At 44.7% G+C, this 144,179-nt stretch overlaps 1 protein-coding gene across 1 annotated transcript; it reads left to right on the plus strand.

Moving 5' to 3' along the window:
• The first annotated feature begins 35,730 nt into the window (after positions 1 to 35,730).
• LOC311237765 (uncharacterized protein) lies at positions 35,731 to 102,049 on the plus strand. The gene is made up of 6 exons (XM_084325745.1): positions 35,731 to 35,813; positions 67,412 to 67,519; positions 84,134 to 84,220; positions 85,720 to 85,812; positions 98,800 to 98,915; positions 100,498 to 102,049. Exons 4-6 carry the CDS (start codon positions 85,731 to 85,733, stop codon positions 101,647 to 101,649), a joined length of 1,350 nt encoding a protein of 449 aa, XP_084181871.1. The 5' UTR covers positions 35,731 to 35,813; positions 67,412 to 67,519; positions 84,134 to 84,220; positions 85,720 to 85,730; the 3' UTR covers positions 101,650 to 102,049.
• The last annotated feature ends 42,130 nt before the right edge of the window (positions 102,050 to 144,179 follow it).

The raw sequence follows: 144,179 nt of genomic DNA on the forward strand, positions 1-144,179 counted from the left end.
GTGCGTCTCCTAAATCCGTCCGGCCACTCGCATATCGTCGCGGGACTCTAGCCACACACCGTGGATATGGATCGCTGCCATAACTCAATAATCGACATGATTTGGGCGTGTATTAGTATTATACGGAAATGGATCTACTCGATCCCCATCAAATAACTGGGATCTTTTTGCTCCACTCTCATTGCCCAACGGTAAGAGGAGGCTGCCGTCATTTTCAGCGTGAGTGTTTATTATTATCCATACAAACTGCTCTGATCTATATATCACCCATACTACATATAGCATTTAACGACGATCACGGAATTATAAACGACCCCCCCCCCCCCCGTTCACCCGCGCATGATCAGTCATAACGTTTAGCACCATGCTAAAGCTATGTCGCCTGAAAGCCTCTGTTACCCTGGGGATGTGTTCTGCATAGGGATGCACTGATCCGATATTGGTATCGGTATCGGCCGCCAATATCAGTAAAATAGCTGGATCGGGTATCGGTAAAAAAATATATATATATATCGGCAATTCAGTACATTTATATCTATGTGTTAATTTGTTACATTTAGTTTCACTAAGTTAGGAAAGTAATGTTTTAAGTCAAGCCTGATGTTGCCTTGCACTGGCATGATCCCAGTCTCTTCCACACAGTGACAGTGAGGCATACAGTTTATTAATTGAATGAATGAAGTTTATTTTCTGTCTTTGTTTACAACAAATCAAAACACACACTTGTGATCCTTTACAATTCTTAAAAACTAAATATATTTTTATATAAAAGAAAAAATTGGATTAAATCTTTTTTTTTTTTTAACTTTTTTGGGAGAAAAATATGGACAATGGGTATCGGATCGATATCGGTATTGGCCGATACCCAAACCCAGGTATCGGTATCGGGACTGAAAAAGTCGGATTGGTGCATCCCTATATGCACCCTGTACCCATCTGTTGTTGCTCCACTGCCCTGTCTAACCTCTGTGTTCCTCCCCCCGTGGGGCCTCTCAGTACACAGACCTGGAGGAGAGCGTAGACTCCCCCAGCACCAGCGTCTGGGGATCGTCCACCGGCAACCAGCAGAAATGGGGTCAGTGAGCCAGTCCTGGGAGCGTAGCGCCTGACGTGTGGATCAGACGGTGGCTCTGACTCTGAGGTGGAACGTTATGGAGCCACACTATGTTGTCGTCCGATAAATCTACAAATGGCATCAAGTTGGATTAAAGTACATCATTCTGAATGAAAGCAAACCACACGACAATTGCTTTATTAAATAAAGAAAATATCATCACACCATCACAATTTGTATTTGAAAAAAACAAATACCGCCCAAAATCTTTGGACCATCACAAAAAACTATAAATATTGTGATATGATATTCTGGCCATATCGCGCCCTGAATCAAACATGAAATCTCTGAACTGACAGCTTTCACAACCTTGAGGTAGATGACGTCCCTAGAAAAAGTCATGTTAGTCACGGTCAGTGTCATGGTTCATATAGATGTATTTTAAAGCAGAGACTGGTTCAATTCCCAGCAGCCGTACAGTTGTTGTCAGTGTTGGTGAGTGGGAGGCCGGTGAGGGTATGAGTCTCCTACTGGTCCCAGATCAGCAGGAAGGGGATCAGGGGGAGATAGCGTGAACGAACCTCTGCACATGTTACTCTCTCCCAGTGAAACTCCTCGCTGTCGGGGTGAAGAGAAGTGGCTGGCGACTCCATGTGTGTATCGGGGGAGGCGTGTGGCAGTCTACATCCTCCCCAGACCTACAGTAGGGCAGCACAATGACCAAGAAGGGAATTATCATGACGACTAAATTGGGGGATATGGGAGCAATAAGTTAAAAAGGCAAAGAAAATATATATGTTTTAACATAGAAAATTGCTGCGCAAAATACAGCCCTCGTCATTTTAACTGACTGCCTGCTACACGAGGGATTCAAATGGTTTACATTTAAGCAAACATTTTAAAAGCAAAACATTCAACCCAGACTGTTCCCGGATCCACTTCCTGGAATTTCCTAATGTGCTTCTATTAGCAAACACCACAACGAGAAGTAAACACGGGTTCCAAGCCGGTCCTTAGCAACGCAGTTCCACTGAAACCGCCGGCGCCTGCATGTTCTACTATATGTTACCTGCCAGAAAAGCTCGGGAACCCCCTGACTTTCCTCTCTGTGCGTTCAGTAGAAAACTATCTGGCTGCACGTTAGCCTAGCTTAGCACAATGAATGGAAGCGGACAGTGCCGGTTAGCCTAGGCATTGTCCAACTAACTAACCGGCACTGTCCGCTTCCATTCATTGTGCTAGGCTAACGTGCAGCCAGATAGCTTTCTACTGAAGGCACAGAGAGGAAACTGGTATCTATCTTCTTGTCTCTCTCTGGAGAAGACGGTAAGCTGATTTCCCAAAATGTGTGTCATATATGAAGGACATGCCGTGTGTGGTAAGTACTTCTGTAATGTAACCCGTCCCTGTTGTCCTGTTCCTCTGCAGGTCTGAGTGAAGCTGGAACAGGAAGCACTCTGAAGAGCAGCCTGAGCGACTTCAGTGACTCTGACGACATTTAGCATATATATATATATATATATATATATATATATATATATATATATATATATATATATATATATATATATATATATATATATATATATATATATATATATATATATATATACTGTATATATACACTCTACAAAGGGATAGCATTCAACAGAACTACAAAGACCTCCACCTATATTAGCTGAGATATCAGCCCGCCAAAAGCCAAGTTTAATATCTATGTGACATTCTTGAAGGCATTTTCTTAACATGATGAAATTTATGAAGGGACACGTTAATCCGAGACGTTAACCTCTGCTCAGAGGTCAATACAAATGCTCTGTGTGTAGAAAAATAGGACTTTCTAGACCGAAGGTCTGTGAATTTAGGTGAAATGATGCCGTCGACTGACTCTAAACTGTACGTTTTGCCTTCGTGCCAATCCGTGTTCTTATCTTGCGCCTTCAGCTTTCAGTATTCTTTCTTCTAGATGCCGCTTCTCTCGTCTTTTCTGTTTAATAAAATGTGTCATTGCACTTCCGAGTGAGGTACTGTTTGAGGTTTACCGTATGTAGCTTGTGTCAAATTCTGTACATGGAATTTCTAAATGCCTTTCTGTGTTGTTTGATAGGAATAAGTGAGTTTGTATCGAAAATATTTATATAAGCAATAAAAAATTATGTCATGGAATTCATATTGATTAAGTCATTCTTTGAAGTAGAAACGTACACATGAGATACATGCCAGTATTACAGTCAAGGCACGTGTTCAAATGCAGACACAAATGCAAATTAAGTTTCCTCTCAAAATTGTATTTGTCATATGGTTCAATACAGGTCTATAAAATAATGGCAAATGAACTTAAACAATAATAATAATGCATTTTATTTATAAGGCGCCTTTCAAGACACTCAATGTCGCCGTACAACAATTTAAAAACAGTTAATTTACAATCACAATCCATTTAAAAAATTTGATCAGACATACGCCTGCCTAAACAGGTGGGTTTAGAGGTGGGTTTTAAATGGGATGATGGATGATGTCGGGGGGAGGGAGTTCCAGAGGCCGGGGGCAGAGCAGCTGAAGGCTCTTGACCCCATGGTGGACAGACGGTCAGGTTGATGGAGGAGGCAAACCTGAGGGACCGGATGGGAATGTTGATGTGGAGGAGGTCGGACAGGTATGGAGGGGCGAGGTTGTGGATGGCCTTGAATGTATGGAGGAGGATATTGTAATCTATGCAGTGTTTAATGGGAAGCCAGTGTAGTTGGCGTAGGACGGGGGTGATGTGACTGATGACAGGGGTTCTGGTTATTATACGGGCGGCAGCGTTCTGGACCAGTTGGAGCTTATGGAGGAGTTTGTGGGGGAGACCAAAGAGAAGGGAGTTGCAATAATCCAAGCGGGAAGTGACGAGGGAGTGGACCAGGATTGCGGCCAGGGCCGCGGGAAGTCAGTCAGAGTTGGGGGTGCGGTCGGAGTCGGAGAGAAATAATATAATAACGTCATATTAAATGCATGCACGAAGCGCATCATTCGTGATTTTCCATTAAATTTGTGCGCCATTCACGTTGTACGACGTGTTACAAGTTCATGCGAATTCTGCCAGATCACGGCGTACGATGTTATTGAGATCATATTTCATATTTTCGCCATGGTATTCATATTTCCCTCACGGAGCCTTGTCTGATGCTGTGTGAGCCGGCACAACTCTGCAACGCTTCAATACTGCCACCTGGTGGATGATCGGCGAGTTGCCAAACCGGAAATGCCGGTTGGATATCGGTGCGTCTCCTAAATCCGTCCGGCCACTCGCATATCGTCGCGGGACTCTAGCCACACACCGTGGATATGGATCGCTGCCATAACTCAATAATCGACATGATTTGGGCGTGTATTAGTATTATACGGAAATGGATCTACTCGATCCCCATCAAATAACTGGGATCTTTTTGCTCCACTCTCATTGCCCAACGGTAAGAGGAGGCTGCCGTCATTTTCAGCGTGAGTGTTTATTATTATCCATACAAACTGCTCTGATCTATATATCACCCATACTACATATAGCATTTAACGACGATCACGGAATTATAAACGACCCCCCCCCCCCCCGTTCACCCGCGCATGATCAGTCATAACGTTTAGCACCATGTACAGTTGACATTTTTTATATAGCGTTGATCGGTAACAAACGGCATTTGATAATCTATATATGCATTTATGCCTATATCTCACGTTTACTGCAGAAAACGATAAAAACATATTTATATTCTAGACGGTATTTTCGTATGAATGTGTGAATGAAAAAGTAAAACGTTCCTACATCCTGAACGATAGATAATCGATGTTGAATGGGCCATAGTAATGTCAATTTAGCAATACAATTTAAAAAGTTATAGCCCTGCAAAGAAGGTGAACATCTCCATAGACTTACAGTACTGGCAGAGAATGGTATAAGATGCTGAAAGTGCGTGGCAGTTAATGTGTTAATTTGAAAGATCAATATAATAATAATAATAATTCATTTATTTTGTATAGCGCTTTTCAAAGACCCAAAGTCGCTGACAATAGGCAAAAAAGAAACAAAGAAAAATAAAGAAACAGAACCACAGGGAGTGTCTACCTCTGCCGTCCCCCGTTCCGAGGTAGACGTGGACAGGTCTGTTGAGGAGCTGAGGCGCGCGCCTCTCCCATTCCCATTCCCGACGACCAAGAGTGAGTCCACAGGGCTCTACGCGTCCCGACCGGTGTCCGGATCCCCCCCGAAAGGATGGGTGAGCCGGGGCCAGGGAAGACCGGGCGAGCCCGACTTAACGAGAACCATAAAGCCCCTCTCGTGCCGCCGCAGTTCCCAACTCCCCTCTCCCTCACGTAGTAGGCGTCGCCGATGTGTGTGTGACTGTGCGCTGCAATTGTGCGTCAGACTCAGATCAGATACACAGATATATCAGATATATCAAAATATCATTAAATAGTGGATTTCAACCATTTAAAAAAACAACCATGTTTTAGTCTGCTTACACTAAAATGCTAACTAAAAAAATTTAAGTTTTGTATTCATTTTTAGTAAATCTTTTGATGCTGCTTGCAGTTACCCCCCCCCCCCCCCCCCCGCCAGCAGGGGGTGCTGCCGCACCCTCAGCACCTGTAGTTCCCGCGTCCCTGATTGCGGCGCTGTTGGGAGTGAGTGAAGGGCGGAGGCGGTAAAATCTGTGGGAGTCTGGGAAAATATTGAAAAATATTGCTGTCCAGTCCAGATACACAAGAATGCACATTTTATGTAGTTTTTCTTTTAACAATAGAAGCCATACAGGGAATGTACGTGTAGTTCTCTGTCTTCCAACATGGCTGCCTGTAACATAGCAGCCATTGTTTTGGAAATGGGGAAATGGTTGCTATGTGTTGATATGTGAGATACAAAAACATAATAATTTGGTGTCTTACTACTACTCGATCTTGTAAACAAGTCACAGTGGAACAGTAATATTGTGTTTTTCCAGTGTTTCACCTGCTCTACCACTGGAGTATTAAAACTGATAAAATTATGGAATTCTAAAATGGGGGAAATGTCTAGGAGTTTAACCAGAAAAATATGTTCTTTTTGGTATCAAATTGTTATAATTTTTTTGTTCCTTTGTGTACACTAACTTTACCTCCTATAACAACTGACTTCACACTCACATTCTGACGAGCGCCAAAATCTCCTAATAATGCACTCATGACCTAGTGATGCCTTTTGCTTACTGCTACACCTCCATCCCACAACAGCTAACGCAAGCATTTGTTTTATAGAATTATAAAACTGGTGTAATAGCAATAATAGACTGGAGGTGATGCTATACTGTGATTTAGGCGCTGAGGCACTGGAGTCTTTCGCCTTTTAAGTCATTCTCTCATTCCCCGCCGGGTCGTTCAGACAAAGTCGTCTCTGGGGAGGGTCCTGCCGGTGATTCTGGAGGTTTTGGTGGTTCTGGTAGCTCTGGTCGCCGGGCTCTTCCGGCTGTTTCTTCCCTCGTAGAACAGCGGCGGCCCCAGCGTGACCCTGGATGAGGCGGACGGCATCATGTAGGTGGTCCGGTCCGGGCCGTGGCGTAGGTTGCGGCCTTGCAAGGCTTTTTCGGGGAAATTGTGTGAGTGGACAATATTTTATGTTTTGGTAATACTGCTTTAGGAGGCAGTAATAATGATTAATTACCTAGGAACTAATGAGGAACTAGGGGGTAACAAACTGCTGTTTAACCATCTGTGATCAGTCTTAGACCTGATGTCTCAGTGCAGGGAAATCCTTCCAGTGGCTCATATTTCACTTCTCAATAACACATTCAGTAAACAACTTAAAGTTATTTTGTAAGTGATTACTTGTTGGATTGCTAAAATGTTTTTGATGACAAAATTGCCTTTCGATTGTGAGAATATAAACCAAAACATAATTTTATACTATTTGAAATAATGTTTAGTGTACTGTAGTTGATGATGACCTACATACACAATTTAAATTGTAAACTGGAATAAATTATAACAACAAATTCCATGGATTTCAGAGGCTACATAATGGATTTTTCAATTGACATTATTTCATGATTCCTTTTCTGATGAGTTTGATATTTGCTTTGTATTATCAATTTAGAAGAATATGCTAAATTGCACATCATTATAAAATAAATACAATATTATCACATTAATGGACAACAAATGATAAACATCCATGTATTGCTCAGCCCTGTTGTGAATTATTATGTGTGTGTGTGTGTGTGTGTGTGTGTGTGTGTGAGTGTGTGTGTGTGTATATATATATTGTGTAGCTCAGAGTCAGGTGTGGGTGAGAGGGTTGTTTACGCCGAACGTTCAATGGTACATTGAAAATGGGGTTCCCAGAGGAATGAGACTATGTCTTGCCCTGGGCTACGTCCACCTGACAATTGTGTGTATTGAGGCGTACTGCATTGTACCCATTCTGCAATCTGTCGATACAATTGTTGTCCCCCGGAAGACCGGGACTACAGGTTCGCCCTTCGGGGGAACTGTGGACAGGGCCATGACACGAAGGAGGTGAATAGAAGGAGGTAACGGGTTTCCCTGTTGCCCTGGGTGTTTTATTTTTTATTTTTTGAACAAATGTTTTTTTATTTTTATTTTTGACATTACACACAAACATTAACAGTAGAAATCCACTATAAATCCCAGGGCTATTACCGATATAATACTAACAATAATGACAGCCCAGTTTTGAAATCAAAATAGATGTAGATTAAAAATATACACAAATTAATTACAATACAATACAATACATACACTATGCTCTTGCTCGCTCTTCCCCCCCCCCCCCCCCCGCCCCCCACAGGACCCCCCTTGGATAGCATCCATTATTCCGTTTGACACCAAGGATTAAAAGTTCATATAATGCTTTATCCTCTCCACCACATCTGACCAGATTGCTATGCTGGCTTCATTGACACCTAGAATTTGTGCGGTAGATATCTCTAGATAAATCACATCAAAATAGGTAAGAATCCATACCCTCCGGCACATTTTATCCGGTTGAATCCAGCGTGATGCTATTAGCTTTTTGGCAGCCGTAAGACCGGACAAGATTAGCCTCTTTACATGTACAAAGTGTGATAACTGAGAGACATTATTCATTCAGCAACAATACAGAAGGCAGTACAGGTATTGTCAGAAATAAAAATTCTGATAATAGCGTGGTTACTTCTTCCCAAAATATCTTAACAGGAGGGCATTCCCAATACATATGCATAAATGTACCACTATCACCGTTTATACATAAGGAACATTGAGAGTTTTGTTTAAGCCCCATTCGGTTCAGTCGTATGCCCTGGGTGGTTTTATGTACGTATTGTTTTATTGTTGGGTGCGACTGTGGTAGTGGGACGCTGGAAAGCGTTCCCCCCTCTCACCCACGTTGTACATAATTCCCCTATTCTTTGCACTGTACATACGATGTTTGTTGTTGTTTACGTTGTTTTTTTGTAATAAAAAAGCCAGAGTGAAACCAGTGGGTTCTGTTCAACAGACGTGCAATTATTCCTCCGTTACCATGTCTGATGTGGCCTTTTCAGTCAGCAGGTCCTTTTTCAGTAGAGAAAAGTGACTGTCTGATGTGTGGGATTTAGTCAGTGGCCCTCCATCCTATTATTATTGTAATGCGCTTTGACCCCGCTGCCCCCTGGTGTTTAGCCCGGGGGGCTGCGAGCGGTGCTTGAGGTTCCATCATTTCTATTGAAACCTTGAACTGGCATTACGCTTGGCGGGGGCCTTTGAACCTAATCATGTGTGTGTTGTGATATGACGTTTTAGTCATATCCCCCATGGAATATGCCATTTTACCTCTCCTCAGGGAGGTGAAATGGTGGCGTGTCTAAAGCGAAAACGTGCTTTTTCCGTCAGCAGGTCCTTTTTCAGTAATGTAAAATGACTGTCTGGTATACTGGTTTTGGTCAAGTGCCCCACCAATTCTATTATTATTGTAATATGATTTGTACCCACTGCCCCCTGGCGTTTAGCCCGGGGAGCTGCGAGCGGTACTTGAGGTTCCGTCTTTTCGATTGAAATCTTGAACTGGCATTACACTTGGCGGGGACCTTTGAACCTAATCGTATGTGTGTTGTGATATGATGTTTTAGTCATATCCCCCATGGAATATGCCATTTTTCCTCCCCTCGGGGAGGTGGGATGGTGGCGTTTCTCGTGCCTTTCCATCAGCAGGTCCTTTTTCAGTAATGTAAAATGACTGTCTGGTATACTGGGTTTGGTCAAGTGCCCCACCGATTCTATTATTATTGTAATGTGATTTGACCCCGCTGCCTCCTGGCGTTTAGCCCGGAGAATTGCGAGCGTGCTTGGAGTTCCATTTCTTTTTATTTGAAGAATGGGAACTGGCGTTACACTCGGTGGGGGCATTGTACTTGATCGTGTGTGTTGGATATGACGTTTTAGTCTTATCCCAGTGGCGGCTCTGCCACTAGGGGCGCACGGGCGCCGACCCACCTGCAGGTGACCTGCTGTTAAATCAGAGAAGAAGAAAATAAAACTTTTTCGTTTTTTGTTTTATAGCCCTATAAATAATATAAACATGTTTAAAATGAATAATATTTACTCATTTTAAGTATGTTTGTATTTCCAATGCACAATATAACGTTATTATCTCAAATAAAAAACGCTCGTTTTCCTGAGCAGGAAGTGACATCACTTTTTTTTTTTTTTTTTTTATTTCTCGGCCCGGGCTAAACGCGATAGCGCTCTGAGTGCGCGTCACAGTTTGATCGCTGTATCCGTCACAGCCAATCAGTGCATACCGCGTTGTGCGTTGAAATATGACTATTATGTTGGAATCCGGGCGCGATTTGAAGCGGTCTAGCCAGTAGCGTCAAGAATTTCTGTAGCCGCATTTCGCGGAGACGCTCTCTGATTGGCCGACGCCAGTATTTTTTTTCGTAGCAGAATTTCACAGAGACGATCTCTGATTGGCCGAATCCAATTTCTAATGTTCCAATTCTAGGTTATTCCTGGGTTGGTTGTGAGAATGATGCAGGCAGCTGTTTGTCTTAGACGAGCGTGCCGTGACTGCAAGTTCTTTAGACTGTTAAGCTTAGGCACTCTTTCAAAGTTGGTTAAGGTTAGAGTTTGTCTTAGAGCATGGCGATAGAACGCCAGGTAGTTTGCAGTCTGTTCTAGCGGAAATGGACAAAGGAATGTACTTGTGTTGTGCTAACAAGCTAACACTTGGCTAACAAGCTATATGGCGGATGCAGTCTGGAGACAGTGGACAGTGGTCTGGAATACATCATTCAACAGTGGATTATACACGTTTATCAAGCTCTCCTGCCCTGGACGTTTCAACTAAACAGTGAGTCTCTCTCTCTCTCTCTCTCTCTCTCTCTCTCTCTCTCTCGCTCTCTCTCTCGCTATACACAGCTGTCTCCGCGAAATGCGGCTACGGAAAAAAGTATTGACTGTGCTTGCTGAGACGATAATTAATAGGCTAGCGATTCAAAACGCGCTGCTGTGTTGTGAACTATAACATTAATTTAGCTGCTGCTGATGCATAATGAATGAATGGTGAGTTGTTTAAAATGACAACATACATGTGTTAATTATTTGATTTGATTGATCCGAGAGACAGAGAGAGATTGCTCCAGAGCATCTCAGAGCATTACATTTTCAACTCGACCTATTAACGTGAACTGCGAACCACAAGGCACCAGCGGCAGCGGCCGCCACTGTCTTATCCTCCATAAGAATATACCTGGTATGATTTCTGACTGTGTCTGATAATAGATTGTCAGTGACCCTACAGTCTGTGTTATTTATAATAACGGTAAGTCCGCTGGGTCCGATGGTGCTCAGCCCGGAGGCAGCGGGCGGCGTCTGGTCCCATGTTTTCAAATTGGAACCGGCATTATACCTGTAGGGGGTCCTTTACAGTCTGTTCATGTGGGTATATGACGTATCGGTCTTCTCCTTCGGGAGAAGGCCTGATGTGTGGGGCTGTACTATATTTATTCATTAAATATCTTACATCCAGCTCCTCTAGTCAACCATGAGCACGGACAACACGCCGCGTTGCCGCTCCCACTGGGAGAAGGTAAGCGGTGACGTATGGTATTTACTAGGGCTGTCCCCGACGAAGGATTTGGATAGTCACCGGCAACATCACCTCCTGGTTTGGGAATAGCACTGCACAAGACCGAAGCAGACTACAAAGAGTGACACGTTCAGCCGAACGCACAATTGGAGGGGGGCTCCCCACCCTCCAGAACATTTACTACAAGCGTTGCAAGGGCAAGGCTAAGAGAATCATTAAAGACTCCAGTCACCCGAACAACTGCCTCTTTGAACTGCTGCGGTCAGGCAAGCGATACCGGAGTCTCAAGGCGAGCACAGAAAGACTCAGAAGAAGCTTCTATCCCCAGGCCATCAGGCTGCTAAACGAACAATGAATGAACACTACACAACAACAACCACCAAACGCACATAGCACACACATCCACACGCACACACTCACTTTAAACAAACACACTGTAGCACCCACTCCACACACTTTATAGCACACACCCACTTTAAACAAACACACTGTAGCACCCACTCCCCACACTTTATATTTATGGATGAAGGATTGCACTACAACTCGTACACCTTACTGTAAATTGTACCTAAAATTGTACCTCATCCCATTTCTGCTTTGCACTAGATAGTACTGTACATTAGTACACTGCATAGTATTGTGTATTGTATATTATATGGTAACTCAGAACATTGTACATATGTCTATACCGAACACTGTGACCTCATTTTCTTCTTCTAAATTCATGCTATATTATGTTATTATGTTATTTGATACTATCTTGTCTAGCACAGTCTCTGGAGCGTAACAGTAAGAAGCATTTTGTATGAAAGTATTCTGTACTTTTGTATGACAACTATTAAAGAACTTGAACTTGAACTTGAACTAGTCGACTATGATTGGCCAAAATTTGCCGATAGTCGACTATTTTTTTTAATATATTTTTTTATCATTCCATTTGGGCTGTGGTGGTGCTTAATGTCTGAAGGAGTCAACGGAAGGCTTCTTGTCCTCTGCAAAAGCATGCAATTGGTCCACTGATGGATACATCTTGATATTTGTCTAGTCTAGTGTGTTCATTAGATGGGTGAAATCTTCTTTCAGTGCCTCTGTGCCTGTTTTCTTAGGCAGTTAGCCTCTGGTATGCGTGCCATTAGCGTTAGCCACGCTTCTAGGCCTCTTTTCTTTTGGAAAGAATGATAAAAAAAATTAAAAAATTAAAATTTGTATTCGACTAAGAGGTTGGCAGTCGACTACGGCTCCTTTCGATCGATTAGTCGACTATTCGACTAATAGGGGTCAGCCCTAGTATTTATATATCTGTATTTACATATCTGTCCTTTGCATAGAAGGGGTTCCCCGCTATCCGTCGGCGGATATATGGGGACCCTTGCTGGCTCTGGCGTTAGCAACCAGAGGAGTTGCGTGCGCACCTCCCCAGTTTGCGTGAATATTAAAGGCAACCAATTTGTGTTCAGCTTTTCTCTGATTGGCCACGACCCCACGCCGCTAGCCCGCCCCCTTTTGCCGCGATCGCGGCAGGAACCTTCAAGTTCCCTGGTGCAAAATAAATCTGGTAGTTGGTTTATGACGTTAATTAATAATAAACACTGTTAGGACTCTTAATAATAAACACTGTTAGGACTATCTGACTCTTAATAATAAACACTGTTAGGACTATCTGACTCTTACTAATAAACACTGTTAGGACTATAAACACTGTTAGGACTATCTGACTCTTAATAATAAACACTGTTAGGACTATCTCGATTCACGCGTCACTACTGTAACTAGAAACTCTGGGTGTCACTGTACATCAGTGTGGAACTGTACGCTGTAACGTTATTATTTCGCGTTTTTAACGTCATAAACCAACTACCAGATTCACTCGTCACTGTACATCCGTGGAGGCTGCTAAAGCGCCAGCGGGGCGATGCGGTGGTTTGTCCCCGGCTTCCGTGCGCCGCCGCCGGCTTGACTCGGTCCAGCTCCAGCAGCAGCAGCGGCCGTGCTCCGTTGTAGAAGCCCTTCAATGACAGAGCTCTCATATTTTGCGAATGCATAAACTATATCTTAAATTATGGCTATGTGTCTAATATGGCTGTCGCTTGTCAATGACTTTGCGACAGCCATATTAGACACATACCCATAATTTAAGATATAGTTTATGCATTCGCAAATATGAGAGCTCTGTCATTGAAGTGGGTGGTGGCAGCGTTACTAACAGCGTTCACCCTGATGTAAAGTAGCGATTTGTATTGTTTTGTCATGACAAACCAATTACATAATCCCAACATATGTGTAAAGAAACAACATATTCCAGTTAACGGTATATTTTTTTAATGATTCATTACGGTATAAATTAGGTTAACTGGAGCTGCGTATTGCTGGCTCTCATATTTGCGAATACAATAGCGTTCACCCTGATGTAAACCATTCTACAACGGAAGACGGCCGCTGCTGCGGGCGGTGCAACTCTCTGCCGTGCGGAAGCGCGGTCACGTCGCGCGGCAGCGCGGTCACGTGGCCGTGTGGCCAATCAGAGAAACGGTGAACGAAAGGCTGAACACAAGTTGGTTGCCTTTAATATTCACGCCCCCAGTTCGGGTTGTTTATTCAAGGTTCCTTTTTCATCTTGCTCTGTTTCTGGCTCTGCTGTGATACAGCAGGTGTCACAGCCATGACGGCCAGACAAAATCGGTTTCATTCTGAATTTTGTTGGCGAAAAATAGGTAGATTTTCCGGTCCCAGTAATGGGGACTGGTTGAAGGGTCTGCCCCTGTTTTCTGTGAGAACGGGGGGAGTGATTCAGACCCATGCCATGCATGTCTCCCGATCGGTTGATTTTGGGAGGAGGCATGGTGAAGGTTTCCATCCTCGGTATGGGCTGTTAGACAGCCCCCCCTACTGCTGCAAAGGGGGATGACGTCTGCCCACACAGAGTGGCCCTGCTTGTCATTCGAATATGGGGTTGAAAGACACACAGTGGTACTGTGCTGTGCTTTTCTCGACGACTCGTATGTGAGTGGATGACGAGTAGAGGGTTTAGACTGAGTTCCACATCTCTGATCGTCTTTTACAGCTGTGTGTATTGAGCGTGCGGTGGAGTACCCGTTCTCCAAGCTGTTAAGTTGGATTGAAAAGGTAGTTTTCGGGCGGCTGATTGGCGCAGTGGGCAAGGCGCTCACCACTAACGCAGGAGACGCTGGGTTTGAGCCCAGCTCTCGTCGTTGCTACCGGCTGGCCGGTCATTCATATTAACACAATTGGCAAGTGTTAGAGGGTGGGAAAGCCGGTGGGTGGGGATTGGACGTTGTGGACAGCGACTCCTACAGGTCGGTTTGGTGACGCCGGTGTGGCGGAAGCAGGATGTAGCGGGGGCAGCGTGAGCCTCCCACGCGTTACTCCTCGCCACTGAGAGTTCGAGCTGCTGCGGTGAAAAGATGCGACAGGCTGCCTCCTCGTGTACCGGAGGGGACACGTGATGCAAGGCTTCTGTCCTCACTACAACCGACCAGTGGGAGGCATAGTCTAGCAAGGTTCAAGACAGGGGAGGAAATAATTGGATAATACGAAAAAAATTGGGATGGGAGAAAAATAGAAAATGGGGAGAAAAAGTGGATTAAAAAAAAGGTTGTTTTCAATTGGTTGGTCAATCATTGATGTGGGACCTCGGCCACTGGGCTGTGTCACATCTCATGTGGCGGACTTCGCCGACTCCCTCTAACGTGGGGTGCCGGCCCAATACGGTGGGGAGGTAGTGGGCCTATTCTGCCTCCCTACGGCCTAACGTATTGGTAATTAGAGGTCAGTGCTCCCGGGTTCCGGGTGTTCTTCAACACTGCCGTTAGGAACCGGGCACGCCCCCGGATCTGTCGGAACAGCATAGAAACAGCGTTTTCTATGTGTACAGATGGGAAGGAGGGGTTTTTATGTAGGTTTCCCTCGTCCGGGCTGACAGTACTAAGGTATTGGTCAGCCTGTAGGTCCCTGTAACCCCTGGGGGGCTCGGTGAGAGGGCTCGTCTGGTTAGGCGCAGCCAGAGACCCCCAAAAGAGGGTGACGGGGCAGGCCTGTGGTCACAAGTAGTGGGCCAGTGGAGTGCTGCTCTCGGGCGGTCAGTCCCTCTAGCGCCCCTGTGACTTACGGCCAGGACGCACACCCCCTGTCTGTTTTACGGGGGGCAGCTGCGTTAGGGGACACAGGACTCACCTTGGCCGCGCCAAGCGGGGTCGGTCTTGTCCTAGAGTCCGCCGGGTGTCAGCCATGCTCTGCTGTACTGGTCACCTGTGGGCCCCAACATTCTGGGAGGCTCACTGGCGGCTGCCTTGGCGGGCCTGGCTCGGAGCTTCCGGTGTCGGGATGGGTGGGACGGGCTTGCCGTCAGCCCTCTGTGGCTCATCGGTCAAGCACGTGCGCACTCCCTCTCTCGGCACTCGGCTCGATAGGGAGCACGGTGGCCCTGGGGGGGGGGGGGGGGGGGTAGGGCGCTGTCGTGAATCCGGGTGAGGACTTTTGGTCCTTGTCGGAACCTTCGGGGGGGTTCTGTCTCACGGCCATGGCCGGGGGCCCCGCCTCTGTAAAGGAGGAGTGCGGCTCTTAGAGCTGGAACCCCTTCTGCATCCCGCTGCCAGGCGGCTGGCGGGGTGCATGGTGAGGTAGACGGCGGTTTTTCGCATCATCTACTCACCTTGTGCGTTTTGGGGTAACTGCGCCCCACTGCGTATGATTGGTGTCCTTCTCTCCGCTCCTCGTTAGGAGGCGCGAGGGGGTCGGACCCCACCCCATGTTTTTCTGATGGTCGTAAAGGGGACCTCAGGGGGTGCATTTGTCGGGGCTACGGCCCTGCTTCACCCATTGTCTCATAGGCAAAGCAGACAGCGTAGCCAATGAAATATAACGAAGGTTATCCTATAACCCTAGTTATATGATTGGCGTAGCTGTCTGCTTTAATCGCAGCCCTGAGGACCCTTGGCTGGGTTTCGGTGAAATTCAGACTCGGAAGGGATAAGTAGACTGCCCACCTGGGCTTTGAGTGGCTGGAAGTGGGCGTGGTCGGGCAAATGAAAGGTACATGTGAAAAGTTTTCATTGGACGCGCCCAGGCGCTGAGTGTATTCCCATAGGCGAAGCAGACAGCTACGTCAATCATATAACTAGGGTTATAGGATAACCTTTGTTCTAGTGTGAAGCCATAACAAAGCCATAGAGCCTATCTTTGTTATTTCATTCTCTCACTAGGGCATATTTTGTTTACCTTTTCTGTCATATCTGGTATCTCATGTACGTCATTTCGATTACGTATTTAATCTAAGTTCTGACCAGAGCTCTTTCTCACTTTCTGGTCAGACTTTAGCATGTCTGATCACTTTCTGGTCAGACGTTTAGTATGTCTGATTGTAAACTGAGCTCTGTGGAAACAGATTAATAAACTATGTTCTATATTTTCATATACAAATTGACTTGTCTGAATTCCTACAGCTTACTGTTATGGCTCATTTAAATGTCCAAATCCACAACAATACTCACAGCCAACACACTGGAAAGTGTAAGCCGTCAATAATAGCTTGTCTTTGGTTTTCTGGTCTCCGCCAATGAACGTACACTCCACCCCAAACAAGGCCAGTATAGTCCCCACAAACCCCAGGGCGAGGCCAATCATCAGGAGGCCTCTCACTCCCTGGATGTATACTGAATAACACACACACACACACACACACACTTTTATAATAGCACCCTTCAGACAAAGGTAAGTCTGATTTTGAAACATAGGCTGGTGAGTTGGAGTCTTATACACAGCCCTACATTCATAGTTTAAAAACAAGTTCGCAGTCATTTTGGTTGATGTATCACATTGACTTTTGTATTGACTTTGACAACCACTAATGTGTATCTGTCCAAAGATATTCTAAATGGACTTCCACAAAATATGCACAACTTGATTAATTCTAACCATAGATATGGAATTAATAATGAATGCATTGTATTTCTATGAGTCTCACTCACTCGAAGAACTTGCTTCCCAAGGAACTTCACAAATCTCTATAAACACAGACCACACCCAGGACAGTTCAGCTGAATCTTTCAATATATATTTCCCCCCAAAAATTGTCAATTTAGCTTCAAAGCAGGCAGGACACATATAATAGACAGACAACATGCCTATACTAGACAGACAGCATGCCTATAATAGACAGATGGCACACCTATAATAGACAGACAGCAGCATGCCTATAATAGACAGACAGCATGCCTATAATAGACAGACAGCATGCCTATAATAGACAGACAGCACACCTATAATTATTAGGGATGCTCGATATTGGCTTTTTTACCGATACAGATATTCCGATATTGTCCAACTCTTAATTTCCGATACCGATATCAACCGATATCAACCGATACCGATATATGCAGGGTTTCCCCCCCCCCAAAAAATGGAATAATTTCAGGTAACTAATAATTTCACTGGATATATATATAACAAATATTGTTATTGTTTTTTTTCTTTTTTAAACCATTTTACTGCCGATATCGGCCGATAATATCGGTCGGCCGATAATATCGGACATCCCTAATAATTATAATAGACAGACAGCACACCTATAATAGACAGACAGCACACCTATAATAGACAGACAGCACACCTATAATAGACAGACAGCATGCATATAATTATAATAGACAGACAGCACACCTATAATAGACAGAGAGCACACCTATAATAGACAGACAGCACACCTATAATAGACAGACAGCACACCTATAATAGACAGACAGCATGCATATAATTATAATAGACAGACATCACACCTATAATAGACAGATAGCATGCCTATAATAGACAGACAGCACGCCTATAATAGACAGACTGTTGCGGTGGGTGGCGAGGGGAGGTGAGAGAACCCAAATGCTGGACAATGGTAATGAGAGAGAGGAGGCAGAGTCGACGGAGTAGGTACAATGAAAGGGCTTTACTGCGGAGTAGTCACAAAGGTACACGTTACAGGGGTACAAAACAAAAGCGAACTATAAGCACGAAATAAAACATCAGCAGTGCTGGAAAACGTGGCAAGATATACGGGAACAGACTTACGATGAAATACAGGATAAAGGGTTATTCCGCGGACGGCAGGAATAACAGGGAGCTTCATGAATGGTGAACAGAGTAACATGGATGGCAGGATACAGGGGGTAGACAGAACAATGGCGCGACAAGGAAGTCAGTAACAGGCAGGTATAAGTACTGCCACTGATTGTAAGGAGCGCCAGCTGGTTAAGGCCAGGCATAAACACAGGCTGGCTGAATATCATAAACACACTGAGACAACACCAGACTAGAAACAAGGGGGAATACATCATACCAGGCCAGGGAGGGGAGTACCAAAGACAACATGAACAGAGGCAGAACATTAATCATAGCTATCCATCCTAGGCATAAATGTATGAGGGAGTTCAGTATCTGGAGTTGCCCGCTGGGTGGCAGCAGAAGGCCACTGTTCACATTGTTCAGGAAGGGACTCCGGCTGGGATTGTGACACAGACAGCATGCCTATAATAGAATAGAATAGAATAGATCTTTATTTGTCATTGTTGGTACAACGTAAATTTGTTAGGAACATCACCACTGGCATACAAACATAAGATATAGCATGTGCAAAATAATAATGTCAATAATAATAGTAATATAGTAATAAAGTCTCAATGCCCCAATGTCCTCGATATATAACATACCATCATTGTCCCAAGTGCATTTAGTGCTAGTGCAAATAAATAAATAAATATAAATATTTCAGTGACAGTCCAGTGAGTTAATGGAAGGAGGGGGGGGGGGGGGGGCGTTGACTTGCAAAGGATGAAATAGTGTATAGTGCAGCAATGCAAGTCCGGTTCACAGTTATTGTTGTAATGTGGGAGTGGGAGTTATGTCACCGGGGGTTGGGTGCGGGGGGGGGTGGGATGCGGGGGGGGCAAGTTGATGTTGGTCGTTGAGCAGCCTGACAGCCCGTGGATAGAGGCTGTTGGTCAGTCTGCTGGTTCCGGACTGGATGGATCTATACCTTCGACCAGAGGGCAGCAGTTGAAAGAGATGGTGTGCTGGGTGGTACTGGTCTTGTAAGATGTTATTTATACGCCGTAGGCAGCGGGAGGTAAAGACTGTGGAGATATCTGGGAGGCTAGCTCCAGTGATCCTCCTTGCAGCCTTGACCACTCTGTGGAGGGCCTCCTTCTCTGCCCTGGTGCAGCTAGAAAACCACACAAGTAGTCCGTACGTGAGTACACTCTCTACTGCGCAGTGGGAGTGGCCATCAGTCCCTGTGGGAATTTAGCCCATTTAAGCTTCCTGAGATAGAAACAGACAGCACACCTATAATAGACAGACAGCATTGATATAATAGACAGACAGCATGCCTATAATAGACAGTGGCCGTGTCTCAGTGGCCGTGTCTCAGAACTAAGAAGACAGCGGAAGACGCCAACATTTTGGCTGTTATTCATATTCATCTTGATTATGTCAAATAAATATTGAACGATTCAAGTGAATCATCCTCCTGAGTGCAGTTGTGTGTGTTGATGGAGATGCATGAGATCTGACCCTCTAACGTTCCAACCGGTTCTGCTTTCTGATTGGATGAATAGTGACGACAGACAGCCCTGTGCATGTGTACTCCTCCCCACGTTTCACCATCCACAGAACCCCCAGGTCCACACAGTTGACCCCGGACGTGGAGTCTTCATAGCAGTCCTTCCAGAGGTTGGACCAGTACCAGGACACCTCCACCACAGACGAGCCCCCCTGCCCCCCCAGCTGGGCCTCCCTCCAAATAAAAACATTAAAAGTACAGAGTCACAGAGTTTAGTGGTCCGTCACAGGGTTTCACAGGGACTGCTTTATAGCTGGGCTATATGACCACAATATTATATCATCATATATAATGTGTGTGTGTGTGTGTGTGTGTGTGTGTGTGTGTGTGTGTGTGTGTGTGTGTGTGTGTGTGTGTGTGTGTGTGTGTGTGTGTGTGTGTGTGTGCGTGCGTGCGTGCGTGCGTGCGTGCGTGCGTGCGTGCGTGGGGGAGTACCTCAGCTGTTGTTACCGTTTCTAGTTTGAAATCGTCTTTGCGGACCCCTAGGTTATTGTAGTAGGCTATGATGTGTTCTACCCCAAAATGCCCTGAGTGGGAGGGTACTGTAGTTTATTTACCAGTGTTGTGGCTATGTTTGTGAAGAAAATGTTTAAGTAATTGGCCACATCCAGCTTGTCTTTGATGAGCGTGTTGTCCGTCTTTATGTTTATGTTTGAAAATCTGGTTTTAAGTTTTTTTTACTGCAGCCTAGTTGATTATTGAGTAATTTCCAAAGTTCATAGGGTTTATTTTTGTTTTCCTCAGTTTTGTCATTGATGAAATTCGTTTTTGCAGTTTTGATCATGGAGTTTACGTCATTTCTTAGTCTGTTTCTTTGCTGTTTGAGTTCAGTCACGTGGGCTAACTGTTTCTAGAGATAAGACCAGTCTGCTAACTGTTTCTAGAGTTAAGACCAGTCTGCTAACTGTTTCTAGAGATAAGACCAGTCTGCTAACTGTTTCTAGAGTTAACACCAGTCTGCTAACTGTTTCTAGAGTTAACACCAGTCTGATAACTGTTTCTAGAGTTAAGACCAGTCTGCTAACTGTTTCTAGAGTTAAGACCAGTCTGCTAACTGTTTCTAGAGTTAAGACCAGTCTGCTAACTGTTTCTAGAGTTAAGACCAGCCTGCTAACTGTTTCTAGAGTTAACACCAGTCTGCTAACTGTTTCTAGAGTTAAGACCAGTCTGCTAACTGTTTCTAGAGTTAACACCAGTCTGATAACTGTTTCTAGAGTTAAGACCAGTTTGCTAACTGTCTCTAGAGTTAACACCAGTCTGCTAACTGTTTCTAGAGTTAAGACCAGTCTTCTAACTGTTTCTAGAGTTAAGACCAGTCTGCTAACTGTTTCTAGAGTTAAGACCAGTCTGCTAACTGTTTCTAGAGTTAATACCAGTCTGCTAACTGTTTCTAGAGTTAAGACCAGTCATCTAACTGTCTCTAGAGTTAAGACCAGTCTGCTAACTGTTTCTAGAGTTAAGACCAGTCATCTAACTGTCTCTAGAGTTAAGACCAGTCATCTAACTGTTTCTAGAGTTAAGACCAGTCTGCTAACTGTTTCTAGAGTTAAGACCAGTCTGCTAACTGTTTCTAGAGTTAAGACCAGTCATCTAACTGTCTCTAGAGTTAAGACCAGTCATCTAACTGTCTCTAGAGTTAAGACCAGTCATCTAACTGTTTCTATAGTTAAGACCAGTCATCTAACTGTCTCTAGAGTTAAGACCAGTCATCTAACTGTCTCTAGAGTTAAGACCAGTCATCTAACTGTTTCTAGAGTTAAGACCAGTCATCTAACTGTCTCTAGAGTTAAGACCAGTCATCTAACTGTCTCTAGAGTTAAGACCAGTCATCTAACTGTTTCTAGAGTTAAGACCAGTCATCTAACTGTCTCTAGAGTTAAGACCAGTCATCTAACTGTCTCTAGAGTTAAGACACAGTGAAGCAGCATTCAGTCACCATGCTACATATTGTTGGAGCTAACGTCTAGAAGATCTCAGATTTGCACCAACTCTGACCACTTTCAAAAACAGACTAAGAACTTATATCTTTACTATTACCTTTAATTACAATTGTGTTACCTTGAGTGATCATTTGGACTTTTATTCTTCCTTTTTGTGCTTTTCCTAAATGCTTTTTATGTTCTTTATGCTCCTTGCATTTCTTTTTGCATCTATTTTATGTAAAGCAGGTTGCATTGCCCCTGTGTATGAAGTGTGCTCTATAGATTCCTTGGGTGGGTGGTTGGGTGGCTGTGGGAGGACGCCTAATTCAATACCTTTTAATATCCCATTATCTCTCACAGTGGGGGCAATTTCATTCCAGCTAAATGGGTACAAGAGTGGCGGGTGGAGATGAAAGACAGATTATTTAGATGCTTTTTCTCTATGAGGACATTATTTACATCTGAGTGATGCAGTTATCCAGTATTGGTGTGGGATAGATGTGGATTGTGGATGATAAACCCCCACACTGTGCTCCAGAACACAAATTATTATCCTGTCCTGTTTCTATCGAGAGGCACCAACACACTCCTTGACCTCTACTTTTCACTGGGTGAGTGAATCCAGTATGAAAATAGATTTCTCTCTTTGGTTGTTTGTTTGGCCGTCTAGCCAGGTTATAAATAGCAGAGGGGGTCATTGCCCCTCATATGGGATCTTAAATTGATGTTTTGACTCTCAGGGCGGGGTCCACTAAGAATGGATTGCACGGTGCTAATTGCACCCTTAACCCCGCGCAGTATCTGCTCTGTCTTTGCGAGCTATCCACTAAGGACATTGCGCGGATGAGATACCAGCGCAGACACGCCCATTATGTGTGCAGTTTGCTCCTGATCTGCTTCAGTGCAGTTGGCTCATGGAGCACTCTGCACTCATGACAGCGCTGTTGGCAGATATCAGGAAGGGGGAAAATAAACCCGAAATGAGGTATTAATACAGTCTATTCCACTATAGGTATATAGTGTGCTGTGTGATGACAATACATTTGAATCTAATCTAATTTTGATCCGTCGCAAATCGCTTCCTCGCTACCTGTTGAACACAGGGCAATACCGAACCTCTATACTCTATATACTCTAACTGTACATTGGAGGTGGTTGGGTAGGTCGGTGGGGGGGGGGGGGGGGGGGCATGGGTAGGCGGGGTGGGGGTGGGGTAACTGTACATTGGATTATGGACAAAACCTTACTTGGTCCCAAGAAGAGGGTCTCGTGTATTATTGGGTTAGGACATTTACTGTACATTGGAGGGGGTTGGGTTAGGACATTTACAGGGGCCAGTTTCGATTTGCGGTCTCCCATAGGTGCTCCTTGAGAGTGGTTTTGAAAGTGGGTAGTGATTCACATTCCTTTACAGCTGTGGGTAGGGCGTTCCACATTGATGTGGCATAATTGCGAAACATGTTTAGTCCCTTGTTTAAGCCGAATCTGGGTTTAACATGATTTGTGGAGCTCCCTCTGGTGTTGTGGTCGTGGTATTCACCTTTGGGAAGTATTTTGACATGTACATGGGTACCTTAGTCGTGTAGTGTATCTTGTAGACCAGGGCTCTCATTTATCAACGTGGCGTACGCACAAATATGTGCTTAACCCGTGCGTACGACCATTTCTAAGCAAAGTGAAGAATATCGTTACTACGGCATATGCGCTCCTCAGTTCATGCATTAGTTTCAACGCGGAAATAAGCTTTCGTGCATTACTCCAGTCCTGACACTGGCGCGTGTTCTGTATGAACCGTAATTCATTATAGTTCATTGTGAAATAGTGACAGTAGTGTAATTATAATGGGCTCATGCGCAAACAAGAGGTTGGCTTGCTTGTTTGACAGGGGGGGCAGACGCAGAACACCTAGTGTAACTGCCGCCGTGTCATAGTGTAATTCAAGTTAAGCTTCAGTATGATGTCATATAGTAGAACAGGCTAGAACCTTCCAGAACTGCGCTCCACAGTGTATAAATAGAGAGAACTTACAAGGGTTCTCTCTCTCATTTCTCAACCACCATCAACCACCTAGCCCCTTTCGTGACTGTGATGCACCGAGTGAATCCACAGTCACTTGCTCCTCAATAGGAAACCAACCTAGATTTACCCTGAATGACTGGTTCTGACCAAACCGTTCGTTATACAAGAATCACAGAGACGTTTCAAAGGTACTCACAGTTGCAGGAGGGTTTTGGACAGAGATACGGGATGGTTTGAAAGCTCGGCGTTGCTAATAAACATTTTAAATATTTTTTTATAAACTGGTCAACACTGCATTATTTCCGGCGTTGTGTGCATGATGCGCATGCGCTGTGATCACACCAGGCAGCCAACGCCGGAAATAATGCCGTGTTGACCAGTTTATAAAAAATATTTAAAATGTTTATTAGCAACGCCGAGCTTTCAAACCATCCCGTATCTCTGTCCGAAACCCTCGTGCAAATGTGAGTACCTTTGACATTTCTCTGTGATTCTTGTATAACGAACGGTTCGGTTAGAACCAGTCCTTCAGGGTAAATCTAGGTTGGTTTCCTATTGAGGAGCAAGTGACTGTGGATTCACTCGGTGAATCACAGTCACGAAGGGGGTTACAGAACGCCCACCTCCACCAAACGCGATTAAATATTGTTTCAAATAAAAAGCGACATACTATTATTTTGTGTCATGTTTCCAAATAAGATTGGCCACAACGAAATGCTTTCTACTTCAATTTGTTGGTTAGAATAGATTACCTCGCTCCGTTGAAACTTCACTGAGACTAACAGTAAAAGACAGTATTTTAATAATAATAATAATAATAATAACAATAATAATAATAATAGAGCTTCATTTTATATAGCGTATTTCAAGAGACCCATGCAAGGTCGCTTTACATAGATAGGGGGGGGGGGGAATAACAAAGTAATAAACATAGTGGACAGACTATGTAAATATGATGATGGGATTCAAGTTCATGTTTGTATTTATCACATAGGCAGGCTACACATGGCGTATAGGCTACATCATACATGGCAGTGAGATTCATTGTTCTTGTATATGCTCTCGTATTATTGTTTATATAGGCTACCCAATACTGACATCAAAATAGATTGTATGCCTCTAGAAATCATATGCAGCAGGTAGAAAATGTACGGAAAATCCGTCGAGATTTGGAATACAATTGAGGAGAACTTTAATCCCTGGGTATTAATCCAACAAAACGGAAAAAGGCAGTCATATTCCAGCATGGGCTTTATTAGTTAATATGGTCTTTAAGAGATATCATATCCGACATCACCGTACGTGTACATGTCTGTCAGCCTGTCTCGTATTTCTCCATAACACGCAATTCCCTCGGGTCAGTCCATTATTTCACATCCCATGGGGGTGTTTCATGACCATAATTAATCGGGCGGTTCTGGTATGCAAATACTTAAAACCATGCACGAGCTCAAGCTTAGGAGCAAGGTGATATTTATGAAGACAGGTGTGTGTAGGACCTGTGTACGCACGTGTGATAAATCCCGTTTTTTTTGTGCGTGCACACATTCTAAATTCTGTGCTTACGTATGAAAATAGAATACTTTCTAAGAAAAATTGATAAATGAGGGCCCAGGCCCATTGCAAGTTGCTGTACTCTGTCGTCTACTCTAAGCCATCCTAGGTTGTCAAAGTGGGCAGGGGTGAGGTGGGTTCTAGGAGTAAAGTCAAGTAGTAGTCTGACCAGTTTGTTTTGTGATGTTTGTCATTTTGTTTTTAGTGCTTTGGTACCATGAGGTGCAAGCATAGTCATAGTACCCTTGAATGAGTGCTCCTGCCAGAGTCTTCAGGGTATTCTTGTTTACCAGAGAGGAGATCCGGTACAAGAATCTAGTTTGTTGGTTGACTTTTTTTATTACATTGGATGCCATTTTGTCACAGGAAAGATTTGCCTCTAGGATGGAACCTAGGTATGTAATTTCATCTTTCCTTGTGACAATATTGTCACCCAATGTAACTGAGAAGCCGTCGGTCTTGCTGAGTTTGTTATTTGAACCGAAGAGAATGGACTCTGTTTTACCCAGGTGTAATGATAGTTTGTTATCAGTGAGCCAGGTGCAGATTTTGCCTAGTTCCAAGCTGAGGGTTTTTTCAACCTGCAACTTGTTCTTGTCAGAGACCAGCAGGGCTGAGTCTTCCGCGAACAGGAACAAGTTGCAGTCACAAGCTGATGACATGTAATTTGCATAAATTAGGATCAGGGTTATCAATCATAACCCTGCGTGTGCAAAAGATTATTGAGTGGTCGCTGAGACCACAGTCAATTACCCCACTGTTGGAGACCTTTGATTTATCTGACACTAGTACCAGATAAATAGTGGTATGTGAAGAGCTTGTTATCCGAGTGGGTTTATTTATTAGTTGTTTGAAGTTAAGGTTTGAGCAGAGATTCAGGAAGGCTTTATACATAGTATGGTCACGTCTTGAAACGTCGGTATTAAAATCCCCCATTAATATTACCACCCTGTTCATAAACTTGTTGTGTTTGGAGCATAAATCTTCTACTCTGATCCTGAGCAGGGCAGCAGGCTTGTGTTCTTCTTCTTCTACTCTGATCCTGAGCAGGGCAACAGGCTTGTGTTCTTCTTCTTCTACTCTGATCTTGAGCAGGGCAGCAGGCTTGTGTTCTTCTTCTTCTACTCTGATCTTGAACAGGGCAGCAGGCTTGTGTTCTTCTTCTTCTACTCTGATCTTGAGCAGGGCAGCAGGCTTGTGTTCTTCTTCTTCTACTCTGATCCTGAGCAGGGCAGCAGGCTTGTGTTCTTCTTCTTCTACTCTGATCCTGAGCAGGGCAGCAGGCTTGTGTTGTTCTTCTTCTACTCTGATCCTGAGCAGGGCAGCAGGCTTGTGTTGTTCTTCTTCTACTCTGATCCTGAGCAGGGCAGCAGGCTTGTGTTGTTCTTCTTCTACTCTGATCCTGAGCAGGGCAGCAGGCTTGTGTTGTTCTTCTTCTACTCTGATCCTGAGCATGGCAGCAGGCTTGTGTTATTCTTCTTCTACTCTGATCCTGAACATGGCAAGCAGGCTTGTGTTGTTCTTCTTCTACTCTGATCCTGGGCAGGGCAGCAGGCTTGTGTTCTTCTTCTACTCTGATCCTGAGCAGGGCAGCAGGCTTGTGTTATTCTTCTTCTAGTCTGATCCTGGGCAGGGCAGCAGGCTTGTGTTGTTCTTCTTCTACTCTGATCCTGGGCAGGGCTGCAGGGACAGTGTGACGTGTTCCAGGGTCCAGTGGTCCTCCCGCAGTGGGTGGTCCTCCAAGGTGAACTGTCCCTGTTTGGTCCGGATCAGCTCCTTGACGTGAGCGCATGACGACAGGGCTGGAGAGAGGGGGGGGGGACCACAGAATATCAATTAAACTCTTGGTTAACCACTTAAGCATCGGACAGCGGGCCGTCACGCATGCGCACGTCGCAGCACTTTGCCCTCGTCTGCCGGCCAGAGTCAGACAGGAAGACAGATACCAACATCACTCTCCTCTCAGTCAGACAGGAAGACAGATACCAACATCACTCTCCTCTCAGTCAGACAGGAAGACAGATACCAACATCACCCTCCTCTCAGTCAGACAGGAAGACAGATACCAACATCACCCTCCTCTCAGTCAGACAGGAAGACAGATACCAACATCACTCTCCTCTCAGTCAGACAGGAAGACAGATACCAACATCACCCTCCTCTCAGTCAGACAGGAAGACAGATACCAACATCACCCTCTAGAGTCAGACAGGAAGACAGATACCAACATCACCCTCCTCTCAGTCAGACAGGAAGACAGATACCAACATCACCCTCCTCTCAGTCAGACAGGAAGACAGATACCAACATCACTCTCCTCTCAGTCAGACAGGGAGACAGATACCAACATCACCCTCCTCTCAGTCAGACAGGGAGACAGATACCAACATCACTCTCCTCTCAGTCAGACAGGAAGACAGATACCAACATCACCCTCCTCTAGAGTCAGACAGGAAGACAGATACCAACATCACCCTCCTCTCAGTCAGACAGGAAGACAGATACCAACATCACTCTCCTCTCAGTCAGACAGGAAGACAGATACCAACATCACCCTCCTCTCAGTCAGACAGGAAGACAGATACCAACATCACTCTCCTCTCAGTCAGACAGGAAGACAGATACCAACATCACCCTCCTCTCAGTCAGACAGGAAGACAGATACCAACATCACTCTCCTCTCAGTCAGACAGGAAGACAGATACCAACATCACTCTCCTCTCAGTCAGACAGGAAGACAGATACCAACATCACCCTCTAGAGTCAGACAGGAAGACAGATACCAACATCACCCTCCTCTCAGTCAGACAGGAAGACAGATACCAACATCACTCTCCTCTCAGTCAGACAGGAAGACAGATACCAACATCACCCTCCTCTAGAGTCAGACAGGAAGACAGATACCAACATCACCCTCATCTAGAGTCAGACAGGAAGACAGATACCAACATCACCCTCCTCTAGAGTCAGACAGGAAGACAGATACCAACATCACCCTCCTCTCAGTCAGACAGGAAGACAGATACCAACATCACCCTCCTCTAGAGTCAGACAGGAAGACAGATACCAACATCACCCTCATCTAGAGTCAGACAGGAAGACAGATACCAACATCACCCTCCTCTAGAGTCAGACAGGAAGACAGATACCAACATCACCCTCCTCTCAGTCAGACAGGAAGACAGATACCAACATCACCCTCATCTAGAGTCAGACAGGAAGACAGATACCAACATCACCCTCTAGAGTCAGACAGGAAGACAGATACCAACATCACCCTCCTCTCAGTCAGACAGGAAGACAGATACCAACATCACCCTCCTCTCAGTCAGACAGGGAGACAGATACCAACATCACCCTCCTCTCAGTCAGACAGGAAGACAGATACCAACATCACCCTCCTCTCAGTCAGACAGGAAGACAGATACCAACATCACCCTCCTCTCAGTCTGACAGGAAGACAGATACCAACATCACCCTCCTCTCAGTCCGACAGGAAGACAGATACCAACATCACCCTCCTCTAGAGTCAGACAGGAAGACAGATACCAACATCACCCTCCTCTAGAGTCAGACAGGAAGACAGATACCAACATCACCCTCCTCTAGAGTCAGACAGGAAGACAGATACCAACATCACCCTCCTCTAGAGTCAGACAGGAAGACAGATACCAACATCACCCTCCTCTAGAGTCAGACAGGAAGACAGATACCAACATCACCCTCCTCTCAGTCAGACAGGAAGACAGATACCAACATCACCCTCCTCTCAGTCAGACAGGAAGACAGATACCAACATCACCCTCTAGAGTCAGACAGGAAGACAGATACCAACATCACCCTCCTCTCAGTCAGACAGGAAGACAGATACCAACATCACCCTCCTCTAGAGTCAGACAGGAATACAGAGAGAGAGAGAGAGAGAGAGAGAGAGAGAGAGAGAGAGAGAGAGAGAGAGAGAGAGAGAGAGAGAGAGAGAGAGAGAGAGAGAGAGAGAGAGAGAGAGAGAGAGACTAACCCAGTGTGAAGAGAGGGGGACTGAACTCTTTCAGGGTCAGGTTGTAAACAGTGACCGGTCTTGCAGGTTTGGGCACCACCACGTGGCCTTGCTTGAGCAACACAGACAGGCGCTTGCCATCCTCTTTCAATGCAGAGTAGCTAAAAATAACAAAATAGATCACACAAGATGGTTATCTGAGCTATCAGTCTACTGAGCCATCAGTCTCCACTGACTGAATAAGTAAGACAAACACTTAAAGATCCTCCAGATGTAAAACCTTGAAACATTTCTTTACATAGTATACCATCACTCCTCTAACAGATAGTATACCATCACTCCTCTCTAACACCAGTGGCGGCTCTACCACTAGGGGCGCTAGGGCGCCGACCCACCTGCTGGCCAGCTGCTGTTAAATCAGAGAAGAAGACAATAAAACTTTTTCGTTTTTGTGTTTTATAGCCCTATAAATAATATAAACATGTTTAAAATTAATAATATTTACTCATTTTAAGTATGTTTGTATTTCCAATGAACAATATAACGTTATTATCTAAATTAAAAAAACATCGTTTTCCAGAGCAGGAAGTGACATCACGTTTTTTTTATTTTTTTTATTTTTTCGTATTTCTCGGCCCGGGCTATACGCGATATCGCTCTGAGTGCGCGTCACAGTTTGATCGCTGTCTCCGTCACAGCCAATCAGTGCATACGGCGTTGTGCGTTGAAATATGACTATTATGTTGGAATCCGAGCGCGATTTGAAGCGGTCTAGGCAGCAGCGTGAACTTCCGTGAAGAATTTCCATAGCCGCATTTCGCGGAGACGCTCTCTGATTGGCCGACGCCAGTATTTTTTTCCATGGCAGAATTTCACAGAGACGATCTCTGATTGGCCGAATCCAATTTCTAATGTTCCAATTCTAGCTTCTAGCTTGGTTCCTAGGTTGGTCTAGGACTGTTGTTTGTCTTAGAGCGTGCCGTGCCGTGACTGCAAGTTCTTTAGACTGTTAAGCTTAGGCACTCTTTCAAAGTTGGTTAAGGTTAGAGTTTGTCTTAGAGCATGGCGATAGAACGCCAGGTAGTTTGCAGTCTGTTCGAGCGGAAATGGACAAAGGAATGTACTTGTTGAGTGTTGTGCTAACGAGCTCAGCTGAGCTAACACTTGGCTAACAAGCTATATGGCGGATTATACACGTTTATCAAGCTCTCCTGCCCTGGACGTTTCAACTAAACAGCGAGTCTCTCTCTCTCTCTCTCTCTCTCTCTCTCTCTCTCTCTCTCTCTCTCTCTCTCTCTCTGTGCTTAACGTTAACGTTTGTAAATAGTTTTTTTTAGGAGCAGTACTGTAGTGTTAGGCTACTGCTGTGCTGGCCATTCATGAAGCGAGACATTGCTGATTGTTTATTTATTTTATAACACAAGACTATGACTACCAACTGCCTAGCCAGCCGTGTATCAATCTTGGATGCAATAATAACGTTACTTACCACACTGACTATGTCGATGGCTCATTGATTTAACTACTGCAGCTCTCTCGGATTGAAAATACGTGGATTATGGCTTGTTCAATATCGTCTATGTTTGAATGAATGAATGAATGAGAACTTTATTAACAGATTGGAGAATGGGTACAATACAGTACGGCTCAATACACACAATTGTTAAGGGGATGCAGACCAGAGAAAGACGTTTGTCTTGTTTACATCAAGGGTCCCAGATTTTCGATTCATATCGATAGTTTAATAGCTAGCCTTGGCTCGTTTAACAATATGCAAAATATGTGTACAGCCCTGTACTCATACTGAAGTTATTCTTGGTATATAATAGGTCTGATTGTGTAACGAATCGATTCCACGTCGCGCTGTGTGTGAGAGAGAGAAGGAGAGAGGGAGAGATCTGCCTGTGTTTGGAGACGGGCGAGTTTTGTTTCTAACTTTTCTATTTATATTGTGTTTCAAGTTGTGAATTAGAGTCTAGACTATACTTTATTTGACTGGTTGTGTGTTGTTGTAGTAACAGCTGAGCGACTCGTTCATAAGAGCCGATTCATTGCCGTGAGCGTGAGTCGAATCGCTCACGTCTTGCCATGAGTCTTGCGTGGTACAGTACTGTACTGTACAAAATATTTGGTATAGCGCCCCTAGTGGCGAAGTACCCAGCGGCCGCCACTGTCTAACACATAGTATACCATCACTCATAGTATACCATCACTCCTCTCTAACACATAGTATACCATCACTCATAGTATACCATCACTCCTCTCTAACACATAGTATACCATCACTCCTCTAACACATAGTATACCATCACTCCTCTAACAGATAGTATACCATCACTCCTCTCTAACACATAGTATACCATCACTCCTCTCTAACACATAGTATACCATCACTCCTCTCTAACACATAGTATACCATCACTCCTCTAACACATAGTATACCATCACTCCTCTCTAACACATAGTATACCATCACTCCTCTAACACATAGTATACCATCACTCCTCTCTAACACATAGTATACCATCACTCCTCTATCACATAGTATACCATCACTCCTCTCTAACACATAGTATACCATCACTCCTCTAACACATAGTATACCATCACTCCTCTCTAACACAAATGCAAGACCACCCGCATTTCATTGTATACCTGTATGCCGTGACAATTAAAACTCTTGACTTGACTTGACTTGACATAGTATACCATCACTCCTCTCTAACACATAGTATACCATCACTCCTCTAACACATAGTATACCATCACTCCTTTAACACATAGTATACCATCACTCCTCTTTAACACATAGTATACCATCACTCCTCTAACACATAGTATACCATCACTCCTCTAACACATAGTATACCATCACTCCTCTAACAGATAGTATACCATCACTCCTCTCTAACACATAGTATACCATCACTCCTCTCTAACACATAGTATACCATCACTCCTCTCTAACACATAGTATACCATCACTCCTCTCTAACACATAGTATACCATCACCCCTCTCTAACACATAGTATACCATCACTCCTCTCTAACACATAGTATACCATCACCCCTCTCTAACACATAGTATACCATCACTCCTCTCTAACACATAGTATACCATCACTCCTCTAACACATAGTATACCATCACTCCTCTAACAGATAGTATACCATCACTCCTCTCTAACACATAGTATACCATCACTACTTTAACACATAGTATACCATCACTACTTTAACACATAGTATACCATCACTACTTTAACACATAGTATACCATCACTCCTCTAACACATAGTATACCATCACTCCTCTAACACATAGTATACCATCACGCCTCTAACACATAGTATACCATCACTCCTCTAACACATAGTATACCATCACTCCTCTCTAACACATAGTAGACCATCACTCCTCTTTAACACATAGTATACCATCACTCCTCTACAGTGGCGGCCGGAGTGAACTACATTTGGGTGGTCGCGGGCATCTGACCAAGCTGACCAAGCGAATACTGACTCCTAACGTTACCAACGTTAAGTCGAGTTAATTGATTCATACTACACAAGTACACGTATGATCATCAATCCAATAATGAACACATATATATAGGCATATCTTGTCATTTTAAACAAGTTACCATTCATTCATTCATCCATGCAATACCCACAGCGAAATTAACACGCTGTGTTGAGAGAGAGAGAGAGAGAGAGAGAGAGAGAGAGAGAGAGAGAGAGAGAGACAGAGAGAGAGAGAGAGACCGCATTAACTCATTAACTCACTGTTTAGTTGAAACGTGGTCCAGCCGGAGGGCTTAATAAAGTGTATAATGTCCACTGTCCCACAGTCCCAGACTGTTGTTGTCGATGTATATCCACTGTCCAGAGTGACTGCATCACAACACAACAGCATCGAGTAACTAACTAACTAACTTTCCTAACCAGAAACTGGCATCGGCCAATCAGAGAGAGCGTCTCAGAGAAATGCGGCTACGGAAAATACTGGCGTCGGCCAATCAGAGAGCGTCTCCGAGAAATGCGGCTACGGAAAGTATAGACGCTGCTTGCTTAGATGATAATAGATCTGTACATTGGAGGTGGTTGGGTGGGTGAGGGGGGAGGTTGGGTAGGAGTGGGGGGGGGGGAGGTTGGGTAGGAGGGGTGGGTGGGGGACACTGTACAACTGTACAAGCAAAACTGTACATTGGAATATTGACAAGACCTCAGCTCGGAACTAGGCAGAATCTGCATATGGCTCGCTGATAACAAACTATCATTACATATGGGCAAAACAGAGTCCATTCTCTTCGGTTCAAATAACAAACTCAGCAAGACCGATGGCTTCTCAGTTACAGTGGGTGACAATATTGTCACAAGGAAAGATGAAATTACCTACCTGGGTTCCATCCTAGAGGCTAATCTCTCCTGTGACAAAATGGCATCCAATGTAATAAAAAAAGTCAACCAACGAACTCGATTCTTGTACCGGATCTCTTCTCTGGTAAACAAGAATACCCTGAAGACTCTGGCAGGAGCACTCATTCAGGGGTACTACGACTATGCTTGCACCTCATAGTACCAAAGCACCTCAAAGGCGCTAAAAAACAAAATTACAAACATTTCAAAACAAACTGGTCAGACTACTGCTTGACCTTACTCCTAGAACCCACCTCACCCCTGCCCACTTTGACAACCTAGGATGGCTTAGAGTAGACGACAGAGTACAGCAACTTGCAATGGGCCTGGTCTACAAGATACACTACACGACCAAGGTACCCATGTACATGTCAAAATACTTCCCAAAGGTCAGTGAATACCACGATCACAACACCAGAGGGAGCTCCACAAATCATGTTAAACCCAGATTCGGCTCAAATAAGGGACTAAACACGTTTCGCAATTATGCCACATCAATGTGGAACGCCCTACCCAAAGCTGTAAAGGAATGTGGATCACTACCCACTTTCAAAACCTCTCTCAAGGGGACACCTACGGGAGACTGCAATTCAACACTGGCCCCTGTAAATATCCTAACCCCAACCCCCTCCAATGTACAGTCATTTACCTAGTATGGTTTTGTCAATAGTCCAATGTACAATTTTGTTTGTTTGTACAGTGTCTCCTCCCCCCCCCTCAATGTACAGTTTTACTTGTTTATACAGTGTGCCCCCCCCCCAATGTAAATTACCCAGTATGGTTGTCAATATCCCAATGTACCCAACCCCCCCCACCCAACCTCCTCCAATGTACAGTTTCTACGTCAAATGTATATACTCCCTTTTCTTGACTCTTCTGTATCACAAACAGTACTGTTTTTGCAAATCTGGTATGTCATAAATGTATAGATGTAGCAGTACTGACTATCTGTATGTCATGTATGTCATATATGTCCTGATGAATTGAAAATGGGGGGACCCTGATGTAAACAAGACGAAAGTCTTTCTCTGGTCTGCATCCCCTTAACAATTGTGTGTATTGAGCTGTACTGTACTGTACCCATTCTGCAATCTGTTAATAAAGTTTTCAATCAATCAATCAAAACCATACTTGGTAATTTTTACTGTACATTGGAGGGGGTTGTGTTAGGACATTTACAGGGGCCAGTTTAGAATTGCAGTCTCCCGTAGGTGTTTTTTGAGTGTTTTTGAAAGTGGGTAGTGATTCACATTCCTTTACAGCTTTAGGTAGGGCGTTCCACCAGGGTAGTACACCATAAGGTAGTACACCATCACTCCTCTCTAACACATAGTTCCTCACCTGCTCCACCTGCTGTCTTACAGCCTGAAGTCTCCCAGCTCCTCCGCTGTTTCAGCGACACCACGCAGTGTGAGGTCGAGACCGTCGAGGCCATCATCGGGAGGATGAAGTCATCCATGTGTGCTCTGGATCCCCTCCCCACAGCCCTGGTGAAATACCATAGATATATATAGAACACATCTATGGTCTATACCATAGATATATATAGAACACTAGATAGCTTACCCGCGCTGTCGTCGTAGGGCGGCCATCTTGCTCCAGGCAGCTCAGCTACTTATAACATTAATGTCTACTTTATTACTTAAAGGCCGTTTTTTTTTTTTTTACAAACCGCTCGAATCATAGCCACGTTAACAATGCTTGTAATAAACCAAACCGTTTGTAAATCCGTCAATATTTCAGCGAGTTATGAGTATTTTTGTCTGTGCAGCTCACTCACCCTCACTCAAGGCTGACTGGAGCAAGATGGCGGCGGTTCAGCGACGCTGGTGACTCCGCCTTAAGCTATCTAGTGTTCTATATATATCTATGGTCTATACAAGCTCCCCGCGTGCTCTCGCGTGTTTTCTCCACGTTCCTGACTCCTCCCCGGCTGCTCTCGCGTGTTTTCTCTCTCATCTCTGAAAGTAACCTCGCCCTCGATCCGCTCCACAACATCTTCCTGAATGACTGACACACGCTTTGTGTGTTTCTAGTGTAAAGACTCTCTGTGACGGAACTCTACTGGACCAAGGCTTTCTACTCAAACATCTGGATCAAAACCTTCTTCTTGTGGAACCAGACAGCAGACTGGACACCACAACATCTGTAAGTACAAACATGTATGTAAACATTGTTTCCTCTTATTGCTCCTCCTTGCAGAAGCGGCTCGAAAGGAGCCTTGACGTTGTACAATCCCAGTTGAATTGTAGAAAATGCCAAATGTTTTCCATGTTTGTACTTTACCGTCTCCATGGCAACTAACTGCGAGCATCTGCAGCGACGTGATTCTGTTCACAATGAAATGTTACATTTCTCCCGATACCGGGAGCTCCCGCTGTTAGCTCGATCGTAGCTGTAGGCCTGTAGCTTCAAGTTTTGTTTTATTATCACATACGGTACAAGTAGATTACAGTGAAATGCTTGGTTCTGTATGAGCCTCCTGAGGTTGGGCTTCATACAGTAAACATGAACCAAATCAACACAATCTGGACGGAGCACAACGAGGCGCACAGCGCGGCGCCATCTTGTTGACATTCATCCCCAATGAATTGGGTCATAAAGCTGAATTGGGTTTGATTGATTGATTGAAAACTTTGGGTAGGAGGGGTGGGTGGGGGACACTACAACTGTACAAGCAAAACTGTACATTGGAATATTGACAACCATACTTGGTCATTTACTGTACATTGGAGGGGGTTGGGTTAGGACATTTACAGGGGCCAGTTTCGAATTGCAGTCTCCTGTAGGTGTTCTTTGAGAGTGGGTTTGAAAGTGGATAGTGATTCACATTCCTTTACAGCTTTGGGCAGGGCGTTCCACATTGATGTGGCATAATTGTGAAACGTGTTTAGTCCCTTGTTTGAGCCGAGTCTGGGTTTAACATGATTTGTGGAGCTCCCTCTGGTGTTGTGATCGTGGTATTCACTGACCTTTGGGACGTTTTTTGACATGTACATGGGTACCTTGGTCGTGTAGTGTATCTTGTAGACCAGGCCCATTGCAAGTTGCTGTACTCTGTTGTCTACTCTAAACCATCCTAGGTTGTCAAAGTGGGCAGGGGTGAGGTGGGTTCTAGGAGTAAGGTCAAGCAGTAGTCTGACTGGTTTGTTTTGAGATGTTTGTAATTTTGTTTTTAGCGCCTTTGAGGTGCTTTGGTACCATGAGGTGCAAGCATAGTCGTAGTAGCCTTGAATGACTGCTCCTGCCAGAGTCTTCAGGGTATTCTTGTTTACCAGAGAGGAGATCCGGTACAAGAATCCAGTTCGTTGGTTGACTTTTTTTATTACCTTGGATGCCATTTTGTCACATGAAAGATTTGCCTCTAGGATGGAACCTAGGTGTGTAATTTCATCTTTCCTTGTGACAATATTGTCACCCACTGTAACTGAGAAGCCGTCGGTCTTGCTGAGTTTTTTATTTGATCCGAAGAGAATGGACTCTGTTTTACCCAGGTGTAATGCTAGTTTGTTATCAGCGAGCCAGGGGCAGATTCTGCCAAGTTCTGAGCTGAGGGTTTTTTCAACCTGTAACTTGTTCTTGTCAGAGACCAGCAGGGCTGAGTCGTCTGCGAACAAGAACAAGTTGCAGTAACAAGCTGACGACGACATGTAATTTGCATAGATTAGGAACAGTAGCGGTCCTAGTATGCTTCCTTGTGGAACACCACAGCTCACTGTGAGGGGGGGGGGGGGGGGGGGGGGGATAGAGTACCGTTTCCCTCCACCATCTGTTCCCTCCCCTCAAGGTAGGATTGCATCCAGCTCACTGATAGACTATCAAAACCAATTGTTTTTAGCTTGTCAATCAGAATGGAGTGATTGACAGTGTCGAAGGCCTTTTGTAGGTCCAGCATGACCATGCTGCAGTATTTGCCCACGTCCACCTCTTGTTTGATGTGGTCGTTCAAATAGAGAAGACATGTGTCAGTGGAGTGGGATGTTCTGAAGCCAGATTGGAATTCGTAGATTAGATTTTTTTCCGCTAGGTACTTTTCAACCTGTTCGTAGACTATTTTTTCCATTACTTTTTTCTCTCTCTCTCTCTCTCTCTCTCTCTCTCTCTCTCTCTCTCTCTCTCTCTCTCTCTCTCTCTCTCTATTTCTCTCTCTCTCTATTTCTCTCTCTCTCTCTCTCTTTCTATTTCTCTCTCTCTCTATTTCTCTCTCTCTATTTCTCTCTCTCTCAGTTTTATGTTTGGTCTTGACCTTGCTGTAGTCTCAACAGTGTCCTGCTGAGATCTACAGGGAGGCAGAGGGGGCGAGACGCTGGAAACGAAGGGAAGAGTCGCTTTAAATGGCACTGCAACTAAATAACACAAATACAATAGGCACATTTGTGACTGTGTCACCAGAACCCCAATAAAGTACCCCAGTCTACAGCTAGGAGGTGCAAGCGCACAGGTGTACTTTCCCAAAGAGCTCAGCTGATCATCCCATACCAGATTTCCCCAAGACCACAAGCAAGACAAGGAGAGAATGTTTGAGATACAATAGGTAACACTTTATTACAAAATATGATATATAGCACATGAATTCATGAGTTTATTTAAATAGCAATTTACTAGACTAACTAAAAATACCATGCCCTTAGGCCTAGGGTAGTTAAGAACGGAGACGCTCCCTGCACTATAGGTCAACCTCCTCCCCCCCACCTACTTGCCCTGCCCCTAAAACACTACACATGTGAGGGAAGGTGCTGCACTGCACACAGGTCTGGACACTATCACACTATTCGTCCAAAGTATCACCACACACTTTCTCAACTTCACGGCAAAAGCCTGGGTAGGCCTGCCGCGATAATCAATGAATCGGCGCGATAATTAAAATGAATGCAATGATTTTGACGGGCGCGATTAATTGCTATTTGCGTGGTTGTTTTAATGAGGCGGAACCAGTACCTCTTGTCAGTCACTCTCCGTGTGGGGGGCCGCTGGCGTTACTACAGAGTACAGCATGCAAGCTCCGTGGGGCAGTAGCAACGCTACATAGTAGGGCTGGGCGATATGACGATATTATATAAATATCGGGTACAGTTCATTAACGATACACTTTTTTAACGTATCGTGGATATCGTGATGTTTTGCCCAAGAGGATTGTGCCGCGTCAATCTGGTTCACACCCGTTCAAACGTTTGAACAACGTCGCCCCCACACACACACTACTGCATCAAAGTTACTATTTATTATTAACAAAGGCATTCGTTTTGTGGCATTAACGTTATATAGTTACACGTTCAATAACATCAGCGTTGTTACAAAGGGTCAGATTAAACCGAATATATATATTTACTGCTTGAGATCCCTTGTATAATATTTGTATATCGTTTGATATCCCTTGTATATTCTTTGTATATATACACGGAATATCCCTTTACCTGGGTACAAACCAGACCATAATATTCGCTCTCCTATTGGACAGCGACCCCTAGGCGCCAACGACCATACCACCAATGGCAAGTTCAAAGGCAACGCCAAGGCATGTCTCAACATGTCCAGGTTTGCGCAGTAATACGAGACAGAACTGAGGTTGGCACTAGATAATTCACCTTACGTATAAATACGGCGCAGGTGGAAACAGCAGCAGTTCGTTCATTACTAGTAAAGCCTTCACCACGAGTCAACGACCAAGTGAAGTGAGCAACTTTGCATCTAAATAGAGCACTTATAACATGTGCGAATAAGATAGTAAAAGTGTCAGAGTTTAGTGAAATAACGTCAAGTTCGACCTAGTTAAATGTGAAGGATAGTGCACAGGAGAATCTACACCGGCGAATGCAGAACCATTTTCTGGTTGGATTATATTGCTTTGGTACCGTGACTGCTGGAGCAGAGAACCGTCTACCCCACTATCGTGTGGGATCTACCCCCGTGAGGAGCATCCCTCGAGCCCGCCTATAGGACCAGAGGCTGGCTAGCTTTCATCCATGCTGTCGAGCATACTGGATTATAGCTGTTGCTTTGTCTGCCGATCAAGGAAGTACATGTACCGACTCCCGTAGCTGGAGCTTCTTTATTCTTCGTTGACCCAGACTTTGCACCCGAACATTCCTCTACCCTGCCGGCTTACAACCGGAGGGAACCCCCCAGTGTCTCCAGCTGACTACTAGTGTGCCTCAGCGTTTCCGTTAGCCGGTAATTACCGGTTTTTGACCGGCAAAATCTGTTGAAGTCCGACATATTTAATCTCTCCGGTCATAATGTCCGGTGAAAATAATTCCCTCTAAACACAATTAGATTATTTGAATTGTATTAAAATAGGCTAAAATTAAATAGCCTATGCGATGAACGAAACAAACAATCATTAAGCAGCCGGTCTAATAATGACATTGTCTTGTCAGCGCGAGCTGGCTGCTGATATATTTGCGAGAAGCATCCATCTGCCGGCCGGCAGGGTGCAGTACTCCAATTCAGCCATTAGCAATTCAGCTGTTGGGTGGGGGCGCTGCTGAGCGGTTTCCAGACCGGACCTAAAAACACTGCTGCTCCATGCTTCACGTAAATATATCAGCAGCCAGCTCGCGCTGACAAGACAATGTCATTATTAGACCGGCTGCTTAATGATTGTTTGTTTCGTTCATCGCATAGGCTATTTAATTTTAGCCTATTTTAATACAATTCAAATAATCTAATTGTGTTTAGAGGGAATTATTTTCACCGGACATTATGACCAGCACCAAGTCGTTGGGAGGTGGAGATATAAATCACGCAAACCCACGATAATGTTCAGTTCTTCGCTTGATATAATTAATATAAATGTCCAATATAACGGAATTCGTTAGCTCATAAAAATGTGATTATAACAGACTGCTGTTTATTAAGGTCGGGCAGACTGCCCACCGACACCTCAAGTCGGCAGCAGCACGAAGTCTCGAGGGACTTATTTTATTTGGAATATATTAATGACTGTATATACGCAAAAGTAGCCTAGTTTTAAGTTAAAATATTATAAATGCCTTGATGATGTCATTCTTTATATAGGCATATCAATTGTTTTTAAGCTCAATAAACTCTGACCGGAATTTATCCCATTTGTCCGGTAGATTGAAATCTACCGGACACTCAGACCTGCAAAAAAAAATTCTAACGGAAACCCTGGTGTGCCTTACGTAATTGCTATGCTACAGGTGGCGTCAGTTATACCCATCTTACTATTCTCATGGACTTACGCTCTTGACTTACTTTAAGTGTTCTTCGCTTTACAAGCGCAAGTATAATTCTCAATCTGTAACCTACCGTTGCTACTCTAATAATAATAAATACCTCTAACTAGAACTTTCTTTGTCATTGCCGTATTCTTGTGTGGGTGTTCACCAGATATATCATGTACTGTATGGCCAGTAATTAAAGTACATAACTAAGTAGTGGTTTAATAATACCATACTCTCAATACAGTCAGGGAATTGTACCCCTCAGTTACAATTGGTCCTTCGAGCCGGAGGGTATCAGTGTAATATCTAATATAATATTGATATTAACCATGGCCAGCGGTGAACACTCCCCAAGCGGCTCTCCCAAGCTAGAACGCCCGCAGCGCAGACGTCAGCCACCTCCCTATCTAGAGGAATACGCTGTCAGTCTAATACCTAGCTTTAAACGGACGTTAAATGCGGATAAAGCGGATAGTCAAAGCATGTCAAATCCTACCGACCAGGCGACCCTGCCAGTAGAGACCCCAGTGGATTCAGACCAAACTGACTCAGCTCACGGGGGGGACCAGGTGGGACATGACCAGACTATACCTCCAGACAACGTCACCGGGAGAGTCCCCGGAGAGCTCCAGGATAAAGAAAGCGCTCCGGGGACAGAACCCGACACACAACCAAGAGAAGAGAAGCACGCCCAGGAGATGGACCTCGGAGCGCGCCAGGAGAACAGATCTCCAACAAGCCCTGTCAGAAGCCGATCACCTCCGTCGGCGTCATCCCCCAGCGAAGCGGACCAGATGCTGGCGCAGGCATTCATCGCCACCCTGGCAGCCTCCACTGAACGCGATCGACTTCAAGCACAGACGCTTAGTAGGGGTGGACGGTATGGTCTAAAATTTATATCACGGTATAATTTGAAGCATAGACGGTAACGGTATATATCACGGTATCAGTGTTTCCGTTAGAATAATTTTTTTTGCCTGATAGGCAGGCTATATAAAGAATGACATCCTCAAGGCATGTAGATTTATAATATTTTAACTTAAAACTAGGCTACTTTTGCGTATAAAGTCATTATATTCCAAATAAAATAAGTCCCGAGTCGAGACTCCGTGCTGCTCCCATTGCAAACAGCGGGGCTGGATTTTGCTAGAAGCATATGTAGCTGCAGAGCCGCAGAGCCAGTGGCTCTTTCAGGTCGTTCAGCCGTTTGGTGGGGGGGCGCTGTTGAGCGGACCTGTGACCAGACCTGAAAGAGCCACTGGCTCTGCGGCTCTGCAGCTGCATGCTATTTCGCAAATCCACTGCTGCAGCCGTCCTCCCATCGTTATCATAACACTACACACATATCATAATGTTTACAGCAAACTGTAGTTGATCACCAGGTATGTTTTATTAACGTAGAATAATTCATATAAGAAAAATGATAGGTAAGATCTCTTACCTTTCTCCACTGGTTAAAAATGCCAGGAACTGAAATTGAAACTTGCTGTGCGCTGTGGTGATATGTGTTTATTATGAAATGACAATTGCGTGTTGACACGCCCAGTGCGCCCACTGCGCGAAGCCTCCTAAATAACTTTTTCCAGTTTGCACATATCTATGACTAATTCGATCTATTTTTAGGGGCAAATGCGATTGAAATAGTCGCGCTGTGGTTACATGACGTCATTGCTATTTTAGAGCTGCACTACCGTTACACGGTATAGTCAAAATCCATACCGTAGAGCAAATTCATACCGTTTATACCGTATACCGTTTATACCGTCCACCCCTAACGCTTAGTGAGCGCGAACAGTACACTCTACCATGGAAAGAGAGCGCCTCCAGGCTCAACAGACGAGCGAGCGCGAACAATCTGCAGACCAACGAGAGCGCCTTCACGCGCAACTCCAAGCGCAAGCCCTTAGTGAGCGCGAACACGCTGCAACCGAGCGAGAGCGCTTCCAGGCGCAACAAAGGAGTGAAGACGACCGCATAAGACTGGAGACCAGACGCCTTCAGACGGAAGAGAACATTGAAAGAGGCCGCGCCGATGCACAGCGCGCCGCCGCCCATGCCAACGCCGATGCACAGCGCGCCGCCGCCAATGCACAGCGCGACGCCGCCCATGCCAGCGCCAATGCACAGCGCGACACCGCCAATGCAGAGCGCGACACCGCCAATACCCAGCGCGAAGCACAGCGCGACGCCGCTAATGCAGAGCGCGACGCCGCCCATGCCAACGCCGATGCACAGCGCGCCGCCGCCAATGCACAGCGCGACGCCGCCCATGCCAGCGCCAATGCACAGCGCGACGCCGCCAATGCACAGCGCGACACCGCCAATACCCAGCGCGAAGCACAGCGCGACGCCGCCAATGCACAGCGCGACGCCGCCCATGCCAACGCCGATGCACAGCGCGCCGCCGCCAATGCACAGCGCGACGCCGCCCATGCCAGCGCCAATGCACAGCGCGACGCCGCCAATGCACAGCGCGACACCGCCAATACCCAGCGCGAAGCACAGCGCGACGTCGCCAATGCAGAGCGCGACGCCGCCCATGCCCAGCGCGAAGCAGAGCGCGACCGGCTGCAGGCGCAGATGATAGAACAATTTATTGCCATGGCGACACCCCCTCGCTCCGCACGGAGCTCCCGGAGATCATCACGACAAGGGTCTAGGGCACCTTCCCCTACCCGACGAAGCGACCCGGGACCCGGCCAACAAGAGGATCCTGTCTACTAGGGATGTCCCGATCGCCTTTTTTTTGCTTCCGATCCGATCCCGATCATGTGATTTTAAATATCTATCGATCCGATCGTTTCCGATCCGATCTTTCACATTAGTAATCAATTTTGACGCATTTTTGTCAGAAACTGGCGGAGCGAGACAAGCCCCTCTGTTGCCTATAGTCCGGGGCGCGAGCTCGGAGGCTTTTGTTATTACATTCACCCTGAGAAATGTGCTTCTGCTTCATATGAGAAATATTAAAAGTTTCAATATATGTTTGCACATTAGTATACATTCAGTGTTCGACTTACGTAATGGTCCATTCTTGTCTGAAACGCCGACGATAATCCTCAGTCACGTTATCCTCCAGGCAGGGACCGAAACTAAAGCCCGCCGCCCGCCAGGGGCGGTCTGTTTTTACCTTTGGCGCATGACACTTAGAGGGCTGCCCGCCGTGTGGCGTGTAGACGTGTAGTTCATAACGATACTCTTGTGCGAGTACAGATTATAGCCGCTCGTCTTTTTTTTCTCCGCTGCGAGATCGTTAAACTACAAGTCCCACATCGCACTCAAGTCAACGGTCCAATCACAGTAGAGTGACGTGACTGGTTTCATGAGAAAAAAAGCAAATGACCAATCGGAAGCTATCATTTGGCTTGTTTACTTCCATCTGCTCTAGTCTATATCGGACCTCCAAGAGCTAACGTTACTGTTTAAACAATGACCCAGTCAACTATTCACTTTTAGTTTAATACATGACGAGGCATTGTCTAACGGTATCTAGCTGGCTAGCTACTGATAGCTGCTGATATCAACAAATGCTCCAGCAATAGTCTACTCGAGTGCATAATACCTCCGTTCCCTCGTTAGCTAGCTTAGCTAGCTCACGTTGATCCATCTGTCCCAGTAAACTAAATTGTCTTAACGTTATCTACCGGGCTAGCAGTAGCTACAGATAGCTCCTGATATCAATGTCTTATAACATTGATTGAATGCGTATTCTAGCTGAGGGCATGTTGAATGTGATTTGACAAAAGAACGGTAACGTTATAAATAGGTCCAGCTGCATCGCCGGAGAATCCTTGCATGCTGAATGTAGGGTCTAGCTGAATATAGGGTCTAGCTGCAGGGCCGGAGAATCCTTGCTGGAGCTGGAGGCTACTCAAGTATACACACAGACAGTGGAGCTGTTTGCAGATAGCAAGCATTTTGACTTATTGCATGGTGGCGATGTCTCGCAGATAATACAACTACATGTATGATTATATAATATATATTTTATTTAAAAAAAATTTTTTTATATAAAATATATATATATTTTTTTTTAATCAAAAAAATGTTGGCAGGTAAGAAATATGCTTGGTGGGTAGACTCTTCCCATCTACCCGCCACTGGCCGGTGAGTCAAAAAGTTAATTTCGCTCCCTGCCTCCAGGTGAAAAGTTAGTCTGAAAACTTCGCCTCCAGCCTGTCCTCCTTGCAAACATTGCAACTGGCTTGACTTTCTATTTTAAAATGCTTAGTTCCAAACCTCTGACATTAAGTCTAGCTGCTCAAGTCAGTGGATATTAACCGTGTTAGCTCGCGGCATGCTTCACTGAGTCTCCACAACATAGCAGAGAGTAGCGTTAGCGTTAGCGTTAGTGTTAGTGTTAGCTCGCGGCATGCTTCACTGAGTCTCCACAACATAGCAGAGAGTAGCGTTAGCGTTAGCTCGTGGCATGCTTCCCTGAGTCTCCACAACATAGCAGAGAGTAGCGTTAGCGTTAGTGTTAGCGTTAGTGTTAGCGTTAGCGTTAGCTCGTGGCATGCTTCCTTGAGTCTGTTGTTGTGATGTGGAGCGTGTAGCCAGTCTAAATTAAAGGGATGTGTTTGTTGCAGCTGTGTAAATTAAAGGGGAATGTGTTTGTTGTGGACAATTATTCTGCTCTGTGTGACAATAAATACATTAATGATGATATATTATATGTAATTTAAAACCAAAACTAAGGCCTCCGTATGAGTTTAAGACGTGGACATGGTCATGTTTGTTGAATAAAATTTTTCTTTTTTTGACTGCCGATTTTTATTATAATTTTTTCCCGATCCTCTGAAAAGCACGTGATCGACGCCGATCCCGATCACGTGATCGGATCGGGACATCCCTACTGTCTACGTCTCCAACCCCCCTCCCCGACCGGTCCACACGAGACCCAGCCACCGGGAAGAACCGGCCTACGTAGCCGAGAGACTGACTAGAAGACTCCAGGACCTAGCAGAGGAAGAGGAAGAGGAGGAATGTCAAGCCGACCAGCAGCAACGTACTCTGGACCAGGAGGCCCAGTACAGCCCCGACCAGCAGCAACGTACTCTGGACCAGGAGGCCCAGTACAGCCCCGACGTCAGCCCCGAGTCACTGCACTACAAACCTCCGACCCAACTCACGGGTGAGTTTGACGTACAGTCGGCACCGAGGAACAGCACCTGGGTACCCGGCCCCTGGTACCCACCAAGTACCAACCCACGACAACACGTACGGGGAGACGCGCCCAGGAGGCCCCTTCCCCTACGCTCACCAATGTGCCAGCCATCCATGGCATCGTACCTTGGCACACCGACGTTCCCAGACTTTACACGCGAGGACAGAGCACAGTACACGGAATTACGGATGTGCTTGGAGACTATGATGTCCGACGTCCCCGATGAGTCGTACAAATATGCCATCCTCCTCAAGCACCTCAAGGTGCCCAGAGCGCATAATATAGCGCTGGCATATTCCAACTCAAGCAACCCATACTCCGCGGCTCTAGTGGCCCTCGACCAGCGTTATGGACGCATATGGGACTACGTGATACAAGAAATACGAGATATCGACCGCCTCCCCCCAGCCAAAGACAATAGAGCATTGGATGACCTCTCTATCAAGGTACAATCCCTGGTAGGGATGCTGGGGTCCCAAAAGGAAAAAGGGATACATGAACTATATGCTAACTCTAATGTGGAACGAATACTAGAGAAGCTCCCTCCAGCCCGCCAAGAGCGCTTTCGGCGGCAGAGAGACCACCGTGATCCCGACGGTCCCGAGCCATCCCTCCTAGACCTGGCCGACTTCCTCGCGAGAGAAGTCAGCAGCCTACGACTGGATACGTTCGTGTGGAGTGGACCAAGCCCAAGAGATGGACCTCGGAGATCTAATGATAACCACCGGTCAGTGACTGTTATGCACCAGGCCGAGTCAGTGCCGCAGCACGAGAACCACAGCAACCCCCCGACCAAAGGGGAGTGGAAGATTGAATGCCAGTACTGTGAACAGGAACATCGGCTGTATCAATGTGACACTTTCAAGAAGCTGACCACGGACGAGGTGAGTCAGTGGATCAAAGCCAACCGCCGCTGCTTCCACTGCGCGCGCAGCCATATGGCAGCTGAGTGCCGTTTAAAGAAGAAATGCAGCAAGTGCGACGGCGCCCACTTGGAGGTCCTGCATGACATCAACAAGCGTCCGCCAGGACAACAAAGTGGGCCCGTCACGGTGATGTATCAGGCCGAGGCGGTGGCACCAGTACCGAAGATCCACCAGACCGCACCCTGGTGTACCGACTGCTACAGCAGACACTGGGAGTCACGGTGCTACTCGGACGACCGCGAGTCGGCACCACTCCAGAAGATCCAAGGCAACCCACCAACAGGAGTGCTCCACATAGACCAGCATAGCGGGACCCCCCGAGTGCTCATCAAAGTGGTCAGAGTGCTCCTGAGCTACGAGGACAAGGTCCTGGACACTTACGCCGTCCTAGACGATGGGTCTGAAAAGACTCTCCTCCTCGCTTCCGCCGCAGCCCAGCTGGGCCTGCGGGGTGCCAAAGGAACAATGACAATCCGTACCATTAGAAGAGACCAGAAGACCATAAAGGGTGAAAATGTCTCCTTCAAGATAGCAGCGGTGGACCAGCCCGAGAAGCAGTATAGCATCACCAACGTCTTCACCAGCCACGACATAGGCCTGTCACAGTACACCTACCCCATCCCACAGCTGATGGCGAAGTACGTGCACCTACGTCAACTACCTATACCGCTCATCGACGGCGCCACACCGACCCTGCTAATAGGCTCCGACCACGCGGACCTCATTCTCCCAATTGAGGCGGCCCACATCGGACCCAAAGGATGCCCAGTCGCGGTTCAGACCCGACTCCAGGGCCCCCTCTACGGACTTGACAGTCAACCCACGTCTACACGCTGCCTGCACACAAAGGTGAGCGACACAGGCCACTCTCTCGTACAGCCCGTTGAGAGGCTATTGACATTAGACGAGAGGCCTGTGAGAGAACAGTGGACCAAAGAAGAGGGAGTTCCGAACTCCACCCCCCTCAGCTGCGCTTCAAGCGACGTAGCTGACCTCGAACCCAGCACCCCAACCGACTTCTTGATGGAGCGGCCGGAACCGGCCCCTCCTCAGATGGGGTACAGACCGAACAATAGGAACAGACGGAGGATGTGGAGACACAGCCAAGCACAGATCAACCAGTCTCAGGCCCGCTTCCTCCTAAGCTCCCTACCAGCCCGTCAGAAGCGGGTCAAGGACAGGGACAACTTAAAAGTGGACACAATCGTTATGATCATAGACCAGTCACTACCCCGAGCTGCGTGGCCGGCCGGCCGCGTAAGCAAAGTGATCACTGGTGCCGACGGAAAGGTCAGAGCGGCAGAAGTTATTGTCCAGGGACGGACCTATACCCGACCCGTGGCGAGGCTGATAGAGTTGCCAAGGCTCCCTGACTCCCTTGATGACGATCATGACCCATTGACTTTGTAGATTGCCCTACTCCCCACAACAGACATTGAGTAGTTGACAAGACGATTAATCTGTCTTTGCTTTATCTAATTAGGTGCGGACTAATTAGGAGGCGGCTGTTACAAAGGGTCAGATTAAACCGAATATATATATTTACTGCTTGAGATCCCTTGTATAATATTTGTATATCGTTTGATATCCCTTGTATATTCTTTGTATATATACACGGAATATCCCTTTACCTGGGTACAAACCAGACCATAATATTCGCTCTCCTATTGGACAGCGACCCCTAGGCGCCAACGACCATACCACCAATGGCAAGTTCAAAGGCAACGCCAAGGCATGTCTCAACATGTCCAGGTTTGCGCAGTAATACGAGACAGAACTGAGGTTGGCACTAGATAATTCACCTTACGTATAAATACGGCGCAGGTGGAAACAGCAGCAGTTCGTTCATTACTAGTAAAGCCTTCACCACGAGTCAACGACCAAGTGAAGTGAGCAACTTTGCATCTAAATAGAGCACTTATAACATGTGCGAATAAGATAGTAAAAGTGTCAGAGTTTAGTGAAATAACGTCAAGTTCGACCTAGTTAAATGTGAAGGATAGTGCACAGGAGAATGCAGAACCATTTTCTGGTTGGATTATATTGCTTTGGTACCGTGACTGCTGGAGCAGAGAACCGTCTACCCCACTATCGTGTGGAATCTACCCCCGTGAGGAGCATCCCTCGAGCCCGCCTCTAGGACCAGAGGCTGGCTAGCTTTCATCCATGCTGTCGAGCATACTGGATTATAGCTGTTGCTTTGTCTGCCGATCAAGGAAGTACATGTACCGACTCCCGTAGCTGGAGCTTCTTTATTCTTCGTTGACCCAGACTTTGCACCCGAACATTCCTCTACCCTGCCGGCTTACAACCGGAGGGAACCCCCCAGTGTCTCCAGCTGACTACTAGTGTGCCTTACGTAATTGCTATGCTACAGGTGGCGTCAGTTATACCCATCTTACTATTCTCATGGACTTACGCTCTTGACTTACTTTAAGTGTTCTTCGCCTTACAAGCGCAAGTATAATTCTCAATCTGTAACCTACTGTTGCTGCTCTAATAATAATAAATACCTCTAACTAGAGCTGCCGCGATTACCGCATTACCGCGGTATCGCTGTTACATCACGGCCACAGCAGAGTAGGGTGAATACCGCGTCACCGCTGTTTTTTTTATAATAATAATAATAAATTACCCTCCTCTCGTTGGGCTTGCGGCTCTGCAGATATACCCTACTCCTCTATCGAGGTTCCAAGCGACCCTATTGGGTACCAGAAAAGTCACATGAAACATTTCAGACCACTGATTGGTCAGAAGAGAGACGCGTCACACGTTGTAGCGTCATGCAGTGTGTTACCACCAATCGGCAAGCGCGTATTAGGTTTTTACTTCCTGAATGTCAGCTCATCACAACACGGCTAATAAAGTTAGCTTTAACTCTCCGCCGGAGTGGACTACCATCGCTCCTCAGGAGTACTAAACGAGACATAATGATTTTACTGTCTGCAACGAATGTTATAATAAAAGCCCTTCGTTCTATACACTTGTCTGATTGAAAACTTTATTAACAGACCGCAGAATGGGACAACTCAGCACGCTCTGAGCAAAGAAAGGAACTGAGATATGAATAGAGTATTGCTTGCCTTGCTATGGTTCGGCAAATACGCTGATGTTATTAAACGTATAACTATATAATGTTAATGCCACAAAACGAATGCCTTTATTATAAAGTAGTAACTTTATAGTAATAATAATAAGAGGGTCGGGGGGGTTAGGGGTAACCACCCCTGCCCGCGACACCGAGTGAACTGCGCACGACCAGAGGGGAAACTTCGAATCCGTGTTTCACTTTCAATAACTAATGCGTGCTTGCCGAATCCCAAACAATATTCATGCTGCAAAGTCATCCTCTAAAGATAGACATTTAGACTAGAGGCAGGCTATATGCTATAAAGAGTAGACTACTACTAAAAAAAAAATGCATTCAAACTTTTTTTTTAAAAATTTTTTGTGCGTGCGGTAATAACCGCGGCGGTAGGAAATATTTTGCAAATTTGTGCGGTAAGGAAAACATCAATACCGCGGCAGCTCTACCTCTAACTAGAACTTTCTTTGTCATTGCCGTATTCTTGTGTGGGTGTTCACCAGATATATCATGTACTGTATGGCCAGTAATTAAAGTACATAACTAAGTAGTGGTTTAATAATACCATACTCTCAATACAGTCAGGGAATTGTACCCCTCAGTTACAAGCGTATTTACCCAAACATAGCAACGTCCGATGACGACATAGATAGCAAACATTACTGTTCATATCTCAGCCCGTGCTGAGTTGTGCGTGCCCATTCTGCGGTCTGTTAATAAAGTTTTCAATCAGACAGATGTATGGAAAGGCTTTTATTATAACATCCGTTGCAGTAAAATCATTATGCCTCGTTTAAGTCATGCTGCGGTGCGCTGGTAATCACTCGTCGGCCGCGGGGAGCTGTTGTTGTTGTCGTTGAGCTGAGCTCTCGTCAAAATCAATGGCGGACAGAGCGGAAAGTAAAAAACGCATAGCGCTTGCCGATTGGTGCTAAGAACAGCAGGGCGGGTGCAAGCGGTGTGACGTAATTGGCAGACTCGACTGTCAATCAAAATTATTCTGTTGCCGGCTGAACGATTGAATGAATGAAAACGTTATTAACGATTGCAGAATGGGTACAATACAGTACAGCTCAATACAACAACAGTGGACTGACTGGAGGATGAAGACCAGAAAAAGACTTTCGGCTTTTTTACATAAGGGTCCTCCATTTTCAATTCATCAAAACATTTAGAGACATACAAATATACAGTAGTTTCATAAAAATGCTAAAATGCTATTGATTGATTGATTTAAAACTTTATTAACATATTGCAGAATGGGTACAGTACAGCTCAATACATACAATTGTTAAGGGGATGCAGACCAGAGAAAGACTTTCGTCTTGTTTACATCAGGGTCCCCCATTTTCAATTAATCATATTTCATATCTAAATCATATAATATCTCATTGCTAAATATATGCAATATATAATCTAATCCAATAATCTAAATCTAATATATAATATAAAAATGCTAAATGCATGGGTATTTTATTTTGTCTTTAATGTTAGCTTGCAAACTCAAATACATTCTTGGTAAGCCTCATAATGAATTGTTTGGGGAAAAAAAGAAAAACATCGTGATGTGTATCGTGTATCGCCGAAAGGTCAGAAAATATCGTGATATCATATTTAGGCCATATCGCCCAGCCCTACTACATAGCTTAACTACATTTCTCAATAGCGTTGCTCCTTTTAACCAAGTAGCGTTCTTTGTAGTGTAGCTATTTTTAGACCCAAGTAGTTACTCGCTACTGCCCGGAGAAACTGGACTGCTAAATAAAGATTAAAGATCTGGCGTTGATGTTATTCAATGCTATCAACATTAGCTAAATAGCTAACAAACGAAATACAATGTATAGCATAGCTACAACACACAATAACGTTAATACAATTACATGCATCATTGTTTACAATGAACGGGTGGGGCTAGTCAAAGGACTGGACACGGGGACAAGTTAAACATGAATACATTTATTATAACAGGTAGTTTTGAGTTGCGCTCTCGTGCCTACGCACCACAGGGCTATTCTATTATATACGGCTTTGGCGCTTCCTCCTCATCGTTGATTGCCTGTAGTAGCTGCATCTAATGTTAGTAGCTAACGTTAAAACTAACCTAAAGTTAGTTGTTCACCAACAATCTCAACATTTGTTTTATCATTAGCTCAAAAACACAGAACCGGACGAGACAAGTTGTCCGCTCATAGGTGCTGCTAGGATAGTAACAACATTACTTCCGCTCCGGTCGGTGGGTTTCAAAATAAAAGAGCAAAGTCTAAAACACCGGAAAAGACGTTTATTTTGTACATCGTTTTCCTTCACGAGTACTCGAGTACATCATGTGATCAATCGATCTGGATTATTTTTGCCCATCCCTAGTTTATCCTGTGCTGAAGTCTCCATTCCAATAGAGATAGTATATATTTTGGTGTTTATTTGATTATTGTTATTGTTTCACTGCCTTTTTATTTATTGTTTCCACAGTTTTTTCCTCATACTTTATTAACATTTTGTACATGGTACCGCAAGGTACATTAATAATACATGTACATGTTAAAAGGATGACACAAAAAGCCAGACAGAGGGCTTGTTTCCAGTTTGTTTGTTTTATAATAAACAATCAAACTGAGCATTTTTTTATTTAGGATATTTAAAATGTCTTCCAATGTTAAATAAAGGTTTATTGCACTTTGAAACGGTTTCCTTGCATTATTATGCTATTATTATATTAGTAAAAAAAATAAAAAGGTTAATTGAAAACTTTTGGGAAATACATTTCTCAAAAAGAAAAAAAAATCTCAAAACCGCAATAATATCGCTTATCGCAATAATTTTCTGGGACAATTAATCGCCCAGCAAAATGTGTTATCGTGACAGGCCTAAAGGCCTATATCTGCATGCTACAGAAACTGCAAAGCAACTGCAACACAACATCAGCGCGACTTCAACGCAACATGTTGCAGAGGGTCTTGTAGACTGTGTTGCGAGGATGTTGCGTACCTCTCCCCAAAATCTAATCTGAACATCCGTTGCGTTGATATTGCGTAGCAGTGATTGGTTGGTAGTGAATGGGGGCGGGGCTGCCTGTCACTTCTAGTGTTCCTGGCGCGAGACAAAAAAAAACCTTACTGACAGGTGTAGCTCGATAGCTTACAGAGTGGATTGTCATTTATAAGATAGTTTAAAATGAATCAAACACAGGAACGGATAGTAGAGGAGGTCCGAAAGTACCAGCATTTATATAATAGCGCATCTAAAGACTATAAGGATAGTAACCATGAATTCTTGGAAGGAGATTGGGGAAACGATGAGTAGGCGTCTTCGACACACTCTCTCTCTCCTGGCAATTAAATAAGCAGCTCTTCCTCCTCGTCGTCAATAGCCTGTTGCTACAGATGTATTTGCATCTGCACATTAACGTCCATCCCATTAAAGTAAAACCAACGTTAGCCAACGTAAAATGAAAGTTACCTAAACTATAAAACAAATCTAAAATAATGAACTAACTAAGTTAACTAACAAACAAACTTACCTAAAGTAGATATAACTATATTACACTATATACAAGAACACAAGCGAAAACAAACATAAACAGGGCTACTATTATACTAACGTATGGTTGAGAAGGGAAATCCGTTATGTAATTGCTAGAGTGTGCAGCGGGGCTGGGAGCGTGCCGCACATCCGGGGTACAATGTTGCATCATAGGCTGCGCGTCGATGTTGCAGAAGCATAAAGGCAGAGTGTCTGCAACACTGTTGCATTGTCGATGTTGTGTTGCAGTTGCTTTGCAGTTTCTGTAGCATGCAGAGGCCTTAAGCCTGGGCGTATATCACACTATTTATCCCAGGGAGGCACGGCACAGAATGATATAAAATAATGAACACTGAATGTAACTGAGGGGTACAATTCCCTGACTGTATTGATAAGTATGGTATCATTAAACCACTACCGTCTTATGTACATTCCTACTGGCCATACAGTACACAGGTATCTAATGATGAACACTTCCCCACAATGACTCGGTTCCACACAAAACTGGATTTAAGTATTTATTAGCAGCAAAAGGTACATAATATACTTTACTTTACTTCAGTTTGGATGCGCTTATAAGGCAAAGGAATGTGCGTAGGCAAATCAATAACGAATGTCCATTCTCATATTACGCAGGAGATAATCATACAACCTGAATCTTAGGGAATTATATCTATGGTACACTAGTAATATAGCGGGAGATACTGGTAGGGTCCCCCCGATTGTAAGCCAGCAAGGGTAGAGGATTTGTCGGTAGTAGAGTCTGGGTCAACGATGATAAGGAGACTCCAAGTACAGGAGACGGTGCAATAAGATCTTGATCCACAGACGAATACAGCTGTTCTCCGTAGCATGTAGCTCCACATGGAAGAAAGCTAGCCGGCCTCAGACTTCTGAGAGGCAGACTCGACGTGGCTCCTCACAGGTTAAATCCCACACACTTGTGGGTGTCGGCGATTCTCCGCTCCATTAATTACAGGACCAAAAGCAAATATAATCCAGCCGAAAAGGGCTATGCAGTCGTCGGTAGGTTATCCAGTGTACATAATCCACACGGTCCTCATCTAGGGCCCCTCGGGTGAAAGCGCCATGGTAAGCAGCCCAGCCTGGATAAGCACTCTAGCTGATACGAGGAAACGTTGGTGATGCTGGTCACTGTAGAACTTTAGCCGCACGATACACTATACACAAATAGACTATTACTGACTTAATAGAATTGGTCGAACTCGACGGTACAGCGTTAAACTCTGACACTTCAGTTATTAATTCGCACGTGGTCTCAATGCTCTATTTGGGGCCAAACAGGCCATACTGCACCGCACGTCGTATCGTGAGTGAGGCTTCAACTTATTGGGTAACTCTCTAAGTGCTTCTGTATTCACCTGCGCCGTATTTATACGCTTAGATGAATAAACTAGTACCAGCTTTATTCCTGTCTCATATCCTTGCGCAGTACCGTTCATGTCCAGGCATGTCCCCGGCGGTGACTTTGAACCAGACCTTGAAGGTATGGCCTTGGCGCCTGTGGACCGCTGTCCAATAGGAGAATGAAATATTATGGTCTGTACTAGGCTAAAAGGGATATTCCGTGTATATGTACAAGGAATATACAAGGGATATCAAACGATATACAAATATTATGCAATATATATCAATCAATAAATATATATATTCGGTTTAATCTGATCCTTCGTAACAGCCGCCTCCTAATTAGTCCCACCTAATTAGCTAAGCAGAGACAGATTAACCGCACTGTCCACTACTCAATGTCTGTTGTGAGGGTAGGGCAGTTCACAAAGTCATGGGGTCATGGTCGTCATCAATAGTATCGGGGAGCCTTGGCAACTCTATTAGCCTCGCCACGGGTCGGGTGTAGATCCGCCCTTGGACGAGCACTTCGGCCGCTCTGACCTTTCCGTCGGCACCGGTGATCACTTTGCTTACGCGGCCAGCCGGCCACATAGCTCGGGGTAGTGACTGGTCGATAATCATGACGACTGTTCCTTCTGTCAAATTGTCCCTCTCTTTCACCCATTTCTGGCGGGTCTGTAGAGACGGTAGATAGTGGAGTAGGAAGCTGTTCCAAAACTTGTCAGCCAATACTTGACTGTACCTCCACATTCTTCGGCCGTTCGCTTCTTCAGGCCTGTACACTGTCTGTGGTAGCGCGGGGTCCAGCCGCGCCATCAAGAGTGTGTTGGGGGTGACTGGGTCGACATCTGCTACATCACTTGAGACGTAACCGAGGGGCTTTGAGTTCAATACTCCCTCGATCTCCGTGAGGACTGTCATTAGGACTTCTTCCGCCACGGTCTGGGCCCCAAGCACGGCGTACAGGGCTGTCTTTATTGAACGTACTTCTCGTTCCCAAGTTCCATCGAAGTGAGGTGCATTCGGGGGATTAAACTGGAAATCAATCTGGTATGGAGCGAGGTGGGTCTTAAGTTCTGGGCCCATAGCTTGGAAGCTCTCTCTCAGCTCTCTTTCTCCGCCTTTGAAGTTTGTTCCGTGATCAGACAATAATATAGACGGTTTGCCTTTCCGCGATGTGAATCTTCGGAAGGCCATAAGGAATGAGTCTGTGCTCATGGTTGGAAGGAGTTCTATGTGCATCGCTCGGGTGGTCATGCATTTGAATACAATACCCCACCGCTTCTCGGTCCCTCTTCCTTTCTTTACATACAGCGGGCCGAAACAGTCCATACCGGTGGAGAGAAAAGGCTTGTCGCCGAGTCGGAGGCGACAGGGAGGTAGGTCAGCCATCCGGGGTATACTGGGCTGTGCTCGCCATTTACGACAGTCTAGACAAGTCCGCTGGAAACGTCGTACTGCTTCTCTCCCTTGCAGTATCCAATAACGACGTCTGATCTCCGCGAAGACTCTCTCTGCCCCGGCGTGATGCACATCCTCGTCGTATTTCTTTATGATCAGCTCTGTGACCTTGTGTCGGCTGTTTAAGACTATCGGGTACTTGACATCATCCGGTAAGTCTGGAGCTCTCCGCAGACGACCACCCACTCTGATGAGATTATGGGCGTCGCTCTCGGGGGCTAGGTGGAGCAATCTGCTGTCTGACGGGACGGGCTTTGCTCCCTGTAGACAGTCTAGCTCATCGGGAAACGAGTCTCTCTGGGCTCGCTGTAGGAGAAGAAGTTCTGCTTCTTCGTAGTTAGCTGCAGTAATGTCAGTAGTTAGCTGAACCTCTGGGTGGTGCCACAGGAATGTCTTTAGCTGCGCACTCTCAAGGGTGAGGCAATCGTCTATGTTGGGGTCTGTGGAGACGAGTGTGGTCAATCCACAGAACATAGATTTCTTGTTCTCTGCCTCCTCTTTACTCGCTTCCCGTGGGGTGGGTGTAGGCCACTCTTCTTCCGGGAGCTTGAGGAACTCTGGCCCGTCACTGTATAGATTGTGACGGGTGAGGTCATCCAGGGACATTCCCCGGGTGATGACGTCAGCTGGGTTGGGTTTTGTGTCCACATACCTCCAGCTTGCTGCTTCTGTTAAATCTTGGATCTCTGTGACTCTGACTCCCACGAAGACCTTGTATCTACACGAATCAGACCGGATCCATGTGAGTACTGTCGTGGAGTCTGACCACAAGATTGTTTTTTGCACCGGGATGGTGAGTTCACGTTGGATTAACGTGGTGAGTTGCGCTCCTGCTAGGGCTGCGCAGAGCTCTAGACGCGGGATAGATTGTTGCTTGCGTGGGGCTATTCTTGATCGAGCCAGGATGAAAGCAGTATGTATTTCTCCTCCCTCCTCTCGGGCACGCAAGTAGGCCACCGAACCGTAGGCTACTTCGGAGGCGTCGCTGAAGACGTGCAGGTCCATCTGGCACGTCTCCGGCCTCACTGTGGGTGGGAAGTAGCTGCGGCGTATGTTGACACCTGGGAGTGAGCTGAGTTCTGTCTCCCACTCTCTCCATGTGGAGGCAAGGTGTTCGGGTATGGGGTCGTCCCAGCCCTGGTCCTTGTCCCATAACGCTCTTACAATCATCTTTGCCCTGGTGGTGTAAGGTAGAATACATCCCAACGGGTCATATTGTCTGGCGAGTGTTCTGTATACACTCCGTCTTGTGGTCGGTAGTGCAGTCGACCTTCCCTGCTCCTTGGTCAGGGGTGTGTGTTTATAATGGAGCGAGTCTGTTTTGAAGCGCCAGACTAGTCCTAATGTCATTTCTTGGGCTTCTCCTGGGATGGTCGCCATCCAGGTCTCGCTGCTTGCTGCCTTGTCCTCGGGGGAGAGGCTGCGCAATACTTGAGGGTCGCTGCTGGCCCACTGCCTGAGATCAAAGCCGCCTTTGATCAGGGAGGCGCGGAGCTTGAGTAGGAGGGCCTCGGCTTCTTCTGGCGTCGAGACGCTTTGCAGACAGTTGTCCACGTAGAAACTATTTCCTACACTTTGTCGGACCTCTTCATCAGCTGCTGGGTCCTCTGCGACGTGTTTTTGCAGTGCAAACGTAGCACAGCATGGGCTGCATGTGGTTCCGAAAGGGAGGACTTCCCATTGATAGATGGCTGGTTGCTCGTCCCCGATCCTCTCTCTCCATAGGAACCGCAGCAGGGGCTTGTCCTCCTCCACTAGTCGCACCTGCAGGAACATCCCTTTGATGTCGCCGCTGATGGCCACCTTGTCTTGGCGGAAACGTAGTAACACGCCTAGTAGAGAGGGGCCGAGTGTTGGGCCGGGCAGGAGCTCTTTATTCAGATTTTGTGATCCGATCTGGTAGCTGCAGTTGAACACAATACGATCCTTGCCGTTGTGGTGGACTTTGTGGTGCGGCACGTACCATGATTCGGTCGTCTGATCGGCCTCTTTAATGTCAATTTTCTTTATGTGTCCCGCTGTGATTAGCTTGTCAATCTCAGCGCGGTACACAGTCTCTTGAGCGGGGTCTCTGGCTAGGCGCCGCTCTGTGTTCAATAGATACCGCTCCGTCGCTTCTTTTGGGGCGTGGAAGGTTGGCATACCCTCTCGCCTCAGGAGTGGAGTTGCGTATCTCATCACTCCGTTGACTTTGACTCTCTTTGTCCCCCGCTCGAGGAGGGGCTATAGCGTAAATGTCTTCCTTGGAACGAATGTCTTTCTTGTCACTCTGGAGTGGAGGCAGCTAGTGGCTGCTGTTCGGTTAAGAGACCTAGCGAGGGGGCCTTGTAGTGTCCATACTAGGCGGGTCTCGACTGCTGCAGGACAGCCTCTGGGCCCTGTGTGGACCCGGTCCATCGGGACGATGAGGTCTGCATGGTCGGAGCCTATCAGCAGGGTCGGGGTGGCACCGTCTATGAGCGGTATAGGTAGTTGACGCAGGTGCACATATTTATCCATCAGCTTGGCGATGGGGTAGGTGTACTGCAACAGGCCTATGTCTTGGCTGGTGAAAGCGTTAGTGATCCTATACCGTCTCTCTGGCTGCCCGCTTGCTGCGATAGTGAAGGAGACATTCTCGCCCTTTATCGTCTTTAGATCTCTTCTTATTGTCCGAATCGTCATCTGGTCTTCGCTCCCCCGCAGCCCCAGCTGGGCCGCAGCGGACGCGAGGAGAAGGGTCTTCTCTGACCCGTCGTCAAGGACGGCGTAAGTGTCCATGACCTTGTCTTGGTAACTCAATGTTACGCGGACCACCTTTAAGAGCACCCGGGCACCCCCGCTGCTGGCGGGGTCAATGTACATAACACTTGCCTTTGTGCTGCTTGAGGGTGCAGGCTTTCTTCTGTTACTGTCGTGTAGGACGTCTAAGTGGGCTCCGTCACACCGACTACACCTCTTCTTTAGGCGGCAATCGGCTGCCATGTGACTGCGCGCACATCGGTAACAGCGTCGGTTGGACTTTATCCATTGACTCACCTCGTCGGTGGTCATCTTCTTGAACGTGTCACAGTGTGACAGCCAGTGTTCCTTTTCGCAGTACGGGCACACCATCTTCCACTTCTCTTTCATCGAGGGGGTACTGTGGTTCTTGTTGCTCGGTACTGATTCTGATTGGTGCATGACGGTCACCAATCTGCGGCCATCGTTTGCTCTCCTAGGTCCCTCTCTGGAGCTTGGTGTGCTCCGCATGAACGTATCCAACCGTAGGCTGTTGACTTCTCTCGCCAGGAAGTCGGCTAGGTCTAGGAGGGATGGCTCGGGACCGTTAGGATCACGGTGGTCTCTTTGCCGCCTGAAGCGCTCTTGTCGGGCGGGCGGAAGCTTCTCTAAAATCCTCTCGTCATTAGAGTTTGCGTACAGTTCGTGCATACCCTTTTCCTTTTGCGCCCCCAGCATCCCTACCAGGGATTGTACCTTGATAGACAGGTCATCTAGTGAGCGATTGTCTGTGGCTGGGGGTAGACGGTCAATATTCCTTATCTCTTGTATTACGTAGTCCCATATGCGTCCATATCTTTGGTCGAGTGCTGCTAGAGCCGCGGTGTATGGGGTAGTAGAGGTGGAATATGCCAGCGCTATATTGTGCGCTCGGGGCACCTTGAGGTGCTTTAGTAGGATAGCATATTTGTACGGTTCATCAGCTACATCGGACATCATTGTCTCTAAGCACATTCGTAGCTCTGTGTACTGTGCTCTGTTCTCGTGTGTGAAGTCCGGGAACGTCGGTGTGCCAAGGTACGATGCCATGGATGGCTGGCACATCGGTGAGCGTTGGAGGAGAGGCCTCCTAGGCGAGTCTCCTCTTACGTGTCTTGGTGGGCTGGTACCTGCTGGGTACCATGGCCCGCGTACCCAGGTGCTGTTCCTCGGGGCTGGTCGTGCGTCAAGCTCACCCGTGAATTGAGTCTTACTATCTACTTTTTCCGCGTTTACCATCTGTAGAAAGCTAGGTAGTATACTGGCAACGTAATCCTCTAAGTACTGAGGTGTCTGCCGTCTACGCTGCGGGCGATCTATTTTAGGAGAACCGTTTTGTGGAGTGTTCATCATTGGCCATGTCAATATTAATACCACTATATTAATATTACGCTAATTACCCTCCGGCTCGAAGGACCAATTGTAACTGAGGGGTACAATTCCCTGACTGTATTGATAAGTATGGTATCATTAAACCACTACCGTCTTATGTACATTCCTACTGGCCATACAGTACACAGGTATCTAATGATGAACACTTCCCCACAATGACTCGGTTCCACACAAAACTGGATTTAAGTATTTATTAGCAGCAAAAGGTACATAATATACTTTACTTTACTTCAGTTTGGATGCGCTTATAAGGCAAAGGAATGTGCGTAGGCAAATCAATAACGAATGTCCATTCTCATATTACGCAGGAGATAATCATACAACCTGAATCTTAGGGAATTATATCTATGGTACACTAGTAATATAGCGGGAGATACTGGTAGGGTCCCCCCGGTTGTAAGCCAGCAAGGGTAGAGGATTTGTCGGTAGTAGAGTCTGGGTCAACGATGATAAGGAGACTCCAAGTACAGGAGACGGTGCAATAAGATCTTGATCCACAGACGAATACAGCTGTTCTCCGTAGCATGTAGCTCCACATGGAAGAAAGCTAGCCGGCCTCAGACTTCTGAGAGGCAGACTCGACGTGGCTCCTCACAGGTTAAATCCCACACACTTGTGGGTGTCGGCGATTCTCGGCTCCATTAATTACAGGACCAAAAGCAAATATAATCCAGCCGAAAAGGGCTATGCAGTCGTCGGTAGGTTATCCAGTGTACATAATCCACACGGTCCTCATCTAGGGCCCCTCGGGTGAAAGCGCCATGGTAAGCAGCCCAGCCTGGATAAGCACTCTAGCTGATACGAGGAAACGTTGGTGATGCTGGTCACTGTAGAACTTTAGCCGCACGATACACTATACACAAATAGACTATTACTGACTTAATAGAATAGGTCGAACTCGACGGTACAGCGTTAAACTCTGACACTTCAGTTATTAATTCGCACGCGGTCTCAATGCTCTATTTGGGGCCAAACAGGCCATACTGCACCGCACGTCGTATCGTGGGTGAGGCTTCAACTTATTGGGTAACTCTCTAAGTGCTTCTGTATTCACCTGCGCCGTATTTATACGCTTAGATGAATAAACTAGTACCAGCTTTATTCCTGTCTCATATCCTTGCGCAGTACCGTTCATGTCCAGGCATATCCCCGGCGGTGACTTTGAACCAGACCTTGAAGGTATGGCCTTGGCGCCTGTGGACCGCTGTCCAATAGGAGAATGAAATATTATGGTCTGTACTAGGCTAAAAGGGATATTCCGTGTATATGTACAAGGAATATACAAGGGATATCAAACGATATACAAATATTATGCAATATATATCGATCAATAAATATATATATTCGGTTTAATCTGATCCTTCTTAACACTGAATATAAATTATAATATATATATATATAGAAGATAAAAAAAAAGAAAAAAAAGGTGTGTTTCCTGCGAGGTCGCCCCGTCACTCTTCACCGTCTTGGACCAGGCAGCTAATCCAGCTGTGCCGAATTGAAGAAATCGCAGGGCAATGAGACGGTGGCGCTTCACCGTGGAAATGAAGAGGTTCCTCATCACTCAGGGGATCAGGAGACAGCGGCGAGGTCAGCCTCCTTTTCTTTGGCCCCAATCCTTTGGTCTCCACCGAGGCCCAGGAGGATGGCTTGCTACTTGCGGCTACCGTTAGCCTCGGAGGGAAATCAGCCAGCGAAGCAACGCAGCTAGACTGGAGGGCCCGATCTGGGGAAGCTGCTCCCTGGATAACACCATGCTTGCCAGAAGAGGGTAATCCTGGGGCGTCGAAGCATTCTGACAGTGGAGTATAACGGTTTGAGAGCAGCGGGGAGTCCATGGGGTGGAAGAGAGGTAGGGATACCTTTCTTTTCCCCCCTCACAACAGTCGCCCAGGAGGAGCGAGCAGGCGAGGGGACAGCTTACTGGAGGGAGAGAGAGAATTCTACTAAAACTGAATCAAACCATAAACAAGGTGGTCTGTTGGGATGTTAGATCCTAATGTGAAAAACTGTGATTTTATACCCTTGCTATTATTTGACTTATTGCATGTCATAAATGTCAGGATGAAACAGTACTGTATATCTGTATGTCATAAATGTCACTATGAATTGAAAATGGGGGACCCTGATGTAAACAAGACGAAAGTCTTTCTCTGGTCTACATCCCCTTAACACATTAACTGCCACGGAGTTTGATCATCTTATACCATTCTCTGCCAGCACTGTAAGTCTATGGAGATGTTCACCTTCTTTGCAGGGCTATAACTTTTTTAATTGTATTGCTAAATTGACATTACTATGGCCCATTCAACATCGATTATCTATCGTTCAGGATGTAGGAACGTTTAACTTTTTCATTTACACATTCATACAAAAATACCGTCTAGAATATAAATATGTTTTTATCGTTTTCTGCAGTAATTCCTAGAACGTGAGATATAGGCATAAATGCATATATAGATTATCAAATGCCGTTTGTTACTGATCCACGCTATATAAAAAATATCAACTGTACATGGTCCTAAATGTTATGACTGATCATGCGCGGGTGGGGGGGGTCGTTTATAATTCCGTGATTGTCGTTAAATGCTATATGTAGTATGGGTGATATATAGATCAGAGCAGTTTGTATGGATAATAATAAACACTCACGCTGAAAATGACGGCAGCCTCCTCTTACCGTTGGGCGATGAGAGTGGAGCAAAAAGATCCCAGTTATTTGATGGGGATCGAGTAGATCCATTTCCGTTTGTATAATACTAATACACGCCCAAATCATGTCGATTATTGAGTTATGGCAGCGTAGGGCTGGGCGATAAAACGATAACGTTAACGATAACTATCGCGATAAATTATTTCCTCGAAATAAACATGAAACGTGGTCGCAAAGTTTCGATATATCGATTTTCCAAGCTTGGATATGAGCACACGCACTAACAACCAATCAGTGAAGGAGATGGCCGACAGCGGAAGGAGACCCGGAATCTAGGACTCCAGTAGTCAACAGGCTGGCTAGGATAATTAGCTTGCACGGCGCTATTTTACAGTTTACCTGCCGAGTTGGTGTGTGTTTTGAATTCTGAGGGTAACTGTTATAGTAGTGTGGGGTATACGGTGGACGTTGTTGCAATGTATTGGGGCGGAACAGAGTATTTTATGGTCATATTTAGTACATTGTCATGGAATACACCGCTTGGGGAAACGAGGCTGGCTAGGATATTTAGCTTGCACGGCGCTATTTTACAGTTTACCTGCCGAGTTGGTGTGTGTTTTGAGGGTAACTGTTATTGTAACTGAGGGGTACAATTCCCTGACTGTATTGATAAGTATGGTATCATTAAACCACTACCGCTTTATGTACTTTAATTACTGGCCATACAGTACACGATATATGAATATGATGAACACTTCCCACAATGAAATCGGTTCCAGTCAAAGGTATTAATCAAGTATTTAATGGAGCAAAAGGTACATAGGATACTTTACATTATTCTTTGAATGCACTTGTAAGGCAAAGGAATATGCGTAGGCAAATCAATAACGAATGTCCATTCTCTGGTTACGCAGGAGGTAATTATACAACCTGAATCTTAGGGAATTATATCTATGGTGCACTAGTAATATAGCGGGAGATACTGGAAGGGGTTCCCACTGGTTGTAAGCCAGCAGGGGGGGTAGAAGATCTGTCGGTAGTAGGACGTCTGGTCAACGATGACTAGGGAGACTTCAGGTACAGAAGCCGGTGCAGTAGCCTCTTGATCCACAGACGAATACAGCTTGGTTCTCTTGTAGACTGTAGCTCCACAGGGAAGAAAGCTAGTCGGCCTCAGGCTCTCTGGGCGCCGACTCGACTTGACTCCTCTCGGGGTAAATCCAACACGTGCAGGCGTCGGCGATTATCCGCTCCATAAATCACAGGACCAAAGCAAATATATTCCAGCCGCAAAGGGCTATGTAGTCGTCGGGTAGATTAATCCAGTGTACATGTCCATACGGTTCTCGCCTAGGTCTCCTCGGGTGAAAGCGCCATGTGGTCGGCCCAGCCTGGATAAGAACTCTAGCTAATCCGAGAAAGCGTTGGAGATGCTGGTCACTATAGAATTCTAACCGCACGATACACTATACACAAATAGACTATTAAAGACTCAATAGAAATATGTCGCATTCGACGGTATAGCGCCAAACTCTGACAATTCAGTTATTAATTCGCACGCGGTCTCGATGCTCTATTCTGAGGCCAAACAGGCCATACTTCACCGCACGTTGTATCGTGGGTGAGGCTTCAACTTATCGGTAACATACTAAATGGACGAAGGGTACGGAGGTAAGGGGCTAAGGGGCTTCTATATTCACCTGCGCCGTATTTATACGCACGGTGAACAAACTAGTTCCACTCTCATGTCTGTCGCGTATCCCTGGGCAAGGCCGGGCATGTCCAGACACATCTTGACGGTGACTTTGAACCTGGCTCCGGAGGCCGGTCCCTGGCGCCGGTGGACCGCTGTCCAATAGGAGAATGAACTATTATGGTCTGGGCTAAAGGGATATTCCGTGTATATGTACAAGGGATATACAGGGGGTATCAAACGATATACAAATACTATGCAATATATATCAACAAATAAATATATATATTCGGTTTAATCTGATCCTTTGTAACATATAGTAGTGTGGGGTATACGGTGGACGTCGTTGCAATGTATTGGGGCGGAACAGAGTATTTTATGGTCATATTTAGTACATTGTCATGGAATACACCGCTTGGGGAAACGAGGCTGGCTAGGATATTTAGCTTGCACGGCGCTATTTTACAGTTTACCTGCCGAGTTGGTGTGTGTTTTGAATTCTGAGGGTAACTGTTATAGTAGTGTGGGGTATACGGTGGACGTCGTTGCAATGTATTGGGGCGGAACAGAGTATTTTATGGTCATATTTAGTACATTGTCATGAGATACTCCGCTTGCTATGGCTAACTGCTAAGGTGCGCGGACTGATGACGACATCAACTCGACTCTCGAGACATTCGCAGCAGCAAAACAAGTCTATTAATAGCCTGTGCATCGGCGCCGGGCATAAAAAGTTAATTAAACTTGACAGACATTATATCGACGATAATTATCGATATAGAGTTATATGAAAATAATTTTATAATTTTATCGCGATAACGTTTTTGGCCATATCACCTAGCCCTATGGCAGCGATCCATATCCACGGTAATAATAATAATAATAATGGATTAAATTTGTACCGCGCTCTACATTCGTGAGAATCTCAGAGTGCTTACAGGAGATAAAAACAAAAGTTAAATGAATAAAACAATTTAAAATGAATAAAAACAATTAAAAAGACTAACAACCAGTGAAATGGAAGAACCTAAGAGTAAAATAAAATAAAAATAATATTAAAATGAATAGAAGTAAAAAGTAAAAGAAAATTCAGGCAAAAGCCTTGTTAAAAAGAAATGTTTTTAGGCCCCTTTTAAAAACCTCGACGGATTGTGGTGCTCTCAGGTGGATGGGGAGAGCATTCCAAAGTCTGGGTGCGGCGGAGCAGAAGGCGCGATCACCCATGGAGTGCAGCTTAGTCCTGGGAGCTTTGAGGAGGTAGGCTGTGCCGGAGCGGAGGGAACGTGAGGAGGACTGGGGGGTGAGGAGTTCCTTTAGATAGGCAGGGGCACCACCGTGTACGCACTGGTGAGTGAGGAGGGACACCTTGAACTCAATTCTGTGTTCCACAGGGAGCCAGTGAAGGGATCTGAGGGTGGGGGTGATGTGATCATATTTGCGCACCCTCATCAGGATCCTAGCAGCGACATTCTGGATGGTTTGCAGTTTTTTAATGCTTTTGCTAGGAATCCCGATGAGGAGTGCATTGCAATAGTCCAGCCTGGAGGACACAAAAGCGTGGACGAGTTTCTCCGAGTCTGCCAGGTCTGCCACGGTGTGTGGCTAGAGTCCCGCAACGATATGCGAGTGGCCGGACGGATTTAGGAGACGCACCGATATCCAACCGGCATTTCCGGTTTGGCAACTCGCCGATCATCCACCAGGTGGCAGTATTGAAGCGTTGCAGAGTTGTGCCGAGTCCCACAGCATCAGACAAGGCTCTGTGAGGGAAATATGATTAACATGGCGAAAATATGAAATATGATCTCAATAACGTTGTACGCCGTGATCTGGCAGAATTCGCATGAACTTGAAACATGTCGTACAACGTGAATGGCGCACAAAGTGTTAACAATTGTTTGTATTGAGCCGTACTGTATTGTACCCATTCTGCAATCTGGTAATAAAGTTTTCAATCAATCAATCAATTGGTATCCTTACAGTCTTCCCTCTTGTCTGACACCCACTCTTAATCTGCACTTTACTTTACACTATATATATTCAAATTATTAATCCTTCACTGCACTGTCTTTGTCCTGTGTCTGTTGTTGCTGTTGTGTGAAAAAAAGATTGATGGAAAAATGCATATACTGTAATTGCCGTAACAATTACCAATGTTTGTAATCTAGGTGTCATTAATAATAATGGCTTATTAAAGGAATCTGAATCTCAATCAATCAATCAGTAACGTCCAAAGCAAATTCCGTGTATGTGAAAAGTATACGACAGAGAGAGAGAGTGCACGAGAGGGCCCCCCCCTCATCCGCATGCACAGTAGTGTCCCCCCTCATCCGCATGCGCAGTAGTGTCCCCCCTCATCCGCATGCACAGTAGTGTCCCCCCCTCATCCGCATGCGCAGTAGTGCCCCCACTCATCCGCATGCGCAGTAGTGTCCCCCCCTTATCCGCATGCGCATGCGCAGTAGTGCTTAGCGAGCTAAAAGTAACCTCGCCCTCGATCCGCTCCACAACACATCTTCCTGAATGACTGACACACGCTTTGTGTGTTTCTAGTGTAAAGTCTCTCTGTGACTGAACTCTACTGGACCAAGGCTTTCTACACATCTGGATCAAAACGTTCTTCTTGTGGAACCAGACAGCAGACTGGACACCACAACATCTGTAAGTACAAACATGTAAACATTGTTTCCTCTTATTGCTCCTCCTTGCAGAAGCGGCTTGAAAGGAGCCTGGAAGGCGGTTAGGTGGCGTAGCGGAGATTGCGTTCGTCACCAACCCCGGAGACGCTAGGATTCGCCTGTTCGAAACCAGCTCACAGCTCCGGGGTTGTCACCAGCTTGGCTGGCCGTTCACACTAATACAATTGGCAGTATTAGAGGGTGGGAGAAGCTGGCGGGGTGGGTCCGGGTCGTTGTAAACAGCGACTCCTACAGTTCGGTCGGGGCGCCTGCTAAGCGCGGATAGGACCTGAGTGGGATAGTGTGATCCTTCCACACGCTACGCCCTCTCAGAGAATATCCGCGCTGCCAGGTGAAAAGAAGCGGTTGATTGGCTGGACGTGTGTCGGAGGAAGCACGTGATAGCCTCCACTCTCCCAGACCGACTGTGGGGGGTAAGTGCGCAGCGACCAGGAAGGGGACTGGGAATTGGCATAACGACTAACATTGGGATGGGAGAAAATCGGAGGAAAATGGAGGGGGAAAAAGAATATAAAAAAAAAAAAAAAAAAAGGAGCCTGGAAGTTGTACAATCCCAGTTGAATTGTAGAAAATGCCAAATGTTTTCCATGTTTGTACTTTACCGTCTCCATGGCAACTAACTGCGAGCATCTGCAGCGACGTGATTCTGTTCACAATGAAATGTTACATTTCTCCCGATACCGGGAGCTCCCGCTGTTAGCTCGATCGTAGCTGTAGGCCTGTAGCTTCAAGTTTTGTTTTATTTGTCACATACAGTACAAGTACATTACAGTGAAATGCTTGCTTCTGTATGAGCCTCCTGAGGTTGGGCTTCATACAGTAAACATGAACCAAATCAACACAATCTGGACGGATCTCAACGAGGCACACAGCGCGGCGCCATCTTGTTGACATTCATCCTCAATGAATTGGGTCATAAAGGAGAAAAGAGCTGCAGACGTAGTACAAGAGTTTTCTTGTTTTCCTATTGATCATTTGTAATGTGTTTTTCAGATCAACTTAGTTAGTTAACACCTTATTTCACATGTATGTGCACAGAGGTAACTACTAAGACAGATATGACCAAATTGTGACTACCCTCCCCACACACTGTTTGCTTGCTCTGCGTGTTTGAGATTAGGCGAATAGGTGTGTTTGAGATTGATTTCGGCTCGCCTCGAAAGTAGCCGAGAGTAGACTAGTGCAGCCGGGGGAGGAGTCAGAACGTTGCGTTCACGTTCGCACACACATATACACATACACACCTATCCAGCTCATTATAATGTGAGGGCCGTGTGCAAAATTAGATTCAATTAAAATGTATTGTCATCACACAGCACACTAGACTGTATTAATATACCATATTTATATACCATCTTGTTGCGCGCTCCTGCCCACTGCAGCGCGTGCACGCACGCACACACAACACACACACACACACTGCTGAATAATTCTGTTTTGCATCAATATACTGTATATTGAGGAAAACAGAATTATATATACAGTATATATTGAGGCAAAACAGAATTATTCAGCAGTGTGTGTGTGTGCAGGATACAGTATCACTGCTGCATCGTTAATGAACTATCGATTTATATGGAATTCGTTAATCTATTCTAGTCGGTTCAAAACGAAATGTCCCATTAAACTAAATAGTTCAATGAGGCGTTGTCTTAGCGTTATCTAGCCGGCTAGCAGTAGCTACAGATAGCTCCTGATATCAATGTCTTATAACATTGATTCGATGCGTTTTCGAGCTGAGGGCATGCTGAATGTGATCAATAGGGTCCAGCTGCAGTGCCGGAGAATCCTGGCCGTAGCTGGAGGCTACTCGAGTACACATAGACAGTGGAGCTGTTTGCAGATAGCGAGCATTTTGACTTGTTGCGTGGTGGCGATGTCTTGCAGATAATACAACTACAAGTATGATTAATATATATTTTTTATTAAATTTCTTTTTTTAATTATATATAAAAATATATTTTTTTTATACCAAAACGATCGATATCGGTATCGGCCGATATGGCTCAAGACGATCTGTGATCGGTATCGGTGGCAAAAAACGTGATCGGGGCATCCCTAGTTGATATATTGTTATTTTGTTATAAACTCCATTGCAGAGATGGAGATAATTTGGTGTCTGTTTGACAGTTCATGAAGTTTATCTTGGAATAATGATGGATAAGATAACTTTATTTGAAGAAGCTCTTGGTACCCAAACTCCTGTATCCAATAATAATAAATCTATCTGATAGACGTGACCCGTACGCCTATTGTTTAATAACAGCGCAGCAGTGCTGCTTTTGCTTCCGCGTTTTCCCTGATTGGTTGCGCCATGCCCCGCGGCAGGCGCGGCAACCGCAGAGCGGAGCGGCGGAGCGGCAGAGCGAGCGGAGCGGCAGAGCGCGAGCGGAATTATGTCATGTCCGCCATGATTTTCATTCGGCGCTTCAGCTCACCTGGCAGAGCAGCGGTCCTGCGGTCCGTTGTTGACGAGTTCGAATCCCATCAAAATTTTTTTTTTTTAACGTGATTTTTTTTTTAACGTGTATTCTTTCGCCGGTTAAGGTTAGGCATGGTTAAGGTTAAGGTTAAGGTTAGGCATTGTTTCGGAGTTGGTTAAGGTTAGAACGGTTAAGTTTAGGCGCTGTTAAGGAGCTGGTTAAGGTTAGAGTTTGTCTTAGAGAATGGCAATATTCTTTCTATGGTTAAGGTTAGGCATGGTTAAGGTTAAGGTTAGGCATTGTTTCGGAGTTGGTTAAGGTTAGAACGGTTAAGTTTAGGCGCTGTTAAGGAGCTGGTTAAGGTTAGAGTTTGTCTTAGAGACAGCCTATTTCCGCACTGCCGCTCTCCCGCGTTGCCGCGGTCACATGGTCAAATTGTCACATTCTTGCACTGCTGCGCTGTTAAAAAACAACACGCGACCCGTACTGTATTGTACCTATTCTGCAATCTGTTAAATACAGTTTTCATTCATTCATTCATTCACCCTGATGTAAACAAGATTAAAGTATTTTTCTGGTCTGCATCCCCTTAACAATTGTGTGTATTGAGCCATACTCTGTATTGTACCCATTCTGCAATCTGTTAACCCTTTAATCGCCAAGGACGAGTTAACACGTCAATCTCCACCATGCGTAATCTGCGTAATGACGCCGTAACACGTCATTGCGATCAATATTTAAAAAATCTGTGATGGCAATCATATTTCACCCGCGGAGTCTTGAGATCCCCTGTTGATCTCCTCTCAACTCTCCAACGGTTCAAGAGCGCCATCTGGTGGCCGATCGGCGGATCGCCCAAACAGCAAACCGGAAACGGAAACTGGTGCTCATCCATATTCGTTCCGGCCACTCGCTATCACTCGCGGGACTCAAGCTCGACACAATGGATAGCGATCCGTTGCCAATAACTCGATAAACAACATGATTTGGACGTATATACTATTATACAATCTGGAAATGGATCGCATATTTCAACATCCCATAATAGCAATCTTTTTGCTCCACGCTCATCGCCCAACGGTCCGAGGAGACTGTGGTAAGTTTCAGCGTTTATTATTACCGTGTTCGATACAAACTGCTCTGATGATCATATCACCCACACTACATGAATCATCTAACGTTGGCCACGGAATTATAAACGACCCCCCCCCCCATCCGGTCAACATCAAATGATGAGTAGTAACTTCTAGAAGCACGTACATTTGAAATTTTTTATCTGGCGCCGATCGATATCAAACTGTATTTGATCATCAATATAATGCATTTAGGGCTATAAATCACGTTCTGCAGAATGCTGCAGAAAACGATAAAAACATATTTATACTTTAGACCATATTTTAGTATGAATATGTGAATGAAAAAGTAGAACGTTGCTACATCCTAAACGATAGATAATTGACGTTGAATGGGCCATAGTAATGTCAATTTAGCAATACAATTTAAAAAGTTATAGCCCTGCAAAGAAGGGGAACTTCTCCATAGAAAAATAGAGCTGGCAGAGGATGGGATAAGGATGTACATAAGCGTGGCAGAGAAAGGGTTAATAAAGTTTTCAATCAATCAATCAAACGTCTCATAACTTCCTCTTGTGGGCGGTGACAACTTTTCTGAGCCAATGGGCGCTTTGCGCAACGATAGCAAGTTGTTTCTCATCATGCATTTGCGTCGAGCAGTCGCTGGAGAGGTACTGTGGCGCCTGGCTCTGAAGGCTACATGTGCATGGCTCTGAGAGGTACTGTGGCGCCTGGCTCTGAAGGTTGAGCGTGGCTCTGAGAGGTACTGTGGCGCCTGGCTCTGAAGGCTGAGTGTGGCTCTGAGAGGTACTGTGGCGCCTGGCTCTGAAGGCTGAGCGTGGCTCTGAGAGGTACTGTGGCGCCTGGCTCTGAAGGCTGTGCGTGGCTCTGAGAGGTACTGTGGCGCCTGGCTCTGAAGGCTGAGCGTGGCTCTGAGAGGTACTGTGGGGCCTGGCTCTGAAGGCTGAGCGTGGCTCTGAGAGGTACTGTGGCGCCTGGCTCTGAAGGCTGGGCGTGGCTCTGAGAGGTACTGTGGCGCCTGGCTCTGAAGGCTGAGCGTGGCTCTGAGAGGTACTGTGGCGCCTGGCTCTGAAGGCTGTGCGTGGCTCTGAGAGGTACTGTGGCGCCTGGCTCTGAAGGCTGAGCGTGGCTCTGAGAGGTACTGTGGCGCCTGGCTCTGAAGGCTGAGCGTGGCTCTGAGAGGTACTGTGGCGCCTGGCTCTGAAGGCTGAGCGTGGCTCTGAGAGGTACTGTGGCGCCTGGCTCTGAAGGCTGAGCGTGGCTCTGAGAGGTACTGTGGCGCCTGGCTCTGAAGGCTGTGCGTGGCTCTGAGAGGTACTGTGGCGCCTGGCTCTGAAGGCTGAGCGTGGCTCTGAGAGGTACTGTGGCGCCTGGCTCTGAAGGCTGAGCGTGGCTCTGAGAGGTACTGTGGCGCCTGGCTCTGAAGGCTGAGCGTGGCTCTGAGAGGTACTGTGGCGCCTGGCTCTGAAGGCTGTGCGTGGCTCTGAGAGGTACTGTGGCGCCTGGCTCTGAAGGCTGAGCGTGGCTCTGAGAGGTACTGTGGGGCCTGGCTCTGAAGGCTGAGCGTGGCTCTGAGAGGTACTGTGGCGCCTGGCTCTGAAGGCTGTGCGTGGCTCTGAGAGGTACTGAGATTTGACAACACAATCTTAAAAGAGAAGAGTTTCTTAAAATACATGTCAGGCTACCTGACATTATAGCCACAAATGATACAGGGGATGTGGATGACTCAACACTGTGGGAAGCTATCAAGGCAGTGCTTAGAGGTAGCATCATATCATACGTGGCAGGTAGGAGAAAACAAATGTCAAAAAGACTAGTGGAGTTGGATGATTCTGTGTCTCAACTAGAACACCTGTACAGGGTCTCTGCGGATCCCGACATCCTGAATTCTATAGTCTCTCAAAGAGATGAGTACAATACTATTTTATCTGCACAGGTCAATAAGCAATTGAATATGATAAAACGGATACAATTTGAAATAGGTGACAAACCTCAGAAACTGCTGGCACGTCAATTAAGACAGGCGCAAGCTTCCCGTGTAGGGATGCCCCGATCGATCGGCCACCGATCGTTATCGTCCGATAATCAGTATAAATATGCGATCGGTGATCGGTGATAATGCTTTATTTTCGCCGATCGTCAAAACCGATCGATGACGCGGAAAACATGATCCAATTCTCTGCGGAGTTCTCACCATAGCTGTCAACCCTACCGTTTTTCCCGAGATTCTCCTGTTTTTTCAACCCTCTTCACGCCCTGTTCACGGTTCACGGAATTGGCACATATTTTGTACTTGGCTGCAATTCTCCTCTGTGACGACAGGTGGCAGCAGTGTAGATTAGAACGTTATCACAGGAAGTCAGACCGCTGCGACCCGAATAAGATCAGCGACCGGATAAAGCTCAGAGCTCAGGGGAGAGACTGATGCACCGATGGTGTCAAATCAACTTAGCCAGTGTCTCTTGATTGCCCACTCTGTGGCTTTTGTCTCTGGAACAAAAGGTTTGCAAATCTTCTGTGGATAAAACAATACAAAGTTACTGTATGTGATGCAGGAATGTGTCCCATTCCTCCACGGAGAGCATTCACTGACGCCCAATTTCCTGAATGCGATTTATAAATATAAATTGATCCGTTTTAAAAGTTGTCGTGAATTGTCATGGTATGACAAATACAGTTACTGGTAACTCGCAGGCATTGCAGAGATATTGAGGAAAAACACAAAATCGCATTGGCTTTTTTTCTATCTCACTTTTCTCTGTAGACATTAGACACACACACTGTTCCAAAAATGATATTCCCACTGCTAAATTAATTACCATAGGTATTTTTTATAGCTTTAACGAGTTGTAGTATTAATATGTAGCCTACAGTGATGAAGGTATAAAGACACTATGGTAATACATTGATTGATTGCTAAATTTAACAGATTGCAGAATGGGTACAATACAGTATTGCGCAATACACAATTGTTATGGGGATGCAGACCAGAGAAGGACTTCCCCCATTTTCAATTCATAACATTTACTGTCAAATCAAATACATTTACAGATTACAACCTTTATTTAATGGTTAATATTTTGATAAAATGTAATTTACTGTATTTTTATAGCATTTACACTTTATAATATTTTATTTTCAGCTTTTATAGTTTCACAAACACATCAAGACAAATCACAAACACAAAGAAAAAAGAAATAAAAAGAACACAAACAGTATGTTGCCAGACACTGTCACATCAATGAACAAACATACACCATGTCATATGCTATACACTAAGGACGCAAGGGGCTGATTCTCTGACATATATACACACATTACATATATACACATACACATATATATATAATATATACACCAGCGGCGCCAATAGATAAAAAAAAAATTAACTAATCAATCTCACAATTTTCTGTAATCAATCTAGATTAATCTAGATTAAAAACAGCATTTTTCGACATAAAACCGAAGCTTGTAACTGATATTTACTTGTGTAAAATCATGGAATTAATGTAAAATCAACACAAAGAAAGTATATTTAGATTCAAAGACTATTTTAATAGCTTTCTTTGAATACAGTTTCTCTCCTGTGAAATACAAATGTTCAACAAAACCATCATTTACATAGCATTTACACTTAAAGTAGGAAAAGTTTACCATACAACGAATGGCTGGGTATATACAGGTTTTGACCAGCAGATGGCAGCGACGAGGCAGCTCCATTGGGAGGGGGCGGGGCCGGGTGGGAGGGGGCGGGGCCGGGGGAAGGGGCGGGGCTAAAATGTACACGTTTTGTCTCCTGCCAATGTTGACAGCTATGGTTCTCACTCGCTCATAGCCACACTCTGCTGCTCCACGGCTTGCCCCTCCTCCTCCTCCTCCCCCTCCCAGACCCGTGTCATGTTGTCAACAAACCCTTCGACAAGAGTCGAGTGGATGAGCACCGCAGAGCTCCTCTTTCAACATAACTGAAGCATTAAACAAAATGGCCCAGTCATCTATTCACTTTTGTTTAATACACAAGGCGTTGTCTAATGTTATCAGCTACTGATGGCTCCTGCTATCAACGTGACAGTTTGGCATTCGTTTTCGCAAGCGCTGGCTAGCGTTGGCTAACTAGCTATTGCCACCACTCACCTCCTTCAGGTAATTAGAAGCAGCCAGTCCAAGTTAAAATCACCCAGCACTAGCATCTCTGAATTAGAATATAATGACAGTGTATCCATAATATTATCAGTAGCACTAGCCTCAGCTTTGGGAGGCCTATAGACACCAATCAAAACTAAAGAGTTACAAGGCCCCAAATCAACCTTCAGCACAAGCTATTCGAAACACTTTGGAACTGAGTACTGCATACTTCTAGGATAAAATGTGTTTTTTATGGCTTTTTTTTACTACACCTGCTTGACATTGCCTTCATTCAGATACTGGCTGGACATAATCTGAAAATCTGCTTGGATTAGCTGCTTTCTGTCCGGTTTGCTGACATGCTTTCCCTGAGCTGAGGCCTACTCCATCTGCTCTACAAACTGTAGCCTCCATCTGCCCTGCTTTGTGGGCTACGGCCTACTAGCCTTCCAACTAGCCTCCACCAGCCCTACAGCAGCTGCTTGGATTACCTGCTTTCTGTCCTGTTTGCTGACATACCTTCTGTGAGCTGAGGCATACTACATCTGCTCTACAAGCTGTAGCCTCCATCTGCCCTGTTTTGTGGGCTGAGGCCTACTAGCCTCCTTGCTGGCCTCCACCAGCCCTGCAGCAGCTAGCCTCCACCAGCTCTGCAGCAGCTAGCCTCCACCAGCCCTGCAGCAGGTAGCTCCTCCAGCAGCTAACCTCCTCCAGCCCTGCAAACTTGTTGTTGTTGTTACTGAGGAGACTACTTGTTTTGCTTCTAGCGTTTTTGGAACAGAACTACAACAGAACTACACGTTTTTGGAACAGAACTACACAAACATTCTGTGCAAGGCCTCTATTCAGTGATGAGCGTTGCAGTGTTTGGTAGCAATTAGTAGTTTTTATTAGATTTTTACAATCCTATTGGATTTTTTACAACTTTCAACACCCATTTTAATAACTAACTTTTTTTCTTCTGATCTTGGGGCTCTTAATTTTATTTTATTTTTTTAAACATTGTATTACGAAAATCCCATGATGTGGCTACCTCCCCTGCTACTCTACCTGGTGCTGGGGATCTCCGGGACCGGTGTCGCTCCCGACGCTGAACACCCACAAGACACACCTGCGTTTGATGTGTGGCCTACCCCAGGCACCATGGCTTCCCCGGATTCAGAAAGAGTTTTTGCCAAGATGACAACCCCGCTGCTCGCGGAGGACCTTCTCTCATGGACGTCTCATCTACCCGGGGTTCTGCCACGAGGAATACGTTGTCTATGGGCCCAGGGAAATGGGAGACTTTCCCCCTATGCAGCGCGCACTTGCGACGGCAAGCCGACCAGCCCAGCGAGGAAGACCTGGCTCCTAATTCTCCTACTCCTGATGTCGGGTAACGTGAAACCGAATCCAGGCCCAGAACTGTGTCAGCTGCAAACGCCAGAGGAGTTTAGAACGAAAGACGGATTACGTCTTTTTCACCTTAATGTTCGCAGCATGATTAATAAGATGGACTCCATCAGAATATGGGCCGATTCGACTGACTCTGATATCATTATCCTTTCTGAGACGTGGCTCAAAAAGTCGATTACAAATGATATGATAAATATAAAAGATTACAATGTCTTTAGAACAGACCGTGTGGGAAAAGGGGGCGGGGTTGCAATTTATGTTAAAAACCATTTAGACTGCACCTGCATCGAATCCCTAACAAAACCGAAATGCTTTGAACTCTCTGTAATTAAACTATCGCTCCCAAATGGTTCAGACATTATAGTGGTCGGATGCTACCGCCCGCCCGCTGCCACAAGCGAAGCCACGAACATACTCTCCAATCTTCTCCATAACTGGACTAAATCCGAGATGGTTCTACTCGGAGACCTAAACTGGGACTGGCAAACGGATTTACAAAACTCTTTCAAGGACACTTGTGACTCTCTCTGCTTGGTGCAACTAGTTAACTCGCCAACTCGGTTAAACCAAAAAGATTTAGAGAAGTCCACTTTGATTGATGTTATTCTTACAAACGCACCTCACCGTTTCTCCGCAGTAGGCACGTTTTGTAATGATATAAGCGACCACTGCGCAATTGCTTGTGTGAGAACCTGTAAGGTCCCTAAAGGAAAGCCACGTTTCATTCATAAGAGACGATTCAAACATTTCGATGAGCAAGCGTTTCTACATGATGTTTTTAATAGTGATTTACACATTGTTTCACTTATGACCGATGTTGAGTTAGCATGGAATTATTTTAAATCCACCTTCTTGGCTATATGTGACAAGCATGCTCCTTTTAGGACATCTAGGATAAGCGGTAAAGATAACCCCTGGTTTAATGATTCTATGTCCTCTCTCATTCGACAGAGAGACACTGCCTGGGCTAAAGCAAAGAAATCGAATATTCCATTAGATTGGAATCTGTATAGGACACTAAGAAACAAATGCACTAAGCTGATTAAAAACTCTAAATGTGCCTACTATCTTAATGCAATTCATGACAATTTGAATAACCCTGCAAAGTTTTGGAAACTTGTTAAATCCTCCTCAGGTTCTATCACTCCAAACAGCCTTCCTGATCTCTTAAGGGTAAATCAGAGTGAAATCAAGGGCAAAATGGATATTGCAGACAGCTTTAATAATCATTTTATTTCTGCTGGCTCAATCTTTGATTCTAGCAACTCAGGGATGATCGCTGCAGAAGGAGAGCCAGGTCCTCCGCCACTTGACCCTGATCAACTGTTCACCTTTGCCCCCATCTTGACTTCTCAGGTTCACAAAGCTTTAATGAGCCTAGATGTAAAGAAATCTTCAGGCCCAGACAAGATAGAGCCGTTCTTCTTCAAAGTTGCTGCAGGTCTGATTGCAGAACCCATAACCTCTATTTTGAATCTCAGTCTTTGTGCTGGTGAATTACCTAGCTCATGGAAGTCGGCCATGGTTCTCCCCTTGTTAAAGGGCGGAGACCCCTCTGACCTAAATAATTATCGCCCTATTTCCAGACTGTCTGTAATGGCCAAAGTCTTTGAATCTCTTGTAAACGAACAACTGAAAAAGTTTCTAACTGACCATAATATTCTTAACAAGTCTCAGTCAGGCTTCAGATCAGGCCATAGTACTACTTCAGCAACTATGCTAGTCTCAAATGACATAATTGAAGCACTGGACAAGAAAAAACACTGTGCAGCATTGTTTGTTGATCTGTCTAAAGCTTTTGATTCTGTGGATCATGCATTGCTACTGCAAAGGCTTGGCTGCATAGGTCTTGGTAAAATGGCTTTGAGCTGGTTTAAAAACTATCTATCTGAAAGAACTCAGTGTGTTTCAGTAGAAGATTATACCTCAGCTGCTCTTACTGTAAACAAAGGTGTTCCACAAGGTTCTATTTTGGCCCCTGTCTTATTTTCCATCTTTATAAATGAACTAGGAAATGGGATAAACCCAGCACGTTTTCATTTATACGCCGATGATACAGTTGTTTACACAGTGGCTTCCTCTTTAACTCAGGCCATAGAGCTTCTACAGGATGCTTTTAATACACTACAACACTCCTTGCTAAGGCTAAGACTGGTCCTTAATGCAAAAAAGACCAAGTACATGACCTTCTCTCGCTCTCGAGCTAATACAGCTGTCCCCCCGATTCTGACACTGGAAGGGACATGCCTTGACAAAGTAGCATCCTATAAATATCTGGGCATATGGATTGATGAAAAGATGGCCTTTGATGTTCATATTGGGAACCTACTGAGAAAACTTAGACCTAAACTGGGCTTTTTCTTCCGGTTAAAGAAATGTTTCCCGTCTGAAGCCAGGAAGAGAATTGTGCAGAGTTCCTTTCTGCCTGTATTAGACTATGGCGATGTAATCTATATGCATGCTCCTTCCTCCCTGCTTAAAAAGCTGGATTCTGCGTACCATACTGCCATACGTTTTGTAACAGGTGCAGGCTCTCGCACCCACCACTGCACTTTGTATCAGTCATTAGGATGGTCCTCTCTGTACCAAAGAAGACAATCACACATGTTGATTTTTATCCTTAAGTCATTGCTAGGTAAGCTGCCCTTATATATCTCCAGACTTCTGTCCTTTTATACTTGCTTTTTTAATACCAGACGAGCAGCAAATGGGATGCTGTTAAATGTTCCTTTGATGCAGTCAGAGCTTGGTAAAGCTGCATTCTCCCACTATGCTCCCTTTTTATGGAATACGCTGCAAGTGAAACTTTGTCTACAGGCACTTCCTACTGTGAATGCTTTTAAAGGTATGCTACGATTAGCCCTTTATGAAACATGTAACTGTTTTACCTGATGCTATTGTTGATGTGATTATGCTCCTTGCCACTGCACAAATGACCCTCTGTATTTATATTTGAATTGTATGTTTTTTGTTTAATGCCCTGTTTTATGTTGAAACTTGTTGTGTGCTGTGTTGGTCAGGACTCCCTGGAAGAAGAGATCTTGTATCTCAATGGGGCATTCCTGGATAAATAAAGGATAAAAAAAAAAAAAAAAAAAAAATTGCCCGTGAGCTAACGTTAGCTACCGAGCTAGCGTTACTGTTTAAACAAAACTACACGGTCAACTATTCACTTTAGTTTAATACATGATGAGGCGTTGTCTAACTGGCTAGCTACGGATAGCTCCTGATATCAACAAATGCGCATTTCAGTTTAAGAATGATAGGGATGCGCCAGCATGAGACCTCCGTTAGCATAGGTAGCTAACGTTAGCTCACTGTTAGCTCACTGTTAGATCACAACGAAATGATCCAGTAAACTAAATAGTTCACTTTATTTTTATTTTAATACATGATGCATTGTCTAACGTCATCTAGCCGGCTAGCAGTCAGGCCACGTGAGCGGATCGGCGCGGCCGAGAAATCCGCTCTTCGCTCTTTAAGGCTTGGTCCGCTCCGCTAATCGATCATGTTGACCCCGCCCCCAAGTCGCTCTCCGCTCGCTCCCCGCTCACCTTGAATCGAGCCCCGCGCCAGATCGCTCGGCAGATTTTTATTTTTTTTTGGAGCATGGTGTAAATTAGCTCAAACTACAACAGTCTACACCCCCTGGGCCCCTTAACAATTGTTTGTATTGAGCCGCATTGTAATTGTACCCATTCTGCAATGTTAAATAACGTTGTTTATCCATTCACTAGCTATATTAAGCGATGATAGGCTAGCCGAGCCACAATGCTATGGTCGCTGCCATTAACGTTAGCATGTAAGCTAACGTCAACAACAATGGCGTCGATACTTTTTCTAACAGGAGTTAGTGTGGGCGTCTCTACAGTGACAAAGCCTGAACCGGATATCACAGGTTCACCCTTCTCATTGGTTGAAAATGGCCTTCATGTTTGTACATCGCCATCTGTTGCTTTGGCATTGTACTGCATGTATATTACATCAACAGTGTTAAACCACTGTGAGCGACCTGGAGTGGATTGGAGCGGAGGAGAACTCTCGCTCCGGACGTCGCGCCGACCCATTTTAAAACCCACTCCTCGCTCACGTCAAAACCGCCCGCTCCGCGCCCCGCGCCGCTCACGCTCCGATCCGCTCACATGGCCTGCTAGCAGTAGCTACAGATAGCTCCTGATATCAATGTCTTATAACTAGAGTTGTTCCGATACCGATACCAGTATCGGAAAAGCCGCCGATACTGCCTAAAATGCTGGTATCGGTATCGGCGAGTACCCTCTAATGCTGCGCTCCGATACCATATGACGTAATTTATCAACAACACTGCGGTCTGTTGAGTAAGCATTATAAAACAAACGTGTGCTTAATCGATTAAAGTGTCAATGCCATTTGTCATTTTAACAGCAGATACTTTCTTAAATGTCATCGTCCCGACAGAGCGGTGTTGACGGGGAGCTCATGGGTTCGCTTGGTGGCTGGTGTTATTAGCATTGAACAGCTAACCGAAAGCTAGCTTTAACATTACCTTGGCTAAAGTTGGGGCTATTCATAATCCAGCAATAATGGCTGCAGACCTGCAAGCAAAGTACAGCAAGTTGGCAAAGGAGTATTCGTTAAATCACAATGTCACCAGTAACGTTACAGTCTTTTCATATACCGGCAGCTCATGCTATGCTAACCTAGCTCGCGTTGACGTTGTCATTGAGACCACCTCGCTCGCGTACACAATTAATGACATGTTGCGGACAGCCATATTGGTGACAATGTTTAGCTTTTAGTGCCAAATGATAAGAGTCTGAGGCGGAGTCTCAAAAGAGAATGTTGAATATTTATTGTGCAAAAATCACAACAGATCCGACTGCTACTGAAACGGAGCCTTGTAGACAGACTGAGTAGGGTATATCTGCAGAGCCAGTGGGTAGTGAGTGCAGCAACGTATAATGTCCGTGTGGATCATTGGAGTAGGGTATATCTGCAGTGCTGAAGCCCCATACTAATTGATTAATGATACTAATACAAATCTATACAATCACCTGTTGTTGAATAAATACCATTACTTTCTAGTTATTACTAAAAAACAGTATATATAAAACAGTATTTGTTAAAAAAAATAAAAAAAACGTATAATTTATATAATATCTTTTTATTTATTTATTTATTTTTATGTATGCACTGGTATCGGATAAGTATCGGTATCGGCCGATACCCAAAGCTTAGGTATCGGAATCGGATCGGAAAGGAAAAAATGGTATCGGAACATCTCTACTTATAACATAATTGACATTATTCGTTTTTGCAGCTGAACATTGGCTAATTAGCTATCATGCTTCATAACACGTTTCAGACCCTGTTGAACTATCGCTCTGACTCAATAGTATCCATCTGCAGAACGTCAGCCCCAGCACTCTCAGGCCCCACGCTGAATGTGATTTGACCAAAGCAGAGTATACACACAGACAGTGGAGCTGTTTGCGGATAGCGAGCATTTTGACTTGTTGCGTGGTGGCGATGTCTCGCAGACAATACAACTACAAGTATAATTATATAATATATATATATTTTATAAAAAAAAATTATATAAAATAAAATTAAAATTTTTATCAAAAACGATCGATATCGGATCGGTATCGGCCGATATGGCTCAAGACGATCGGTGATCGGTATCGGTAGCAAAAAACGTGATCGGGGCATCCCTATTCCCGTGCAATACTAAAAATAAAATCGGACACAGGCACTGTTCTTACAGACCCTAAAGAGATAAATGCACGTTTTATGGAGTTCTATTCAAAATTGTATACATCAAATGGCAACCATGACATTGATGCTATTAAGGCATTTCTCTCTGAATTAAACCTACCTCAGCTGGATGACGAGGCAGAAGCTGCATTGGAAAGGGACATCTCCATAGGAGAAATAGTAGAGGCAATTACAGAATTCCAGAACAATAAAGCACCTGGCCCTGATGGCTTTACTGCAGAATTCTACAAGCACTACTCTAAGGAACTATCTCCGCTGCTGCTTCGTATGTTTAAACATGCCGCATCGGATGGTAGACTACCTCAAACGCTGTATAATGCAAATATTTCATTCATTTAAAAAAAGGGCAGAGATGAGTTAGAACCATCATCCTACAGACCTGTGTCACTGATTCCAATTGAAACAAAGCTGCTTAGCAAGATTCTGGCCAAGCAGCTAAAAGCTCACATTCAGAAGATAGTGCACCCGGATCAAACAGGCTTTATTCCTAATAGACATATCTATTACAACTTAAGACGTTTATTCAATATACTTTATACGAAACACAATACAGAGACAGTTGTGATTTCAGTGGATGCTCAGAAGGCCTTCGATCAGGTCGAGTGGCCATATATGTATGTGACCCTAGAGGCATTTGGTTTCCGGAAGGTATTTATTGACTGGATACGGATTTTGTATGCTCATCCCACAGCAAGTGTAGTTACTAACCAGGATATTTCTTCTCAGTTTCCACTATACTGTGGGACAAGGCAAGGCTCTCCTTATCTTTTCGATTTAGTCATAGAAACACTAGCTACAAAAATTCGACAACATCCTAGAATATCACCTGTCTCCATTAAAGGGCAAAAGCATCATTTATCAATGTATGCAGACAACATTTTGTTATACGTATCTAACCCACAGGAGTCCGTTCCTCCAATTATGGAATTGTTTAATTATTTTGGCTCTCTTTCAGGTTTTCAAATTAATTGGGATAAAAGTGAATTAATGCCAGTACAATTAAATAAGGATAGCTCCTCATTGAACTCTGTCCCCTTTAAGATTACCAAAGATAGATTTACTTACCTAGGAGTGACCGTTACTAAAAAACCTGAACTCTTACTTGAAGAGAATTGGAAATTAAAAATAAAACAGTTGAAACAGAATATAGATTTTTGGAAGACCCTCCCACTGTCACTGGTTGGGAGAGTAAACGCTATTAAAATGGTGGTTCTTCTGAGATTTACATACATCTTTCAGTCAATTCCAGTATTCATACCACAGTGGTATTTCAAAAAGTTAGACTCTATTATAATCCCCTTTTATTTGGCAGAATAAAGCTGCACGTATTAGCAAAAAACACTTATGTAAAACAAAAAATGAGGGTGGCTTTGGTCTTCCAGACTTCAGATGTTACTACTGGTCTGCACATTTAAACAATATGGCTTTCTGGAGAAGTGCTAACCTTACAGAGGGCATGGAGGAGGTTACTCCTGCATGGCTCTCAATGGAGCAAGCAGCTTGTCAGGGAACCTCTCTGTAGTTACAAATGAACATTTGCGTCTCTGATTTTTTTTATACGACGCATCAACGCAAAAATTCCCCGTTGACGATTTTTTATGATCCACGTCGTCTATTATGTCGACAAATAGTTGCAGCCCTACATGAAAGCAAAGTGTTTAGTTTGTCTAAGATTTAAAAAGGTTTAAACTTTACAGCACTGACAAAGTTGAACAAAGTGCTGTACAAGTCCCACAACATAAAAAAATAAAATTAGTCAACAAACGCTTTGTATGTTTACAGTGTGAAGTCTCTCTGTGGCAGAACTCTACTGGACCAAGGCTTTCTTCTTGTGGAAACAGACATCAGACTGTGGACACCACAACATCTGTAAGTACAATTATGTTTACTTTGAGTCTCCTGAACATGGAGAGACCAATCCCAAGTCGATCTGAACTTTCTCTGCCGAGCTATAGTCACTTTTTCAGCACCTACTCCCCATGTGCATGCGCAGATTCCCCACGGAGTCTCGGGATCGTCCAGATGTCTAGGTTTATCAATCTGCGCATGCAGAGTTTGGGGAGTAGGTGCGGAGAAAATTACTATAGCTCGGCAGAGAAAATTTGCGATTTGCGATTGGTCTCTCCATGTTCAGTGCCCAGTAGTTCAAAATCTTTAATCTCAATCCGATCCAATCCGATTTTAACATCTTTACCTCTTAACCTCTGAAAATCCGCCTAAAAATACACACCTAAGTAAATGGAAGATTGCTCCACTTCTACAAGGCCCATTTGCATGTTCTTGGTATCTAGGGACATCTATGGACCTCAGGGAATGTATTCCCAGTGTCATAAATATTGTGTCTATTACTAGGCTTGAGTAAATTGCTATGAAACACTGTGCAAATGTTTCTAAGGAAACTGAGGATAGGGCTACATATGGGATGATGACTCCGATGACAGTGGTGAGGATGATTAACATCAGTGTTGCCTGGGAAGTGTGGTGGTGGAGGAGGGGTTGGGTGGTGGATGAGGGTGTGGACTGGGGTTTGGATGTATAGGGCGAGGGGATTAGGGTTATACAGTAGGTAGTGTGATTTGTTTGTATTTTTGTACCTGCATTCTATTTAGTTTTTAAAACTAAACTATAAAAAGGTAAATTTTGACATTATTCCAAATTAAGTGGATGGTATAGTGTTTTGATTTAACTATCTTGATAAAAAGTGTGTGGGTCTATTCTTTTTCTCATTATACTATCCACTGAACTGTTTTATGTGTACAACCTCAATCTTTAGAATATCTACATCCTGATCTCCACTGCACACTTTGTTAGAACTGTATAGTATTCTTTATTCTAGTCATCTTATTTTATTCTAAGCAAAAATTATCGTATTGCACTGCACACTTTTTAGAACTGTATATAGTAATCTTTATTTTAGTCATCTTATTTATTTCTATACTAAATGTATTGTATTTTATTATTGGAAGCTGCTATGGTCGAGGGACCATAATAAATAGATTTTCACTCTACTTGCTGTAAAGCACTGTGATCAATACATAGAACTATACTACCTGTCTGTGATCAGTACATACTTTATGTTGCATGGTTTGGAGAGCTAGGAGGCTTTTTCCGTTTCAAACCTTTATTTCAATTTGTTAGGAAGTGGAGGTTCCCCTCATTTAGATTAGATTCGCTGTCATTATACAGCACAAGTACAGTACAAGAAGAAATTTGGTAGATGTAGGCCATTGTCGGTACATTATGAATCATGACACGAAGGTATCTTTTTCTCTTAACATGCTGTAAGTTAGCCTTTAGTTTTTTTGGCAAATAATCCACTGTGCCCACCATGATGAATTTGTTTTGGGCATCTTTGTGTCAACGTCTAGAGAAACCCCTAATGGATTGTCCAGACGTCCACACGCTTCCCATCACCCGTGGCAACAAGGATGGTCTGCTGGACATAGACGAGCTTGCCAGAGGTGATAATTTTACCACTACATTTACATTCCTTACATTCTTTAAAGTAATTTTGTTCTTAATTTCTATCATTCCTTTTTTTTGTATCCATTTTTTATCCCATTTTCTATTTTTCTCCCATCCCAATTTCGTATCGTCCAATTCAACCCTCCCCTGTCTCGAATGCTGTTTCTTGCCTCCCACAAGCTGGCTGCAATGTGGACGAAGCCATACATAGCACAAGTCCCCTCCGATACTCGAGGTAGCAGCCGTCGCATCTTTTCACCTGTGCGGCGCGATCTTTCAGCGTCAGGGGTCTGCGCTTTGGAGGGGCGCCGCCCCCATCGCTTCCTGATTCTACTGCGCAGGCGCACCAACCGACCTGTAGGAGTCGCTGTCCACAACGCCCGATCCCCACCCATCAGTTTCCCACCCCCTAATACTGCCAATGTGTATTAGTACGGACGACCAGCTAAACTGAAATCAATGTGGAGCACTGGGATCGAACCCAGCGTCTCCAGCATTCGAGGTGAGCGCCTTGCCCACTGCACCACGTAGCTGCCCTAATTTCTATCATTCCTAAACACCTCATGGATATCAATCAATCTACATTTTATTACGGACTCAGGGTCCATATAAAAGACGATACATAAAATAAATTACATATAAAAGCACCATAAAAAACATAGTTTAAAAGATAACTACGCTATGCATGGCTGCTCTTCGTGGACTTTAGCTCTGCATTCAATACCATCCTGCCTGACAGACTAGTGCCCAAACTCATGGATCTTGGACTAAACCATCCCCTCTGCCGGTGGTCCAAGGACTTCCTGTCTGACCGCCCCCAGAGGGTCAGGATAGGCCCCCACACCTCCACAGCCATCAACCTCAGCACTGGATCCCCCCAGGGCTGCGTGCTGAGTCCCCTTTTTTACTCTATTTACACCCACGACTTCACCGCAGTCCACCCCAGCAACACCATCATCAAGTTCGCTGACGACACCACCGTGGTGGGCTGCATCTCTAAAGGTGACGAGACCGCGTACCACGATGAGGTAGAGCAGCTGTCAGCTCTGTGCAAAATCAACAACCTGCAGCTGAATAAGCTAAAAACCCAGGAGATGATCGTGGACTACAGGAGGAAGAAGACCATCATACAGCCCCTGTACATTGACGGGGGATGCGTGGAGAGAGTCTCGGTCATCAAATTCCTGGGCGTCCACCTGGAGGATGACCTGACCTGGAGAACCAACACCAAGGCTATCGTGAAAAAGGCACAACAGAGACTTTACTTCCTGAGAATACTCAGGGAATTACCACCTCAGACAAGACCTGCTTGTGTCCTTTTACCGCTGCTCCGTGGAAAGCATCCTCACCTATTGCATCAACGTGTGGTTCCTCAGCTGCACAGCCGCAGAGAGGAAGGCGCTCTAGAGGGTTGTCAATTCGGCCCAGAAAATCATCGGCTGTCCTCTCCCCTCACTGGAAGAACTATACAACTCCCGCTGTCTTAAGAAGGCAGTCAAAATACTGAAAGACCCACACCACCCGGGCAACAAACACCTCATACGGCTGCGCTCGGGCAGGCGTTTCAGCGTCATGCCCACCCGGACTAACAGACTGAAGTTTTAGTTTTTATCCCAGGGCCATATGTGCACTAAACTCAGCTAAAATGTAAAACAACAATCTCCCCTGCACCCCCCCCCCCCCCGCACACGCACACACACACAACACTAAGGGATAGTGCAATTATCTTTTACACCCCCCTGTTTATGTTTATGTTATGTCTATTTATGCCTTACTCCTGTTTTTATATTTAATACTGTGTTTAGGACTGTGTTTTTATGATCTAGGACTGTGTGACGGCTAACACCTAGGGCTGCATTTAAAATTTTGTTGTAACACTGTAATAATGACCATAAAGATCATTCTATTCTATTCTATAAGAAAAGAAAATGCAGATTCTTACATAAAGACAACTCTCTCAGTGTTTCCTGGGATTGAAGGACAAAACCAAGATGATCTCATTTACAGTAATTTACCCGGCAAATACATTTCTACATAAGATTTCTTAAGACAGCTTGGGATGCAGCCTGCAGCCACAAACATCTTACTTGCACTACACCAGCTAGCCCTCTTAAGTAATATTATCATGACATCATTATAAGCTACTTGTTTCTGTAAGCTTGCTTTTTTGTAGTTTGAGTGCAGTATAGAGTGGTGTACAATATTCTCTGAACAGATATATCTTCACTACATCTGTACACATAGTAAACTAACTGAGAGAACAGAGACATCTTCACTACATCTGTACACATAGTAAACTAACTGAGAGAACAGAGACATCTTCACTACATCTGTACACATAGTAAACTAACTGAGAGAACAGAGACATCTTCACTACATCTGTACACATAGTAAACTAACTGAGAGAACAGAGACATCTTCACTACATCTGTACACATAGTAAACTAACTGAGAACAGAGACATCTTCACTACATCTGTACACATAGTAAACTAACAGAACAGAGACATCTTCACTACATCTGTACACATAGTAAACTAACTGAGAGAACAGAGACATCTTCACTACATCTGTACACATAGTAAACTAACTGAGAACAGAGACATCTTCACTACATCTGTACACATAGTAAACTAACAGAACAGAGACATCTTCACTACATCTGTACACATAGTAAACTAACAGAACAGAGACATCTTCACTACATCTGTACACATAGTAAACTAACTGAGAGAACAGAGACATCTTCACTACATCTGTACACATAGTAAACTAACTGAGAGAACAGAGACATCTTCACTACATCTGTACTAGGGATGGGTACCGTTCACATTTGAACCGATACGGTACCGGTACCTGTGAATCGATACCGGTACCCAACGGTACCTTTTTTCTGTACTTTAGTCTCTAAAAATGTAATCTACCTACCTCAGTCGTGAAAAAAATCCAAACTTCAAATAACTACACTTTCAACAGTTTTCGGCTTGCCATTGCCCCGACTGCTTTGTTGTTGAATCAAGTCAAATCCTAGGTAAGCGTATATTGTGCGTGTGAACGTTGACATGAAAAGAAAAAATGTTAAAAAAAATAGACAAGTGTACAAAATTCGGTATCTCACATGAATCGATACTCGGTAGTACCGACGTGTTTCGGTAAGTACCTTTAAAAGTACAGAATTCGGTACCCATCCCTAATCTGTACACATGGTAAACTAACTGAGAGAACCGAGACATCTTCACTACATCTGTACACATAGTAAACTAACTGAGAGAACAGACATCTTCACTACATCTGTACACATAGTAAACTAACTGAGAGAACAGACATCTTCACTACATATGTACACATAGTAAACTAACTGAGAGAACAGAGACATCTTCACTACATCTGTACACATACTGTACTAAACTAACTGAGATAACAGAGACATCTTCACTACATCTGTACACATACTGTACTAAACTAACTGAGATAACAGAGACATCTTCACTACATCTGTACACATAGTAAACTAACGTAACAGAACAGACATCTTCACTACATCTGTACACATAGTAAACTAACTAACAGAACAGACATCTTCACTACATCTGTACACATACTGTACTAAACGTAGAGAGAACAGAGACATCTTCACTACATCTGTACACATAGTAAACCATCTTCACTACATCTGTACACATAGTAAACTAACTGAGAGAACAGAGACATCTTCACTACATCTGTACACATAGTAAACTAACTGAGAGAACAGACATCTTCACTACATCTGTACACATAGTAAACTAACTGAGAGAACAGAGACATCTTCACTACATTTTTTAATTTTTTTTTATTTATCCTTTATTTATCCAGGAATGTCCCATTGAGATACAAGATCTCTTCTTCCAGGAGTCCTGACCAACACGGCACACAACAAGTTTCAACATAAAACAGGGCATTAAACAAAAAACATACAATTCAAATATAAATACAGGTAATTTGTGCAGTGGCAAGGAGCATAATCACATCAACAATAGCATCAGGTAAAACAGTTACATGTTTCATGAAGGGCTAATCATAGCATACCTTTAAAAGCATTTACAGTAGGAAGTGCCTCTAGACAAAGTTTTACTTGCAGCGTATTCCATAAAAAGGGAGCATAGTTCAAGTTTCTTTATTAGTTGTCATACAGAAATACAGAATACTTTTATACAAAATGCTTCTTTCTGTTACGCCCCAGACTGTGCTAGACAAAAATAGATAAGTATAAAATAAAATAAGTATAGCAAGTATAAAATAGAAGTCACGTACGTAGGCACAAGTGTTCAGTATGTACATATGTACAATGTTTAATGCAGAGTAGAAGTAACTGAGTTACCATACAATATACTATACAATATACTAATATACAATATACTATATAGTGCAAAGCAGAAATGGGATGAGGTACAATTTACAGTAGGGTGTAATGAGGTATGGGTTGTAGTGCAAATTCTTTACCAATAAATATAAAGTGTCTCATAGTGGGAGAATGCAGCTTTACCAAGCTCTGACTGCATCAAAGGAACATTTAAAAGCATCCCATTTGCTGCTCGTCTGGTATTAAAAAAGCAAGTATAAAAGGACAGAAGTCTGGATATATATAAGGGCAGCTTACCTAGCGATGACTTAAGGATAAAAATCAACATGTGTGATTGTCTTCTTTGGTACAGAGAGGACCATCCTAAGGACTGATACAAAGTGCAGTGGTGAGTGCCAGAGCCTGCACCCGTTACAAAATGTATGGCCGTATGGTACGCAGAATCCAACTTTTTAAGCAGGGAGGAAGGAGCATGCATAAAGATCACATCGCCATAGTCTAATACAGACAGAAAGGAACTCTGCACAATTCTCTTTCTGGCTTCAGACGGGAAACATTTCTTTAGACTGAAGAAAAAGCCCAGTTTTCTCAGTAGGTTCCCAATACGAACATCAAAGGCCATCTTTTCATCAATCCATATGCCCAGATATTTGTAGGATGCTACTTTGTCATCTGTACACATAGTAAACTAACTAACAGAACAGACATCTTCACTACATCTGTACACATAGTAAACTAACTGAGAGAACAGAGACAACTTCACTACATCTGTACACATAGTAAACTAACTGAGAGAACAGAGACATCTTCACTACATCTGTACACATAGTAAACTAACAGAGAACAGAGACATCTTCACTACATCTGTACACATAGTAAACTAACTGAGAGAACAGAGACATCTTCACTACATCTGTACACATAGTAAACTAACTGAGAGAACAGAGACATCTTCACTACATCTGTACACATAGTGAACTAACAGAGAACAGAGACATCTTCACTACATCTGTACACATAGTAAACTAACAGAGAACAGAGACATCTTCACTACATCTGTACACATAGTAAACTAACAGAACAGAGACATCTTCACTACATCTGTACACATAGTAAACTAACTGAGAGAACAGTGACATATTCACTACATCTGTACACATAGTAAACTAACTGAGAGAACAGAGACATCTTCACTACATCTGTACACAGTAAACTAACTGAGAGAACAGTGACATCTTCACTACATCTGTACACATAGTAAACTAACTGAGAGAACAGAGACATCTTCACTACATCTGTACACATAGTAAACTAACAGAGAACAGAGACATCTTCACTACATCTGTACACATAGTAAACTAACAGAGAGAACAGAGACATCTTCACTACATCTGTACACATAGTAAACTAACAGAGAACAGAGACATCTTCACTACATCTGTACACATAGTAAACTAACTGAGAGAACAGAGACATCTTCACTACATCTGTACACATAGTAAACTAACAGAGAACAGAGACATCTTCACTAAATCTGTACACATGAATGAATGAATGAATGAATGAATGAATGAATGAATGAATGAATGAATGAATGAATGAATGAATGAATGAATTAATGAAAACTTTATTTAACAGATTGCAGAATGGGTACAATACAGTACGGCTCAATACACACAATTGTTAAGGGGATGCAGACCTGAGAAAGACGTTTGTCTTGTTTCCATCAGGGTCCCCCATTTTCAATTCATTTGTATTTTATTTTTTTTTTTATTATTTTTTAAACAAACACATAAACAAACATGACAACACACGATAAGATATACAAGCATTAGTTGTCAGTGCACATCCAATGAAATCACATTTTAGTTAATTGTCTTATATAGGATATACCCCTAATACCTGTTATCTAAAAACCTACACACATATGCTCCAGCTCGTACCCCATTTTCAATTCATATAGACATTTATGACATACACAACATACATGACATTTATGGCATAGGGACATATACTGTAGGTATTTAGTACTGATACATTTGTGACATAAACGGTATTCAAATATACAGTACTGTTACCCCTAGATCCTGACAGAGTATATACATATGATGGGGAGGGGACTGTACATTAGGAGGGGGTGGGTGGGTGGGAGAGAAATATACATACGGCGGGGAGGGAATATATACATGCGGTGGGGAGGAGACTGTCTATTAGGAGGTGGTGGGGGTTTGGGGCATTTACGGTGGCCAGTTTCGAATTGCATCCTCCCGTAGGTGCTCTTTAAGAGCGGTTTTGAATGTGGGTAGGGATTCACATTCCTTTACAGCTTTAGGTAGGGCGTTCCACATTGATGTGGCATAATTGCGAAACGTATTTAGTCCCTTGTTTGAGCCGAATCTGGGTTTAACATGATTTGTTGAGCTTCCTCTGGTGTAGTGGTTGTGGTATTCACTGACCTTTGGGAAGTATTTTGACATGTACATGGGTACCTTAGTCGTATAGTGTATCTTGTAGACCAGGCCCATTGCAAGTTGCTGTACTCTGTCGTCTACTCTGAGCCATCCTAGGTTGTCAAAGTGGGCAGGGGTGAGGTGGGTTCTGGGGGTAAGGTCAAGTAGTAGTCTGACCAGTTTGTTTTGTGATGTTTGTAATTTTGTTTTAAGTGCCTTTGAGGTGCTTTGGTACCATGAGGTGCACATAGTAAAACAGATATTTGTAGGATGCTACTTTATCAAGGCATGTCCCTTCCAATGTCAGAATCGGAGGGACAGCTGTATTAGCTCGAGAGCGAGAGAAGGTCATGTACTTGTTCTTTTTTGCATTAAGGACCAGTCTTAGCCTTAGCAAGGAGTGTTGCAGTGTATTAAAAGCATCCTGTAGAAGCTCTATGGCCTGAGTTAAAGAGGAAGCCACTGTGTAAACAACTGTATCATCAGCGTATAAATGAAACCGTGCTGGGTTTATCCCATTTCCTAGTTCATTTATAAAGATGGAGAATAAGACAGGGGCCAAAATAGAACCTTGTGGAACACCTTTGTTTACAGTAAGAGTAGCTCAGGTATAATCTTCTACTGAAACACACTGAGTTCTTTCAGATAGATAGTTTTTAAACCAGCTCAAAGCCATTTTACGAAGACCTATGCAGCCAAGCCTCTGCAGTAGCAATGCATGATCCACAGAATCAAAAGCTGTACATCTGTACACATAGTAAACTAACAGAGAACAGAGACATCTTCACTACATCTGTACACATAGTAAACTAACAGAGAGAACAGAGACATCTTCACTACATCTGTACACACTTCCTTATGTTCCAGCACATATTCTGCGACCCGTGTAACGTTAAGTAACTTGTATTCCGCGGGTAAAGACCGGTCATCACTGCATACAACTTGGTTTAATCCAAATATCCATTCAGAAACTTTGTATTATGAAATAATTCTGGGATGTCTGACTATTTCCCTATGCCTTGTTTGGTACGAATTCAGTTGACACTGTTGATACGCCCACTACGCAAAGCGTGCACTCTCACACACGCACACACACACACACACACACACTGCTCCAGTCATGCATCCACTCAACTCATGGAAAATACAGCATCAGGCTATTGAAGTATCTCTACTAATAAAATGGAGTATTGAACTGTTTTTAACAGCTGGGTATTGGGTGGGACATTCTGATTTAAGAACTTTCTAAATAAAATAGAAAGTCACAAAATAGTTAATTTATCTGACTGCTTCTATTAATTGATCAAAAAGTAGCCATGTGCAGTAATATAGTTATATAAAAGAATAATAAAGTAATGTCGATTATGTTCTTAATTAAAAAAATAATAATTCTTGCTAAAATCTAAAAGAACCGATAAGGGGGCGGCTGGGTAGCGCAGCGGACATTGCGCTCGTCACCGACACAAGAGACACCGGTCTCGAATCCGGCTGTCAGTGTTGCCTCCGGCTTGGGCTGGCCGTCATACTGACTCAATTGGCAGAGTCAGCGGGAGGGAAGTCGATGGGTGGTAATCTGGTCGTTGTAAACAGCGACTCCTACAGGTCGGTCAGGGCGCCTGCACATGTGATGGTCTTCTACCCTCCATACTACCGGCCAGTGGGGGGCACATGCATGCAACAATCAGGACAAGGGAGGGAGAATTGGCACGAGAGGAAATTGGGATGGGAGAAAAAATCACAGAAAAAGGAGGAGAAAAAGTAGGTAAAAAAATTCAAGAAACTATAAGAGTATCGATAAAGTACTGAACCGTTAAGCAGTATCGAATCGATAAGAGTAGTAGTATCGATAAAATCATAACGATCCTAACCCATCCCTAATGAACACTGTTAATACACTGTTATCAATGAAAGAAGTAATGTTTGCAGCTGTGGTAATACTTCAGTTGGTTTATTATAAAAGATACAAACCTGAAAACAAAAGCACTCAAATGTTAAATAAAAGGACCACAGTAATGAGGCAGGAGGAACATATTTTTTTGCACTATAATGGTAAAATTGTTATTTAAAAAAGTGCCCCTAAAAAGATTCTGTGCCCCTAAATTTTTCATTTAGGGGCACCTGTGCCCCTAGTGAAAAAGCTTAGCGTACAGCCCTGAAATTGTATGCATAGGGAACTCGTATGTTTATCGGCTTAAATACAGTCACATTCTACAATAACAGCATCCACACCTCTAAGCCTAAGTTTTTATATAGTCAAATTATCAGATGCAGTCACTTAACACATTCAGAGCCACGCCCCTTTGACCATAATAGGGCTAGCGTGCCAATAAGGAAGTCAATGGGACGCCGGGGAAATTTGCGAACGCTTAAAGGTAGGGATGCTCGATATTGGCTTTTTTACCGATACCGATATTCCGATATTGTCCAACTCTTAATTTCCGATACCGATATCAACCGATACCGATATATGCAGGGTTTCCCCCCCCCCAAAAAACTGAATAATTTCAGGTAACTAATAATTTCACTGGATATATATATAACAAATATTGTTTTTTTTGTATTTTATTTTTTTATTATTTTTTAAACAAACACATAAACAAACATGACAACACACAATAGGATATACAAATACACATATGCTCCAGCTCGTACCCCCCTCTCCCGGACCCCCCATTGGATAATCCAACCATTATAATTTGTTCCTAACCAGACACTACCATTATATGCTGGCTTTTATTCTCTCCACCACTTCTAACCACATTGCCATTTTGGATTCATTGAGACCCAAAATTCTAGCTGTTGATATTTCTTGATAAATCACATCGAGATATGTAAGAATCCAGACCTTACGGCACATTTTTTCCGGTTGAAACCATCGTGATGCTATCAGCTTTTTAGCCACTGTGATACCGGATAAAACCAATCTCTTTAGCTGTGGAGGTACTGCATGCTCAAAGACATCATTCAACAGTAATACAGAGGGATGTACAGGTATATCCAGAGTTAAGAGATTTGACAATTGCTGGGTCACTTCTTTCCAAAATATCTTAACTGGTGGGCAGTCCCAGTACATGTGCATAAATGTCCCTTCGTCCCCATTTGTACATAAGGAGCATTTGGAGTCTTGTTTAAGACCCATTTTGTTCAGTCTTATAGGAGTTAAGTATGTCCTGTGAATATAGTTAAGATTGATTTGTTGATATTTATTGTTATTGTTTTTTTTTTTTTTTTTACCGATACCGATATTTTCCGATATCACATTTTACTGCCGATATCGTCCGATAATATCGGTCGGCCGATAATATCGGACATCCCTACTTAAAGGCCAACCTTCATGTTGTATTTTTGTTCAATAAACAATGTGGACTAGGCCAACGGTGACTTTCATGAAGAAGGGAAAAAAAGTATTGAAATTGACCCAGTTTTAGCGTTTTTATCAAACATTTTGTCTGCCCAACACAATCACCACGCACGTGGATATTTTAATCAATGGTTCATAACGTGCGTGTGTAATCGAAATGATGTCGTCACAACAGGTGCAGGGCACCAGGGGGCTCACCAGGGGGCGCTGAGAGTCACACACAGCTAGTGGCAGGCACTGAGAGCCTTGCTACTACTAGCCGAATGAAAATGTATCTGTTTCACCTAACAACACTATTGCTCCGTGATCATAGCCATCCATCTCTAAAGTTAACCACTATTTGTAAAAGCCACAACCACGTTACCATATTTGTAATAATGTAAATCATTGTGTCGTTGTACATATTGTGTACACCATTATAAGCTAACATAGCTTAGCTTGGTAGCTATTGTGCTAACAACATATCCCGACGTCCGGCTCGCTGGCCGGCATGAACGCCCGACACAAAATGGTTCTCTCCTCTCTGTACACCCCCGTCCCCACGGGTACCCTGCCGGGGAGCCCATGGACGCGACAACGGCGGCAGCCGTAGGGTGCTCGAGCCCGCCGTAACGCTAGTGGTACACGATAGCTATGCGCTAACTAACGCTATGGCCGCCGCTGTTGTCGCGTCCACAAGCTCCCCGGCAGGACACACGCGAGAACGGGGGCACACAAAGAGGAGAGAACCACTATAGCTCCGCAGGGATGGCGGAGCTATAGGCTAACGTCAGTGTAGTGGTCCCGACTGTAGCCGGGAGGACGGCGTAGCTAATAGGCTAACATTAGTGTACTGGTCCCGACTGTAGCCGGGAGGACGGCGGAGCTAATAGGCTAACATTAGTGTACTGGTCCCGACTGTAGAAGGGACGGCGGAGCTATAGGCTAACTGTGATGCACCGAGTGGGCCACCATTGATCAACATGCAGCGACGTGTAGCTTGCATGATGCGTGTGCAGTGCTTTGCCACACAGGTCTGAGAAGAGGACCTGCACATGATTGTTCCCCAAACTCCTCTACATGCCCGATCTCAAATGGTTCACGACAGTAGACATAATGCTAACGTTAGCCAGCGCCATATATCGAGTAGTACTATGACCCGGACGGGCAAGGCATACGTTTCCTGAAGTGACGTCACGGCCGTGCTAGCGTCTGATAAGCTTTTAGATTCGGCTCATTAATATGCACCTGTAGTGACGTCGGCGTTTGATAAGCTTTTTTGATTCGCGCGTGCATGTTATTCGTGCGTGGACCTTTTTAACTCTTTCGGAGTTTCATTTTTCCGGTGTCAAATGGAAAAAAATAAATAATGAAATGATATACCAATGATGTAAACTACCCATAATTGATCAGTAGGGTTTAACCTGGATGTTGGGCTTTAAACTATATCTTAAATTATGGCTATGGGTCTAAAACACCCCTCGCTTATCAATGACTTGCTTGCAGTCAACATGTACAAAACGGATTGTTTTTTCATTGGTACATTTCCGTTTTATACCGTTTTGAATACGAGTATAGTTTTGGAGAGTTCTAGTAATTCCAGAGAAATTCCGCGATAATAGCTCTTGAGTGAAATACACAAAACATCTGATTAACCCAATACTGGTAAAATAGAGTCCTTACCTCACATCAGATGTTCTGCAAAAAGATTAATCCAATTCCTGATCGCCATTCCAAATATTGATCACGTTTATTGATCCAACGTTATAGTCCAAAACACATAATCGAAAGCTGCTCCTAGCCTCCCCAGTGAATGTGGTAACACATACTGCTTGCCAGAGAAGGGAAAACCCCGGACCAGACTTTTTTTCTGATGCACATGCCCACCCAATCCAATCCAATGATGTGCAATACCATCCAGGAGACGATAGGCGGCGGTATTTGCCCTTTTCAAGCTCAGACCCATTCCCAATGATAACGTCAGGCTGGATGGATGAAAAATGTATGGATATTGCTAATAAAATAAATGACGATTAAAACTAGAGTTTTCTCGTTTTTTCTCTGGCCTTGGCGCTCAACGCATGGCAAGTTAACCCGACTAATCTCGTCGTTGGCACTGAATGTGTTAATCAGTCACAATTAGGGATGCTCGATATTGGCTTTTTTTACCGATACCGATATACTGATATTGTCCAACTCTTAATTTCCGATACCGATATCAACCGATACCGATATATGCAGGGTTCCCCCCCCCCCCCCCCCCCCAAAAAACTAAATAATTTCAGGTAATTAACATTACATATCTCTTGTCGTGTAATTAACACAACATTATGCATACTTTGACAATAAATAAAATAATAATTTGTTCTTACTTGCTTGCCTGGGTAAATAAAGGTTAAATAAATGTACAAAATATAATTTTTTTGAAAACCGATACCGATATTTTCCAATATCACATTTTTATGCCAATATCGGCCGATAATATCGGTAGGCCGATAATATCGGACATCCCTAGTCACAATAATTTAACTAGAATGGCAGGAGAAGGTCGAATCATGTTACCTCGCCCAAAATCGGATGACTTATGAAAAGTAATTTATCGAGCCATTACTTATTGGAATGTATGTATATACATGTATGTATGTATGTATGTATATAGTGTGTGTATATATGTATACGTGTATATGTGCATACAGTACATGAATATGTGCGTGCGTGTCTATGTATATTAGTATGTTGTGTATATATTGATATGTGGGACTTCAGACCCCAGGAAGACTAGCTGGTGCCATTGGCATCAGCTAATGTGGATCCTTTTTAATAAACAAATAAAAATATGACGGTTCTCTCAGTTTCAGAAAAGGACACAGACTGGTTTGTAATCCAAGGTTATGAGGAGCTTGGAGAGAAAAGTGGAGCTAAACTACAGACAATACTCTTGGAAATCCCCCTCAAGAGATTGTCAGCGGTAAGATGGGGAAGAAAATATTACATTGGGAGTTGTTTTGCATAATCCATTTGCCTACTGTCTCTGAGAGAGAGAGAGAGACCTAACACACTAGTTTGCGCAGCAGATTAAAGTAGACAATTTGATAGTGTGATGTACAATGTACCCCTGTTGTGTACCTTTTTAACAAATCTCAGACCAAAACCCTGCTCAGACTTGTGTGAGTAAATCCCTGCTCAGAGAGATTGGTGTTGGATTATTCCTGATTCTTGGATGATTAGTCAGTTAGCTAAAATACATCCAAATAAATCAAGCAAATCAATAAAAAAAATGTAGGCATCATCTAGCAAGATCTGTTCTAGTGAGTGTAAATACTTCTACTTTTAAAAATACATGTCAGGGTTCTGAAGTGGTGTTTTGACTTTTATGTCAGAGAATTCGAAAATCAGCGCGGTTTTAACTGTCCAAAAGGGGCAAAGGTGCAATGTTTCCATGTTGTCTTTACTCTGATATTCAAAACATGTTAAAAAAAAAGTGTGTGCATGTGTTATTAATACATGCAAAAGCAGTCAGAAAAAAAACTGCTGTGTTCAAGGTGGAAATAAAGAGTTTTTCATTCTATTACACAATGGTGACTTAATTGGGTTTTATGGAAGTTCGGACCAAGAATCCACATATGTGACTAGCCGTAGACTGTATGGACTTGTTGAGGCAGCTTAAATTCTTTTAACATATTATGAAAGTACAGATTCATACCTTCAAAATAAGCCATCACTTGAACATTTTGGTGGGATACTTTTCAAGCTACTTCCTATGAATCATGGTGATATCACAAAATGTATTCGGAGAAAATGGAAAATTGAAAGTTTTACACTTACAGTGTTAAACAACTACAACCCTACCCAGAATGCATTGTAATCCTGCATGGCCCCCCTCTCTCTCTCTGGGGGCAATTAACACCTGGCCACGTTCTAGTGCAGGCTCTTTTGTTATGACAACGACTCTGTCTTGTGGCACTGCAAACACACACCCATAGAAGTAAAATGCATGATAGTTTATTTCAAATTTAATGTAGTAGTGAAAGGTTAACCTTCTGTAGTGTGGCAGTGAAAAGTTAACCTTCTGTGTGTGGTAGTGAAAGGTTAACCTTCTGTAGTGTGGTAGTGAAAGGGTTAACCTTCTGTAGTGTGGTAGTGAAAGGGTTAACCTTCTGTAGTGTGGTAGTGAAAGAGTTAACCTTCTGTAGTGTGGTAGTGAAAGAGTTAACCTTCTGTAGTGTGGTAGTGAAAGAGTTAACCTTCTGTAGTGTGGTAGTGAAAGAGTTAACCTTCTGTAGTGTGGTAGTGAAAGGTTCAGTGTTTTCTTAGGCAGTTAGCCTCACTGGTATGTGCGCCATTAGCGTTAGCCACACTTCTAGGCCTCTTTGCTTTGGGAAAGAATGATAAAAAAAAATGTATTCTAAATGTTTAAAAAAAATTATAATTTGCATTCGACTAAGTTTGGCAGTCGACTACGGCCATTTTGAGAACTTGAGAAATACACACTGAATGAATGCAAAACACAAAATCTGACCTCTTCATTGGTGTACTTCTCTCTTCTCCAGGTACAATCGCTGCATTGCTCCCCAACAACAAGCAGAGATAAGAACGAGTCGAGGCCTCACTGCTGTGACCAGTGTGGAAAGAGCTTCATCAAAAAGGCCACTTTTCTAAAACACCAGCGCACTCATACAGGAGAGAAGCCTTACCACTGTGACCAATGTGGCACACGTTTCAGTACCTCTGGAGGATTAAAGCAACACCAGCGCATTCATACAGGAGAGAAGCCGTACCACTGTGACCAGTGTGAGAATAGCTTCAGTCAGGCTGGACACTTGAAGTATCACCAGCGCATTCATACAGGAGAGAAGCCCTACTACTGTGACCAATGTGGATCACGTTTCAGTACCTCTGGAGAATTAAAGACACACCAGCGCATTCATACAGGAGAGAAGCCGTACCACTGTGACCAGTGTGAGAATAGCTTCAGTCAGGCTGGACACTTGAAGTATCACCAGCGCATTCATACAGGAGAGAAGCCTTACCACTGTTGCCAGTGTGAGAAGAGCTTCAGTACCTCTGGAAGCTTAAAGATACACCAGCACATTCATACAGGAGAGAAGCCTTACCACTGTGACCAGTGTGAGAAGAGCTTCAGTCAGGCTGGACACTTGAAGTATCACCAGCGCATTCATACAGGAGAGAAGCCTTACCACTGTGACCAGTGTGAGAAGAGCTTCAGAACCTCTGGAAACTTAAATAAACACCAGCACATTCATACAGGAGAGAAGCCCTACTACTGTGACCAGTGTGGATCACGTTTCAGTACCTCTGGAAAATTAAAGCAACACCAGCGCATTCATACAGGAGAGAAGCCGTACCACTGTGACCAGTGTGAGAATAGCTTCAATCAGGCTGGACACTTGAAGTATCACCAGCGCATTCATACAGGAGAGAAGCCCTACCACTGTGACCAGTGTGAGAAGAGATTCAGTACCTCTGGAAACTTAAAGATACACCAGCACATTCATACAGGAGAGAAGCCTTACCACTGTGATCAGTGTGAGAAGAGCTTCAGTCAGTCTGGAAACTTAAAGACACACCAGCGCATTCATACAGGAGAGAAGCCTTACCACTGTGACCAGTGTGAGAAGAGCTTCAGTCAACCTGGAAGCTTGAAGTTACACCAGCGCATTCATACACGAGAGAAGCCTTAACCTCTTAAGCCCGAGAAATCCGCATTTTTAATTAGCAGTCATTGCTGAATGATGATGATTTGTAGTCATGAGCACAGGGCATTCAGAGCTCTCAATTAGCGTTGAAATTTCGAAAAACTACACTACCCAGCTAATTCTAGCTTCCTGCAAGCAAATTACTTCTGTATGAAATAAAATGATTTCTTGGGATACTCTATCACAAAACTGAACGTCATTGGTATAGATTGGAGCGCAGTTAGTGTGTCTACCTTCTGTGTTGAAATCCGATCCAAAATGGCGGAGCCATATCCATTCTAAGAATCGAACTGTACATACAGTAGATTTCATTCTCTGTTCTTCATGCATGCTTGGAGATACTAAATCCAAATTGAACTCTGCCATTGGAAAGAGTAGATTTGGTCCGATCCATAGTAATAAGGTCATTTATAGGCCTCATATTCTATATTCTATAATAATATTTCAAATTGCATGGGTCCGAATATTCTATAATTAACGTTAGATAATGTACAAAATAAAACGTATTCCGCTGCTATAGACGTCTCTCTTTTATTTTGAAACCCCCCAGAAAGGAAGTCATTGCTCTCGTTATCTGCTTGAGTGTCCGGTTGCTGGTTAGCTCCGTTAGCGTGCAGCCTATCAATACCAGCCATTGGATTACTGTTTTTCTAAATTGGGGAGGCTTTTAATCGTCAAGGTAAGAGGATTTTAAGTCATGGTATCCATAAACTTCAATCGGTTTGGATCCTTTGAATGAATGAGAATGTAAACAAACACGACGACACGTTGAAATCACTGACTGCGCTCATAGAGGAGTGCTTAGGCAAAAAATAGTTCAGAGTATATTTGCTTAGAAAACGTAATTGTCGAATTCAATTTTTTATTTCTCCACGTGGTAAATACACAGGTCACAACATGTTTACAGGATCGTTTTGGAGTTGTATTTTGAGTGTATTTCGTGACTAGGGCACTGTAGGGAACGTCAGGCTCTAACTCCACCCCACTTCCAGTGATGAAGCTAAGCTACGCTAATGGAGCGACTGTTCCCTAAGCCTAATGCATGCACAGAGACAAAAAAGGTATGTATCTTCTTTTCTAACTCCAGGGAAGATGTTAAATAAGCTAATTTCCCAAAATGTTGGAGTTTTCCTTTAATGTGACAGTGATTTATGATGAAATTAAATTAGATTTTAATTGTTTTTTGAATATGGATAAGGAGGTTGTTGACCTCAATGTTGAATTTAGAGTGTTCCAGCATTTGGTGCCTCTAAAGCTAATGTTGAATTAATGGCTAGTTGTCCGACCGAAAGGTAAGTGGAGTTAATTGCTATGGTTTGTTGGATATGAGTCAAATTCTGATGAAAATATGAAGAAACTATGGAAGGTATGAATGAATGAGAACTTTATTTAACAGATTGCAAAATGGGTACAATACAGTACGGCTCAATACACACAATTGTTAATGCAGACCAGAGAAAGACGTTTGTCTTGTTTACATCAGGGTCCCCCATTTTCAATTCATATTGACATTTATGACATACTCAACATACATGACATTTATGGCATAGGGACATACAGGTATTTAGTACTGTTACATTTGTGACATATATGATATTCAAATATACAGTACTGTTACCCATAGATCCTGACGGAGTATATACATATAATGGGGAGGGGACTGTACATTAGGAGGGGGTGGGGGGAGAGAAATATACATACGGTGGGGAGGAGACTACATTTGGAGGGGGTGGGTGGGAGAGAAATATACATACGGCGGAGAGAGAATATATACATGTGGTGGGGAGGAGACTATTAGGAGGGGGTGGGGGGTTTGGACATTTACGGTGGCCAGTTTAGAATTGCAGCCTCCCGTAGGTGCTCTTTAAGAGCGGTTTTGAATGGGTAGGGATTCACATTCCTTTACAGTTTGGGTAGGGCGTTCCACATTGATGTGGCATAATTGCGAAACGTGTTTAGTCCCTTGTTTGAGCCGAATCTGGGTTTAACATGATTTGTTGAGCTTCCTCTGGTGTTGTGGTCGTGGTATTCACTGACCTTTGGGAAGTATTTTGACATGTACATGGGTACCTTAGTCGTATAGTGTATCTTGTAGACCAGGCCCATTGCAAGTTGCTGTACTCTGTCGTCTACTCTAAGCCATCCTAGGTTGTCAAAGTGGGCAGGGGTGAGGTGGGTTCTAGGGGTAAGGTCAAGTAGAAGTCTGACCAGTTTGTTTTGTGATGTTTGTAATCTTGTTTTTAGCGCCTTTGAGGTGCTTTGGTACCATGAGGTGCAAGTATAGTCGTAGTACCCTTGAATGAGTGCTCCTGCCAGAGTCTTCAGGGTATTCTTGTTTACCAGAGAGGACATCCAGTACAAGAATCTAGTTTGTTGGTTGACTTTCTTTATTACATTGTATGCCATTTTGTCACAGGAAAGATTTGCCTCTAGGATGGAACCCAGGTAGGTAATTTCATCTTTCCTTGTGACAATATTGTCACCCACTGTAACTGAGAAGCCGTCGGTCTTGCTGAGTTTGTTATTTGAACCGAAGAGAATGGACTCTGTTTTGCCCATGTTTAATGATAGTTTGTTATCAGCGAGCCATATGCAGATTTTGCCTAGTTCCGAGCTGATGGTTTTTTCAACCTGCAACTTGTTCTTGTCAGAGACCAGCAGGGCTGAGTCGTCCGCAAACAGGAACAAGTTGCATTCACAAGCTGATGACATGTAATTTGCATAAATTAGGAACAGTAGCGGTCCTAGTATGCTTCCTTGTGGAACACCACAGCTATCAGGTATCAGGAAGATCTTGCCTATTGTTAATGAACTTGAATATGAATGAGCATGTTTGAAGGGTATTAAGTTTGTCAATTGATAGTAGTGAATATTTGCGGAACAGAGGTGCAGATGGTTCATATCTGGTAGAGTGGGAAATCATCCTGAGGAACCTCTTCTGGATTATGACTAATTTGTTGAGATATGATGGATATGTTGCAGCCCAGACTATATTACAGTAGTTAAGGTAAGGAAATAAAAAGCTATAATACAAGGTTAGATGGGCAGAGGGATGTATCATGGGGCAGACCTTTCTCAAAATTCCAAGCATCATCATTGACTTTTTGCAAACATTGTCAATGTGATTATGCCAATTTAATCCTTTGTCTATAGTAACTCCTAAAAATGTTGTGCAAGGCACTTGGAGAATTTCATTTCCATTAATTAATATTTTAGATTCTTCTTTAGGGTAGTACTTATTTTTGTTGCAGAAGACCATGAAGTAAAAAAATTGACATTTAGAGTAAGCTTGTTGCATTGAAACCAGTTAGAGACTATTTTAAGTTCCCCATTCACGCATACAATCAGGGACTTGAAGTCATGATGAGTAGCTAAGAGATTGGTGTCATCCACGAATAATAATGGAAGTAGAGTATTACAGGACATAGCCAAATCATTAATGTAAATTAAAAATAATAGAGGGCCCAGAATAGAACCCTGTGGAACCCCGAAGAGGTTCCTTGATTTGACAGATAACTTGTGTTTCAGAAACCTTGTTTAAATATGCTGATACTAACGCATATTAGTGTTGTCAAAAATATCGAAGTATCGATACATATCGATACTGAATATTTAAAATGGTTTCGATACTCATTTCCCGAAATACCGATACTTTCTGCAGTATCGGTACCAGCTGGCGAGTGTTCTACCGCAAGTTGTTGACACGCTGTTCAGAGCACGCTTGCCCCTCCGGCTCCTCCAGCCCTCCCCCTCACAGAGCCGACAAACATTTTAGCTGAAGATGGCAAATGCAGAGCATCCGCAACTTGTGCTTGTGGATAAAGAAAACAGCAGAAGTGCTGTTTGGAGGTACTTCGGGTTTAAAGTAAACAACGAAGGACAAGCTAAAGAAGATGCCCCAATGCTATTTGCAAGCGGTGTTACAGATCAGTGCCAACGCGGATCTCCATAAAGAAATGAGAGGTTCGTGACAGCTGCTCTTTCAACGTCACTGTGACTGAAGCATTAAACCATTAACTCTAGTTTAATACATGATACGTTGTCTACTGATGGCGCATAATATCAACAGCTGATTCGTTGTAACGTTACAGCTACCAGCTAACGTTAGCTACTGCTAGCAGTTAGCTCCGTTAGCTTAGCTGGCCACCGGTATAATTACTGCATGGAAACGGAGTAACGTTAACGTTTAAACGTTATGTCGAGGTCATACAATACTACAGTCGACATAAGGTTAACGTTACCCCGTTTCCATGAAGTGTTTAAATAGCAGCAATCTTGTTGAAAATGTAACGTTACTAAAATGCTCCGAGCATAGCCTCTCTCTACCCCTCTCTCTCTCTCTCTCTCTCTCTCTCTCTCGTTATCTTTAAATAAAAATCGAAACTGTTACTAACTGTAATACAAACAGTTCAGTTTGTCAGGTACATGCAACACAGATTACAGTGTTTACATCTGTCTGCTTGAGAAAATACCATGTTCTGCATCTGCAATAAAAATGATTGAAGTGAGATGAACAGTTATTTTTAAATGTGTGATCTAAAGATAAACAAAGGGTTTTAAAAGTGTTATATTTATCTTCTCTTATAGTACCAGAGAGAAGCTGAGGAAAATCAACCAGCAACAAAAGCTAAATTTGTTTATTAAAAAAAAAATATATATATATATATATATTTTTTTTTGGGTATCGAAATGGTATCGAAGTATCGATACTTTTCAAGGTATCGTATCGAAGTCGAAATTACAGTATCGTGACAACACTAACGCATATACATGTGAAAAAGTAGAGTCGGGTACCATATTTAATTGTGTGCCCAGGCAAAAGAGAAGCCATTCTTCCTGTTGTCAAGTCAAGTCAAGAGTTTTATTTGTCACGGCATACAAGTATACAATGAAATGCGGGGGGTCTTGCCCGCAACGATTGTGCATAATACAATAGTAATATATAATAATATAATAAGAATCCAATAGAACGACATTGTCCAATAATACAAGTAATCAAAGTAGGGCATATCGGTATATGTACATGAGTTATTTACAGAGCATGGTAGGACATGCTAGGTCCTGTGGTAGTGCAATACACTGTTGGCTACGGATGAGGCACTGGGTCTTTATGTACACTGCTATACAATGCTATATTATACAATCAAGTTATACTATACTATTCTTAAAGTGACCTTTCCTTTTGTAAAGTGACCATAAGTGTGAGCGTGTGCAGCATGAGTGTGTGTGTGCAGGGGCGGACCTTCCTACAGGCGATATAGGCGGTCGCCTAGAGCGCCACCCAGAGGGGGGCGCCAAAAAAAAATTTTTTTTTTTTTTTCTGTGCAGTTTTGGCGCCCACCTCTATATCTGCAACCATTATTTTTACATTAAAAAAATTCTAACATAAGGGAAAATGAGCCAAAAATCTAAAACGGTCGGTCGGTCTGAGCCTCAGCTTTAGGTGTTCGCAGTCAGAACATGCTAGAGCGCTGTGCATTGATGGGTATCGGTCAAGTGTTTATAGAATTGAACATTGAGGAAAGAAAGACTAACGTTAGAGAACTACAAAAAAAAAAAAAAAAATTACAAAAAAAAAAAAAAAAACATTTGGGGGGGGGGGGGGGGGGGGGCGGCGCAGTGGTGAATCTCGCCTAGGGCGCCAAATGGGCTAGGTCCGCCCCTGTGTGTGTGCTCATGTTAAAGTGGCTGCTAGTGTGTGTGTGTTGTGTGTGTGCTCATGTGTGCTTGTGTGTGGAGAGTTCAGTGTTCAAGGCTCTGATGGCCTGGGGGAAGAAGCTGAGCCGAAGTCTCTCTGTCCTAGTTGCTGGTGTTCGCAGGCGTTTGCCTGACCGCAGCAGCTTGAACAGGCTGTTGTTGGGGTGGTGAGAGTCTTTCATTATTCTGCAGGCTCTGGATTTGCACCTCTTGTTGTATAGGACCTGCAGGGGTGGTAGTGCAATACCCGTGGTACGCTCGGCTGAGCGCACCACTCTCTGTAGGACCTTCTTGTCCTGTGGTGTGCTGTTTCCATACCAGGCAGTGATGTTTCCAGTCAAGGTGCTCTCTACAGCTCCGGAGTAGAAGGACTGAAGTATCTTCCCGGATACTCTGATCTTCCTTAACTGTCTCAGGTGGTAGAGGCGCTGCTTCACCTTTTTTACGACTGAGTCTATGTGTGTTGTCCATGTCAGATCCTCTGAGATGTGGACCCCCAGGTACTTGAAGCTGCTCACCCTGTCCACGGTAGCCCCGTTTATCCTCAGTGGTGTGTGTGTCCTCTGCTGTGTTCTCCTAAAATCCACGATCAGCTCCTTGGTTTGACCAATGTTCAGGAGCAGGCTGTTGTCCTGGCACCAGCGTTCCAGTACCTCAACCTCCTCCCGGTAGGCCTTCTTGTCGTTGTCCGAGATCAGCCCCACCACCACTGTGTCGTCCGCAAACTTCACTATGGAGTTGGAGCTGAACTTGGCCACACAGTCATGTGTGTATAGTGAGTACAGCAGGGGGCTCAGAACACAGCCCTGGGGGGACCCGATGCTCAGGGTGATGGTGTTGGAGGTCTGACCCCCCACCCTGACCGCCTGGGGCCTTTCACTCAGAAAGTCCAGTATCCAGGCACTCAGAGCGGAGCTCAGACCCAGCTGTTATTTAGTGTTTACAATAAACCAAAGACAGACTAAATACACAACAATGATATTTACAGTGTGTACAATAAACCAAAGACAGACTAAATTCACAACAATGATATTTACAGTGTTTACAATGAACCAAAGACAGACTAAATACACAACAATTATATTTACAGTGTTTACAATAAACCAAAGGCAGACTAAATACACAACAATGATATTTACAGTGTTTACAATAAACCAAAGACAGACTAAATACACAACAATGATATTTACAGTGTTTACAATAAACCAAAGACAGACTAAATACACAATGATATTTACAGCGTTTACAATAAACCAAAGACGGACTAAATTCACAACAATGACATTTACAGTGTTTACAATACACCAAAGACAGACTAAATACACAACAATTATATTTACAGTGTTTACAATAAACCAAAGACAGACTAAATACACAACAATGATATTTACAGTGTTTACAATAAACCAAAGACAGACTAAATACACAACAATGATATTTACAGTCTTTACAATAAACCAAAGACGGACTAAATTCACAACAATAATATTTACAGTGTGTACAATAAACCAAAGACAGACTAAATTCACAACAATACTATTTACAGTGTTTACAATGAACCAAAGACAGACTAAATACACAACAATTATATTTACAGTGTTTACAATAAACCAAAGGCAGACTAAATACACAACAATGATATTTACAGTGTTTACAATAAACCAAAGACAGACTAAATACACAACAATGATATTTACAGTGTTTACAATAAACCAAAGACAGACTAAATACACAATGATATTTACAGCGTTTACAATAAACCAAAGACGGACTAAATTCACAACAATGACATTTACAGTGTTTACAATACACCAAAGACAGACTAAATACACAACAATTATATTTACAGTGTTTACAATAAACCAAAGACAGACTAAATACACAACAATGATATTTACAGTGTTTACAATAAACCAAAGACAGACTAAATACACAACAATGATATTTACAGTGTTTACAATAAACCAAAGACGGACTAAATTCACAACAATAATATTTACAGTGTGTACAATAAACCAAAGACAGACTAAATACACAACAATGATATTTACATATACTGTATACTGGTGACTCCGCCCATCAGAACATACCATTAACTACTAGGTCAATCAATTAACCTGATTACCTATAATAATCTACAAACTAGTGATAGACCGTTTAACTACTAGGTCAATCAATTAACCTGATTACCTATAATAATCTACAAACTAGTGATATACCGTTTAACTACTAGGTCAATCAATTAACCTGATTACCTATAATAATCTACAAACTAGTGATAGACCAAATCACCCACATCATTAGTTTAACCATTTATTATAATGCAGAATAAATGTTGATGGTAACAGTTATTCTTGGTGGTGTGGTTCTACTCTTAGGGGTGCTCCCTGCTGCAAGAGAGATTAAAGCATACGGTTTAATGTTGCTCCATGTGAGTAGACCTTTAGGCCGTGGTGGGACATCTTAAATCCAAATGAAAACCTATAGCGAGCTGAAAGGTCCCACTCTATCCTTCCTCATCATAACTATATGGCTGAACACAGCTCTTCTGTTCAATGTTGACGCCCTGACCCTCCAGATGTGTTCTGCACCTTTACCACTAGAGGGCAGAATGTCACCATGTATAACCTGAACGTCACTCCTTACATGATATACTTTTCTTATCCAGCAGAGGGCATTACACTCACTCACCCACTCACAAACCTATTTGTCGGGCTGGAAAGGGAAAACAAACCTGGTAACAGGCTGCTTTACTGTTGTAACTCATATTCACTGTTGGAGTATAACGTGAAAATAACATACAAAAGTACATAGATGTGGAAGGCAAGGTAGCATGTGATGAAGGGCTTGTTGGTTGTTTAAAGGCTGCTGTAAATGACATTAGATAAACTGTGGCAGACCAACCTAACCTCCTCAGTCAACTGGCACCAATGTTACCAAAGTATTACCTGATCAAAAGCTTGTGTCTGGGAGTCCCTGCTACATGATTTACATGGCTGAATACTTGCAACAACATATATATAAATATATATATATATATATAACAACTAGGGATGTCCCAATCAAGTTTTTTTGCTCTCGATCCGATCCCGATCATGTGATTTTGAGTATCTACAGATACCGATCTTTCCCGATCCGATCAAAAAAATATATATATATTATTATTGTGGCGGCTACGTGGCGTAGTGGGCAAGGTGCTCGCCACGAATGCGGAGACGCTGGGCTCGCCTGTTCGAGCCCAGCGCTCCACAATGCTTTTAGTTTAGCTGGTCGTTCATACTAATACACATTGGCCGTATTAGGGGGTGGGAAACTGATGGGTGGGGATCGGGCGTTGTGGACAGCGACTCCTACAGGTCGGTTGGTGCGCCTGCGCAGTAGAATCAGGAAGTGTCGGGGGCAGCGTGAGCCTCCCACGCGTTACTCCTCACCACTGAGAGATCGAGCTGCGCAGGTGAAAAGATGCGACTGCTGTTACCTCAAGTACCGGAGGGAACTTGTGCTATGTATGACTTAGTCCACATTGCAGCCGGCTTGTGGGAGGCAAGAAACAGCGTTCGTGACAGGGGAGGGTTGAATTGGATGATACGAAATTGGGATGGTAGAAAATATAGAAAATGGGAGAAAAAGTGGATAAAAAAAATATATATATTATTATTATTATTTTTTTTTTACTATTTTTTTTTATTCAACAAACATGACCATGTTCACGTCTTAAACTCATACTGAGGCCTAAGTTTTGGTTTTAAATTGCATATCATCATTCATTTATTTATTGTCACATAGAGCAGAAGAATTTAGCCAAAACAAACCAATAGTATCCAGCTGCAGAACGGCAGACCAGCCACACTCTCAGACCCAAACACATTTCCTTTGATTTAATTATACATCAAATGATTTATGTCAAGGATTGCAATGCCTCGCTTGAATGAAGTTAACTTTTCACCTGGATAACGTCAACATTCAGGGTGAATGTAATTTGAGAAATTGGGATACAAAAATAAAAAAAAAATTGGGTCTGAGAGTGTGGCTGGTCTGCAGCTGGATACTATTGGTTTGTTTTGGCAATATTATTCTGCTCTGTGTGACAATAAATAAATGAATGGTGATATGCAATTTAAAACCAAAACTAAGGCCTCAGTATGAGTTTAAGACGTGAACATGGTCATGTTTGTTGAATAAAAAAAATAGTAAAAAAAAAGAAATCCAGATTTTTTTTTTTATTTATATTTTGTCGATCCCGATCTTCTGAAAATCACGTGATCGGCCCCGATCACGTGATCGGATCGGGACATCCCTAATAACAACATATATATCGGTGAAAGGCCCATTCTGTGATTTTTTTTTTAAATTAATTTTGTTATTTATTTTGTGTTACCATTTCAGTGTGGGGTATTTTCACAGACCTTATTGAAGAGTTTGATCCTACTAACTTTATTATTGTAAAGGACCACTTGAGATTCATATGTGTGCTATGGGTTAGGGATAAAGGTTGGGAATATGTATAAAATGTCTAGGCAATATCCTTAGTAATTTACTCAATAATATTCAGACACAGTATGCCTTGAAATGACGTGCGGGATTTGACCTGAAATTTAATGTACCTGTATGCCTAGTTTGTCTCTCTGGGGGCACCGTAGATCAAATGCCTGTTTAAAGTAGCAGCAGGAGAGTTTGATGCAACTTTTGTATCTCTATGCGACTTTTTATTATTTTGTATCCCGTGTGTTGACCATGTTTTAAACAGAAGAAAGGACCTTTCTAATTACATTTTGCATTCCTTGGAGAGCGCAGCGAGGTATGCTTTGTTGTTTATAGATTAAGGTTGTAACTTTGTGAAATTGGCGAATTAATGATTTTACACCTGTGTAGTAATGTAATCCTTGTAGTTTGATACCAATGTTATTTAATGATGTTTGTACTGTACTGTGGAAACCATTATGTGAAAGGTTTGTTTGTCTGTTTATGTACGTTTCCAATGCAGTTTTCACGGCGCTAAAGATGACGTCACGGATTGAGATGGAGCGCGGCGCTGAAGAGAGCAGTCGTGTCTCCGGGACAGTTATTTAATTTTAGTCTTTAGTTTGTTTATTTATCAGCATGTGTGTCATCACATATGATCGCCAATCACTACTGGACATACGCAAGTTCTCAATAGATTACGGTCTCAGGACCTCAGTCTCAGGACCCTCCAGTCTCAGGACCTCAGTCTCAGGACCCTCCAGTCTCAGGACCTCAGTCTCAGGAGGGTCCTGAGGGTCCTATTATAGGGCGTAATATGTCTGGTTTGAGTTTTGTAGATTTATCTTAGATAATATTATTTGTAATTTTGAGCTTTTACTGGAAAATGTGTTTTTTGGATTTTTAAGGATTGACATACTGTATGAAAAAGTGTATTTTATAATCAATCATCAATGTCATATATTTTTATAAATAAATTGGCTTATTGTGGAAGCGGACAGTGATGGTTAGCCTATTGTCCAACTGACACCTCTCCCGAAGGCTACCCGTCACTGTCCGCTTCCATTCATTGTGCTAAGCTAGTCTAACATGCAGCCAGATAACTTTCTACTGAACGCACAGAGAGGAAACTGGTATCTATCTTCTTGTCTCTCTCTGGAGAAGACGATAAACTAATTTCCCAAAATGTTAGCGTATTCCTTTAATTGATCTTTTATCCTGAATGTTTTAAAAGGAGCATGTTTAGTAACAACTGAAATAAAGGGTTTTATCAAGAAATTGGGGATGTCACTATGAAACAGATCCATTAACACTTTAACTGCCGGGAAACGCTTTACAGCGTCATTCCCGGCCATGCTCAAGTTGCCGAAGGACGCTTTACAGCGTCTTTAATATCAATATTTCAAAAATCTGTGATCGGATTCATATTTCCCCTCCGCTGGCCTGAGATCCACCAGGAGGACCCACTGAGCTCTCTGGCGGTTCAGGAGCGCCATCTGGTGGCCGATCGGCGCAATCGCCAAACAGGAAGTGCTGTGGAGGTTGTGCTGGTCGGCCATATTACTTCCGGGCACTCGGTTTGGCTCCGGCACTCTGGCTCGTCACAATATATAGCGATACATTGCCAATAACTCGATAAACAACATGATTTGGACGTATATAGTATTATACAAGCTGGAAATGGTTCATCAGGATAAACATCCCATAATCGAAAACGGTCTACACCACGCTGATCGTCCAACGGCGTGAGGAAGATCCGGTAAGATTCAGCGTTATTTTTGAACGTGTTCCATATAAACTGTTATGATGAACATACGATCCACACTAGATGAATGATATAACGCTGCCCACGGAATTATAAACGATCCCCCGCCCATCCGGTCATCATCAGATCATACGTAGATCATTCTAGAAGTACGTCCAATTGAAATTTTTTATATCGCCCCGATTGCCATAAAACTGTATTGCATCATCAATATAATGCATTTGGGGCTATATATCACGTTCTGGAGAAAGCTGCAGAAAGAGATGAAAACATACTTATACATTAGACCATACTTTAGTATGAATATGTGAATGAAAAAGTTTAACGTTGCTACACAATGAACAATACATATAGGACTTTGAATGGGCCCTAATAATGGCAATGTAGCAATAGAATTTAAAAAGTTATAGCCATGCAAAGAAGGGGTACTTCTCCATAGACAAATAGAGCTGGCAATCTATGGTATATCATGAATTTAACCCATGGCACCCAAAGTCTCTTGATCATGAAAGTTCCTCAGATTTCTTTTGGAGATAGTATGAGATTGCGTTTTCTTTAGCTGGGAGTTTCTAATACACTGTAGGCAGCGAGATCGCTGATTCCCAGTTCAAATACTCCACAAGAGGAGATTTTGTCACATCTATTTGAAAAAATATATCTGAGAATAGTCAGATCTGTATGGTTGTAGTTGAGGCCTGCAGGCCTGTTATGTATTAATAGCTAACACGACCAAGGTGAGGAATACCTTATACCTCTATAAAAGTTATGTATTCATAGCTAACACAACCAAGGTTAGGAATACCTTATACCTCTATAGAAGTGATGTATTCATAGCTAACACAACCAAGGTTAGGAATACCTTACCTTATACCTCTATAGAAGTTATGTATCCATACTGTAGCTAACACGACCAAGGTTAGGAATACCTTATACCTCTATAGATTATTCATATCAAGAGGTTTATTTGTCACATACATACCAGGGCATACAGTGAAATGCGGGTGGTCATGCCCGCATTGATTGTGCAAAATACAATAATAAAATAGAATAAAATAGGCATAGAAAAAAAATTGTAGAAAAAAGAAATAGATAAAACAAGATATGCATGGGGGAAAAAAACATGCTAGGTTCCTGGGAAACTGGTTCTTATATACACTACTATGCAATATACAATTTACAATGTTGACTCTTAATGTACCTCCTTCTTTTAAAGTGTTTCTAAAGATTACATTTTTTAAAGTGACATTTTGTTTAAAGTGATTGTTTTAGCGGTTGCTGCATGAGTGGTGTGTGCTCATGTGTATTTGTGAGTGGAGAGTTCAGTGTTCAGTGTTATGATGGCCTGAGGGAAGAAGCTGAGTCGGAGTCTCTCTGTTCTTGCAGCGTGTGACCGTAGGCGTTTGCCTGACTGCAGCAGCTTAAACAGGCTGTTGTTGGGGTGGTGAGGGTCTTTCATAATTCTGCAGGCTCTGGATTTGCACCTCCTGTTATATAAGTCCTGCAGGGGTGGTAGTGCAATACCCGTAGTACGCTCAGCTGAGCACACCACTCTCGGGAGTGCCTTCCTGTCCTGTGCCGTGCTGTTTCCAAACCAGGCAGTGATGTTTCCAGTCAGTGATGTTTCCAGTCAGAATGCTCTCTACAGCCCCGGAGTAGAAGGAGTCCTTAGCTGTCTCAGGTGATAGTGGCGCTGTTTCGCCTTTTTCACCACAGAATCTATGTGTGTAGACCATGTCAGGTCCTCTGTGATGTGGACTCCCAGGTACTTGAAACTGCTCACCCTGTCCACGATAGCCCCATTTGTATTCTCCTAAAATCCACGATCAGCTCTTTGGTTTTACCAATGTTCAGGAGTAGGCTGTTGTCCTGGCACCAGCGTTCCAGTACCTCAACCTCCTCCCGGTAGGCCTTCTCGTCATTCTTAGAGATCAGCCCCACCACCATCGTGTCGTCCGCAAACTTCACTATGGAGTTGGAGCTGAACCTGGCCACACAGTCATGTGTGTACAGTGAGTACAGCAGGGGGCTCAGAACGCAGCCCTGGGGGGACCCGATACTCAGGGTGATTTTGCTGGAGGTATGACCCCCCCACCCTGACCGCCTGGGGCCTGTCACTTAGAAAGTCCAGGATGCAGGCGCTCAGAGCGGAGCTCAGACCCAGATCGATCAGCTTGTCAACCAGTCTAGTGGGGACTATGCTGTTGAAAGCTGAACTGTAGTCAATGAACAGCAATCTCACATAGCCCCCCTCACATAGCCCCCCCCTTCATTCATAGCTAACACAATCAAGGTTAGCAATACCTTATACCTCTATAGAAGTTATGTATTCATAGCTGTACCTCTATAGAAGAATGATTTGTGAACTTGTCACTCGCATCCATTATTTTCTGTTTTTATTTTGAAATTTGGCACACTGTTAGAATATGCCCTAAGAAAGATGTGTGGCTATTGGGCCATCACAGATGTGTCCCCTGGTAACCATGGCTACCTTTTTTACATTTTACACAGTGAATAGAGCACCATCTACCAGCCTGTTGCTGCACATAGAGCACCATCTACCAGCCTGTTGCTGCACATAGAGCACCATCTACCAGCCTGTTGCTGCACATAGAGCACCATCTACCAGCCTGTTGCTGCACATAGAGCACCGGTACCAGCCTGTTGCTGCACATAGAGCACCATCTACCAGCCTGTTGCTGCACATAGAGCACCATCTACCAGCCTGTTGCTGCACATAGAGCACCGGTACCAGCCTGTTGCTGCACATAGAGCACCATCTACCAGCCTGTTGCTGCACATAGAGCACCGGTACCAGCCTGTTGCTGCACATAGAGCACCATCTACCAGCCTGTTGCTGCACATAGAGCACCATCTACCAGCCTGTTGCTGCACATAGAGCACCATCTACCAGCCTGTTGCTGCACATAGAGCACCGGTACCAGCCTGTTGCTTGCTGCACATAGAGCACCATCTACCAGCCTGTTGCTGCACATAGAGCACCATCTACCAGCCTGTTGCTGCACATAGAGCACCATCTACCAGCCTGTTGCTTGCTGCACATAGAGCACCATCTACCACAGCCACGTTAACTCACTCAGTTGAGTTGAGATCACTAGACTGTTAATGGGTAAATCATCCAATAGGCCTACTTGTTTTTTTTAAAGTATACGTCAAATTACCTCATTGGCTAGCTTTCCGTTAGTTATATAATACTTACTGTTTACTGTGTTGAATTAGCCTACATGTCTAACTCAATACCTTACATTAGTCAGATAGCTACACAATACTTAAATGATAGTGTGAAATAATTATTCAGTAATATTCTTGTCTTGTGTTTTTACACTAATTACCTGGCTGACGTACAGTAGTGAGCTAGCTACATCATCTATTGTTTTGCATGTCACAGTTATATTATCATACAGTAGTGAGCTAGCTACATCATCTATTGTTTTGAATGTCACAGTTATATTATCATACAGTAGTGAGCTAGCTACACCATCTATTGTTTTGAATGTCATTGATTGATTGATTGATTGATTGAAAAGTTTATTAACAGATTGCAGAATGGGTACAGTACAGTACAGCTCAATACATACAATTGTTAAGAGGATGCAGACCTGAGAAAGACTTTCGTCTTGTTTCCATCAGGGTCCCCCAATTTCAATTCATCATATGACATACACGACATACAGATAGACAGTACTGCTACATCTATACATTTATGACAAAAAATCCAGAAAAAGAGTATATACATTTGACATAGAAACTGTGCATTGGAGGAGGTTGGGTAGGTGGGGTGGGGCTGTACATTGGAGGTGGGGGGGGGGGGGGGGGGGGGTTGGGTAGGGGGGGGGACACTGTACATGGGAATACTGACATACATTTGACATAGAAACTGTACATTGGAGGAGGTGGGGTGGAGTTGGGTGGGGCTGTACATTGGAGGGGGGGGGTTGGGTACATTGGAATACTGACAAAGCCATGCTTGGTCTTTATTGTACAACTGGGTTAGGACATTTGTAGGGGCCAGTTTTGAATTGCAGTCTCCCGTAGGTGTTCTTTGAGAGTGTTTTTGAAGGTGGGTAGTGATTCACATTCCTTTACAGTTTTGGATAGGGCGTTCCACATTGTTGTGGCATAATTGCGAAACGTGTTTAGTCCCTTGTTTGAGCCGAATCTGGGTTTTACATGATTTGTGGAGCTCCCTCTGGTGTTGTGATCGTGGTATTCACTGACCTTTGGGAAGTATTTTGACATGTACATGGGTACCTTGGTCGTGTAGTGTATCTTGTAGACCAGGCCCATTGCAAGTTGCTGTACTCTGTCGTCTACTCTAAGCCATCCTAGGTTGGCAAAGTGTGCAGGAGTGAGGTGGGTTATATTATCATACAGTAGTGAGCTAGCTACACCATCTATTGTTTTGAATGTCACAGTTATATTATCATACAGTAGTGAGCTAGCTACATCATCTATTGTTTTGAATGTCAGTTATATTATCATACAGTAGTGAGCTAGCTACATCATCTATTGTTTTGAATGTCACAGTTATATTATCATACAGTAGTGAGCTAGCTACACCATCTATTGTTTTGAATGTCAGTTATATTATCATACAGTAGTGAGCTAGCTACATCATCTATTGTTTTGAATGTCACAGTTATATTATCATACAGTAGTGAGCTAGCTACATCATCTATTGTTTAGCAGTTATATTATCATACAGTAGTGAGCTAGCTACATCATCTATTGTTTTGCATGACAGTTATATTATCATACAGTAGTGAGCTAGCTACATCATCTATTGTTTTGCATGACACAATTATATTATCATACAGTAGGGAGCTAGCTACATCATCTATTGTTTAGCATGTCACAGTTATATTATCATACAGTAGGGAGCTAGCTACATCATCTATTGTTTAGCATGTCACAGTTATAGTATCATACAGTAGTGAGCTAGCTACATCATCTATTGTTTTGCATGACACAGTTATATTATCATACAGTAGTGAGCTAGCTACATCATCTATTGTTTTGCATGTCACAGTTATATTTTTAAGAGTCACTTCACCAAAGAACAATGCTGATTTATTTTGCACATAATCTCACACACATCCAAAAACTAAAAAACTGATTTGCACACATTAATTTAGTTTGACAGTTATTGAGAGTAAATTGGTTTGAATATGGCCACCAGTGATGTCATCTGGGACATTGAAACCTTGTGTTGCATTAATTACATCTCCATTAAATTATGTATATGAAAAAATAGCAATACCTTGTCTTATAGGGACTGCTACTTTTGATTGATTGATTGATTGAATACGTTATTGACACAACAGTAAAACAACATTTAAAAACAAACAATGTCAAATGCTGGTCAAATGGATAGGACACAATAAAGCCATAGGCTTGTTTCCATTGTGGACCATAGAACATAAAAAGGCACGAAAACACGAAAGAACATGTACACAGACAGGACACCTTAAATGCAAGTACAAAAACACCTAACCTGAAAACTCATAAAGTCAACTAATGTTAAAAGAAATTAAAAACCACAAACACTTCAAAGCAACTCATGATAAAAGAGATAAACACCAAATTAAGACCAATTTGAGTTGCTGCTGAGCCATGATTTTAGGGTGGATTTAAATCCGAGAGGGGAATTCAAGAGTTTATGGGATGTTGGCAGGGCATGCCACATCACAGTAGCAGAGTGAAATAATGAGTTTTCCCCCATGCATGCAATCCGTGGGGCTCCCTCTTGTGGCGTATTTGTGGACATCACTTACTTTATTAAAATAATTTACTAGATACTTGGCGACCGTTTCTTTGAGTACTTTAAAAACCAGTATTTTAAGCTGGTGTACCCTTTCCTCAACCCTGAGCCATGCCAGACTGATAAAGTGAGCTGGGTCTAGAGTGAAGGTTGTGCAGGAGTCTCACTAGTTTTATTTTGGGATGTCTGGAGCTTTGTCTTAATGGGTTTGGAGATGTTACTGTACCATGAAGTGCAAGCAGTCAAAGTGACACTGAATGAGGCTCCAGCTAGGGTACTCAGAGCGTTCCTATTAATAAAAGAGGAAATCCTAAATACACATTTGTTTTTTTTATTAACCTTAGTAATTACTTTTAGTGCCCTTTTTTTTCAAACGTTTGTTGTTTAAAATACAGCACAGATAGGTGACCTCCTCTTTATCCACAATAATGCCTACCTTATGATCAAGTCAAGTCAAGAGTTTTATTTGTCACGGCATACAAGCATACAGTGAAATGCGGTGGGGCCATGCCCGCAGCGATTGTGCAATAATGCAAGTAATAAGAATAGGAATGAGAATAAGGCCCCGTTTAGACGGAAACGCTAGCAGGTGAATCCGCAAAAATATTTTTACGGATGTGCCTTTCGTTTATACGGAAACAGCGTTTTTACGGGGTGAAACCGCAAAAAAGTGAGACTACCTTCCAGGGTGGAATTCCTAGAAACGCAAAACCTTTGCGCTCTGGTCTAAACTATCAAACCGTATAAATCTGTTAAAACGATGACGAAAGGGTTGTCACGGCTCTGGTCGCGCGTACTGCTTACGTCACAGGTAGCAGGTAAGCGCCAGTAGCCGAGACGTAAACAAAGCAAGTATGTCTGACTATATCAACGGAGATCACTTGAAGGCTACATTGGCAGTACTTTTAAAGACACAAGAATCAGTCCAGTTTTAAGATACGCTATTGGAGCTGGAATTACCGCGGCTGCTGGCACCAGACTTGCCCTCCAATGGATCCTCGTTAAAGGATTTAAAGTGTACTCATTCCAATTACAGGGCCAGCAGGTGCCTCGACTGGCCCGCGCCGTTCTGTGTTCTGAACGTAGCGTTATAGCAGTACTTTTAACCCTTTCACTGCCAACCGGCTGTCGTGTGGCAGTGAAAGGGTTAAATACACAAGAATCTGTCCCGCGGCGTGAGTGGACCCACTGTCTGTGAGTGACTCTGCTTTGGTCCAATCACATTCCCCATCCACAGTCTGCAAATCAGAGGCAGAGTAGGGCGGGTCTTCGCAGCACGTCATGTGACATATGCGCCAATCGTGTGACAGCGGTGCTCCGTCGTTACAGCCTCGTCTGCACAGAGAATTCCACCCCAAAACGCTCGTCTAAACGCAAAATTAAAAGTGAAACCGCAAGACGACTTTTGCGGTTTCTGTTCACAAAACGCTCGTCTAAACGTAGCCTAAGACATACCTTGCCATACCAGAACGACGCCCCTGAGCAGTACTATGGAAGAGCCTACCAATGGAGTTGAAGTCCATAAGCCCCTTCTCCACTTTTAAATCATCTATAAAGAAGTGGATCATGAGTAGCAGAAGCTGGGAGTAGATAACAAAGGGATTATATTATGTGTCTTTCCTTTTGTTTTTTTGTTGTTTGTAAAATTGATTACTAGTGTATTTATGTATGTATTAATAGTATTGAATAGTTGATCAATTGATTAAGTTGTCTGCAATATGTTGTCATCGTCCCCCCTCCCCCTCCCTGGCGTGGTGGGCTCACCCATGCATATCCACAGACTGTGATCATGGTATTCTATACCACACATCCTGACACACAGACACTAGAAACAGCCACGTCCGCACAACTGAGAGCAGTGACGTGCTGGTGTAACGACAGATATGAGGCAAGATGGAAAGACATTGAAAAAGAAGGGGAGGGATACAAGGTACAAGCTCTGGTGGGAGATAGGGAACTATTCAAAGAAAAAGAGGGACTGTTAGATCCAATCACCAAATGCACCTTGACCATATGGAACAGAGTAGTAAAAACACACAAATTGGAGAAGCAGTCAGGGGTTCTGAGATGGGTAGCACATGACAAGAGATTCAAACCAGGGAGGTTGGACCATGGATTCAGAAGGTGGGAGAGGGGCGGGGGCAACAGCGATATGCAAAATGATAGAGAAGGGGGAAATGCAGACACTACAAAAATTAAAGGAGAAATTTGGACTAGAAAACAGGGACCACTTCAGATATCTACAGGTTAGAGACTACTACAACAAAGAAATAAGGGGGGCCAAAGACGAAGAACAGAATGGAATAATCAAGATGATAGTATGGGCATACGAAGGGGGGCAAGGAAGAGAAATATCAGCACTATACCGGGCTATAATGAACAGCAAGGGACACACGACCGATTACATAAGGGAGAAATGGGAGAGAGAACTAGAGATAGGAATAACAGAGAAGGAATGGGGTAACATATGCGAGGTACAACATTCAACAACAGGATCGAGGATATGGAAAGAGTTTGGATGGAAAAACATAATCAGATTCTTTATAACCCCAGAGTTGAAGGGAAAATATGCACCAACACAAAGGGCATGCTGGAGGATGTGTGGGAAGGAGGGGGCAAATCACACACACATATTCTGGGGATGTCAGAAGCTGAAGGGGTATTGGGAGGAGATAGGGGAGGCAATGATCAGAATATTAGGATACGGGTTACCACAAACGGGACTGGTGCTTTACTTAGGGGACCTGACACACGAGGGAATACAAGGGGGGGACAAGTATTTAATAAAGATAATGTTGATATCGGCCAGAAAAGCAATAACGAGACTGTGGTACAAAGAAGACCCACCGACAATAGCACAATGGGTAGGAATAGTAGAGGAGATACAGGATATGGAGAGGATAACGCACATGCTGAGGCTACAGGAAGAGAAATTTGGGGAAAGATGGGGAAAGTGGGAGGATTATAAAGGGAACGAAAACGACATCACAGAGGAAGGAACAAATGAAACACAAGAGGGAGAAGGGCAAAGGAGGAAAGAGGTTCAAGGAGGGTCTCTGAACCCATGTCAAGTTTCTTTAATAGTTGTCATACAGAAGTACAGAATACTTTTATACAAAATGCTTCTTACTGTTACGCTCCAGAGACTGTGCTAGACAAGATAAGTATCAAATAACATAGTATAGCATGTAAATTAGAAGTAGAAAATGAGGTCACAGTGTTCAGTATAGACATGTACAATGTTCGATGCAGAATAGACGTAACTGAGTTACCATATAATATACAATATACTATGCAGTGTACTAATATACAATACTATATAGTGCAAAGCAGAAATGTTTTCTATTTTCATTTTTGTTTAAGGTACGACAACTGTTTTATGTTTTTACATTTTATTATTTATGTATGTGGAAATTTTGCTTAAGTCAGTGTGTTTTTTTTTATTCCCATTGAGTATTAAAATGTTTATTGTTTTTGTCTTTATCGTTTGTCTGTTGAATAGTACTGTAGATGTCATTGTATATGTTGTGATGTATGTCTATAAATGTTTAATAAAAATTTAAGTTTAAAAAAAAGAAACAGCCACGTCCACACACCAGGACATGACTCCACACATCCTGACACACAGACACTAGAAACAGCCACGTCCACACACCAGTACATGACTCCATGGACAGCAATGATGAAGGACCGCAATGGAAACAAGCCTATGGCTTTGTTGTGTTATTTAATTCTATTAGTAAATGATGGGCTGATATGTATACCTGTTAAATTGTATATGTGTTATTCATTTAAATCAATAAACTATTCAATCAATCAATACTCTGTATGATAGCATGTACAACAGTGCTGTATATACCGCACATTTACATTTGTATCTTTATATTACTGCATATATATAGACCCATATTAGTCTGAATATACCTGCATATAACCCCTCTATATACTTGCTTGTACACCTGCCTTAGCTCTGTATGATAGCATGTACTATAATGCTGTATTTACCATATATATATATATATGTAGATGGGTGGATTATCCCTACTTTATGAGAGTAAAGGTGCACTGTCACCAGGTAGTGGGAACACAGCAGATCTGGGTCCGGCTGAGTCCCTGACTGTAGTGTAGGGGTATTAGAATTGGGATTTAGCAGAGGGAGTGGATGGGGCCTAGGGTTTACTAACCTAGGGGTGATGCGCTGGTCCTTCTTGCCCTCCAGGGCGACTCGCAGTAATTCCCCAAACACCCACACTTTCCCTAATACTCCCCACACCCGGTGGCAGTAGTGATGGATGATATAATTTCTCCCCAAAGCAGTACCTTTCCTTGTTAACGAACGGAGACCTGTCCCAATAGTACATAGGCCGTGGGTAAGAAGGGGTTAAGCAGTAATGTACATTAATTGAAAGCAAGGGGTTAAACAACAATGCACATTAATGGACACGCACACAGTGATCCCATTTGTACGCCTCTCCTTTTATATAAATTTGAATGCAATCACTACAAGGCACAATGCATGGCACTTAGATATTACATGTGTAAAAAGGGTTCATATAATTTGCACTCGTCCGCACGGAGAGAGAGAGACAGAGGGTACTGGCGAGCTCCGCGAGCTACTCAATGGGAATTATTATTATTATACACGCGTGCGGTCTGCACACCTTTACCGCACAACACATGTAACCAAAAAATACAGTGGGCCCACAATTGAAACAAAAGTCCTATCTAAGCCGGCATTCCCCAAAATAACAAACGTCGGGGCGCCCCTAGTCACTGGTACACGTGCCAGTTCAAAGTATCTATTCTCTTCGCCCTTAGAGGGCACGCTCTCGAAAAGGAGAATGTTCGCTGATAAAGTTCCAGCACTCGGAGCGCTAACTGTACCTGGCTTGAGTGTACCAACCGAGTGCTGGCCTGCTCTCGCAACGAATGTCCGTGTTGCGAGATGGCCGTCGCACGGTCCCGTGGTTGTCACCTGTGATAGCAAGGGGCTGGCTGGGCGGACGTTTAGGCAGGCGACAGCTGGACTGGCTGTCGCCTAGGCGAATGCTGGAGGCGGGTGCGGTCCGGCGACGTCTGTTGCGGTGTCCTCTGCGGGGCTGGGAGACGGTGGAGCGACGCGCGAGCTAACTGTGCTACTAGGCCTATACTTGAAGCTAAGCTGTGGGTCAGTGCGACCCCCTAGCCTTCCGCCTATACTTTAGCTAAAACGCAGCGTGTGCAATATCCACAGCGCTCTCCGGCCGTAGGGCGTCTTCTTCTTGGTTCAAACGTACCCTAAGCCCTAACTGGGAAGCTAAACTATCGCATATGACGTTACTATCCCGCACCGTGATGGGAGTCGTATCCCATGTGTCTTTAGTGTCGGGAGCTCCTGCTCCACACGTCTGCTTCCTTCAGTGGAAAACGATGAAGAGGGTGTCTCGCTGTATGAGCTCCGCCTTCAGCCAGCCTCTTCCTCACCTGCTTGTCACCAGCCCAACGTCGCACCAGCTCCCCCTGGCGGCAGTCCAGTGCCATGTCCCACTACTAAATGTCAATATAGGAGATGGAGAATCAAGGCGGGTCAGCAAGTTACACAACGTTATCATGAACACAGTAGAGTACAAGGAATTAGAGTTAGACACACTGAATTATTGTTAGACATATTCAGCTGTCTACATTTCCCCCTACTTTAAACTTGCCAAGTCCCAATGCAAGTTACACAACCCCCTGTTTAGTCGAGTTACACCAGTAGACAACGCATACATGTACACGGTCCTCCAATTTCGCACAACTTTTTACAATTTGCAAACACTGTTCACAGAACACACTCTTGAGTACATAATCGTGACGATACCTGGCAGGTAATTGACCTCTGGTACTCCTCTGTGGCCAGAGTGGTCCGACCCCCCCCATTTCAGACCCCGTGTCTGAATCGTCCGTTCCCACCGACAGGTCGTCGGCAGCGGCCTTGTCCTCTTGGACTACAGGCTGTTCGCCTGAATCGGCCTCCTCGCCTCCATCTACGCCGTCCTCCCCTGACGAGTCCGACTCCACCCCTTCCCCAGCATCGGGCATGATCTCTGTGACGACCCGAGGGGACTTGGGTGGGTTACATACTCTGGGACACGGTTCCCGAGGGCGATAAATGGCGGGCTCCTCGTCTGACTCGGAAGAGCTCTGCAAATGAGTAGGAGTCCTTCCCGGTCGGATTGGGAAAGGTACAGGGCTTGAGCTGGTCCCGATGGACAGTCTTTTCCGGGCCCCCCTCTTCCGGCCTGACTGTGAAGACAGGCGTCCCTTCGTGGTCTTGTGCCACCACTAGATAGGGGGTAGGTTCCTACTTGTCTTGGATCTTATTTCGACCTCTGGGTCAATGGTTCCTCAACAGAACTCGGTCTCCGGCCCTTACAAGCGCGCCTCTGGACTTCCGGTCGTAGATCCGTTTGCGTCTGTGTATGCATGCTTAGCTGTAGCCCCCGCGGCCTCCGCAGCGGCCTTCAGCCGCTTGTGGTGTCCCTGAACCCACTCGTCTAAGTCCTCCACATCGCCGTCTACGGCGTCCTTACCACCCAGTACGTCCCTGGGCATCCTTGCATCCCTCCCGAAGAGCAGGTAGAAGGGGGCGTACCCCGTGGAGGAGTGTACGTGGCAGTTGTACGTAAGCACCAGTTCGGGCAGGTGTTCCTTCCAGTCCCGCTTTTTGTCTGCGGGCAGGCTGCGCAACATGTCATGCATGGTCCGGTTAAATCTCTCGCACTGGCCGTTCCCCTGGGGGTGGTAGGGGGTAGTACGGCTCTTGGAGATCCCGTAAAGTCTACAGAGTTCCTTGATGATGCCAGATTCAAAGTTTCGACCTTGGTCGGCTTGAAGTCGAACGGGGCAGCCATAGTACACAAACCAATGCCGGATGAGTGCGGCGGCAGTGGTCTTGGCGGTCTGGTCTTTGGTCGGGATGGCGATAGTGAATCGGGTGAACATATCGTCAACACCAGGACGTTCTCATAGCCGCCCGCTGACCTTTCCAACACTGTAAAGTCCATAGCTAGAACTTCCATGGGCGCAGTCACGTTGGTGCAGGTCATCGGGACCTGGGACTTAGGGAACATGTCTCGGGCAAGCGCACACCGTTTGCACTGTTGCACCCAGCCATTCACCTCCGCGGCCATCCCTATCCAGAAGTAACCTCGCCGGTCTATGGTCCCATGTCTACCAAAGTGTACCCCATGGTCGTGTTGGGTCTCGTATATGTGTCGCCGCAGTGCCGTCGACACCACCAGTTGCAGGACCTCTTCCCCGTCTCGGGGGTCACGCGTCGAAACAGTACTTGGTTGTGTAGACGGAAACGCTACTGCCCGTATAACTTGCGGAGGCATGGGTCTACTTCCTGCAACAATGCTTTAGTTGGTGGGGTCCCACGGGTCACTGCCTGCCATACCGGTCCCAGTTCGGGATCTTCCGCCTGGAATTGTCGTAGTTCGTCCCAGCTATATCCGCTGTTCCCCTTCTGCGCCACTATTTGCCTTGCGACGACCACCGGGGATTGTTCGGTCCGGTCCTCGGGGCCTAGGCGAGCCCGGACTTCTTCCGCCGGGATCACTACGAAGCCTTCGCTTTGGCTTGCCACGTCGGTTGGCCTTGCGACTAGGGCGGGGGCCCGCGACGGGCCGGTCCGCGCCTCGGGGCCCAGCCGAGGACGAACGCCTTCCGCTGTGATCGCTAGAAAGTCCTTTTCTGTGTCCACTACCTCTGGTTCTTGCCTCATCGGGATGCGTGACAAGGCGTCGGCATTTTGGTTGAGTCGGCCGGGCTTGTAATGTACTACAAAGTCGTATTCGGCCAGCTGGGCGACCCAGCACTGCTCCACCGCACCCACATTGGCCGTGTCTAGGTACCGCAAAGGGTTGCAAAGGGCTGCTCGCGAAGGCGATGACGCGCTCTACGCCCTCTTGCTTCTGACTCAGCACGGCTCCCAGCCCCAAGTAGTTTCCGTCCGTGGTCACTACGAAGGGGAGTTGGCGGTCCGGATATGCCAACACCGGTGGCATCATTAGGCACCCCCGCAGGTGATCGAAGGCCTCCTGACACTTCGGAGTCCATTGGAAGGGCTCGGTCCGGCCTTTAGCAAACTCTTTCTCTTCTTTTCCCATGAGGGCATGCAGTGGTTGCGCCACTTGGGCGAAATGGGGCACGAATTGCCGGTAGTACAACATGAATCCGATCACTTGTCTCACTTATTTCGCCGAGCGTGGTGCCGGCCAGTCATCCAGGGCCCTTACTTTGTCGGTGTCGACTTGGACCCCGGCCGCAGAGACAATGTGTCCCAGGAATTTTACCTCCGTCTTGAGGAGGAAACACTTCCGGGGCTTGAGTTTGAGGCCATGTTCACGGAGGCGTCCGAACACCAGGTCCAGCTTCTGACAGTGGCTCTCGAAGTCCCTTGAGAACACCAACACGTCGTCCAGGTAGACCAACAGGACATCGAAGGCCAGGTCCCCTAACACTGCGGTCATCAACCGCTGGAACATTGCCGGCGCATTGCACAGCCCGAAGGGCATACGGGTCCCCTGGTAGAGGCCGAAGGGCGTCGTGATGGCCGTCTTTTCTTGATCCTCCTCCTTCACCGCCACCTGGAAGTAGCGAGCCGTGAGGTCGAGGGATGAGAAGATTTTGGCCTGCCTGAGGGCGTCTAGGGACTCCTCTATACGGGGTAGAGGATACGCATCTCGGTGCGTCACATTGTTTAGTCGACGGTAGTCGCAACAGAATCGCACGGAGCCGTCTTTCTTGATCACTATCACTGGACTCAGGACAGGAGTATATTATAGTAAACTGAGGATTACTGAGGATGGACAGATAATGTTGATATTCAAATATTAAAAAGTTTCGAGAGGAGTGGAAGTTTGAAGACAGACTAGACTACAATATGATGCGGGGGTGGTGAGTTGAAACAGTGTGTGTGTGTCTCGACCCCACTTCTATGTTTCAATAAATTATTTGCATTTAAAACTATTAATGCTGACTCATTCCTTCAGTCCACTAAAAATTATGCTAATATTCCTTATGTTGTTTATGATATTAATTGAAAATAGCATATGAGAGTATTATATAGTAATAATAACACATGGCGATATACTAAAAAGCTATTTATAATTTTTGGCTGGTAAAGAATCTGCCTGGCTGGTAGTTTTTCAAATCTACCAGCCAAATGGCTGGTAAGTCAAAAAGTTAATTTTGTTCCCTGATTATAATATGAATAGTATATTCCACTATACAGTAGCAGTATATGGTGTGCTGTACATTTGAATCTAATCAAATTTTGCATGCGGCCAATGGGCCATCGCATTATAATGAGCTGGACAGGTGTCAAGTCAAGAGTTTTATTTGTCACGGCATACAAGTATACAATGAAATGCGGGGGGTCTTGCCTGCAACGATGTGCATAATACAATAGTAATATATAATAGAATCCAATAGAACGACATTGTGCAATAAAACAAGTAAACAAAGTAGGGCATATCGGTATATGTACATGAGTTATTTACAGAGTATGGTAGGACATGCTAGGTCCTGTGGTAGTGCAATACACTGTTAGCTACGGATGAGGCACTGGGTCTTTATGTACACTGCTTTACAATGCTATATTATACAATCTCAAGTTATACTATTCTTAAAGTGACCTTTCCTTTTGTAAAGTGACCATAAGTGTGAGCGTGTGCAGCATGAGTGTGTGTTTGCTCATGTTAAAGTAGCTGCTAGTGTGTGAGCGTGTACAGTGTGTGTGTGTCGTGTGTGTGCTCATGTGTGCTTGTGTGTGGAGAGTTCAGTGTTCAAGGCTCTGATGGCCTGGGGGAAGAAGCACAACCCCGACACAACCCCGATCATCAAGCCAGTGTAGCTAGTGTAATTCACGATGAGGACGTCCAGACTGTTGAATCGTACAAATACCTGGGAACTGTTTGATTGTAAACTGAAGTTCAACCTAAATACAGAGTCTATTGTTAAAAAAGTTCAGCAGAGGATCTACCTGCTGAGAAAGCTGAACTCTTTTAATGTTAGTGCGAAGATCCTGAGCACTTTTTATAGTTCTTTTATTGAAAGCCTCCTAACTTTTTCTTTTATCTGCTGGTTCAGTGGCCTGTCCATTAAAGATAGGAACAGCCTACAGTATATTGTGAAAGTGTGCTCCAAAATAATTGGAGTAAAACAGAGAGACCTATGTTCTCTCTGGACGGACCAGGTGGTCAAGAAGGGGACGAGCATCACAAATCAACCTCTCCATGCTCTGTCTCAGCGGTTTTCACTGTTGCCTTCTGGCCGCCGTTACGACGTCCCACCAAGTAGGACCAACCGCTACGCCAAATCTTTTGTCCCCTCGGCTATCAGACTTTTAAACACAGACAGTAGTCATTTTAAGTAGCCTTTTGCACTTGGTTGTCTGTTTTTACTTTTACTTTTATTGCTGGATTGTATCACATGGAGTGTTTCTCTTTTTATTTGCCGTGCTGTCGTTGAGATGTTTTGTTGTTTGTTTGTCTTTGTTGCTTGTTGGTGAAGCTGCAAATATGAATTGCCCCACGCGGGATCAATAAAGTTGTCTGAATCTGAAGCTGAGCCGAAGTCTCTCTGTCCTAGTAGCTGGTGTTCGCAGGCGTCTGCCTGACCGCAGCAGCATGAACAGGCTGTTGTTGGGGTGGTGAGGGTCTTTCATTATTCTGCAGGCTCTGGATTTGCACCTCTTGTTGTATAGAACCTGCAGGGGTGGTAGTGCAATACCCGTGGTACGCTCGGCTGAGCGCACCACTCTGTAGGGCCTTCTTGTCCTGTACCGTGCTGTTTCCATACCAGGCAGTGATGTTTCCAGTCAAGATGCTCTCTACAGCTCCGGAGTAGAAGGACTGGAGTATCTTCCCAGATACTCTGAACTTCCTTAACTGTCTCAGATGGTAGAGGCGCTGCTTCGCCTTTTTTACGACTGAGTCTATGTGTGTTGTCCATGTCAGATCCTCTGATATGTGGACCCCCAGGTACTTAAAGCTGCTCACCCTGTCCACGGTATAGCCCTGTTTATCCTCAGTGGTGTGTGTGTCTCCTGCTGTCTTCTCCTAAAATCCACAATCAGTTCCTTGGTTTTACCAATGTTCAGGAGCAGGCTGTTGTCCTGGCACCAGCGTTCCAGTACCTCAACCTCCTGTGTGTTTGGTAACGTGAACGCGTATCTGCCATGCAAGACTAGGCGAGAGGCTGTCGTCAAATCTGAAGTGTCCGACGTTCTGACTCCTCCCCCGGCTGCACTCGGCTACTCTCGTTTACTTACTTTCGAGGCGAGCCGAAATCAATATTGAACACGCCTATTGTTTCACATGATTGGTTGGTGGAGCTGGCAGAGCTGGGGAGGGTTATCAGAGTGGCGTGATTTTTTTCCATAGCCTCTTTGCACACATAGGCTACGGAAAAAAAATCACACATCAGAGTGTGTCCCAGGCCTTTATACATGCAGGCTTCCTTTAGTGTCCCAGGCCTTTATACATGCAGGCAGGGAACAAACTTAACTTTTTGACTTACCAGCCATTTGGCTGGTAGATTTAAAAAACTACCAGCCAGGCAGATTTTTTACCAGCCAAAAATTATAAATAGCTTTTTAGTATATCGCCATGTGTTGTGAAGGATCAGATTAAACCGAATATGTATATTTATTTATATATATATATTTAAATAGTGTTTATATATCGTTTGATATCCCCTGTATATTCCTTGTACAATATGCACTGAATATCCCTTTAGTCTACTAAACAGCCCATAATAGTTTCATTCTACCATTGGACGAGAACCTGGCGCCAGGTTGCCATACCCCTAGGTTCAAGTTCAATCGTGCCGCCCAACATGTCGTGGCAAGCCCCGGTTCCGCGCAGGAATACGTCTGGCGAAATACGAATGGTACTATTTGTTCATAGCGCATATATATATGGCGCAAGTAAAGTAGAACTTTCTTTTAGTCCAGTTCTTTACCCTCCAACAGACTGACAGACGCGAAGCCTCACCCACGACGCACGTGTGGTGTAGTAAGGCCTACTTGGCCTCAGAATAGGCATTGAGATATCGTGTAGATTAATAGTTGAATAGTCATAGTTTGGCACTATACCGTCGAGTTGGACGTATTCTATTAAGCTAATAATAGTCTATTTATGTATGGTGCATCGTTCGGTTAGAGTTCTAAAGTTATCAGTACCCCCATCGTTCCTGACGTTATCTGGACGCTTAACCAGGCTGGGCAGACCCCTAGTGGTGCTTGCATCCGAGGAGCTCCGGGCCAGGGCGACTGGACCTGTATATTGGATTACTCTACCCGGACGACGGCGAGCCTTCCACGGCTTGGATTATGCTTTGGGTGCTTTGATTATTCCATGGATAACGGCCAACACTGCGGAGTGTTGGAACTACCCCCCGGAGAGGACTCCAGGTGAGACGGCGCTCTACACCAGTGAGGTCGCCTCACGTCTCTCCGTTGTGGACCGGCAGCTACCGTCCACCAGAGGGTCCAGCTGTATTCGTCTGCGGACCGAGGTTCTGTGGGCACCGTGTTCAAGACTTTGAATTCTCCCAAGAAACCGTCGGCCAGATGGGATACCGCCAGCGGCTTCTCTAACCCCCCCCTCCTACTGTCTTACAACCAGCGGGACCCCCCCCCCCTTAGTGTATCCAGCTATAATCATTTAAGTACCATCGCTATCGTTCCTAAATATCCAGGTTGTATACTTACTCCCTGCGTAACCAGAGATTGGACATTCAATGTTGATTTACCTACGAATACTCATTTGCCATACAAGTGCATATTTCAAATCATAAGTGTAAACAAGTGAACGTTGTATATACCTTTTGCTATATTAAATATTCGATTTGTACATTTGTGTGGATTCGTTTCATCAGGTGGGAAAGTGTTCATCATACTTATATCATGTACTGGATGGCCAGAAGTTAAAGTACAAGAGGTAGTGGTATTAAATACCATATCTAACAATACAGTCAGGGAATTGTACCCCTCAGTTACAATTGGTCCTTCGAGCCGGAGGGTAACTAGTGTAATATTAATATAGTGTTATTAATATTGAAATGGCCTATGATGAACACTCCACGAAACGGTCCTCCTAACCTAGAACGCCCGCGGCGCAGACGACAGCCACCTCAGTACTTAGAGGATTACACTGTCAGTCAACTACCTAGCCTTCGACAAACGGTAAACGCGGTAAAAGTAGAAAGTAAAATTATGTCTGACCTTAACGACCAGGTTTCCCCGACCACAGAGGCCCTAGTAGGTCCTAATGTAACTGACCAAGCTCACGGTGGGGACCAGGAGGGAGCGGACATGCCTTTACCCCCCGCCACTACCCAAGAAGTAGTTCCCGACCACCCCCGGGAGGAAGACAACCCTACAGAGAGAGAACTTTGCACGGAAGAAGAGGAGGAGAGCGCCGAGGAAATAGAGCTCCAGGACTCCCCAACGAGTACCCCCAGGAGCGGCTCACGCAGGAGCGGCTCACCTCCACAACCGCCTTCCCCCAGCGAAGCGGAGAGGATGCTACAACAGGCGTTCCTCGTCAGCCTGACAGCCTCTACCGAACGCGATCGACTCCAAGCGCAGACGCTTAGCGAGCGCGAACATTTTACCATTGAAAGAGACCGTCTCCAAGCACAGGCGCTTAGCGAGCGCGAACAACTCCAAGCGCAACAACGGAGCGAAGAAGAGCGCACACGCCTGGAGATGAGACGCCTTCAGACAGAAGAGAATATGGCAAGAGACCGGGCCGACGCCCAGCGCGCCGCTGCCGGTGCCCAAAGAGAAGCAGATCTCACCAAGCGCGAAGTCGAGCGCGACAAGTTACAAGCGCAGCTAATGGAGCAGCTGATCCGCAAGGCAACACCCTCTCCCTCCGCCAGGGGTTCAAGGAACTCGTCGAGACAACAGTCAAGGGCAGCGTCTCCTCAACGAGCAAGCGACCCTGAACTTGACCAACAGACCGAGCCTAGACCCCCCGCAGACCCCCTTCCCAGACCGGTCCAAGCGAGACCCAGCTACAAGGAAGGAGCGGCATACACTGCGGAGAAGCTAAATAAACGATTACAGGATCTGGAAGATCTGATAGAGGAAGAAGAGGGAGAGGAGGAGAACCAAGCCCGACGACAGCACAGTACTCCACCGGACCAGGAGGTCCAGTACAGTCCAGGCTATACCCCCGCGGCGCTGCGCTACAGACCCCCGACTCTATTCACGGGTGAGCACGACGCACGACCAGCCCCGAGGAATAGCACCTGGACCAGCGGGCCATGGTACCCTGTCAGTACCAGCCCACAGCGAGGCGCAAGAGGGGACTCGCCCAGGAGGTCTCTCCCCCAACGCTCGCCGATGTATCAGCCATCCACGGCGTCATACATTGCCACGCCGTCATTTCCAGACTTCGCCTATGAGAGTCGAGCACAGTACACGGAGCTCCGGATGTGCTTAGAGACAATGATGGTGGATGTCGCTGATGAACGCCACAAGTATGCAATATTACTGAAGCACCTGAAAGTACCGCGAGCGCACAATATAGCGCTAGCCTATGCCACCTCTTCGACCCCATACACAGCGGCCCTTGCAGCGCTGGATCAGAGATATGGACGTATATGGGATTACGTAATCCAAGAGATAAGGCATATTGATCGCCTACCCCCAGCCACGGACAATCGCTCATTAGACGACCTGTCAATCAAAGTGCAGTCCCTGGTAGGGATGCTGGGAGCGCAACGGGAAAAGGGCATGCATGAGCTATACGCCAACTCTAACGTCGAGAGGATTTTGGAGAAGCTGCCACCCGCAAGACAGGAGCGTTTTAGGCGGCAGAGAGATTACCGGGATCCCAACGGCCCCGAGCCATCCCTCCTTGATCTAGCTGACTTCCTGGCGAGAGAAGTCAGCAGCTTACGACTGGATACATTCGGGCAGAGCACGACAAGCTCCAGAGAGGGACCCAGGAGAATAAATGATGGAAGAAGATCGGTGACTGTCATGCACCAATCAGAGTCAGTACCGAGCAGTAAGAGTCACAGCACCCCCTCGAGAAAGGAGAAGTGGAAGATAGCGTGTCCCTACTGTGAGAAAGAACACTGGCTGTCACAATGTGACCTATTCACAAAGATGAATGCAGAAGAAGTGAGTCAATGGATAAAGTCCAACAGGCGCTGTTACCGATGTGCGCGGCCACACATGGCAGCCGAATGCCGCCTAAAGAAAGGGTGCAGTCGGTGCGATGGAGCCCATCTAGATATACTACACGACAGTAACAGAAGACAGCCTCCACCTGCACCATCGCGCGGCACCAAGGCAAGTGTCATGTACATTGACCCCGCCAGCAGCAGCGGCGCCCAAGTGCTCTTAAAGGTAGTCCGTGTGACATTGAGCTACCAAGATAAAGTCATGGACACTTACGCCGTCCTTGATGACGGGTCAGAGAAGACCCTTCTGCTCGCGTCCGCTGCGGCCCAGCTGGGACTGCGGGGGAGCAAGAACGAAATGACGATTCGGACAATAAGAAGAGATTTAAAGACGATAAAGGGCGAGAATGTCTCCTTCACTATCGCAGCAAACGGGCAGCCAGAGCGACGGTACAAGATTACAAATGCTTTCACCAGCCAAGAAATAGGACTATCGCAGTACACCTACCCTGTCGCCAAGTTGATGGATAAATATGTGCACCTGCGCCAATTACCTATCCCGCTCATAGACGGCGCTACCCCGACCCTGCTGATAGGCTCCGACCATGCAGAACTCATAGTCCCGATTGACCGGGTCCATACAGGACCCCGAGGCTGTCCTGCAGCAGTCGAGACCCGCCTAGGGTGGACCCTACAAGGCCCCCTCGCTAAATCTCTCAACCGAACAGCAGCCACTAGCTGCCTCCACTCCAGAACGACAGAAGAAGACACCACTCTCCTGCAGCATGTCGAGAGGCTATGGACACTAGAGACAATGCCCTTTAAGAACGAAAAGAAAGATATTCGTTCTAAAGAAGACATTTACGCCATCAACCTACTCGAGCAGGGGACAAAGAGAGTCACAGTCGGCGGAGTGATGAGATACGCAACTCCACTCCTGAGGCGAGAGGGAATGCCCACCTTTCACGCAAAGAAAGACACCACGGAGCGCTATCTATTGAACACGGAGCGGCGCCTAGCCAAAGACCCCGCTCAAGAGAGTGTGTACCGCGCTGAGATTGAGAAGCTAATCACAGCGGGACACGTAACAAAGATTGACATTAAAGAGGCCGATCAGACGACCGAATCATGGTACGTGCCGCATCACAAGGTCCATCACAACGGCAAGGATCGCATTGTGTTTAACTGCAGCTACCAGATCGGATCCCAAAATCTGAATAAAGAGCTCTTGCCCGGCCCCACACTTGGCCCCTCCCTACTAGGCGTGCTACTGCGCTTCCGCCAGGACAAGGTGGCTATCAGCGGGGATATCAAAGGGATGTTCTTGCAGGTGAGACTAGTAGAGGAGGACAAGCCCCTGCTGCGGTTCCTATGGAGAGAGAGGATCGGAGATGAGAACCCAGCCATCTACCAGTGGGAAGTACTCCCCTTCGGAACCACATGCAGCCCGTGCTGTGCTACATTTGCACTACAGAAACATGTCGCAGAGGACCCAACAGCAGATGAAGAGGTCCAACACAGTGTGAAGAACAGTTTCTACGTGGACAACTGTTTACAAAGCGTTTCGACTCAAGAAGAAGCCGAGGCTCTCCTAATCAAGTTACGCGCCTCCCTGATCAAAGGCGGCTTTGATCTCAGGCAGTGGGCCAGCAGTGACCCGCACATATTGCGCAGCCTCTCCCCCGCGGACAAGGCTGCCAGCAGCGAGACCTGGATGGCGACCATCCCAGGAGAAGCCCAAGAAATGACACTAGGACTAGTCTGGCGCTTCAAAACAGACTCGCTCCACTATAGACACAAACCCTTGGCTCCAGAGCAGGGACGGTCGACAGCGATACCGACCACCAGACGGAGTGTGTACAGAACACTCGCCAGACAATATGACCCGTTGGGATGTATTCTACCTTACACCACCAGGGCAAAGATGATTGTACGAGCACTATGGGACAAGGACCAGGGCTGGGACGACCCAATACCCGCACACCTTGCCTCAACATGGAGAGAGTGGGAGACGGAACTCCGCTCACTCCCAGGCGTCAATATACGCCGCAGCTACTTCCCATCCACAGTGAGGCCAGAGACATGCGAGATTGATCTACACGTCTTCAGCGACGCCTCCGAAGTAGCCTATGGATCGGTGGCCTACTTGCGTGCCCAAGAGAAGGGAGGAAAGATACACACTGCTTTCATCCTGGCCCGCTCAAGAATAGCCCCACGTAAGCAACAATCTATCCCACGTCTAGAGCTCTGCGCAGCCCTAGCAGGAGCGCATCTAGCCACGTTAATCCAACGTGAACTCACCATTCCGGTGCACAGAACAATCTTGTGGTCAGATTCCACGACAGTACTCACATGGATCAAGTCTGATTCATGCAGATACAAAGTCTTCGTGGGAGTCAGAGTCACCGAGATTCAAGAGCTAACAGAAGCAGCGAGCTGGCGGTATGTGGACACCAAACACAACCCAGCTGACGTCATCACCCGGGGAATGTCTCTGGATGACCTAACCCGTCGCAACATCTACAGTGACGGACCAGAATTCCTCAAGCTCCCGGAAGGAGAGTGGCCTACGCCCACCCCACGGGAAGCAAGTAACGAGGAGGCTGAGAACAAGAAACCTATGTTCTGTGGACTGAGCACAGTCGCCTCCACAGACCCCAACATAGATGACTGCATTACCCTAGCGAGTGCGCAGCAAAGAACATTCCTGCGGCACCACCCAGAGATTCAGTCCACCACTGACATGTCAGCAGCTGACTACGAAGAAGCAGAACTTCTTCTACTACAACGAGCCCAGAGAGACTCGTTCCCCGATGAGCTAGACTGTCTACAGGGAGGAAACCCCGTCCCATCAGACAGCAGACTGATTCACCTGGCACCAGAGAGTGACGCCCATAATCTCATCAGAGTGGGTGGTCGCCTGCGGAGAGCCCCCGATCTACCGGATGATATTAAGTACCCGATCGTCTTGAACAGCCGACACAAGGTCACAGAGCTGATCATAAAGAAATACGACGAGGATGTGCACCACGCAGGAGCAGAGAGTCTTCGCGGAGATCAGACGTCGTTATTGGATACTGCAAGGCAGAGAAGCAGTACGGCGCTTCCAGCGAACCTGTCTAGACTGCCGTAAGTGGCGCGCGCAGCCCAGCATACCACGGATGGCTGACTTACCCCCCTGTCGCCTCCGAATCGGCGACAAGCCATTCCACTCCACAGGCATGGACTGCTTTGGCCCGTTGTATATAAAGAGAGGAAGAGGCACCGAGAAGCGGTGGGGTATTGTATTCAAATGCATGACCACCAGAGCGATACATATCGAGCTCCTTCCGACCATGAGCACAGACTCATTCCTTATGGCCTTCCGAAGATTCACATCACGGAAAGGAAAACCGTCTACATTGTTGTCTGATCACGGGACCAACTTCAAAGGCGGAGAAAGAGAGCTGAGAGAGAGCTTCCAAGCTATGGGCCCAGAACTTAAGACCCACCTCGCTCCATCCCAGATTGACTTCCAGTTTAATCCCCCGAACGCACCCCACTTCGGTGGAACCTGGGAACGAGAAGTACGTTCTATAAAGACAGCCCTGTACGCCGTGCTTGGGGCCCAGACTGTGGCGGAGGAAGTCCTAATGACAGTCCTCACGGAGATCGAGGGAGTATTGAACTCAAAGCCCCTCGGTTACGTCTCCAGTGATGTAGCAGATGTCGACCCAGTCACCCCCAACACACTCCTAATGGGGCGGCTGGACCCCGCGCTACCCCAGACAATGTACAGGCCTGAAGAAGCGAACGGCCGAAGAATGTGGAGGTACAGTCAAGTACTAGCTGACAAGTTTTGGAGCAGCTTCCTACTCCACTACCTACCGTCTCTACAGACCCGCCAGAAGTGGGTAAAAGAGAGAGACAATTTGACAGAAGGAACAGTCGTCATGATTATTGACCAGTCACTACCCAGAGCTATGTGGCCGGCTGGCCGCGTAAGCAAAGTGATCACCGGTGCCGATGGCAAGGTCCGAGCAGCTGAAGTACTCGTCCAAGGGCGTACTTACACACGTCCCGTGGCGAGGCTCATAGAACTGCCCCGACTCCCAGATACTGTCGATGATGACCATGACCCCATGACTTTGTGAGTTGACTGACCCTTACAGCGGACCTTGAGTGGTAGACAGTGCGGTTAATCTGTCTCTGCTTAGCTAATTAGGTGGGACTAATTAGGGTGCGGCTGTTGTGAAGGATCAGATTAAACCGAATATGTATATTTATTTATATATATATATTTAAATAGTGTTTATATATCGTTTGATATCCCCTGTATATTCCTTGTACAATATGCACTGAATATCCCTTTAGTCTACTAAACAGCCCATAATAGTTTCATTCTACCATTGGACGAGAACCTGGCGCCAGGTTGCCATACCCCTAGGTTCAAGTTCAATCGTGCCGCCCAACATGTCGTGGCAAGCCCCGGTTCCGCGCAGGAATACGTCTGGCGAAATACGAATGGTACTATTTGTTCATAGCGCATATATATATGGCGCAAGTAAAGTAGAACTTTCTTTTAGTCCAGTTCTTTACCCTCCAACAGAGTGACAGACGCGAAGCCTCACCCACGATGCACGTGTGGTGTAGTAAGGCCTACTTGGCCTCAGAATAGGCATTGAGATATCGTGTAGATTAATAGTTGAATAGTCATAGTTTGGCACTATACCGTCGAGTTGGACGTATTCTATTAAGCTAATAATAGTCTATTTATGTATGGTGCATCGTTCGGTTAGAGTTCTAAAGTTATCAGTACCCCCATCGTTCCTGACGTTATCTGGACGCTTAACCAGGCTGGGCAGACCCCTAGTGGTGCTTGCATCCGAGGAGCTCCGGGCCAGGGCGACTGGACCTGTATATTGGATTACTCTACCCGGACGACGGCGAGCCTTCCACGGCTTGGATTATGCTTTGGGTGCTTTGATTATTCCATGGATAACGGCCAACACTGCGGAGTGTTGGAACTACCCCCCGGAGAGGACTCCAGGTGAGACGGCGCTCTACACCAGTGAGGTCGCCTCACGTCTCTCCGTTGTGGACCGGCAGCTACCGTCCACCAGAGGGTCCAGCTGTATTCGTCTGCGGACCGAGGTTCTGTGGGCACCGTGTTCAAGACTTTGAATTCTCCCAAGAAACCGTCGGCCAGATGGGATACCGCCAGCGGCTTCTCTAACCCCCCCCCTCCTACTGTCTTACAACCAGCGGGACCCCCCCCCCCCTTAGTGTATCCAGCTATAATCATTTAAGTACCATCGCTATCGTTCCTAAATATCCAGGTTGTATACTTACTCCCTGCGTAACCAGAGATTGGACATTCAATGTTGATTTACCTACGAATACTCATTTGCCATACAAGTGCATATTTCAAATCATAAGTGTAAACAAGTGAACGTTGTATATACCTTTTGCTATATTAAATATTCGATTTGTACATTTGTGTGGATTCGTTTCATCAGGTGGGAAAGTGTTATATCATGTACTGGATGGCCAGAAGTTAAAGTACAAGAGGTAGTGGTATTAAATACCATATCTAACAATACAGTCAGGGAATTGTACCCCTCAGTTACACCATGTGTTATTATTACTATATAATACTCTCATATGCTATTTTCAATTAATATCATAAACAACGTAAGGAATATTAGCATAATTTTGACTGGACTGAAGGAATGAGTCAGCGTTAATATTTTTAAATGCAAATAATTTATTGAAACATAGAAGTGGGGTCGGGACACACACACACACACTGTTTCAACTCACTACCCCTGCATCATATTGTAGTCTAGTCCGTCTTCAAACTTCCACTCCTCTCGAAACTTTTTTATATTTGAATATCAACATTATCTGTCTATCCTCAGTAATCCTCAGTTCACTATAATATACTCCTGTCCTGAGTCCTGACTAGTGACTTCATCGTCTTTCCAAACGCATGCACACACTGTCTGCTGTTCTCTATGGCTCTGCGCCTCTGCCTCTGATCAGGATTAGCTTGTTAGCTTACGCTAACATTGTAGTGATTGTATTGGTACATAAACGTTAATTTTGGGCGATGTGGGCATAAAGGAATGGCGACGGTGCAAAGCATGTAGATGCATTTGACCCGTTGTGAGAAGAAAAAGCGCTGCTCTGCTTTCAGAAGCACGGACTGGGCGGTTATGACTCGCGGAGTTGCTACAGGGTTTTTCAAAATAAGAGTATCATATGAACCGAACGTTGCTAGCTGCCGGAGCCATAGATATTATGACTGGAGCTGCGCTTGGGGCGGAAATGAGACCCGCACAGGATTTTCTAAATAAGAGTATCGATATGAACTACACGCCAAAGTGGCGGGCAGACCTCTCATTTTTACTCGCCAAACCTTAAATCTACACGCATTTGGCGGGTGCTTATTTTGTTCCCTGCATGCAGGCTTCCTTTAGGGGGCTTTCACACTAGCCATTCGGGGTTGAATCAGAGCGCGATCGCACCAAAAAATGGTGTGATCGTCCCTGATGAGAACGCTCCCCCACGTCCCTGGGGACGCTGATTCGCTCCAAACCTGGACCGCGGAAATAGGTGGTCTCGGGTGTGAACCAGCGTCCTCGACAACGGAGCGGGGAGCGTGGAGTGCAAGCTTGTACCAAAACACGGAAGAGGCTTGCTGACACACACAACGGCATTACTGTAATGCTTTCATGCTTGCTTGAATTTTGGGCAGATAAAAACATACAGCAACAACTGGACAATACCCACAAAAACTATATTTATGGGCAATTTTGGCGAGTTCAGACCTCAACCAAACAAGCATGTTGAGCCTCACGGCTCAGTGGATGAAAACATGAAGCCACGTTACAAGCCCAAGACTTCCCTGGCTCGCATTAGGCCTGGCAATTTTGTTTGCCATTGCTATGTATATACATTAGTTTCTTGTTCGAATGCATTTATTTCTATAGACCAGTGACATGCAATATAATTGACGCAAGCAATGGGCTAACGTTAGCTGCTAAGTTATCCCATAAATAGGCTAAGCTAACTAGCATTAGCCGCTAACCCTGGAAAACGCTCAAAGCGGACTCCACGACACAAGTTCCATTCGTGAGAAAAGGGGGTGGGTTATATTGACGACGCTTGACAACAGAGGCTCAAAGATAACTTCATATTTATTGGTTATTCGTTTCTTTATATCGGGCATCCAGCTTCCATCGTGTGTTCAAGTGTTGTTGATGTTCCAGAGTGACATCATCGCCTACGGCAGCTTACACGCTAAAAACGAAAACCGTAAACAAAAACCGGAGCGAACCAGACTGCAGTGTGTACACAAACCAGAGGGGGAGAGGGAGGGCGGGAGTTCGCACTCAGGGGGGAGCGAGGACAGAGCGGAGCACCCGTTCCTAATGAGAAAGCCCCCTAAGTGTCCCAGGCCTTTATACATGCAGGCCTCCTTTAGTGTCCTAGGCCTTTATACATGCAGGCTTCCTTTAGTGTCCTAGGCCTTTATACATGCAGGCTTCCTTTAGTGTCCCCCGCCTTTATACATGCAGGCTTCCTTTAGTGTCCCCCGCCTTTATACATGCAGGCTTCCTTTAGTGTCCCAGGCCTTTATACATACATGCTTCCTTTAGTGTCCCAGGCCTTTATACATGCAGGCTTACTTTAGTGTCCCAGGCCTTTATACATGCAGGCTTCCTTTAGTGTCCCAGGCAGTGGCGTAGGGGAGGCCCCCGCACCCCCTGCGGTGCGGGGGAGCCCCGGAGTTTAGGGGGCCCCCCCTCCCTGCTATGTTGCTAGGCACCCCGTCCCCGTCATGTGTACATAATTATTTGCTCACCTGTGATAGGGCTAGCCGGCTGATAACTAATGTTCATTGGCAGGCTGGGCAGCGTTCAAAACAAAGCGGGAAGCGCCGGTAAAAATGAAGCGCAAATACCCAAGCGGTGCTCAGAAAAACAAGATGAGAGCGAAAGCCGAACAGGAGACGGCAAAGCTACCAAAAAGAACATCATTGTTCCAGCAGGCAGCAAAGGTAGACTGACTCTAACGTTACTGAAGATTAGGGATGGGAATTGTTAAGATTTTATCGATCCGATTCTTTATCGATTCCCTTATCAATTCCTGATACATTTATAATTTAAATAAATAAATTGGAAATCCCAACGAAGAACATACCAATAGTATGCAACTGCAGAGCCAGCGGCGCTTTCAGGTCCGGTCTGGGGACCGCTCAGCAGTGCCCCCCACCCAACGGCTAAATTGCGAATGGCTGAATTGGAGTATTGCACTGTGCGGGCACAACTGTCAGCTCTGCGGCTCTGCAGTTGCATGCTTCTCGCAAATCCAGTATAAAGCTCCCGCTGCCTAACCCAAATGAATCTCGACATTGCTTCACCAATAGTCGTTATCAGAACATATCATATCACATACACACATATCATAATGTTCACAGCAAACTGTAGTTGATCACCAGGTATGTTTTATTAACATAGGTTGAATAATTCATATAAGAAAAATCTCTCTTACCTTTCTCCACTGGTTAAAAATGCCAGGGACTGAAATTGAAACTTGCTGTGCGCTGATAATAATGATATAGGAACACACATCGTTGTCATTATTATACCTGCTTGGTGAAGCAACAATGAAACAAATGTAACTATTTTAATACAATTCAAATTGTGCTTAGAGGGAATTATTTTCACCGGACATTATGACCGGAGAGATTTAAATATGTCGGACTTCAACAGATTTTGCCGGTAAAAAAAAGGTAATTACCGGACAACGGAAACCCTGAACTATACACTTAAATAAAAGAATGTATTTGAGAACTAATTTAATCTATTGAACTGTAGTTGCATTCAACAGGTCGTTATTGCAAAATAGAATTTGTTAGCAATAACCTACCTGTATAAATAAAGGCCAGCTCAGTGTTCTCTCTCTGTCTCTATCTGCAATGAGCATGGCTATTTAGCTAGCTAGTGGCTAACGTTACTTTACCATATAAATTAATGACTAGGATGCAAAGCACTTTCAGTTTTCACTGCACACACAAAACGGTCGCAATATCGAGCTCTTTAGGTTTTCCTAGTCAAGGAATCAAATAGTCTGCTATGGTTGCATGCATGGCGCTAACGTTATTGTTTTTAAATGCGCAACTGTCGGAAAAACATGGCATCGATAAGAGGAATCGATAGTCACGGAGGCATGCAATTCCAGGAATTGGACAATTAGGAACCGGTTCCCAATCGATTCCGATTCTCGATTCCCATCCCTACTGAAGATGCATCGGCAGTAAGCTCTTCACCCAGCCCGGCCACCGCTAGCAACCCCCCGGTCAGCTCCAAGTCCAGGCAGACAGCAGATACACAGCCCAGCCAGGCCCCCAGCCACGCTACACCCGCCCAGACAGGTTAGAATAATAGAACATTTTATTCGCCATAACCAGTACGAGTAGGCTACAGGTTACATTGGAATTGGAATCTAATCCGTACATTTTTTAGTACATGGTTTAAATTGTGCGCACGTTATTGAATACCATGTGACGTAACGAGACTAAATAGTTCATTAAATATTGTTGTCCACAACTGAGGACACACAAATGTAATTTACAAAAACCAGGACGAAATTTCT

Source organism: Notolepis coatsorum, assembly GCF_963971535.1.
Source record: "Notolepis coatsorum genome assembly, chromosome: 12".
Classification (NCBI taxonomy): Eukaryota; Metazoa; Chordata; class Actinopteri; order Aulopiformes; family Paralepididae; genus Notolepis; species Notolepis coatsorum.

Bases quoted from the DNA above. Each gene is read 5' to 3' on its own strand.
- LOC311237765 (XM_084325745.1), top strand. From the start codon at position 85,731: ATGGATTGTCCAGACGTCCACACGCTTCCCATCACCCGTGGCAACAAG. The intron at 85,813-98,799 runs GTGATAATTTTA...CGGTTCTCTCAG, and splicing joins CATAGACGAGCTTGCCAGAG to TTTCAGAAAAGGACACAGAC. The intron at 98,916-100,497 runs GTAAGATGGGGA...TCTCTTCTCCAG, and splicing joins CCCTCAAGAGATTGTCAGCG to GTACAATCGCTGCATTGCTC.